Source organism: Talpa europaea, assembly GCF_964194135.1.
Source record: "Talpa europaea genome assembly, chromosome: 12".
In the NCBI taxonomy this organism is placed as follows: Eukaryota; Metazoa; Chordata; class Mammalia; order Eulipotyphla; family Talpidae; genus Talpa; species Talpa europaea.
In genome coordinates, this window is record NC_140079.1 from 28355216 (window position 1) to 28499394 (window position 144179).

Below are 144179 nucleotides of genomic sequence, written 5' to 3' on the forward strand. Positions count from 1 at the left end.
GACAATCTTTTTGCTTAGGAGACAAATTGAGTTGGGACATAACTGAGCTTTCATTTGTCATGGTTTTGTTCCCATCATGATGAACTCGTACTATAACAAGATGCAAACACTTATTCTGGTATTACTCTTGACCATGAACTCCAAGGGACCATCTATAGAGAAAATAATACTAACCACAGTATCTGTCAAATTTTAAAGAGCTTGACACACTCCAGAGCTACTAAAGGTCTCTCAAGCTACTAGAAAGCAGTGCACCTTTCCTGAAGTTCAGGAAAAACCTACAGTCACATCAGTGTGTGGACAACAGAGAATTTCAACACTATACCTTGTGCTTCCTCTAAATTATATTACTAATCCGCTTATTAGATGAAGGTGGGGTTTTTTAACCTTGTTATTTTCAGAGTAGCAGAAAGCTGAGTCAGGCAAGGTTGGCTGTATTTCAAAGTATACTCAAGCCAGAAATCATCTGAGTATTTCTGTTGGCAAGGATAGACTCTGAAAATATAAAAACCATGTGCTGTAGTAAAATACTATGCTATATTTTACCAGTAACCTACTTCCCTATTGACCAAATACACATCCCATTACCATTAAAAAGATACACTCAAGCACTTTCCTTTCCAAGATGAGATAAAGGTTCAACAGTGATTTTCTCCACTGAGGTCAGATAATAAAAGCAAAGGACAGCAGCCTTAGTTTAAGGCTAACATCCTAAGAGAGAAGTCCAGGTTTCTACCCCAACAATTGTGGGACTAGGTATGAGAGCACCGGAGAAGGTACATTTATTAAACATTTATTTTAGTTAGTTGCTAGATATTCAGTTAATCCACACAAGATCCCTTTAAGATCCCTGTTTTAGGAGGGTACTGAGAGTTTGTCATGACAGTTTTAAATGACAGTTTTTTAAGACAGGTCTTACCAGGAGTAGTAAAACCAGGACTGAACTCACATTCCATAGTTTATGTTCTTCCTATTATATGATTATATATTCCCCTCAAAGCAAATTTAAAGGGAAATTTCCTTCAGGGAAATCTAGGAAACAGAACATATGCAAACTAATCTAACACTTAAATCTTTTCCAACTCAATCTTTCTTGGGCCCATTTATGAATTGTTTTAGATCCTTTCCCAGATAATCCTGTGCACAGAGGACCACAGTCTGGTTGATTAGACTTTTAAGTTTACAGTTTTGTTCATTGCCAATCTAAGATGATTTCGAGGTTTAATGAGTGGAATAACATATGGTCAGTCTTGGTAAAAGTAGGACTGGTATGATAAAAAGAAAATGAAACATTATCTAGCACACCTGACCATGTGGGTGATTAGCTGCTACTGCCCTTTATTCTTTGCACAGACTATTTGCTCTGCCTGGAAGTCTACCCACACTACTGTTTATTTCTCCAGGAAGCTTTAGCAACACTTCCCTTGACGGAATTAGAGTCCTCCCTATACAGTCTATGGAAATATTTAATGGATGTGTCCTAGTAGTTGAATTACTCTTTCTTCATCACAGTTTGACCTGTTATAATAGGCAAGGCACTTCCTTGAGCATTTTTGTAAACTCCCACTTTTATGTATTCATTTATTATTTATAGTAACTTTTTGGCAGAGTCTTTAGGGTTTTCCTGATGTATCATAGTAATTATACATAGTATTTCACAGTGTCATATCACCTACAAATTACAGTTAAACCACTTCTTTCCCAACCTGGATTCCTTTTATTTCCTGTTGCCTGAGCATCTAGCTAAAACCTCTAATGCTAAATCAAATAGAGGGTGACCATGGGCATTTTTGTCTCACTTCTGATCTGAAAGGGAATGCACTCAGATTTTCATCATTATCACATCAGCTATACGTTTGTGATAAAGGGCCTGCATTATGTTGAGGGATGGTCTATTCCTATTTTCTTTAGTTTTTATAATAAATGAGTACAGAATCTTATCAAACGCTTTTTCTCCATTTGACATTATTTTTGCACTTTTATTAATATAATTACATTGATTGCCTTATGTATATTAAGCCATTCTTGCATTCCTGGGATAAATCCCATCTGATCATGATGTATAATCCTTGCATGTATTGTTGAATTTGAATTGCTAGTATGTTGTTGAAGATTTTCACATCATTATTCATCAGGGATGTTGGTCTATAGTTTTCTTATGCGGTCTTAACCCAGTTTTCAGAAATAATTTGAGAAAGATGAGCACGAGTTCTTCTTTATAGGTTTGATAGAATTCACTTGTAAAGCCACATGGCCTGGGCTTTTGTTTGGGGAGAGATTTTTGGTTACTATTTCAATGTCATGACTTGTGATCAGTTTTACTCAACTTCTATGTTTCTTCTTGAATTAGTCTTAGTAAACTCTAGTGCTCTAGAAATTTGTCCATTTCTTCAAGGTTTCCAAATTTACTGGTATATGGTTATTCTGAGTAATTTCTTATGATCCATTGTGTTTCTATGCCATCTGTGGTAATTTCTCCTCTTTCATTTAAAATTGTTTATTGGGGCCTCCCCGGTGGCGCAGTGGTTGAGCACTGGGTTGCGAAGCTACCCACAGCCTCTGCAGCGCCAGTTTGATCCCCGGCTGCTCCCCGGCCACCAGAGGAGGGTCCCACATGGCGCGCAGACCTCTCCTGCCGCCCGCTGCTCCCCTCAGCAGTGTACTTCAGTCCTTCTGCCTGCTCTGCTCCCCGCTCTAGCTCTGGTGAATTCTCTCACCCTCCCGTGCTTCTGACTGTACCCAGTGCTTGTATAAATAAATAACTAAATAACTAAATAAATCTTTAAAAATAAAAAATTGTTTGTTTTCTCCTACCTACAGATTTATCTATTTTTCTTATCATCTCAAAGAACCCATTCTTAGCTTTATTTATCTTTTGTATGGCCTTTTTATTTTTATTTCACTTATTTATACTCTATTATTTCCTTCCTTCTACTAACTTCACTTCTTGTTCCTCTTTTTCAAGTTGCTTTAGGTATCGTATGGCTTGTAATTTTTCTTGCTTCTTAATGTGGGCCTATATTGTAATTCTTCTCCATTTTAAGGCCACTTTTGCTACATACCATAAATTCTGATGGCCTGTGTCTTCATTTTCATTAGTCTTGTGGTATTTGATTTCTGCTTTAATTTCCTTTTTTAATCCAATAGTTATTAAGCAGCAGGTTGTTCTCCATGTATATAAAGTTTCTCTGGTTTTTTTTTTTTTGTAGCTGATTTATAGCTTTATGTAGTTGATTTATACTTCCTAGCTTTATGGCAATTATGATCAGAAAGAGTACATGGAATGAATTCAATCTTTGTAGTTTTATTGATTATTGACTTACATTATAACAAATGGTTTATTCTTGAAAATGTTCCCTGTGTACTTCAGAAAAAAAAAATCTATGAAACAAGTTTTAGATGGAGTGTTCTTTAGAAGTCTGTTAAGTTTATTTGGTCTCTCATCTAAAGCTTTTCTTTCCTTGTCCTCTCTTTGATGTGCCCATAGATGGAAATGGAGTATTGAAAACCTCTAGTAATTGTATTGTTTTCAGTCTCTCTCTTTAGTTCTGTTAAATAATTGTCTCATGTACTTGGTGTCCCATTCTTTGGTGCATATATTGTTTTAGGCCCTTTGTCATAACATGAAGTCCATCTGTAACTTTTGTTACATTTAAAAAAAATTATTTGTACTTTTATTTTTTGCCTTTGTACCTGTTCTGATGGCTACAGCACTAGTGTCAGTAAGGAGCAGTAGGTAGAAGTAACTGGGGCGGTAGGACCCCAAGAGTTCACCCCCAGTGAGCATCAAGGTTTCAAGCTTCCTACAATGCTGCAGGTAGCCAAGTTGTATGGTGACGATCCAGTGATCCATTCACCTGGACCAACTCCTCAGCCAAAATGTCTCTTGTAATTTCTTGCCAGCCTCTGCATCTAGGGTATTTTGAGCCTAGATATAGCTCTCAAAAATGGACTATCGTTGAAACAAGACTACAAGTCAAGGTCTGGCTTTTGAGAATGGAGCCTTACCCTGGGGCACTTGCTCCTGTTACTAAAATCTATTCTAGGTTCTCAAGCTCTGCTAGTGAGAGCATTCCATTATTTCAGCTTTGAGGCTGGGTAGGGATAAGGCAGGTGTTTTGAGTATCCTTGCCTAATGCTGCAAATAATAGCTCCTTCAATAAGGAGACACAAGTGATCCATTCTGGTTCTTCCACCAGATCAGGCTCCAGCTGTTTTAGAGCAGCAGTCAGGCTCAAGCTAGTCATCATCACTCTGTGCCCCTGTTACTATACTTCTCCAGTACTGTGTCCTCTATCCTACACGCCAACTCTGTCTACCCCTTCTCTGTGCAGGGCCAGGCTGCTAAAGTCTCTGGTATGGGCATGTGCCCCTGAGTCAACAACAGCCGAGGGGCTCCCTTTAGTAGCCACCACTCCATCTAGTGTGTTAACATCGCACCAGTATCACTATAAACACTGTTTAGTTTCTCCTAGCCCTGCCTGCTGCACAGTTGTTCCCGTTGTATGTGATAGTCATTCATTTACCTTTCAGGGGTTGTTGCCTTTGGTTCGTTGTGTATTGGTTTTGAATATGTGAAAGAGGCAAGCCTGGTGTCTTGACTTGGCCACCATCTTGCCAGGCTCCCGCATATACTTTAACCACCGGTACATGTCATTAAGTATAATTTTCATTTTATTTCCTTTCTCTTCATCTGAGACTCTCCTTTTATCTTGTGTCCCTGCTCCTTTTTACCTTCTTCTCTTCCTGACATGTCTACCTTATCTTCCATTTTGAATACCTCAAATAAAAATGAATATGTTGATTAGAGAAAATGATTAAAAACAAGGCAGGTAGGTCAAACTTCTTACTCAAATTATATTCCTCTTCCAGTGATCTCCCCGCACATGAAAAGTTGCCCAAACCTCTAGCCTTCTTGGTTGCTAGTCTTAAAACTACTACCACCTTGCCAAAACATTTCCTCTTCCCTGCACACCCCAGTCCCATGTAATGTGATATCAAAAAGAGATTAAAGTTAGGGAATCCATCTTTGTGAAAGTACCCTGTTGTTTGCTACCTGAAGGTTCTCTTTGAAATATAGTGTAATGGCTACACTATTTGTGTCTACAAGGAAACTCATCCCTTAAATATCATATTTTTTATTTAATATTTTCTAAATTATTTTTAAAATCTAGACTGACCCATGCTATTTCTCTACTATGTGTTCTATAATATAATGTTCTATAAGTAACCTAGTAAACTTGTCTATTGATTTTTTTCATTTAAGGATTTATTTATGTATACAAGAACTGGGGTGTAGGCCAGAGGTGCGGGGGTGGGGTTGGAGGGGGTGTGTGAGAGGATTCACCAGAGGCAGAATGGGAAGCAGAACAGGCAGATCTACTGAAATACACTGCTGAGGGGAGCAGAGAGTGAGACAGAAGAGGTCTGCTGCTGCACCTTATGTGGGTTAGTTCCCTGGCCAGGGATTGAACTCAGGCCATAGAGGTGACAGTGCTGAGACTTAACCCCTGGGCCACCAGGGAGGCCCTATTAATTTTTTTTTTTTAATAGAGGCATGTTTTATTTATTTATTTGTTTGTTTGTTTGTTTTGTTTATACATGTACTGGGTATAGTCAGAAGTGCGGGAGGGTGAGAGAATTCACCAGAGCCAGAGCAGGGAACAGAGCAGGCAGAAGGACTGAAGTACACTGCTGAGGGGAGCAGTGGGTGGCAGGAGACGTCTGCACGCCATGTGGGACCTTCCGCCGGTGGCCGGGGAGCAGCTGGGGATCGAACCTGCGCCGCAGAGGCCGCGGGCAGCTTCGCAACCCAGCGCTCAACCGCTGCGCCACCGGGGAGGCCCCCTATTAATTTTTAATGGAAGAAAACTACCTCTTCTGCACCTCTCCCCCATCAAATTAAGGTGCGCAGCTATCCAAGTGGCAAAAACAAATTTAAAAGTAATTTCTCCAGTCATGGTGTTACTATCTACTGATGTGAATTTCACATCAGTACAGGGAAGGGAATACTTTGAATACATAGAGGAAGTAGAGAACGACAAGAACTTTGTTCTTATTTAATGTATGTTCCATAGAAAAATGGAGAAGGGCAGGGGGGATTTGCAAAGCTGGTTTTTCTGCACTTCTGGCTTGGAAAAAAAAGGTGTATAACAAGCTTGAACTTGAAAGGGACCCAGGTTAAACATTAAATGAAAATGGAGGTATTTTTATGTTGAACAGAGGAGTTAAAGAATGAGGAGAGCGCCATAATGTCAGTGGAAAGAGAAGCAGTTTTTCTTTGCAAAAAAATAAAATGAAAATGCACTGTGTAAAAATAGACAAAATTGTCAAAACCAACCATTTCAGAGAACTGGAAATTGACCAAAGGTAGGCAGCAAATTGAGAAACTGTTGTGACTGTTAAATTAGCACTTGTTAAGTAGCATTCTGAGATGTCAGATGGTGAGCCTCCATGGTTCAACAAAAGATTACAGGAGAACTGAAATAGAGAAATTTATTACTCATAGGTCTTGGGTGAGGTTGATGACATGCCCTGAGGGAGGTCAATTCAAAATGAAAAGATTGGGTACTTTGCTTTGGTAGGCTTTGTGGAGGTCTTATCTAAGGAGTGCATGGAGTGGGGGAGGGGTTGGAGTCATAGGAGTTAGGGAGATTGTTTTATCACAAAGGCCATGGGTAAATCATATCAGGAACATACTTGTGACTTTACTTGTGACTTCACACAGGGTATATGAAACATCTCTATACCTTCCTCTCAATTTTTGCTATAGATCTAACACTCTTAAAAAAAATGAAGTCTTTAAAGAAAAAACACCCCAAAAACATAGAAACAAATAATAAAATGGCAGCTGTAAGTGTACCTACATCAATAATTACATTAAATATGAATGGATAGAATAAACCATTTTTTTTTAGTCATCCTCTAAATATCCTTTATTTTTTTTAAATAATAAATTTTATTTTTATATTCCCCATACAATTGCAACCCCCCCATTTTGACCCCAATCCCTCCCCTCCCGCCCCCCCCCACCCCCCAAAAAGTGTCTCTGGTTCATAGTTTTTTGTTGATTTTGATTTTCACTTTCTTATAGTTATTCATTTTCCTGGTCCCTTATTTAAGTTTTCTAGATTCCTGCTATGAGTGAGACCATCCGGTATTTTTCTTTTTCTTTCTGGCTTATTTCGCTGAGCATGATCCCTTCCAGCGCCATCCATGTTGCTGCAAATTTTATGTGTTTATCTTTTTTGAATGCTGAGTAATATTCCATGGTGTATATGTACCACATCTTCTTGATCCAGTCATCTATTTTTGGACATTTAGAATAAACCATTTTTAAAGGCAGAAATTGTCAGTCATACAGATTCTCAAAGAATCTACCTTCTATGCATGATTTGGCTAATATTAGAAGCACTTTAATGGAAGTAAATCAAGGGGGGTAAATGGCATCGAAAAAATAGGGGATACAAAGCAGGAAAAAGGCAAAGGAAATTTGGAAGATAGTGCCAAATGTGCCAGGATGACAGACAACCAGTCCAGTCTGGGGGCAGAATGGAAGTCCTGGAAGAAAGGGCTATAGGAATAAAATGGAACTGATGAGTCTGACATATCACAACGTCCAGACATTAACTTGATAGATATCTGACAGATCTGTTAGCTTTTGTGTGGAAAAACACATGATTGGGTATAAGGCAAACTAAATGAATAAAAAAACAAGGCAACTATTAATTCCAGAATAAAATACAAATGTTGAAAAAAATAACCCATAACACACCACATGGATCAGTATTCATTCAACCCATAAATATGAATGCTTACTCTGTGTCAGGCCTTGCAGACACCATTTGCTGAAGGCCTTAAAGCTCCCACTGTATTGCCTTTGCTCTAAGATCAGTTACTGTATTTACATGGATGTACTTTTGAAGACTCCTGTGTCTCATTGATCTATTTGTCTACTTGTTGGCCAACACTGTACTCTCTTGACTACTGTAACTTTATAGTAAGTCTTGAAGTCAGATAGCATCAGCCCTCCGGCTTTGTTGTTCTACTTCACTATTGTGTTGTCTATTCTGGGCCTTTTTTCCCTCCATATAAACTTAGAATTGGTTTGTCAATTTCTATTAAATAATTTGCTGGGATTTTTAAAAATTTATTTTAGTATTTATTTATTTTGTAAAAGAACTGGGTGTGGGCCAGAGGTGTCGGGTGAGGAGAACAGGGGGCAAGACAGGAGAGGTCTGCTCTGTCATGTGGCTTAACTCCCTGGCCAGGGATTGAACTCAGGCCTTAGTGGTGACAGAGCTAAAACTTAATTCCTAGGCCATCAGGGAGGTCCTTCCTGGTATTTTAATTGGGACTCCCTGATAGGCGGGGTTGGAACAGGATATGCAAATCACCAGTCCTTTATGATCCTAGGTGGTATCTTCTAGATCATTAACTGCTGTTTTTTCTCCTACCCTTTGTATTCTGCCTGAATATTTTTTGGAATAATATGTTTATACAATTATTTTGACTTTTACCAAATTTGAATCATATTGATCATATTCATTTGTACTAGAGGGCTGCATCAAAATTAATTTTTCAAATTATTTTCAAATTGAGTGAAAAGTGGTATTGTGCTTTCATTTGCACACCTTCAATTACAGTAAGACTTATCTATTATTTTGTCTGTTTATGTTTTTGCCCATTCTTCCGTGGTCACTTTCTTAACAATTTGTAAAGGCTCTAATGTGATTAATAGCCATATATCATAGTTGCTATAAACACTTTCCTGATTTGATGTTTGCTTGTTTATTGTTGGTTTTAATATATAAAATGCTTACTTAAATAAATAGTTTTCTTTTATGGTTCCCCTTTAATGTTTAGGAAGGTTTTTCCATCCTATGTACCCATTAAAAATATTTGCCTGCCCTGGTTTCCCTCTTTTGCTTTATCTATGTCTTCAAGGCCTTGGGGACCAATAATCTTAGGCATGCAACTCACTTAGCAGACAAGACTTTAGTGATGTTATGTAAAAGCTTATTTTATGAGAACAAATGGATCCTTCCTAATATGGCTTACAATTTGGACTCATGTATTGTGTTTCTGACAAATATGTTTTTTATATTCAATCACCTAACAACTGTCCCCTAATTTATCAGGTTGTCCTAAAACTGTAATGGCAAACTTCAAGGGCCATGCTCTCCCAGGGAGCTTCTTCTTGATAATTGGACTGTGGTGGTCAGTGAAGTACCCATTAAAGTACTTTCACCAAAAAGGAAAACACAGCCAACCGACTCATTATTATCGACGTCTGGAGATCATTGAAGCTGCCATCAGAACTTTGTTTTCAGTCACTGGTAAGACTAAGGGTCATCTGGGCCCATGAATCTTCCCCTCATACCCAGAATCTTTAATGCATCTTCTGGACCCTAAGAAATGGATATTTCACTAGTAGAGAACAAAGATTTTCAACTGGCCACTAAATTACATATTGTATCATAGCATCCATTGTGTGCTAAGTTTTGTAACATTAATAGTGAACAACACCTTACATACAGCACCTTACATACTACCAAATTAACTGCTTTCTCGGCTCTGGAAATCTGCAGGCACAAGTTGTAGAAAAGGAAGACACACTTTATGATAAAGATAAAACAAAGAATTTTAAAAAGTACTAATTGGAGTAAGGTTATATACATGAGTTATAAGACAGTATTAAATGGAGTTCATTTTTAGAACAATCTCCTTGCCCTCATGGTCTCTCCACTAGAATCACAAAAGCAGTTATCACCCAACTCACCAATAAATCCTCAATATCCCAATCTCAAGCAATTGTCAGGGGGCAAGAGAGTGTTTGTACTAGAATACTAGAAGGCTAGCAAGATAGACAGCAGACAAGACTGAAAAAAGCCAAGAGTCCTATTTAAGAGAGATTTTCCTTTACTGTGTACCCCATTCCAAGAAAATCTATCCACTACTATTGTTAACTTGTTAGCCATCCTACTCCACTGGTTGCCTTCAAAGAACGTGAAGAACCAATAGTAAAAAGTAGTCTTCTTAGGATCAGCCATCATGAGAGTAAAGAGGGACCTTGCTCTGCTATTGCATTTGCCCCTTGTCATCTTTGCACTACCATTTCTTGGACGTAAATGAAGCAAAGCCAGTAACTTCTAAGCAAAGGCACATGGCTTGCTTTCCCTGTCCAGCAGAATTTTCCCATTTACTACTCAGGCCATAGAAAGGCATTCTTATCTCTATAACCCTGAGAAGTCACAGGAACCACATGCCTTAAATGTTAAGGACAGCATCAACTTACCTAAATAAAGCTAGAAACATTGTTTCACACACACCTCCTCCTTTGCTGGGTGGAAATGATATTCAACAATTATCTCTTGTACTCTTTCCATGCACCAGGAACTCACTCTTCTAGGCATTGGGGAAGGAAATGGGGGAAGTTCTGCTTCCCATTCCAAGTGTCACTGGAACTTCCTCTTGTTGCCTTATTTTCACCAACTCCTTGATATGTAAGAGTCAGAAAGGGGCTAGTTTGAGGGGGAAAAATGCAGAACTGGGTTAGCATGGAGGACTTATTCTAGGCCTTAAGAATATTTTGGGCAGCAGGCATAAAGAACATCTTTTGCCTTCCAAAAGAGATGGTGAAAGTACAAGAGGTGAGATCTGAGAGCTACGCTATGGCAATGAGTCTTCTGGCCCCAGTTTCTAAAGCTTGCCTCTCCTGAGATAACGTATGGCCAGAAACACCAAGGTGAAGGGTTTTCACATGTTTGTCCCAATGTTTAGGCCACAGAGACCTAAAACTGTGGGGAGTCTGCTCTGTGCCCAAGAAAAGTACGCACTCTAAGTCTGCCCTGAAAGACACACAACTGGGAACTCATACTCTCCCTTAGGCATGCATAAGTTCCTCGGTCACTAGGCTCTCTACTCTGATTCTATTATTTTCAATCTAATTCTTTCTTCCTGGGATTTCTTTCACTGCTCACTTAGCAAAGGGAATCCAAAGATCAATGTAGCAGCCACACTCACTTTAGTGATAATGCCTTGCTCTCATCTCAGCTACTGGACACATTTCTGGGAATCCTACATGCTCAACTATCTATTGCTTCTCCCTACCCTCTCTAAAAAAACAACAGAAGCAAGATGTCTATCAGATTCCTCAGGAAATACCTAATTTTATACTGAAGTAGCTGCCTCTCAGGCAACAAAGTAGGTCCTCTGAGCCACAGTCCACCTTTACCCACATCTCAAGTTTGTTCATGGCGTGGGGTTACTTCTTGCTGTCTCCTGTAGGTGTTGGACTACTCATCCCTCCTCAGTTTGCACTCTCTTTTCCCTGCAGGGATCCTGGCAGAGCAGTTTGTTCCGGATGGGCCCCACCTCCACCTGTACCATGGAAACGACTGGATAAAGCTAATGAACTGGCAGCACAGCACCATGTATATATTCTTTGCAGTCTCGGGAATCATTGACATGCTCACCTTTCTCAGCACCCACATTCCCTTGGGGCTGGACAAACTGTTTATGGCTGTCGCAGCTTTCAATGAAGGTAACTTAGTGGGCAGATGGAGAAAAAGGAAGCAGATTGAAAAGTTATGTCTATTCAGGACCAGGGTACACAAGACCCCAGAAACACTGCAAATATAATAACCAATAATTTGAAGTTAAGAATCCACATCTTTTAATTTCACATACCTAAATAGGAGCTTGTTTCTTTGCTCTGAATGTTACAGAAGGTTTATTCCCTAAAGCAGCACATGAAAACAGGCCTTTAGCCTAACCAAGCCTCTGCTAATGGTGTGCTATCTCTCCCTGCCCTCCCAGTGTTATCCCTCCTCATGCTCACATGTATGAATACACATGTGCACATCCACATGGAAACATGTGATGGCTTGTCTACCATGCAGGAGGATGACTCTTCAATAAGGAAGAGAAATCTGGCGTCCCTGCCCCTCACCCTGGCATGCTGTTTGGACTCCATCACAAATCTCAAGAGACTCACCCAGCACCTAGCACAACCACCCAATATAACTCCCATTAAGTGCGGTAATGAAAAAGCTCTTTGTGATTGACCAGCCTCACTTCTGTACATCTGGAAGAGCTGAAAAAAGGTTAAATGAGGGTAAAACTGAATTTCAAGTATATATACGCATAATTTGGTACAAATTAGCAACCCTGTATCAAATCCTACCACGGATTTTAAAGATTTTAAAAGATATATCCTTTGCTGCTTATATTCAGCTAATGCACAGATATGAAATGATCTGCATATATTTTCTATCCTGTAATGTTATATATAAGGACACCCTAAATGTTGAAAAATATGGCTCTGAGACAGGCACAGGAGGAAATTTAAATAATGGGAAATGTCTAGAACAAATCCTTGCAAGTAGAGGTAAGCAGATCTGACAGCTGCATGTGCTTTGTGGCAGGTTTTCTCTTCTACTACCATGTTCACCACCGCCCGCCACTGGACCAGCACATCCACTCGCTCCTGCTGTACGCCATCTTTGCTGGGACTTTCAGTAGCCTCTTAGAGATAATCCTTCGGGACAATATTGTGCTGGAACTTTTCCGAACCAGTCTTGTTATTCTGCAGGGTACCTGGTTCTGGCAGGTAATTATTCAAAACAATGCTCCTCACCTGTGTAAAGGAGCCCCATGAGTGTTTCTGAGTGCTGAAGACGTGGCACTAACATACCACAGGACTGGTGTGTTTGGAGGCCGCTTTCCCCCTCTGCCTACCAACTGACCTATGACGTTCTACCTGTTACCATTCTGCTGATGCATTAACAGGTGCCATCTGTGGAGCATATACAGTGAGCAGATTATTTCTTTGCCCTCCCCAATGAAGCTACTGATACCATGTTCAGGCCCCACTTGCTAAACACCATAAACTTGAAATATGAGCCCTAAAATTGATTTATATAACCCTATACTATCATCAAAATTAGAACAATTTTCCTGTGCAAAAAGGACTTTCTATGCTAAGGGAGATACAGGCTGAAGTGGAGGAAGTGGGGGATGCATCGACACCTCGGCAGCCAGAGGAGGTCGGGCTGTGTCTCAGGACTGACTCATGACAATGCCCACCTCTCTCTTTAACCCACCAGATTGGATTTGTGCTATTTCCACCTTTTGGATCGGCTGAATGGGACCAGAAAGATGACGGAAACATCATGTTCATCACCATGTGCTTCTGCTGGCACTACTTGGCCTCCATCTGCATTATGGCCGCCAGCTACACTCTTGTTTACTGGTATGTACAACAGAAGCTGACTGATGTCAAGATTTTTCCTCCTAACCCCCTGGCCCCAAAATTCACTATAATGCATGATTTTTATTTCCATGTTTCATAACTAAGTAGTGCTAGCTTCTACCATTTAATGAGTGCCAATTGTATACCTAGTTCTATGCAAGGTATTCCACACGGAAAATGAGGGTGATGAGGCTCTGAGAAGTTCAAAGACCTGAGTGGTCACACAAACCTAATGGAGTCAGGTTCAGGTTCAAATGCAGCTGACAGACTTAAGCCTGTGGTGGATAGGAAAACCTTAACTAGGCCATTGGCACTGGATTGCAGTCCCTGTCATCGCTGGTTCATTTTGAGCCCATAACCTTCTTCCAGGATCCATTCTGCCTATTTCCCAGATATGTGACAGGTTAAGACAGTGTTGCCCAATGCGATCTTCAGAGGCCATCATAATAGCTAACAATTCCTAAGCACTGTGTCCCAGGCACTGTGGTAAGCACTAAAGTGTATTACCCCACTTAATCCTTATCACTTTATGAAGTGTGTACAGTAATATTTTATAGATGGGGAACAACTCAAGGCTTGGAAAGACTGAGTAACTTGACCAAGGTCACCCAACAAGTAAATGGTGCAGCCTCAGTCTTTATCCAATGTGAGAGTGACCTTTAGCACATCGTATTGATAGCTGTTATCAAGTTACCTTTTTTCTTTTAGTTCCCAATTTCCCTATCCAAAGCAGATACACTTCACCCAGAAAGAGTACCATGCAAAACAAATAAAAGGGAACCCAGGATCAGTTGCTTTTAGTTCTACTGCCAGGTCCGTGAAATAAGAAGCTGGGAGGCAGAGACCTAAGTTTAGTTTCTATGACAACATTAACTATTAAGTATTACTGATCCCTTTACTAATGGGTATTGTCTGAAAAGTCAAATACCTAGACAAGAACTTTAGGTAGAGACAATATTTGATTTGTAGACGGATATTTGACATGGCTATAAATAAAATGCCTTAAGAAACAGAAAATGGGGCCTCCCTGGTGGCGCAACGTGTTAAGCACAGCACTATGAAGCTATCTGCAGCCTCTGCAGCATGAGTTCGATCCCCGGCCAGAGGGATACACACGTGGCGCAGCAAGACCTCTCCTGTCTTGCCTGCTGCTCCCCTCAGCAGTCTGCCTGTTCTATTCCCCGCTGTCTCTGGTGAATCATCTCACCCTTCACACCTCTGGCCTGTACCCCAGTTCTTATATGCATATATAAATAAATCTTTAAAAAAAAAAACAAAAAACAGAAAATGCCATCACATTCTTGGATGCAGGAAGAGGGGAACCTGAGGTTAATTTGCTTATTGTTTCTCTATGACAGCTTTATGACTCGGCTAAAGAGACAGAGAGAAGGAGAAATCATTGGGATTCAGAAGCTGAAGTCAAAACACACTTACCAGAAAGCCCTCTTGAATGGCTCAGATGAGGAATGAGAGGCATCATCAGCCATTCTCAGAACCAGACAATCTGTCCCTCTGAGCATAGCGACCAGAGGTGCAGCACATCTCTCTCCACATGAATGCTGCTTTCAAGGATCTATGTATTGGAGTCTTCTCACATAATTGACGGGTCTGTATTGGGCGGTATCCATAAAGAAAAATGAAGGAAGCCTTTGTGTCTTGGTGTAAAGAGAAGTCAAAGACTCTGAAAGTTTCAGCACAGGAAGTGGCCTCATGAATGAATCCAGGATATAAATCCTGCAGAACTTACCACTTTTGATAATCCTTTTTCTCTCCAGAAAGCAGGAACCTTCTTATCAGAGTGAATGACAGTGCCTTTATTTTAGAGATACATTCCAACATGTATTTTTTAAAAGACAAGTCACAAGCTTTGGTATTTTAAATATTGTTATACATCTCCTGGCCAGTGAAGTACTGGGTAGCAATGGACTGCAAATTGCACTAGGCTGGGTGGGAGGGGCTTGAAGTAGCTTTCAGTTTTACCTTGAGCCTGCTGTCTAATTAATCATGCCATTCCAGAGTAACGCAGTACCACTGCTGCTTAAGTGACAGCACTGGTCCACACTAATAACAAGGTAGAGAACAATGCCAGGTTATGGAAGTCTTTGAATTTAAATATAGCTGAGAGTAAAGGACAAGAATCCTGCAAAGATCATGAATCCTGAATTAGTAACACAAAGTCTTGATATGCTACTCTAGGGCACTGGATTTTTTTTTTTAACTGAAACAAATATTTATTAAACTTCTACTTTGCACCAGTACTGAAATGGTTGTAAAGATTACTGAAATATGTGATCAGCAAGGAATTCAGTCTAATGGGAAATGCCAGCAGTGACATGAGACAATTACCACTAGACAAATGGGGAGGAAAAATGAGTCTGCCTATAGAGAAGGCCTAGAGAAGAGTATGCATAAGGCAATAAAACAATGAAAGAACCTGGGGAGTTAAAAATATTAGGTTCTTAAGTTGCTAGAAGTGGGTCAGAACAAAATTGAAAGGTCTTAGAACCCAACAGCACCATTCACTTGTATAGCATTTTCACTCTGAATCTCATTTGATTCTCAGTCACTGTAATGAGTACATTAGGGTCTTCAGAAAAGCTGATTGGCCTAAAGTCACACCACTACCAAGCTGTAAAAGCTGTCCTCTGTAGAATTCAAAAGCCAGTTTATTTCTTGCTACTTTGCATAAAGAGATGACTTCCATGAAGCACTGCATCATCTTTTGAAGAAACATTTTTACTTTAGTGAAAGGTAACCTGAAGTCACAATTTAGGGATTAAGAATGAGCTACTTGAAAACACCAATTATGAGAAGAACCTGTGGGACCCCTTTGAGGACCCACTTTGGTGTGCCTGCTAAGAACAAACCCAATCACTCATTCAACAAGTATGGAGAATTGGCAAGTAATGTAAAACTCATTCTTTCCTTAGGCACTGGATATTATTTTCATAGCAAATTATTTTCATAGCAAAGATCTCCATTTTAGATTTGGGAGCCTGGGCAGGCAGAATACTTTGAGGAAATGTGTCTTCTCCTGAGTGAGTGTTTGATGTCTGATGATCAGATAGAAAATGTTAAAATCTTGATGCCTCGCTCACTGATTTTGTTGCCTTCTTGGAAGTGATCAACCCTGGCATAAGCACTGCTAGATGTGGCATCAAAGTACAAGTTCATCATAATGCTATTCACCAAATCCAGTATTAGATGCATGGTCTGAATATTTTACCAAACTCTGTAAACAAGATTCAGAGGCTGCCACAAATGATTCTGGTATTGTTTCCCCCAAAACACATCTAAAGCTACCACATCTCTCCAAGAACCCTGAAGTCTATATCCAAGAATCCAAATTTGACACCAATGTTGGTGACATCTCTTTACAACTCCAGTAGGGGGTTATTTTACAGTACTCCACCCACTAGTGGGCAGTGCCAAACCATACTAGCAGGGAGTCAATCCCACACTGGTATCCTGAAACATGCCTGTGTCCCACACGCCTGTTCTCCTAGGATGTAGATGTCCTAAAGGAGCCAGGCAGAGTTAGGTGACTTCAGTAATGAAAGTATGGGGCTAGGGTTGAATGCTAGAGCTACTTTTAAGAAATGTTAATTCACAACAGGTTTGTTTTACTCAGCAGTAAATACCTGGGACAGGTCCCTCAAATTTCTACCTTTTTCTCATTTAGGACCTGGCATGTGGACTTTCATGTGAAAAGTAACTGCAGAAATTATATGCAAGTATTGGAGTACTATGAAACACAGATGCACTCTCCTTTAGTAAGAAGAAAATTTTCTTCCTTCCCTACAGTCCCTACCTCTCACCATTACCAATCTTATTTCCGTGCCAGTCCTCTCCCCATCAAAATCTCAGTCAATTCACCACTGCTCTTTGCAGTGCAGGCTGACAACTGGACTGTTCTCAGATTTCACCATGCCATGCAGTAGCCATCCTCCCCTCAGGAAGGCAGCAGAAACAGCACTTTAGAAGTCTGGATTTACATCTTGGTTCTCTACTAACTTCAACTCAGACTCGCATTTTCTCAGTTAAAACAGGGGTAATGCATATTTTATAGAATTGCTAAAGAATGAGATGTCTAAAACCACCATGGAACTAACAAGTCGCTCTAGCCTGTTTCTCTGAAGCATACCTAATCACCTAACTCCGCCTATTTTAATTCTCTACCCTCCGACTCCACTGCCTCACCCAGGCCCCATAAAAGAGCATCACTAAATTTCTACACAATAATCACACCTTTTTTAATAACCTGGATACTTTCAAGAAAGACTGGGAAGCCTGTCACCTTACCACTTAACCCCTGCTCCAATATAAGAGGCATTATGTCAACCAGCGCTTACTTATTACACCTTAAAATAATTGTTTTGAGCTATGTCTGTAGCTTGATAGAGGCTGAGAAGGGTGCAATAGGCAGGATTAAGTGGCTTGGAACTCAGTCTAAGGTGGGGGGCTATACGGTCCCCATGGCAATTACTTAATTCCACATTCTGAGAACAGTCAAAGATACAACGTAAACAAATGAAAGTGGATTGTGTTCCAATAAAACTTTATTTACAAAAACAAGTAGCCAGCCCAAAGGCTCTGGTTTGCTGAGTCTTGCTCTGCAGCAAAGTAGAACATATTATCTCTGAACTGCAATAAAGCATTCGCCTATACTGTCCATTGGCTCTGGACCTGCACGTGAAACCGGCTTGATCAGGACAAGGCAGGCAAAGAGACCGCCCACATCCATGATCCTGATAACCGATCTTTAGGAGGTAGTGCCAAACTAATCCCTTTTCAGAAAACCCACACTAGCTCACTTCCTATGTTTCTTTCTTATCTTAGAGTCTCTCCATTAATATGTTTCCAAGTCAGCCACCAACTGCCTAAGAATGGTGCTATTCTCTCACCCTGGTCAAAAGAATAAGTAATCAGTTTGGGGTAGGGATAGGGAGGTACAGGAGACGGGACTATAGTCCAGGTTTCTATATTTGATAAAGATATACAACAGGTTTTTTAAAAAAATAAGTTACATAAAAATCTCTGGACACAAAACTCCTATCCAGACCTCTAGTCCCGGAGAAGACCAGGAGCTAAAGAGTACAGTCCACATACAGAATGAGGCTTATCACTGTGCACTCTACAACTTTAAGCCTTCCCTTGGGGTCTTGCTTGCAGGAGAGAACTTTGGCTTGTGTAACTCGACTGGGACCTCACACAATTCTAACAGAGAAACTTCTCCTGGATCAATACAGAAGGGACCTTGGAACCCTGGAGTGAACCTTGCTCAGCGTACTCACTGTCGAGTGTGGCAGCAGAATCCAAGCCACTGTTGCTATCATCCCACTGCTGCCTTCCTTAAACAGACAAGCTTAGGGGAATGATGCGACCCTCCCCTGCTCCCTTCCATTCAGCCAGAAGGGCAGACCCAGACTGGGCTTTTATGGAAGCCATTTTTCTCCTTCAGAGTCACTGCTGTTCTGGTGCCTGTTTAGGAGATGGAGCTGTGGTCACAACAACAGTTGAGACGGCTTTGGAGGAACCAGAAGCTGTTCCCTGTTGAAGATGAGATGCGGGGACAGTCTGGATGCGCACCTGTTTGAAATATTAGAATGTGTGGTCACTGGATTGCAAATAGGCTAATCATTTGAGAACAAAGAGCAAAGAGAGAATAGCCTGGTATGGCTAATAATTTGCCATAGACCTTACCTGTGTGGCCTGACCTTGCTGCTGAAGCTGTTGCAATTGCTGGGCTGTGAGGAAACTAACAGGTTTATTGCCAGCAATGAGCTTAGTGCCTGCCGGCATGGTGGTGAGGATGATATTACGGCCCAACCCACTGAGGCTGTGAAGGGAAAGCAGGAATAAAACATAATAAGATGGAATATCATCTCTGGTCTAGAATTAGGAAAACAGAGAGGCCTGGTGCCCAGTAAAAATTCCAGCATTCTGAACTAAAATGAAAACCAGCTGGGTAAGACCACCTTTCTTTCAGCTTCTATGCTTCCCAAGCTCCCAGTGCTTTGGATAAAATGGTCTTGATTTTCATACCTTGATCAGCAGGAATGGGCAGGGCCCCAGGGAGCTGTGTGCTCCTGATAACAAACCCTCCCCCAAAATAGGTGCCTTAAGAGCATCAGACTGATCTCATTGTGCCCCTTCATCCCTATTTAAGTCAAGGACACAGGAAGGGCTGTGTAGGCTCTCAAGTAAGCCCTCACCCTCTGAACTATCACACCAGAGGTCTCCAATTTCAAAGTGAGGCCTTCCCTAACACCTACCCTGGAAACCACAATCAGAGTCATTATCACCACCCTATCCCAGCACCTCCCATCTCCTGCCTTGAATTTTCTCCGAAGTATGCATGACCACTCCATGCAGTATCTTTGCTATTTCTCTCCCCACTTAACAATGTAAGTTTAAGACAGCTTAGATATTTGTCTATTTTAATCACTGCTGTCTCCCCGGCACCTCAACAAGTATTAAAACTCAAATACTACTGATGAGCACAACACAGAAGAATCATCAAAGGGGAAGCCCATAAAATCCAGCTGCCTTTCCACTCTGACAAGGACCCATGCTGAAGCCTGGCCACCCCTTACTACGGCACTTACTTGGCTCCCAGGTTGCCTTTGATGATGGGGGCTGTGACCACACTTTTGCCCTTCATAGGCTGGCTAATCACAGACAGCGGAACTGTGATCCGTGTAGGCAGCTTCCCCTAAAGAGAAAACACAACTAGGTTCATGGGAAAGAGACAAAACCTCCAGGTGTGAACTACAGGGTACCAAGAATAAGCATGCACTCAAATGCCTTCGCTCCCTGTACTCTGCAGAGCCCTATTACTGCGACAGTGTGGACCCAGGAAAGGTCATGAAACTGCTCATATGCTGCAGTTAAGTGCTCATGTACTTCATTTAGGTATCATCTGATCTGTGGTCATCCTCTTTCGTGCTACTACCTAAAGCAGCAGCAACTACGCACAACTGCTGTTATCAGGATAAAAGGGGTACCTAAATCAAAGGAAGCAAGTGTTCCCTTAAGCACAGTAAGAGTCTGAGGGCCTTACTCCTTGTGTATGCCCAGACACTTGGCACACAGTAACTGTTTGAAGAGGGCAAAGGTACATAACTACTGCTTCACTGGAAGCAGGCTCAACTGGTGGGAGCACACACCGTGACATGCTAGATTAGAAATGGGTGACATTTCCCAGGTGCTTTGTTTTTCCCAGTGATAACAGAGGTTAGTTAGGAATCACTAATAATAAACTCAACCAAGTGTAAAGCCCAGCTATAAAGTTAATAAGGCCTAAGAACAATAAAAAAGAAACTGAAACAGCCTAGAGCCTTTGGGACATCAGGCTTTGTCAGCCTCTTTTGAGTTTGCCTGTTTTTTAACTCTTGGTTGGTATGAAAATTTATATACAGTACAATCACATGTAAATTTAATCTAAAAAATAATTCAAAAGGGGTGGCTGACAGGATGTTAAGAAAAGGCACTGAAATTTCCTATGGGCAGGCTAGTTCTAACGTAGTGAGACATTCATTTGCAAAACCTGAGCCTCAGGTTCCCACACGGGTTTCCAGCTGACTCATAATTTGCAGCCCACTAGAAAGCACTAAGGAGGTCAAGAAGCAACAGAACAGCACAAGATGGGGCCTCCAGATAACTTTACTGATGATTTTATACAGAATGTCTTAATTGCTTAAAAAATTTCAGACCATCAGTGTACACCAAATGAAATTATTCCCTCAGAAGTACTCTGACTAGACAGGGGAAAAAAGCACCATCCAATACTTCCTGTCTTGCCAAATGCTCTCCAGTTATACAATCAATAGCTAAATTAATTATAAAAGGGTGGATGCCACTGGATACCACCTCTCTGTGTAAGGAGGATTTGAAAGAGACAAAAGTAGATCAAGTCAGTGCTATTTCCTTGCTTCCTTATTTCAACTTCCGTGCTATAAGAACTTTGGTATTTCCTTGCAAGTCACTGTATTTTAGGCTTCACTGATTAGTTTTACTCCATTACTCTGGCTTTTATCTGAATTACTGAGGTTCTACTAAACAACTTGCTTAGAAAAGTAGGACTCTATTTTATACTGTCTGTATACACACCACTGATACAGACAGAGCTCCTTATCGGGACGCTAAAGAATAAACACACACGCACTCAGAAACACACCTATGTTGATGTGGAAATCTGGTTTATGAAGAATGTATTTCAAGTTAGTTGGGAGGAATAAGCTAGTCAATGTTACTGGAATAATATTAAAATTATGAAATGAGATCACTACCACATGGCATTCACAAAAGTGTATTTAAGTTATCAATTATACTTCTTCAAAACTGAAAATATTCTAAGAAAATAAAAGCTAGTACTTTTATAATCCTGGTGTGAGAAAGGCACAAAATACAACACCTAGGACCCATAAGACAACGCTGATTGATCTAATCAGACAAAATATCTGCAGAACAAAACGTTCCATAAGAGGACTGAAAAGCCAAGAAGATGGAAGAAATATTTTCTATACAAAGAATTCACATCCAGGAGACAAAAACAATCCCCTCAAACTGTGAAAACAACAAATACCTGAGAAGAAAAAAGGCAAAGATTTTTTCACCACTGTGGCACATGCCGATTTCCATAGGAATGGGTGTAGAATCTCAATCAGGGTAAAGAAATGGGAAAAAAAAAGTCTTCACCAGGAAGAAAGGCACATACAGTAAAAAAGCACGTGATGGCTGCACTGGTTAGGGTACAGGAGAACGGGAGACTGGAGGATGGAGTAAAAGCTGGCATGGCCTTTTTGGTAGTACCGAGTATCAAAACTTTCAAAATGCACTACCTCCATGACCCACCTGCTCCAAAATACTGACATGTTCCCAAACACTTGCAGGAACATTTACCTCAGCCCTGGTTTTAACAGTGAAAATATATTCTTTCATAAAAGAACAGTTAAAGCACAGCCCCTCTATTGTCTACACTGGTATGGTTAAAAAGGCAATCATGTCCGTGTAGGATCTACAGCAATCCACAAGACATATTTTCAAATAAATTAAAAAAAAAAACACAGAATATATAAGGATCTGTCATAGGGATTTTTCAACTGTGAAAATGCTCAGGAAAAGGGCTAGAGAATGCCAGAATACCACCAGTATTAGTTTTCACTAACGAAAACTAAAGGGTGATAGAAGAAATTTTATATTTTACTCATTATAACTCTGTGCTGTTTTAACATTTTGTAAGAATGTATGCGTGTATTACACTTTCATAAATTTATTTCAAAATCAAAGGAAGTTCATTAGTAAAATAAGCCTGTCTGAGCAGACTGAGGTGATTACAGACAGGGCCTCTGATTAATTTCCATTACTACAGAGCAGTTTCCTAGCTTTTAGGGAGCCTTCAGAAGTTTTCTAAGCAGGAAAAATGAGTTACAGGTAGCTAATGTTACTCACAGCCTGGGACGTGGAAACAACTGTGGTGCTGACAGGGACCTGCCGCACAGTGGGGGCTCCTGTCCCGATACTGATGGGGGTGCTTGCAGCCCCAGAAGCCACAGCCACAGTCTTGGACACAGCAGCATTCATGCTGGGTAAGGACACCGCTGAAGTATGGACAGTTCCAGACCCACTGGCTACGGAGGACCCTTGCTTGGCATGGGTTGCAACTGTGATGGTCTGGCCTGCTTTGGGAGGCATCACTCCCAGGCCCTGAACGATTCGGATTGTGGCAGCTGGTTTTGCTTCTGAGGAGGCCACTGTGTTTTTCCCCTTCTGGTCTGCCACACTCACGCCAAGTGCTGGCATCAAACGAAAAGCTGAACTTGAGGTTTCTGTTGGCTTGAGATCAGGAGTCACTTTGACCACGGTGGTACCGGTCGGAGTGGATGAAGGGGCACTGGCTGGACTAGCCTTGGCGGGGCTGTCACTTGCATGGACTGGATTGGAAGTGACGTGTAAGGTAGCAGAAATTCCTTTGCCTGCAGTGCCGCTTCCTGTCCCGAAGAGGTCCTGGGTCAGTTTGACTGTGGTAACCTGGGATTTAGCCAAAGTGGCCATCATGTCCGGAGTGATTCGCAGAACTGTCTGGCCCTTAGCATCTGTGGTGATGGAAGAGGGTGGCAGACGCAATACATCCTTACCCTGGATACGGAAGTTAGTGGCTGTGAGTGGAATGCTGTTGCCTGCCTGGGGCTTCACACCAAGCTGCCCAGTGATTGCCACCTGGATGGGGAAGAAACAGCACAGACAAGGGATTTACACTACTAAGTGGGTTATAGAGTATGATTAGGTAAATCTCCATTTCTTGTGTATGTGCACTTCACATGTTAACTCTTTATCATGAAAAGTGGTAAGCACCAGAGAATAGTGTAACAAGTCCAGATACCCATCACCCATCTTCAAAAACTAATATTTTGTCAATCTTAATATCTCTATTCACCCCCTTTTTTGAGGAGTTGAAATGTCTTAAAGTATGCCAAGATATATCATTTTGCTAATCAATACTTTTGCATACACTTCTAACCTATTAAAAGACTCTAAGTGCAAAATCGCCTGTTACCTAATAATACATACATTTCCCTGCCTGTCTCAAAGATGTCTGTCTATAGTTGTGCCAATCTGCATTTTGAGACTAGCAGTAGGCATGGTGGGCTCTGGAGCCAGACTGTCCAGGTTCATATACCAACCTCTATCAAAGTCCCCAATCCCCCACGGGTAACAGATGTGACCCTTCCAGTTTACTCAGGGACTTCCTCTCTGTCACATGAGAGATTTTCCCCTCTACTGTGCCATAGCCATGCAGATCGCAATTAAGCTATTAACTTTTCCGATCCTAAAAGACAACAAATCCTTGCTCTCTTCCATTCACCCCACATCTCCACTCCAGCCTCAGTTCTCTGTTCTCTTCAGAAGCAAAACTGCTGTAAAAATTGCCTATACTTACGGACTCAACGTCCTCACCTTACAATCTCTTTTGAGCCCATTCCCAAAAAGCCACCAATCCACCGCACCCAGTCTATTTCACTGTCTATATTCAACTTGAGGTCAATTCTTAGGCCTCATCTCACTCACACTTTCAGAGGCAGGTGCAGACTTTGTGAGCGCACATCGCTTTCTGGGCTGTCTTCCAGCCTCCACATCTCAGTGTTTCTGCTCTCAGGAAATGAGAGCACCATCTAATCTACCCAGTCGCCCAAACCAAACTCGTGGGGTTAATTCTCGACTCCCTTCTCTTAGACCCCACAATCAATGCACCAGAAAACTACACTGGTTCTACCCATAACCCTATATCCAATCCTACTTTCTACACCGTCTGATGACTACTCTCACAAGCCAGCACCACCTCTCACCTGCACTGCTGCAACTGCCTACGACCTCCTACCACTTCCCCCATGAAGTCCATTCCACACAGCAGCCAGGGAATGCTTGCATGTAAATTAGATCATGTCACTCTTTCCATGTTTCCCATCACATTCAAATCAAAATCAAAGTCCCAGATGACTGAAGCCCTGCCAATCTCTCTCACCTTCCAACAGTTCACAACCCCACCCACTAAGCTTCCTGCACAATAACTTTCCTGTTATTCCTCAAACATATTCCTGACTCAGGCATTTTCACTTGTAATACCGATGCCTGGAATGCTTTATCTCCAGACAGTCATTACAAGTCATACACTCTACCCTCATTCAACTCTCTTGCAAATTTCATCTTCTCATATGGATCTTCTCTGATCACCCTAGCTCAAACAGTACTCTCTCTCCCCCTCCCACTGCTTACAGAGTCTATAAGAACACGAGCTCTGTGAAGGCAAGGACCTGATCCATGTAATATGTCACTACATCCCCAATACGTGGAGCAATACTTGTGTGCCTAGCACACAAAAAGCAATACATACTTGTTCAAGCAAGAAAACATTCATTTACCATTATGTAGTTCCATTTCTTCATCTGTAAAATGGGGATAACAAAATGCCCATTCCATAGTGTTAAGGATTAAATTATCCAGTATCTATGAAATGTTTAGCACAGTACAGACAAAATAAGCATTACAGGCATTGTTATATTGTCCAACAATTCTCTGAAATTCAATGTATCATTGCATATTCACAACCAAGAAAGTACAAATATACCTTCACTTCTACTAGTGCCAAGCTAAAACACCAATAAAGCACATAGTTATAGAAAGAATTTTAACTGAAGTCATGAAATAGTCTACTCCAAATACAGAAACTCAGCTACTAAAAGCTAACATATATAGAAAGAAACACAGAAATCTCTTCAGCACCTATGCAGCTTGTACTACCTTTGGTGAGAACAAACACCTGACATACCTACAACTACAGCTTAAATATCTAAGTCACTAAGATCTCCAAGTGCCCTCTTGCTTTTGGACAAAGGAGTCAGATGCACTGGGAGATTTCTACCTACCTGCTTGATAATGTTCTGTCCTGTGACATTCTGAATGACAGCAGCTGTGGAAGCACTAGGAGCAGAGCTCCCGGGTGAACTTGTGGCTGGCTTGCCCGCAGGGCTGGCTGTGGCAGGAAGACTTGTCACTGTGAGCCCCGTCTGCCCAGGTCCAGGCCGCTGCACAGTGGCTGCTGCAGCCTGAGCTTTGACTGGAACAGTGGCCATTACTGTCTAGTTCAGAGCATGAAGCGAAGAGCTTAATTAGACACTAAGACATAGTCTAGCATGCCCAGCAATCTCCAGCAAGGACCCACCCAGCAGGGTTCCTCTAAAATTACTTCTAAACTAATATGCTTAAGACTCACTATTCTCTAAAATGGACATTATAAAATTCTTGTATTTGTGTAGAACATCTAAATTTTCAGAACGCTTTCACATTTAATCTCATTCTTACAAAGAGGATAAATAGTATGTCCCTTTTACATTAAAGGAAACAGAAGACTCTAAATATATACAACTGGTTAATGGCATGACTAAGACTTAGAGGCACAACGGAAGGAGTATGAGATCAGAATCATGGGTTTGGATTTACACACCACTCACATCAAGGATGAGTAAACACTAAACTTCTCTGCAGATCTGATTCCTAACATGTATAATATAACTTCCAAGAACTCTTATCCTGCTCTGAATGCTAAATAGTAGTTGTGATGCACAACAGCAATATTCTAAGGCTCCTTGATCCTTACCCAGACTGCCTATTGAGCTCATTAGGTCCCCTACCCTGACTCTGGTACCTGGGGAACGACTTTGGTCTGTGCAGCAGTGGCGGGAACACGGATTTGCGGTCCTGTTGGCATCTGTGGCAGTGTCTGTGCTGGCCCCGCTGACTGCTGAGTAACAGCAGGAAGGCTAGGCTGAGCCACCACTCGCACCTGGGGTAGTCCAGTAGAGCCAGAATGGCTCACAACACGGGCAGCAGCCTGAGAATTTGGTGGAGTCTGGTTGGAAGCTGGGGAAAGCACTGTTCCGAGCTGTGGCATAGTTGGTGAAGACACCAGGAGAACACTATAATGAAGATCAAAAGGAAGTAAGAAATAAATTTAGGCCATGCATACAAAAGACTGTAAAGGAAGAAAGTCAGAGAAGAAATGACAGCACTTACCCTGAGCTGGACTTAGCTGGTTCTGACATAGTGGTAGGGCCGCTTTTATTCACTGATGATACAGGTGGAGGAGAGATAGGAGTGGCAGGCAAAGCTGGAGTGGTGGGGGTCACGGGTGTGACTGGGGTGGGTGGCATGCTGGAGTCACTGAGGCTCATCTGGCTCTGCTCAGACGGGCCACTGCTGAGGACCTTCATGGAATTCTCTTTGCTACTGGACTTCTGTAAGAAGAGAAGAGAGATGCATTTGCAGGTTAAATGACAGTCCCTGAAGGCAGGCATGGCACCTCTGGTGACTAAGTAAAGGCTTACTGCTGCCAACCCAAAAACCACTAAAGCAGGTGCTCTCGGAGGTCACTTACCACCTTGGATGGGGGTTTGGGCTTTTGCTGAAGGGCTTTTCTGGCCTTAGCTGCAGCTGCTTGCGCTTGGTGTATCCGTTCTGTAAACAAGAGTGGAATGCATCAGCAACAAGGAGGGTGACTTAAGAGTCAAGACCTCACTGGTGGGCTCATCAGTGAGCTGAGTCCTGTCCTGCCTAAATATCAATGAGAATGATGGCGTTGGGAGAGAAAGTCAGAAGCCCCCGTAGTCTAGTCAGACATCCTGCACAGAGGCCCCACCCACCAAACTCTTCCTCGCTCCGGTCACGATGCAAATAGATCCACAGCTTTCGGCCAATGTCGTATTTCACACATGGGTCCTTTTCATAATGTAGTCGATCCAGTGCACCACTCACTACTGTGTTCACCTAAGAACCAGAGCAAAGGGAATAAGGAACAAGTCAGACTCAGACCCCAGAGAAAAACCACTGGATGAAGTCACACCTGACAAACACATCAAATTTCAGCCTGGTGAGCATCATTATGTCATTCGGCAAAGTAACAAACACTGTGAGAGTCTTGAGAAATTAGTTACCTGAAGGAGAACATAAACTACAACCTTTAGTAACAGCTGAAGCAAAGCTTAGAGCCAAATCTGTGTTTCACTGACAGCAAAGGTCTTAGGTCATCATTTTGCATTTCTTGAGAAAACCTTTCCTTTTCCTCATTCACATTTCTAAAAAAAATTATGTTTCTGGATATTTCCTTGCAAGTTTTCTTAAGTCCACCTGGAACACAACAAAAATAATGTCTTCTCCATCCTACCTGAGTGCTGGTGACATCCGGTGCTAGAAACTGGGAGTCTTTGAGTAGTTCACAGATCTCTGCTCGAGTACCTTCACCATTAGGCAGCCGAGCCGCAGCATCTCGAACTAACAAATCAGAAGACAGAAAGATAGTTCAAGAATCAAGCAGTGCTTCTAGTGAGGTACACTGTCCCTCTACTTGCTGTGGTGGGCCCAGTTATCCAAGGTTATGTTTCTCTAACTTACACCAGCATTAGGAGGATGCTGCCCCCTGGGGGCTGGCAGCTCACCACCAGCATTTCCTATACACCACACTTAGGCCCATGACAACTCAGACTTCAGTGGGTACATAAACTAGGGTGGAAAAAAATCACATGCTTAACTAAAATTTATTATTCCCTTCAACTATGAGCAAGGTAACTGTAGGGTAAGGTAAAAAATCAGGCTTTTCTGCCCTCCCGCCATCAGGATAGATGAGGGAACCCTGTGGTCCTGAATGCATGCCTGATGGCGGGCACCTGAAGTGGGTACACCTGTGCTAAGACTGTGCTTTTTAAGGGCGGTATCACGGAGACACCAGTAGAAGCCAAAAGAGAAGAAGCCCGAAGCAGAAGCAGAGAAAGCCAGAGAGCCCAGATAGAGTGAAGATTTGCTGGGGGCTGGGAGGACTGCCAGCCTCCCAGCACCCCTGTCTGCCACGTACCCACTGAACCCCAATAAAAGACCTGCAAAAAACCACTGAGGACTGTGACTCCTCCTTTACCCGGTCTGCATGGGATCAGGAAACCTGCTCAGTGTCATTCCTGCCCTTACAGTAACAAACCATATATTGGCAATGCTGTGTGTGATGTTGTAAGAGAAATTAGGTACTTCCATACACATTAGAGCTGCTACAACTCAAAATACCATTACGATTCATTTCTATTTGGAGTGGTAAGATCTGTTGCTAGATCTTGTCATTTAAAACCATAACAAGGGCCTCCCCGGTGGCCTAGTGGTTGAGCGCTGGGTTGCGAAGCTGCCCGCAGCCTCTGCAGCGCCGGTTCGATCCCTGACCACCGGGTAAGGGTCCACATGGCGCGCAGACCTCTCTTGCTGCCCGCTGCTCCCCTCAGTAGTGTATTTCATCATTCTGCCTGTTCTGCTCCCTGCTCTGGCTCTGGTGAATTCTCTCACCCTCCCGTGCTTCTGACTGTACTCAGTGTTTGTATAAATAAATAAATAAATCTTTTTTAAAAATAAATAAAATAAATAAAACCGTAACAAAAACACATTACTGTACCCTATGTTTGCATTAATATTATGATAACTTTCAAGACTGGTTTCTTTTCTAACTCTATGCATTCATAGAGACAATGCTGAGAAGAGAGCCACAGCTTTTACCAGACTGCTGAAGCGACTCCTGGCACAAAAAACGGTTAAAAACCTCATCTTTAAAGGAATCATAGTAAATTCCTATGCTTACACTAGTTAGCTGGCCTGTGAAAAATTCCTGAATGAAATTAAATGTGAGCCCAGACTTCAGGAAAGAAACTCTGACTCTTGGCATCAATCTGAGGATTAGACTCTCTCTTCATCCTGCAAGCTCCAAAGCTTCCTAAAACTACACCAGGGGGGGGGAGAGGCGTTGGGGGGGGGGTGGGAGTGGGTGGGTGTGTGTGGGGGTGTGTGTCTGTCTCTCTCTCTCTGTGTGTTTTTTGGGGGTGGGGAGGGAGCAGGCAGGTACCAGAAAGACACAGGGAAGAAGAGGCGGGAGGGAAGCACAGTTGGCTGAAGGAAAAATATGGTCCTGACAATAAGCAGATGGCACATACCCAGAGACAGAATGGTGACATAGGCAGGCCGATCAGAGCGCAGCAGAGAGTGCTCCCGGGCCTTGTTGAGTGACGTCTCCTTGTCAAATACACCCTTCACCGGCCCCACAACAGACTCAAAACCATGCATGCGAAAGGTGAATGCCTTATGGGGTTGGCTGTATCTGTAACGCTCCTACCAAAAGAAAAGCAAGAAGGTTTGTAAATCAGAATAAGTGGAGGTCTTGCTAGCACTCCCCTAAAACAGAGATTCACCTGGAGAGATTAAAACAAGAGGCAAACATGCCATTCAATTAAAAATAGAGCTCCAACCATAGTGTAAAGAGGGGATTCTCAAAGTCACCAGCAAATTGCAACAAAGTGAATACAGATAATGCTAACTGGAAGAAAAGGTCATTAAAACAATCCTCAATCCTTTTCCTCACACCACTTCCAACCACAGCAAACAATCCCAACCACCAGAATATCTACGGGTAAGGGTATGAGCTCTTCCAAGAATCTGAACCAAGGCAGTCAGGCTTAGGGCTTTTTTCTGTATGGCTCATAGATGCAGAAATTTATACTGGGTTCTAGCTATTTCTTACCTGCTCCTGAAAAACCCGCTTCTCCTCCCCTGTGCTGGGGCGCACAACATAGTCAGTTCTTCTGAAACATAAGAATTTTACATTCATTAATCATTCTCTAGCACCCAGAATCATTCCCTTTACAACATGAAAAAATGTCCCTTCATTAATACATGATTCTTGCAAAGCTCAAAAAGGGAAAAAAATGATAACATAATGTGAGAGCTTTCAGAAGGTTATATTTCAACAAAGGTGGGAAGAAATGGATCAAAACAGACTGGAAACAAATACATGAGCGGATGTGACATTAAGAGCTCAGCACTAGAGATCAAGAGACTTAAATTCTAACCTGGGTCCTGTCACTTTCAAGTCATTTAACTTCATGCCTCAATTTCTTCATAGGTAAAACAAGGAAGATGGAATAGATGAATTATTTTTAAATGGGAGTGAAAGTATTCATGGAAAAAAGCATACCTACCTATAAGGCAGATCACACCCCCCTCAGATTCTAGTATGCAACCCTCTCCCCAATTAAGAACACTTTCTTCAGGACACCCCTGTTAGCAATAGACTTGTATTGCACTCATAAGGTAGGTAGCCAAGGAAAGAATCAGCAAACTGCTAGGATCTCTAAGTTCCCTACTAAAAAATGTCAGCAAAACTATGGCTGTACCTTTGGCTATAGTTTCATGAGCCACCACCCTCCAAAGAGTATTATACTCACACCCGAGGAACAGGTGTCGTAGCATCTGAGCTGTCTTCATTTTCTTGCTGGAGAAAAGGAAAACAGGTAACAGGTAAATCGAATGAATAGCTCTCGGTAACTTAAGGGCTCTGGAAACTCAGTAATAAGATTGCCTAGTATTTCTTTAAAAATCCTACCTTACAGAAGGCTTGGTCTTTTGTTTCTAGCCACAGCTGGAAGAGGGCAGCTAATTCCTTTTCATTATCTTGGGACTGGCCTATAAGAACAAAACGGCAAAAAAAGGAATCAGATACAATCAGAGACCCGCTTTCTCTTGTTTGCTCTATTCCAGAAGGAATCTATCAGGACAGACAGCATTGGACCTATGCATATCTTATCCATTAGCTTATAATGCCCCTCCATTCATTATCTGCCTGGACCAGCTCTGCTGGATGTCTACTAAATAAATCATTTATTCAATGACAAATGCCAACTGGTATTTGCCAAGTATTCAGTGCATACCAAGTTAGGGCTATTCATTGAATTCAGTATCTGCCCTCATAGTGTTTGCCATCATGGGAAAGAACACATATCAAATAAAATCTGAAAGTGATAGATGTCACAAAGGATGTTACGAAGTTCACCTTAGGGAAGTTAGCCTACCCTTAGAGAGATTGGGGGAAGGGTATTAGGCTTCTTCTGACCAGTGGGGACACAAAGGCATGTTATACACTAGCACAGCAACAAGGAATCCAAGGCAGGAAAAACCCTGACTCCCAAGGATCTGCCTACAAAGAGATGAGCACTTTCCCTCTGCCCTCCTCCTCTATCACCCTGTTCTACTCCTACTGTAGTACATATCATAAGCTGCTACCTAGAATTCCTCCACAGACTGGACAGACCACCATCACCCAGGGCTGCTTGTTTGAAGAATGCAGCCCTTCAGGGTCTATCCTTCTCAAAGGCTCATGAGAAGGACTCTCATCTCTGTTTTTACTAGTCAGTACACAATGCCACCATCCCTAAAAAGCTCTGAATTTTTCTGACCCCTGACAACTGCTTACTTTCACTCTGCCTTCTAAAAATACTACTTCATAATCAGTCAGTTCTCCTACAGATTAATCCTTTTCTCACTCCCTCCACTTCCTCGCTTTGTATGAAATCTAGTTCCCCTAATTCTTCCCACAGCTGTGTCCTTCAGATTTAGTTCTTTCTTATGCCCATAATTGATACTGAACTATTCCTCCCCAGCTCTTCTGGAAAATCACAATGAAACAAAAAGCCACAGCTCCCTGAGGTCTTCCTTAATCACCTGCATCTACCCAGTCCCTGCTGCTTACAGCTACTTACATAGTCCTCCTCAGAGAGCACTGCCTACCTTGCTCCTCACCACTCTTGTCACAGGACAAGTTACCCTCTCCTCAAACTGGGTAACTTCTACACTCATGTGGATAGTCCTCTCACTATTCTAGCAACCTCAGTTATTTGCCTTCAGTGACCTTGGCCCTCCACTCCACTGCAGCCTCTGCTCCCACCATCACAACCGGACTCTGTCATTACCTAAAAGAGTTCCACTTCAAAAGCCCTGATACGGTGCTTCTCAAACATGGCTACAAAAATCACCAAGAAACTTAAAAATATCAGAACAAAATAATGGAAATTAATCAGAAACTCTGTGGGTAAGGCCCAAAGACATCCCTGTTTTTTTATTTTCCCCAACTGATGGCAGCACACCACCAAAGTAGAGAACCTTCATGCTAACCCATACATTCTGCTTTCTGACTACAGCCATGTGAACTGAGAGAATAAAAAGCTACTGTTATACATAGATAATATGAATTATTTACCAAGCAATTTCCACTGCTGGGTTTTCTCTTTGAATTCAACAAAGGGAGAGAAACTAGAAGGTACAGCTGCAAAAAAAGAGAGAATGTTAAACTCAGAATAACCAACTTCTCCACATTTAAAGCATTCAAAAAAAGCAGAGGTTGCCAAGGCATGGTATTAGGCAAAGCAACAACAGATTAAACCAGTAATGCTGAAGTTTACTGTAAGAATTAAACAAAAGTAAACAAAAAATAATGACTACCGAGAAAAGTACCTTACCACGGCTTTCTCCAGCTAGATACTGCAGGGCTGGTAACACCAACTCTGCCCAGTTGGGGGCTGCAGAGAACCAGCTGTTGAGGGAACTGGCTGGTGATGACTGCCAGTCTAAAACTCGTTCCTCTAGCTAAGGGAAAATAAAGGCAGAACTCAGATTTTTATTCTACACCAGCAATTCCATGGATATGCTCTAGCAAGCTGGGGTATATATGTCCAGTTTACCCAAGTAACAAAGCAGGTTAGCTGCAGAGTCCTGCTTCGCAAGCTACAGACCATGAATGATCTCAATTTGAAAATTTTGATGTATATCTGACTTTTCCAAAACTCTTACCATAGGAAGGCTAGCCTGCCCCTCCAGTAGCAAGATCTCTAACAGAAGAGAGAAGAAGCTGGAAGATATTTCATTGATTCCAAGGCAAGGCTTGAGGTCTTCAAGAGGCCTAGTAAGGGAAAAAAAATAAGAACCAAAAAAGACCAAGAACACGTCCTTTGATTGGTTTAGGCCCTACAAGCCTCCTAGCAGTCACTCAGTGAAGGGTCGCAACTACTTTCTCTGGCAGGATTCTTGGAACTCAGGACTTAACATGTTAAACAGAAACCAGCTCACATAGCACACCAGTGCAGGGTACACCCCTCTGCTTAATCTTTCACCCTGGAGCAATAGTCTCTGCTGTTCACTTACTCCTCTTTGATAGCTGTTATTGCCAGTGGAGACGGAGCCTGTGAGAGAGGTGGGATCCCCTCTGTACTGCTTAGGGGCTCAGCCAGATCATCTGACTCTGATTTGATTGTTTTTATTTTCTTCTTCTTCTTTTCTTCTTTTTCCTTAACCTTTTTTTTAAGGACAGCCAAGTCATATAGGGCTGGGAAGAAAAAGCAACACACATCACAGAATTGCATTTTCTACATCAGAAAGGGTCTTAATCTGAGTAATATTTTCCCAAATCACATCAGTAAAAGGAAAGTCTCAATAAGAAACTACTTAGGTCTTTGGGGTTTTTTTAAACTAAACCCAATGAGTGATTTACAGCTTAATCTTTAACATTTACTGAAGAGTCAGTGATCTGTTGTACTGATTTAATATTCATTTTCCATCTACATATCCATAAGAGGCAATAAGAAGACAAATATCAGCAAGAAGGAAGCCACAGTTTCATTTCTTTTTTTGCACCATGTCGACAGGCTTGTAATTTAACACCATAGTCAGGTGATGGCTACTTACACAGATCATCACTTACCTGCTAGGGAGCCCTTTCTGCCAGCATTTACTCGAGTCATGATGTCATTAAGAGTAAGGTCCGCTGTCAAAAGGTCCGGGTGATCCTAGATGTGACATTCAGAAATTTGTTATGGAGGCACAAAGAGTGAACTCTGACAATAACATTACCAATTTATTAACATACAGTTACATATTAGATGTACTTGAGGAAATGATCTTGAGTCAAAAATATTCAGAGGAAAAATCTCAGAATGGAGCACAGAACCCAGTTCCAAGCTTTCTATCAAACAGCATTTATAGTATTTAAAGTTCCTTTGCATCCCTTATGTGCTCCCTTATGAACAGTCTTATTAAGTATTATTACATTTATAAAATCTGAGCATATCAGATTTTATAAATGTAAACTCAGAGAGTTTAAGGGATTTGCTAAAATACCATAGATGAGTGGAAAACAGATAGAACTCAGTTCTGGCAGATAATACGGGATTCTCCCCCTCTCACCACTCTCTGCCTCAAAGGCACTGTCTTTTCTTCCTCCTGTACTGTCCGGGCTTGGCTGCAGGGGTATTACTCTGACTTGGCTGAATGGAGTAACAGACACAGCATAAAGAGGGAAAAGTGTGGCTCAGCTCTAGCTGTGCTCCTGACAGCTCTATCACTTACTCACTGAAGAGCTAGGACAAGTTCCTTCACCAATCTGAGCACTGGTTAAATGGACATAAAGACTCATCTACCAGTACTGCTGCACAGACTAAATGGGCACTGTGTTAAGCATGCCTGATAAAGTCAAAGCATTTGAATTCTCACATCTTTAGCATTAAATGGCTTCTCATGTTGCTCCTGTCATCTAACAAGGGAAGAAGCATACGTGAGGTAGTGAACACATCTTTACAATGGGCAATCCCTAATGAACACACACCCCACCCTCCAATCTTACTGGTTGATGTTTCCGCTTCTCATGGTGCTTCTTTAACATTATCTTCAGGTCACTGTCCCCCAGTTCTATTTTATCTGAGAGGAAATGAACCAAACCATATGGACCAGGTCATTTACTACCCCAATGCTCCAATTTAAATCTTCCTGATCACCTGTGATATTCGAAAGTAAGATATTTCTTTCCCCCCTGACTCCTGTGTACTTCAAGTACCAACAATTTTAAAGTTGTCATGGGATCAATTCAGCTTTTCTATATATTGGGCAGTAACAATGAACTCAGTTACTTATCTGCTCCTAAAACACATTAAAGGTTCTTGACATTCTTCCTTGCTTTCTATTCCAATTAAAAATTCTTCTCTAATTTCACAGTACAAGAAATTGCTCTGGCTCTGTAACCCCTTTTGTTCTATTACAGGAGTTCTCCCTTAGTACTGCTATTTTCAGATTCTGCTTTATTTAGTGCAAATTATCACCTGATTAGGTACTAACAAAAAACTGCAAAACAAATGAAGGTCTACCTACTTGTAAAACAGTACTTCTGTTTTAAAAAAAAAAAACTTCTCCAAGTCTCTGATCCTTAGTTTTATTTTCTTGCAGATAAGAAACCAGTACCCACCTCTGTCTAAGGGAATTCTTAGGTCTACATCCTGATTTCCCAATATGGTGAAAGCATCAGTGAAGTTCTCACCTGCAGTTTTCATATCCATGGTTGAAAGCGTGGGCACCACCCTCAGGGGCACCGCAGGACTAGGAGAACGCGCTGGAGAGCTCGGAAGCCATGAGCTGAGATCTTCAAAAGAAAATTTTTCTTGTAAATCCAACGTGGCTGTGGACTCCAATAGGGGAGATTGGGTAAGTGGCCATTTGGGTTCAATAAGGCTAAGCCAACAACATGGAGGCCAGGGTTCCACCATTCCTTTCTGACCCTTCCCCAGACGAACTGGAGCACACTTAGGTGATTTAAACGGCTCTTCCAGGAAGAGAGACTTCAACAGAGTGATGGGGTCGCATTGCAGCAGGCCAACAGTCACTACTACTCTCCTGTAAGGGGAAAAGCAGTTCTCTCAAGTGGCACAATAGGACCAGGCCTACTGTGGAGAGCCCTGCCATGCAGGGATTCATCTATACTCAAATGCTGCGTAAGCATCAAGGGTAAAAAAGGTATATACGTAGTCACACCCCACCTAGCAGGTCTCAGTGCCCAAAGACCAAGGGGTTCTGAGTCCCACTATCCACCCCCAAGACAGACAACTGAAATGGTTTCCCTGCTGGGGACCAAATGACTACCACTGGCTCCAACCAAACAAGGTGTTGGTGTAAATATGACACCCCAGTTAACCCAAATGCCCAAAGACACTCACCCTCCTCATCAGATGACAGAGCTGTGTCACCACACTCCTCCTTCACTTCCCTCAAGACCTTCAAGTAACGCTGCTGGGTTCGCCACTCCCGCTCCTCAGGAGTACGAGATGGTGAAGGGCGCTTCTGCCGGAAAGAAAGGGCTGGGCCGCTCCGTCGGGCCATCTCCAGTAGGTCCTAGGAAGAGATGAGACTGGAGTAGACATTATCATCCAAGGCTTGTTCTGGTACAGTCTCTTAAGTCCACATTGTCTTCTCTCTTCACTGTTTACCAAGCTCAATTGGCTCCATCCAGATCACAAAGAAAGAGGCACATATAAATGAGTATGTCCAATTAAAAAGCACCTATAGTATTATATTGCAAAATATAATATTGCAAAAAAAAAATCGCAAATCTCAGAGCTGAACTACTCCACTGAGAATGAATACTTCTAATACTAGACACCAAATATTTCCATACCAAGGTTTAAAAAAACCACTTAGAGTCAAACAGCCTCAAAGAATTACCAGGTTGGTCCACACCCTGGGCCAATGAGCTTGGTGCACTTACATGTATATCAGGGCATGTTGGCCTTACTCTCACATTAATTTCAAAGCAACTCAGTTCTTGCTAACCCATGATCTGTTTATCTTAAAAAAGCCTGAAGCTACTATGTTTCATATATTTTAAGAGTTTTATCTTTTATGTTTTAACATCTCTGAAATCCTAAAATTGGAATCGTATAACTTGATTTTTCACTTTTGAAAAAGAATTAGGTGTTTTATTTTTATATTAATCTTTAAAATTTTTTACATCATTGTTCATTTTTAAACAATATTTGCTTCCCCCCCCCACTCCCCCACCCTGCCGGTATAGTGCCCATAGAGTTTCCTTCACCAGTGCACCCATGCACCATGACCTCAGTCCCCTGTGCGCCTCCCTCCCTCCTTCTGATCCCTCTGATCCCTCCTTCTCCCCTGCAGTATGTCATATAAGAAGCAAAAAGAACACCCAATTACCACACTGAAAAGAAAACTACAGCAAGACACATAATAGTAAAGCTTGCAAGAGTCCAAGACAAAGAAAAAATAATGAAACTGGCAAGGGGGAAGAAACAGATAACATACAAGGGAAAATCAATCAGGTTAACTTCAGACTTCTCCGAAGAAACACTATGGGCAAGAAGAGAATGGAGTTGGGCCTCCCCGGTGGGGCAGCGGCTGAGCGCCGGGTTGCGAAGCTGCCTGCAGCCTCTGCAGCGCCGGTTCAATCCTGGGTTGCTCCCCGGCCACCGGAGGAGGAGGGTCCCACATGGCGCGCAGACCTCTCCTGCCGCCCGCTGCTCCCCTCAGCAGTGTACTTCGGTCCTTCTGCCTGCTCTGCTCCCCGCTCTGGCTCTGGTGAATTCGCTCACCCTCCCGCGCTTCTGACTGTGCCCAGTGCTTGTATAAATAAATAAAAATAAATCTTAAAAAAAAAAAAGAGAATGGAGTAATATATTCAATAAACTTCAAGACAAACCGCTATGGAAAGAATAGTATAGCTTGATTTTATCATGATTTAATTCGGTAGTGTGTGCTGGTGGGAATGAAAACTGGTCTAACCATTATGGAAAGCTGTATGGAGGCGCCTCAACTACTAAAAATGAATCTATCATATACACAGCAATTCCACTCCTAGAAATGTACCCAAAGAACACAAAAACCATTAATTCTTTTTTTTTAAAATAATAAATTTTATTTTTATATTCCCCATACAATTGCAACCCCCCCATTCTGACCCCAATCCCTCCCCTCCCACCCCCCAAAAAGTGTCTCTGGTTCATAGTTTTTTGTTGATTTTGATTTTCACTTTCTTATAGTTACTCATTTTCCTGGTCCCTTATTTAAGTTTTCTAGATTCCTGCTATGAGTGAGACCATCCGGTATTTTTCTTTTTCTTTCTGGCTTATTTCACTGAGCATGATCCCTTCCAACGCCATCCATGTTGCTGCAAATTGCATGTGTTTATCTTTTTTGAATGCTGAGTAATATTCCATGGTGTATATGTACCACATCTTCTTGATCCAGTCATCTATTTTTGGGCATTTGGGCTGTTTCCAAAGCTTAGCTATTGTAAACAGTGCTGCTATAAACACAGAGGTGCAGGTGTTCTTTGGAATTGATGAAAAACCATTAATTCTAAAGGAAACCTGCACTCCTATGTTTTGCAGTACTATTCACAAAAGCTAAGATATGGAAACAACCTAAATGCCCCAAAACAGATCACTAGATCAAGAAGATGTGGTATATATACACAATGGAATACTACTCAGCAATCAAAAAAGATAAACTCATGCCATTCACAGCAACATGGATGGAGCTGGAAGGGGTTAATGTCAGTGAAATAAGTCAGAAGGAAAACCAAAAATATTGGATGGTTTCACTAATAGGTGGAATATAGGGAAACAGAACAAAGGAGCAAAAAAAAAAAGACAAAACTTGCAGGCAAACTGTAGATCTGAGGCATATAGCAAGGGAGAGGGGGGGATAAGAGTCAAAACAGGAGAGGAAAGAACACAAGGGATTATGGTGATGTTCGCGGGTGATGTGGTGGTGGGAAATACACTTGGAGGGAGAAATCAAATATTGTACAAAAGTGAACAATGTAAGAAAAGTTCAAAAAAATATTAGGTATTGTGTTTTTCTTAGTATTTTCTATTTTATATCTGAACCACTTTCTTTTTAGTTTAAATCCATTTGATTTTTACACACTATATATGACGACCTTCCTCCTTAAAAAAAACGCCCCAGACCCTCCCTGGTGGCCCAGGGGTTATATCTCAGCACTATCACTGTTAAGGCCTGAGTTTGATCCCCAGCTAAGGAAGTGACCCACATGGTACAACAGACCTCTCCTGTCTCACCTGCTGCTCCCCTTAGCAATGTATTTCAGTACATCTGCCTATTCTGCTCCCCACTTTGTTTCTGGTGAATCCTCTCACCCCCCCACCACTCACACCTCTGGCCTACACCCCAATTCTCCTATGCAAAACAAAACGAAATAGAATAAATAATGCCTGAGCTTAAAATCAAAGTCAAAATAAATGAAGCAATCAAAATGACAGTAGTCCCAAATGTCCTGTCCTAGCCCTGTGTGGATGAGTTATGACAACAAGTAACAGATCCAAAGTAAGTGCCAATTATTGGCAGGCAGAAATGCCTGAACCACTTCTTGAAGTCATGAAATTGGTGTGATCACTGCACTCATTTTACATCCATTCCAGCATTACTTACGCTCCGGGAAGCAAGGATCTGCTTCAGCAGCCGATGGAAATACTGCTGCTGAGAGTTGAGGTATCGCTTGTACTGTGACTTGAAGCACAACTGCCGGTACTTGACCACCTCAGGGTTAAAATGTCCATCTTAAAAGAACAGAGGCACAATTACATATACATCAGTCAACAGTATTTTATGTGTGCTTAAAATGTGGTAAAGTGGGTACTAAACAGGAATACACATAGGGGGAAAAATCATCCAGTGGGAGACAGAAAACAATCCCATTGACAGTGTTTCACTATAAGTAAACCAACTGAAAAGAAGAGTTAAATTAAGAAACAAATCTCAAGAGAGACAGAGGGCCTCCCTGGTGGCCCAAGAGGTTAAGTCTCAGCACTATGAAGCTATTGGCAGCTACTGCAGCATGAGTTCGATCCCCGGCCAGGGAGCTACCCACATGGTGCAGCAGACCTCTCTTGTCTCACCTGCTGCTCCCCTTAGCTGTTCCCCTTAGTGTATTTCAGTAGATGCACCTGTTCTGCTTCCCACCCTATATTTGGTGAATCCTCTTAGCAACTGCACCTCTGGCCTACACTGTAGTTTTGTTTTTGTTTTTTTTAAGATTTATTTATTTATTTATACAAGCACTGGGTACAGTCAGAAGTGCAGGAGGGTGAGAGAATTCGCCAGAGCCAGAGCAGGGAGCAGAGCAGGCAGACTGAAGTACACTGCTAAGAGGAGCAGCAGGCGTGGCAGGCGAGGTCCGTGGGCCATGTGGGACCCTTGCCCAGGGCCGGGGATCAAACCGGCGCTGCAGAGGCTGCGGGCAGCTTCGCAACCCAGCGCTCAACCGCTGCGCCACTGGGGAGGCTCTACACCATAGTTCTTATATGCATAAATAAAAATAAATCTTAAAAAAAAAAAAGAGGTACTACTATAGCCTCATTTTATAGGTGAAGAAGTTGAAGCACAGCAAAGGTAAATGACTTGCTCAATGTAACACATAGCTAAAAAAGGGGAAACCAGTTTTTTTTTTTGTTTTTTTGGGGGGAAACCAGGTTTTAACCCAGACAGTTCATTTCAGCTCCAGAGTCCAAGCACTGAACCACCATGTTATGGTACCTGTATGTGGAAAGCAGGAAATTTAACCTTCAAGAAAAAAAGCCAAGAGTTTAGTACAACTGTCTGACATTATTTGGATTAACAGTCTACTTCTTTGCCTCTGCACTTCTTCGATGTTTCATTCCTGAGTCTTTAGTTTCCCTCACTTTCTGACAGCCACTTAATGTTTCACCTTCATTAAATTAATAATTTGGGTATACTGAGCTAAAGAAAATACATTAAGATTAATTTAACTCCTTTTATTATGGCTACTGGAAAATCTAAAATGGAACATGGAGCTCATATAATATTTCTATTGGCCTGTGTTGGTCTAGACAGCAGTGAAAAAGGAGAAAATAGTACCAGACAAAGTTGAGTACAAGGTAGGTCACATAGTACGTTATAGCTATGAATTTCATTCCCAAAAAAAGCAGTTGGTAAATATCTGAGAAGTAAAGTTTTAAGAAGCTCACTGGTAGCTGAGTGGAGATGGCTGCTGAAGAAGCCCAAGTAAGAGTTATGGATGAAAAAACAGTGAGTGAAACCAGGAAAACATAAAGGAAGGAAAGAAAAAAAAAAACTGAAACGAGTAACTTAGAACAATGAATGGAATAGGAATTAGGAAAGAAAGTGGGGCTAGAGGCAAGCTGTAAAAGACATGAAGAAATCCAGGCAAAGGAAGGAAAATGTCAAGTGAGGAGGTAATCATGGCAGCAAATGGTGCAGACAGATCAGGAAGAGAACAAAAAGCATCTGCTGGTTTGGAAATTACATGTTCACTGAAAAGACATGGAGCAGGAAACAAATGCTGACTGGAACAACTGGTGGGATACAAATATAGACTGTACATATTAGACTGCAGTATGCCAATGTTAAATTTTATATTTAAATGCAGAATTTATAGAAAATGGGTTTTCTGTATTTCTGAATTTGATCATTGGTGGTTATGTGGAAGTATATTTAGTCTTCATGGAAGTATATTTAGTCTTCAGGGATTAATACTGAAAAATTCAGGAATGATAAAATACTTGCATATAGATCAGCAATAACAATAATAAGTTAACAATTAAAAAAATAGTGGTAAACTATAGAAAGCTGTGTGGAGATTCCTCAGTCTGCTAAAGATAGGGCTTCCATATGATCCAGCAATTACACTCCTAGGTATTTACCCAAAGGACACAGAAACATTAATTCAAAAGGGCACCTGCTACCTATGTTTATAGCATAGTGCTAAGCTTTGGAAACAACCCAAATGCCCAAAAATAGATGACTGGATCAAGAAGATGTGGTACATATACACCATGGAATATTACTCAGCATTCAAAAAAGATGAACATATGCAATTTGCAGCAACATGGATGGAGCGGGAAGGGATCATGCTCAGCGAAATAAGCCAGAAAGAAAAGGAAAAATACCAGATGGTCTCACTCATAGCACGAATCTAGAAAACCCAAATAAGGGACCAAGAACAAGACTAATTATAATAAAGTAAAAATCAAAATCAACAAGCAACTATAAATCAGACACATTAGAGGGCAGGGGGTGGGGGGGAGTAAGGGAGTAAGCATCAAAACAAGGGTGGTGGGAATTGTATGGGGACTATAACCAAGATGAAAATGCATACATTGTGCAAAAATGAAAAATGATGTAAAAAATATATAAAATAAAAAAAAATAGGGGTGAGAGTAAACAGGTAAAATGTTAACAGTAGGCAAACATGGTGAAGAGTATATGGATGTTTATTATAAACTGTAACTTTCCTGTAGGCTTGAAATTTACAATTTAAAAAGTTGAAGGAAAATAAAAGAGGTCATCGATGATGTTAGCTAAAGTAGTCTCTAAGAGATAATAAGGAATAACCACAAGGGGACAGGGACAGACTAACTGGAAGAGATTACTATGAGGGCCTGTCAAGAAGTGTGGAGAGAAATTAAAATAGTAAGATAATGAAAGGGACAGATGGTCAAGGACTTTTTTTGTAAGTATGAGAATGCTGATCACATCTATAGGCTAAAAAAGAATGAGAATAGGTACCCAAGTAGAGTGAATACACAGGATACAGAGAACTGTTAACTGAGGAAACAAGGTCCCAGAGGAGGCAAAAGATGAAAGGATCAAGAGCAGAGGTTAATCTTAAACAGAAGAAAAAAATCCTTCCTCTGAGACAAGCAAAGTAGGTCAGAATGGAAATGAATATAGTAAGCTGGGGTGGAGGTGGAAAGCTGATGGAGTTTGATAAGCATTTGGAACTTAAGGAAAGGGTGAATATTTAAAACAGAAATCAGGAAAGAGAACCAAAGGTAAAATAATACCAAAATGATAGCTCAGTTGAGACTGATAACCATAACAACCATGACCGTGTAATTGTCATCAGCAACACTAGGACTGAAATATGCAGAGTAAAATATGCAGAAATTCCTGCCTTGAAATTCCTGCCTTGACATTCCAGACCATCATGTTGTTTGGGGAAAAACATGCCAGCTCCTTGGGCAGCCTTACATAAGGGCCCTGACATAAACCCTCCAAAGCCAACCAGGCCCTATCAGTTTACTACTACCTGAGGAACCTGGCTTCAGTGTCAGGTCGTTGCCAACCACACTGATAATTCCTCTTTAAACTAATAACCCAATAAAGGAGGGAATGCCAATTTTAAACCTGTAAGATAATCGGAGGTTTGAAATGGTAGGACTGTTCCCCTCCAGTCCTTTGCAGCTATCACGTTGTCCAAGTCAACAAAAGTTAAGAAGATGCTGTGTCCTTCTGGGAACTCCTGCCAAAGCAAAGTCACCTTAGAAAGCAGGAGAAAAAGAGGCTTCTCTGCACCTCTCCATAGTACAGACAGGGACTGTGACTTAAGTATGGCCCAGAGCCATTTTGAAATCCCCAATGCAGTAGCTCAAGAAAGGGTCATCAGTGGATGCAAAAGCCAAGGAGTAAAACAAATAAGATTATTACATGGTCCCAAAGTAGTAAGCTACAGAGTGATGCACAATTACAAAGAAACATGATGTCCTTACATCAAGAGGACTTGGCAAACAACACAGAATCAAGTGATCAAACACATCACCACCAACAGTGCAAAAAGTGATACCACATGCTTCCTAAAGTGACAGCGAGAACTAACATCTCCCATGTAGTGTTATTAACAAAAATGTTGAACCCATATCTAATCTATGAGGGAATAAGATGATAATTCCCCAAAAAGCAGAATTCCCCAATTCTCCTACTAAGGTGACTTTGCTTTGGCAGGAGTTCCCAAAAGGACTAAGCATTGTCTTGACTTTTGTTAATATGAACAACATGGTAGCTGCAAGCATCTTGGGCTCTTTAAAAAGGTCAATGTTTTGAAAGACAAGTTAAAAAATAAAAGGCAGACTGTGCTAGAACCAGGAATCAAAGATACATGAGATCCAAACACAGTACATGAGCCTTGAATGGATCCTCAATTTAAAATTTACAACTATAGGGCCTCCCTGGTGGCGCAAGGGATTAAGATGCAACCTATGAAGCTCTCCGCAGCCACTGCAGCACAAGTTCGATCCCAGGCCAGGGAGCAACCCACATGGCGCAGCAGACCTCACCTGACTCGCCTGCTGCTCCCCTCAGCAGCATATTTCAGTCGATCTGCCTGTTCTGTTCCCCACTCTGTCTCAGGTAAATCCTCTCACCCCCCACAACTCTGGCCTGTACCCCAGTTCTTGTATGCATAAAATAAATAAATCTTTAAAAAAATAAAATAAAATTTACAAATACAAAGAACACTTTGGGAACAAGTGAAGAAGCATGAACATGAACAGTCCATGATATTATCTGCACAATATGAGATATCTTGGCTGTGATATTGGGAATGCAACTGCATGGGAGAGTCCTTGCAGATACACCTATATGCTGAAGTGCCATGCTTTCTACAGAAATAATAAAACTGTGTGTGACACACACACACACTCTCTCTCTCTAACATACATATGACAGCGCAAATGGCAAGCAAGCTGTCTTTAAAAATTTGGAGACCAGTCATATAGGGCAGCTCTAGAACGCTGGTAATGTTTTATTTCTTGATCTGTGTGGTGGTTACAAAGTCATATTATAATAAATCTCTAAGCAATACACTTATGACTTACATAGTTTCTACATGAGGTATAAAAACTAAAAAAAAAAAAAAAAAAAAAAAGACTGGCCCAGGCAGCAATGTGTTACACAAACCCACTCTCTCTACTGAATCGGTATCTACTATACATGAAAACAAACAGAATAAAATGAAGAAGTATTCACAAGGAAGAATGTGCTCCCATTTTTACCTTTCAAAAAAAAAGAATATTGAGCTACACACCTCGGAAAAGCTTCTGAGCAATGTGCAGAGGGTTTCCAAATCGAAAGTTCTCTCCACTGAACAAGGCTAGGATGAGTTCATGCTGCTGCTCAATAACGTCTTCAGGAAAGTGAGGCAGAAACTGTTGGAGGTGTTCACGTTGAGAGTCACTCAATACTTCTTGCCACGTTGACAGGCTGACTACATCAAAGAATATTTCAGGCTAAGAGAATCAGGAAAGCAGTAAAAAGACAAACAAGAAAAAACCAAATTTACTCCATGTAACTGGTAAAATGTGCAACAAAATTCACAATTTATCTATTTTTAAGTGTACAGTTCAGTAGCAGTAAGTACATTCACGCTGCTGTGCAATTAATATCACCACTCACATTTTTAAATTCTTTAAAGTAAAATTCCATTTCTCTCCATATAACTCTCAAAACAAATATTAGTGAAAACTACATAAAAACAACATATAAACATACAGCCAATAGAAAATAATGATCCAGGGCCTCCCCGGTGGCGCAGCAGTTGAGCGCTGGGTTGCGAAGCTGCCCACAGCCTCTGCAGCGCCGGTTCAATCCCCGACTGCTCCCCAGCCACCGGAGGAGGGTCCCATATGGCGCGCAGACCTCTCCTGCCACCAGCTGCTCCCCTCAGCTCCCCTCAGTGTACTTCGGTCCTTCTGCCTGCTCTGCTCCCGGCTCTGGCTCTGGTGAATTCTCTCACCCTCCCACGCTTCTGACTGCACCCAGTGCTTGTATAAATAAATAAATAAATCTTTTAAAAAAAGGAAGAAAGAAAAAAAAGAAAATAATGATCCAGAAGCAAATGAGCTCAGTAGAGGATCCCATTTGGAAACCATTTCCGCCAACAGGAGTGTGACAGTGGATATCTGAGTGTAACTTAAAATGAGTAGCAGAGAAAAGTTAAAATGGGAGGAGAGAACTTGAAGAGTTGAGGTCACCTACTGTGAATGAGAAGCGGCAGGACAGACTGTTGAGTTTTCAACTCAACAATCATACACTGGCTATCTTCTATGTGCTGAGTACTCACACTGAATACTGGAGGCAGGAACAGTTAACAAGCAATTACAATAGGGTGTAAGAAGTTATAATTAAATGAGCAGTTACAAAGTACTTCACCTACAAGCACAAAAGAGAAGCACAAATCTCAGACTTAGGGTGCAGAGGATACCTACCAGAAGTGACATTTAAAATAGTAAGGGAGGGCCTCCCCAGAGGTGCAGTGGTTGAGCGTTGGGTTGCAAGGCTGCCCGCAGCCTCTGCAGCGCCGGTTCGATCCTCGGCCACCAGGCGAGGGTCCCAATTGCACACAGACCTCTCCTGCCGCCCGCTGCACCCCTCAGCAGTGTACCTCAGTCCTTCTGCCTGTTCTGCTCCCTGCTCTGGTGAATTCTCTCACCCTCCTGCACTTCTGACTGTACCCAGTGCTTGTATAAATAAATATATATTTAAAAAAATAAAAATAAAATAGTAAAGGAAAAAAGATGTAGGCAGGTTTTAAAAAAATTTTTATAAAGATTTATTTTACTTATGCATACAAGAGCTGGGGTACAGGCCAGAGATGAGGGAGTGTGAGAGGATTCACCAGAGACAGAGTAGGGAACAGAACAGGCAGACTGACTGAAATACACTGCCGAGGGGAACAGCGGGCGAGACAGGAGAGGTCTCTGCGCCATGTGGGTTGCTCCCTGGCCGGCCAGGGATCGAACTTGTGCTGCAGAGGCTGCGGATTGCTTCATAGTGCGGTGCTTAACCTCTTGCGCCACCAGGGAGGCCCAGGAAGGTTTAAAATTTACAGAGCAAAATCATAGAAACAAAATAATAGAAAAGAAAGGGTAGAGTTGCCTGTGGGGGTAAAGGAGAGAAAGAGGAGCACAGTGGGCTTGAATGGTATTGGTAGGATTCTACTTCTTAAGCCAAGTGGCAGTAACATGGGTGATTTGTTACTGCTTAAACTTTATATATATGCATACATTTTATATGCTTTTCTTAGGGAAAAAACTTTAAAAATTCAGGCATTGTTTGGCTGGCACAAGGACAGAGCAAAGAGTAGACAGTAAAAAAGGAGTAAGGTACTGCAAACATGTTAAATAATTGTTCTAACTTTATCCTAAGGAAAATGGAATGCGACCCAAAAGACAATCCAGAAATGCAACTATCTAACAGGTATCTCTACTTGCACATACCAAAGCACCTCAGGATCCAAGATTTCCTGCAAACTTATTTTTGTACCCCAGTTTACTCCCAGCATCTCAGTATCTAGCATATAGTAGGTATTTGATAAACAAGTTTTGGCTGACTAAATGAATGACATAAAGAGAATTATTTGAAAAATAAGGCAAAGAAAAAAGAAGAGAGAATATGTATCAACTTCAGTACTTCTCCCACTCTATTGCCTCAAGTGGGAAAAGGAATAAGATAAGGGCAAAATGGTGGTTTTAGTTTTATCTACCATGTCTGTATGCTTGAAATATGGCAAAGTAAATACATGTTTTCACATACACAGTGCCTGACATATAGTAAGCACTTAATAAACAATAGCCCCTTTAATAATGATGATGATTATACAGTCTGCCTGTGAAAGTAGTCAATAGCATGCTGACACAACATCCCAGGGCACAAACTATTTATTGGACTAGAGGACTACTTTTTGAAGAGATAATATGTGTGGGTTTTATCTCAGGATTCACAACATAGGTAGCTACCATTTTAAAATAAACACAATTTTCTGAAAATACAAAATTTCTTATTTGCTAAAAATTGTTTTGCTAAAAGTAGGACTTACAGGGTATCAAGTTAGGTTGGCAAGCATGCAAAATGTAGCTTACAATTACTTTCCTAATCAGAATAGTAAGTGATTTTACACTTCAAAAAACAGAGACATCAATCACTATGGCTGCAGAGTAGAAAATGAAAAAGCATAGAACACAAAAGACTGAAAATCTATAGAATGCGGAAAAGGTTGAGGACAGGAGCTTTTGGGAAGCTAACACTGAGGAAAAAAACAGGGATATTACTACTTACATCCTCTAGAAGATCCTCGGGCAAACTAACCCTGGTGCCCCCCAGAAGGCAGTCCTCCATAATACGTGTACCATGGCCATCTCCACATGGACCCAGTTCCAGGGGATCTGTCAGCATATGGTCCAAGGAGTCCATTGTTTATGATCCACAGGTAATCTAGACAAATACAAACAGTGATACCTCAAGACAGAAAGGCAGAAATCAGAAAGGCAGAAAATCAATTGGTTTTCACTATTGCTCCTTCAGAAAAAATATTCTGGCTCAGAAAATACTCAATCTCAAATCTAATACCTTATTCTTACACCCAAATGATAGCTTAGCTGCTCTTCTCCCTCCTTTCCATGCTGCATTCTCACTTCAAATTTTTCATCCTGTGAAGCAGTTTTCTCTCATTACTCAAAATACTTCTATAGTAACTCCCAAATCTAAAGAACATTTTTTATACCTTTGTTCTATATATGAGCAAAATGTGACTCAGATTAAATAATTTCTCTACTATAAAACAAGTTATCAAATGTTTTTATAACATTTGATAAAATGTTTTAAACATTTTATATCAAATGTTTATTAGTTAATTCTTTGTTCTTTCACAACAGAAAAGTTACTGAAAATCCCTATAGACTAGTAAACTGAGAAATTAACAATGTTATTTAATAAGTGCCCATATTAAGTGCTAGGTCTTTCATAAAACTCATTTAACTCTTATAACTTGCAACATGGGATTACTATATCTATTCTACAAAGATACAAAGTAGATAACTTGCCCAACCTCAGGGGTAGAACTGAAACTCAAATTGGCCTAACTGCAAACTGCATATGTTAACACTCTACATGCATTTCAATATATCAATAAATCATGGAAGGGGAGTGTCTTCACAGGACTTTATTAGTACACATAAATTCCACAGGTGCTAAACAGTAAAAGTCAGTGGCCAAACAGCTTTTAGTTGGTCCAGCTATTATTTATAGCCATGTAAATATACTGCTATTTTTCTCCTTTCTGAAATAACTGAACACTACTAGGCACCTTCAGAAAAGCATATATTAAAACATTTTTAGAGAGCATTTCATAACACTGATAATTGGAATCAGGGGTAAACTGAGGACCAGGAACCTAACAGGACCGGAGGGAACTTGAACTCAATTAGTCTACAAACCCTGGCTCTAAATCCATTTCTATCTCCTGTTCCTACCAAGTTGGGGGGGGGGGGGTGGCGGGAAGGAGGATGTGTGGAACACAAGGAAAAAAAAAGACTTACTCCAAACACTGAACTTCTGATCTCGGTGATCTTAGCATAGTATTTCTTTATCCATAATACAAAGGGGAGCTGAACCAGGCCCTCTCTACTGCTACTTCCAATCCTGGAAACCTGCACTGAATAATCTCCAGATGGGTGACAGTTTATATGACTTAATGTAGTCATGCAATGTGGCAATGTAATAACGTCTCATTCCAAAATGTTCAAAACGATAAAGAGCAGGTCCTAATGGCCTGTAATGCTACTGCTAAAACAAGCACCTTTTCACTAAATTACCTTAAGTTATCTAGAAGAAATTTCAGATCTATGTAAAGATTCTGCAGAAAAGATTAATATTGCACAAAGCAGTTGCATGGTCTCCAAGTGCCTCTGCCTCGTCACTTAACACGTGGTAAATTACACCCTTAACATTCCTGGTACCTAAATAACTGAAGCAGGTGAGAAAGCACAGAACAATTGCCTTTAACTTTAAAATGGGTGGGTGGGGGGAAGGGAAATCTAGAAGCAACCTGATGCTTAAGAATATAGTGCTCTCAACAGAACTGACAGTAACAGGGTGATGGTAGCTGCAAAGGAGGACCTCCTGTTTCTAACTAGCTCCCAAGTTTCTCCAATTTACGGTGGACATACAGCTAAATTAAATCTATTCAAGTGGCAACCTTTGCCCTGCTACTACATTGAATAAGATCTCAAAATACAAAAAGCAATCAACTGGGAGAGGGCTGGAACCCCGGAAGCCAAAGATTTCTAACTGAAGTCTGGTGGCGTCCTACACCTCTTGTGAGGCGAGGAAGGCCTCCCCCACAGGTCTTCACCCTGCACCTGGACTAGCCTCACCTGAGACCCTCCCCAAAGCAGAAGCTACTCCCTTGTCACCTTCCGGAGCTGCCGCAGGGTCCAAATCGGTCGCCCCTGCAACCCCTCCCCGGCCGATGTCGCCCCCAGCCCAAAGCCCGGGTGCTGCCCCCCCAAACTGCACCGCAAGGCCCCCGCCCCCTCCCCCACACCGTGCCTAACCCTAACCCCCACCCACCCGGGCCGCCCGGTCCCACCACGCCCGCTTCCCCGACCCACGCCCACAGAAGCAGAGCCCCTCAGAGACCAGCCGCGGCCACCTCGGGCTACCCCGCCACGCTCTGAGCCTTCCGCCGCCCCCGACCCAAGCTCACCTGAGGCCCGGGCCCAGGTCTCCAGACCCGCTGTGCTCCTCGGCCCGCGGGCTCCCAGACGCGCTCGCTCCCGCAAGGCGTCTCAGTGCGTGCACGCTCCGGACTCGGGCGGCGGAAGAGGCGGGGCCTGGGGGCGCGCGGGGCGGGGCGGGGCTGGGGCCGGGCCGGGACCGGGGGCGGGGCCTGGGCGGGCAGGGGCGGGGCTGGGAGGGCCCGGGGGCGGGGCCAGCCAGGGGGCGGGGCCGCCCTAGGGGGATGGTTGTGGTCTCGCTGGTCTCACCTGGTGTGGAAGCTTCGCCAGCGCTGAGACGGCGTCGGTAGTCTTAGCCCGGCTGCGAATTGAGGCTTCAGCGCCCACGATGGAGTAAATGCAATTCCACTCGCTAATGTTTGCAGAAAGCCTAAGTGTGCGCAGCATGATGCTAAGCACTTTGTATCCACTACCTTTGTACTTTGAACCTTTGCGTGCGCTATGCACATAATAATTCCCTTTTCTGCAGTCGAGACTGCCGCGGTTTTTTGAGTTTCAAGTGGGGAGAAGGCGAACAGAGTCTGTGTCCCTGGCATGTCCCTATTTCTTCCTCCCGTCTCCGGTACCCTCGACGTCCGGCAAGAGAGTACACACACAAAAGAAATAGATTTTAGATGAAATTCAACTTGGCTCTTGTTAATTACCTAGGCCCCTGTTTTCTCACTAGATTTTTTAAAAGAACAATTTAATACTACTTATTCCACAACTACTCCTACCCGAGGTGGAATCAGTTCTCTCGGTCGATTTGAAGAGAAACTGTCGGACCAAACTAATATTCCTCCCTGTTGGAAGAGTGGTTTCGGAAACAATGACCCATTTTTGCTCCCCTGTGGCTGCCCACTTGCCTTTTGGGGCGGGACAGGAGAGGAGGTGGGGGTGGGTTTGGGGGTGGGGGGGTGTTCTTGAATTATAAGTCTTGAAATAAAATGTCAGGGGGACGTCATGTCAGGGGTTTCATCCATAAATTCCCTTACCTTAGGATTCTGACCAGACAGTAGTGAAGTAAAGAGGACAAACACTGTAAATTCTAATACTAAAAAAAAATTTTACGAACTCAGGAGCTTTTGTAACATACACACAAACAAGGAAAATGTTTATTAAAAAAAATATTTATTAATTTTTACACCTGCTGAGTAGCACAAGACTATTAACACTATAACTCACTGAATGTACAATAAATGTTCACATTTAAATAACAGGATAGGGTCAACATTTTCAACCTGTGGGTCAGCTTTAGTCTCTCGGGAGTACTTTTGAGCCCGAGATATCTTTAAAAGTTTTTTGAAAGGGTAATTCTAAGTCAGAAAACAATTCGAGAAGATCAAAACAACAGGTTTTTCCAGAATAACAGGAATTTTACATGATGAAATGTCTCATTTATATGGGTACAAATCAAACAATAAAAATGTAAAAATTTTATGTTACCTACTCCAACATGGTCACACTGTGCTGACTGAAATCTACCGTGCCGATGTGTTTTCAGAAAGGCCACAATATAAGTGTTGGCTACACACATTTTTTTCCCTCAAAGTCAGTCTTCAGATGGCTTACATTCTACCATCTCTTCAACTCCAAGTCCTATTTCCTTGGAATGAATGTGCAGATTTCCAAGCATTGTTATTTTGCCTGACAGCCACCTGCATCACTAGTTGATAAGAAACAAATTAGTTTTAGAGTCCTTACTTAGTCCTCATAAGGACAAAAAAAAAAGGGAAAAAAGACAAACCTATGTGGGAAAAAGACAAAGAGGTCCTTCCACAAAGTTTTCTTCCGTGTATTTTAAAACTTGAAGTAACTGACATGAAATGAACATTCCATCCAGTGACAGTTTTCTATTTTAATCAATAAGTTATTCCTGAGGGGAGGGGAGGTACTTTGCTGGTTCAAATTAAAAAGGCCCCACCAGGGCCAGCTTTAAGGTATAAAAACTAAACTAGACCTTTGGGAAAGTCTACTGTTCTTCACCTAGCAAGTCTTTCTTGACCAGACACTAGGATATTTACAGCCATTATACTGTGGGACTTTGGGACACAGAGTCTCTATTTTGTGACCCAGAGTCAATATTTTCTATTGAAAACATCAACATTACCTCTTTGTTGCCAAAGATATAGAATCCATTCATCAAGTAACTTTCTTAAGTTTTAGTGCCCATATTTTCTGGGATAACTAAATGAATGAGGTCTCAAAAATAAAGTGCAAAATCTACATATTAGTAAAGTTATTTCAACAGAATTGTTTACTTTTCAGAAAGGTACCTTTACCACAAAGAAGTTACTAGACTTCTTGATTTATAGAACCAGTTTTTAACCCAGAAATGTAAATTAAAATAAATTAGTTAACTTCAATTAAAATTGAAGTTAGGTCTTTCTGTTCTGGAATGATAAACGCAATAGTGTAAAAATGTGTTAGTATGTCACAAAAAACTATTAAAATACATACTGATTTCTTCCATGTTTTATGTGTATAATTGGAATGTACAGTAAAAAGAGATCTATTTGCCCCCTTGAATTCATAGCTAACAAGACTCCCAAACAGGAACACATGTAAGAAAAACTATCATTGAGGCAGATTTTTTTTCCTCTTCCAACTAACAGCTTAATAGTCATACAGATTGAATTTCTTCTGAATCCCTTATAATTCCCTTAAAACGTATTACAAATGGTCCCCATGTTCTCATTTTTCAATTAAGTGTGAATTTGGTCATCTTACCAAAAGGTCAGATGAAGCGCAATACATTTAAAGTTATAAGCATTAAGAAACAGAGGGCCACCTTTCCATCTAACCTTAAAGAATGTTCATTTTAAGACAGCATTCAAAGTACTAAAATACACTGGATGCTGTGAGCAAGAATTGAAAGTAGATCTGGTAAGAACAAGGAATTCATCCTTTACTGATGAAAGGTAAATATATCCCACAAGGCAGGACAAGGTTTCAGGGCCTTTTACTTTTATATATATATAAAAGTAAATACATACATTTGCTTTAGTAATTTGGTACAGATACCTCCAATGTCTCCTTCATACAACTACAGTCTGAGAATGGGAGGCAAAGATTTAATGCAGGAGTTTAAATTCTGCTGACAGGGAAATGCTCTTAGGGAGTCCACCATTGTGGAGTGATAAAGTAAGCTCTAACAGAACATGAGGTTCTGGCCTACTCCACTGAGGGCCAACATCTATGGAAAGCACTACCAATGAATAGCCCAACAATGGCTTTAAAAAAAAAAGCACAATTTATTTTTTATCAGTGATAAGAAAAATTTAGATGACAGTTTTTTCCTTAAGATCACTGTCAAACCTTTCTTTCATCATTTTTATTTTCTTATTCAAGTGGCTCCCTTTGTGAAATTATTGAAAACACAAACTTCACAAGATGAAGTAGTTCTGACCTAAGACACACCCATAAAAAGCCCCTTCTCCTTTGGTGCTAGGGCTTGGAATTAAAAAGTCCTGTGGCCATGGACTTGGCACATCCTTTCCTCCCCTTTGGTACAAACACAATACACCACTTAATATTTCCACAAAGGAAAAGTAAGGCTTATCAATGTGTTTTTAAAAAAAAAAAAAAAAAAAAAAACTCAAGAGCAAGACAAAGTCTCTCCATCTTGAAATCTAGTTTCCTCTGAAAGATCTCCATCCCATGGTAGAAACTTCTGAGTCTGAAGTGTCAACTTGATGAAGATGACCGTGGTAAAATAAGCCCTGTTGTATGTGTGTTGAAACTGGTTTCCAAACTCTTGAGTGAATGACAAATCTTTAAAAAGGGTTCTAAGTGTCAGAAACTTTCAGACATGAGTAAGAAGAGACATGATGTGACTGCTTGATTCTAGCTCTGGGACGAAGTTAGGGTTTAGTGATATGTACTTCACTGTTTCCGTTCCCGTTGGTGGTAGTTGTGATGATGTACTGTGTAGGCTGCTGTTGGCTGGTGGCCTGGGGATCCAAATCACTGTGTGTGGTTGGTTGAACCTGGACTCCCCCAGAGAGGGCAGAAGTTTGCTTTTCCTCCAATTCTGATTGACTTTCTGATAATACATAATGACCCTAGAGCAGGAAGAAAAAGATGTTTAGAAATCTGAGACCTAGAAGGGGAACAGGCTGAGGAGGAGAAGAAAACAAAAAGAAATATGCAAAGAATTGTTATAAGGGAACACCAAAACAGGCACCTGTGTGAGGTGCATTTATGTATGTCCTTTAGAGAAAATGATCAACACATTTACTGACAACAAAGGGAACATCTTAGTTGTTATGCCAAATATTGAAAATAACTTCAGGTATAGAAATTTGTATCATGATGGTAATCTACATGGCAACGGAAATATGTGTCATTGTGTTGTTCCTAAGGGTCTGAAATTCCTAAGATTGCGATCGTCCATCTTAAATGTAAAGCTTAATACAAAATGGATCAAAGAAATATTTTGTTTCCATAAAGAGGCAGAATGCCACCCCCACAAGAAAGGTGGTAAAAAAAATCAATGGTTCTCAGACTTCTGAATTTCAAAGGCCTATTAAAATAAGTTATAATAAATGACTCCAAATTTTCTTTCATTAAGTAACATAATTTTAAAATGCTACTGTCAAATAAGAGATTTTTAACACTGAAAAGCATAGGAATCTTAGAATAACACCCCTTACACTGAGTAAGTTTAGCTTTATGAAACTACATTTGTCTTTATTTTTCCTCTGATTGGGAAAACTTCTTCATTGCTCTGCAGCTATATTTCCTTATGCTTATTTTTCAAGAAAGAATTGTCATTCTAAAAGGAGATCAGTCAAGCTACATAGCCTGAGAAAAAAATAAGTCAAGGGGGAAACTCAGGCAGTAGCCTTGCCAAGAACTGTCCCGATAAAAAGTCACAGACAAATACCCATTTGGTTCCTCTAGGGCTATATGTTCTGATGCACATGCTCATGTGCCCATGTTCACCAAACAACTCTCTGATTATGATGTGGTTTCTCGAGCAGGGGGCAGGGGGAGGGGGGCCTAATTATCAACTTATGATTCATTGACCCCTTAAGGTAGCCCACAGGTTGACTTCCAAAAATCCCTGAAAATGTACATTAAATTTGTAAGTAAGTATATAATGGCAGGAGGAGGAGAACATCCTTGCCTATATTAGATTCCCAAATAAGTTCCTGACCAAAAACACAGTATAAAGAATCAACAGGTTCTACAGAGAGCAAATATTTCACTGGTTATGCCAGTAATTATTCCATTTCACATCAGTTATTGTTTTCATTACAATACTACAAATACAGAATGTTATTCTGGATTTATCGATCTCTCTCAAGTCCAGTTAATGTGAGTTTATATGCAAATACACAGGTGAGCTCTCAGTATAACCTGGTTTTTAAATCAGGTTTTTGAGGCCACAAGGCCACCCCACTACTCTTTTAAGCCTCTCAGGAAATAGTCTTCCCCTGGGGACATTCTAATAACCATAGTTGTTATTGTTATTTAATTTAAATTTATACATACTCTATCTTCTAATAACCTTTGGCAAGCCAAAACAAACCAGTGAAGATAAAAATGTGGTCGCTCCATAGGGATTCATGTTTTTATTCTCTCCAACTCAACTGAGGAACAACAATCATGAAGAACTCATATGCTTTTCCAAAAAGCAGATAAAAAGGTCATCAATTAAGATTCCATATATAGAGATAGCTTTAGGATGTTCATTATACTTATCAATTAAACATTGAACATTTGCTATATTTCATCCTCCTGGGCGAGGCACTGAAGATAAAGAGAAAAGGATAAAGAGGCTGAGGGTAAAGACCAAGACCCAGCTTTAAAGGACTTAATCAGGGCCTCCCTGGTGGCGCAGCAGTTGAGCGCTGGGTTGTGAAGCTGCCCGCAGCCTCTTCAGCGCCAGTTCGATCCCCAGCTGCTCCCCAGCCACTGGAGGAGGGTCCCACATGGCGCGCAGACCTCTCCTGCCACCCTCTGCTCCCCTCAGTAGTGTACTTCAGTCCTTCTGCCTGCTCTGCTCCCCGCTCTGGCTCTGGTGGATTCTCTCACCCTTCCACACTTCTGACTGTACCCAGTGCGTGTATAAACAAACAAACAAACAAACAAATAAATAAATAAATCTTTAAAACAAAAAACAATCATCTACTGAGAAAACGTAGACAGTAAACTGATAATTAAACTGCAATGAGTTATAATGCAGCACCACAAGGTGTTATGAGATACAAAGGAGGCACTTCTAACTCAGACATGGAAAGGTGGGAATGGGATCTAAGGGGAGGGAGAGCGGTGCAGTGTGGTGGACAAAGACACCGTCCTGAGCAGCAGAGCTTACCGAAGTGACCGCCTTCACTTGGCCAGTGGTGACAGGAGTTGCCACACCACTATCTGTAATTACAAACTGACCGGGGGGAAGTGTCATCATTTGAATCTCGGATGCTGAAAAACAAGTAATATTCACAGATAAGTGGCCGCAGATTCTAATACACGTTGTAACAAATACCTAACCAGTGATCGCCTTCTCCATTGAGACGTTTTTCATGGATTTCCTTACCGTTGCTTATATGATGTGATTTCTTGATATGGTGAAAGCATTTCTGATAAGAATTGATCAGAGGAGGTTAGTAAGAGAACTATCAAATATCATAAACAATCAATGCCTCTCCCTCAAATATGGCTTCTGAGTATCAATAAAGATAAATAAATGTTCAATAATTTTATTAAAACTTTAAGTTACAAAGATTTTTACCTGTAGGTAAATTTTTACATTTACTTTTTATTTATACAATAGTTGGGGTACAGACCGGAGGCACGGGAGGGTGAGAAGATTCACCAGAGACAGAGTGGGAAGCAGAATAGGCAGACAGATCGAAAGCACTGCTGAGGGGAGCAGCGGGTGCCACAGGAGACATCTGCTGTGCCATGTGGGAATCTCCCTGGCTGGTCAGGAATTGAACCCACGCTGCAGAGGCTGTGGACAGCTTCACAGTGCTGTGCTCAACCCACTGCGCCAATGAAGAGGTCCTATATTTTCATTTTATTTAGTGGCACAATATATCCACTATTGCCTAGCATTCACAACTTAACCAAACTTGAATTTATTTTGCCCCAGTGTTATTAAAGCAAATTAAAACCAGAGTTCTGGGCCTCCCCGGTGGCGCAGCGGTTGAGCGCTGGGTTGCGAAGCTGCCCTCAGCCTCTGCAGCGCCAGTTCGATCCCCAGCTGCTCCCCGGCCACTGGAGGAGGGTCCGCATAGCGCGCAGACCTCTCCTGCCGCCCGCTGCTCCCCTCAGCAGTGTACTTCGGTCCTTCTGCCCTCTTTGCTCACTGCTCTGGCTCTAGTGAATTCTCTCACCCTCCCGCGCTTCTGACTACCCAGTGCTTGTATAAATAAATAAATCTTTAAAAAATAAATAAATAAATGAAAATAATAAAACCAGAGTTCCCCCTAGTACCCAGTTACTAGTCTCTAAAGTATTGTCAACTAAATGGAACCAGAGCTTATTGGGAAAATGGCTGACTCCAGACCTAGGGTAGAATATATATGAGACGAGCCCAGAATTCAATGTTATACTAGCCAGCAAGAGGCTATGATAGACAACTGGGGAAGATCCCAGAGCTCATCTGAAAATGTTCCCATTAGTCAAAGATGAGATAATGTGAACATCAGGAAAGATAACAACTACAATAGTTTGGAACATGTCAGATGTGCTAAAATCCATGAGCATATATAACGAAGCAAATACAAACTCATACACACACACATCCTCATTGGTCACACTGGATAACACTAAGAAACAACTCATCTTGAAAACTGGTACATAAAGGAAATGAACCGGGTATTTGAAGCATTTATCTCACTACACCTGTCCAAGCTGTATCTCAGAGTAACTTGGTAATTAATGTCAAATTTTTTCTTTATAGAAGGTTCCTAGCACAAGTGACAAAAGATGACAGAATCAGAATACATCAACTTTGCATCTCTAATGAAATAGTGCAGCAAAGTAAAAAGAGACACAGCATTATGTGCCTGGAAGTACACACCAGCTAAGAGTGTCTTCGGGGAAAACTGAACCTGAATCTAATCAAGTCCCTGGATTGAACAGCCAGTCTACAGGAAATAAAAGGAACAGAAGAAAGTATCTTAAATGATAACATAGGAGCGCCAAGAGCAAAATCCAGAAGAGAGGAAACTCTACAGGAGAAACATCCAAATTTCTTCAATATATAAAGCACAACTTGAAAGAGAGAATGCATATATGGAAAGAAACTCAGAAGACATTACTAATTGTAATAGGCCTCTCATTTGGAATGCAATTTGAACACACTATTAAAAAAACTTTGAGACGATCGCAGAAATATAAATACTGACTGTACATTTGATGGTTTTAAAGAAGTATTGCCATTTATTTTTAGGTGTGATAGTGACACTAGAGTTTTTTAAACAAAAGTTTTATTGATTTGCAATATTATATAATTTTCAGGAGTTGGAGTTGTTTTTTTTAAAAAGTTCCTTTTGTTTTAGAGAGTCATACTAAAACATATATGGATGAAATTACATAGATTATCATATGTTGGGGAACTAGGCAAGAATGACTGGCTTATACATGAGATGAGATAAGCCATGTGCTAATAACTGTTGAAGCTGGACAGTGGCATGGGGGTGTCTATTACACTATTCTATTTTTGTATATTTTAACATTTTTCCCTAACAAAAAATTTTATTTTCCAAAGAAAGTTTGTTCAATAAATGGTGCTGGGAAAACTGGGTCGCTACATGCAAAAGAATGAAGCTTGACTACTAACTCACACCATGCACAAAAACCAACTCAAAATGGATTAAAGAACTAGACATAAGACCTGAAACCATAGAATACATAGAAGAAAATATAGGTGAAACACTACATGACATGCACATCAAAGACATCTTTACAGACACATCACCCAAAGCAGTGATAGTGAAGGCAAAGCTAAACAGCTGGGACTACATCAAATTAAAGAGCAAAAGAGACAATAACCAAAACAAAGATAAACCCCACCGACTAGGAGAACATTTTTGCATACAACACTGATAAAGGACTGATCACAAAAATTACAAAGAGCTGATGAGACTCAACAAAAACAAAGAAAATAATCCAGTCCAAAAATGGGCAGAAGAGCTGAAAAGAAACTTCACCGAAGAGGAAATGCAAATGGCCAACAAGCATATGAAAAAATGTTCAACATCACTTGTAATCAGGGAAATGCAAATCAAAACTACAATGAGATACCATCTTACACCAGTGAGAATGGCACATATTAAAAAAACTAGCAACAACAAATGTTGGCGAGGTTGTGGAGAAAAAGGAACTCTCCTGCACTGCTGGTGGGAGTGCAAACTGGTCCAACCACTATGGAGAGCTTTGTGGAGATTTCTTGACCTACTAAACATAGAGCTTCCATATGATCCAGCAATTCCACTCCTAGGTATTTACCCAAAGGACACAGAAACATTAATTCCAAAGGGCACCTGCACGCCTATGTTTACAGCAGCACTATTTGCAATAGCTAAGCTATGGAAACAACGCAAATACCCCAAAATAGATGACTGGATCAAGATATGGTACATATACACAATGGAATATTACTCAGCAATCAAAAAGATAAACACATGCAGTTTGCAGCAACATGGATGGAGCTAGAAGGGATCATGCTCAGCGAAATAAGTCAGAAAGAAAAAGAAAAATACCGGATGGTCTCACTCATAGCAGGAATTTAGAAAACTTAAATAAGAGACCAGGAAAAAGACTAATCAATACAAAGTAAAAATCAAAATTAACAAGCAACTATTAACCAGAGACACGGCGGGGGGAGGGAGGGGTGAGGAGAGGAGGGACTAGAGTCAAAATAAGGGGGGGTGCAATTGTATGGGGAATATAACCATAATGAAAATGCATACATTGTGCAAAGATGAAAAATGATGTAAGGATTATATAAAATAAAATATTAAAAAAAAATAAAACCTGAAAAAAAATTTTATTTTTAGTCTTTTCTTCAGGTTAGAATGCTAGCTCATACTATTATTACTATGACTACCTGCACAAGTCCACGTTTCCTTCGCTGGAATTGCATGACTATAAATGTAATCTGTTTATCAGGAATCTACTGGTATTTAACATGAGTAGAAGCCTTCACTGACTGGAAACTAGACTCAGCCCTCATTGTGACCACCAATATTTAAGAGTACAGACTGCAAACATCCCTAAGAGGTAGTCTTCGAGCTTGGCTCCATACCAACTCTACATCCCTCAAACAAAGCTCAAGCACAGCAGAGGGATCCAATAGTAAGGAAATCAATAGTAGGGAAAACCAACGCTGGCCTTCCTACCTTCTCAGCTCCTACTCCTCCTGCACTTACTGAAGTCTAACTATTACCTTTATCCCTGTCCTTCACATCCTCAACAACCAAGGTTCTCAGACTTTCTAGCTCAAACCAAAGCAGTCATCCCCACCAAGATTTTCACCTATTCAGACTTTCGGCAGCCAGCCTTCTATTGCTTCTATAGCACTTATCTCAGGGTTTTGTAATCAATGACTTGTAGATCTAGATAATTTTCACTAGATAATGTGCTCTCTGAGCTTACGACTATCTTAATAGGAGAAGCAGCATAGTGGGGTGGTTTGAAGTATAAATTCTGAAGCCATGTTGCCTGCATTCCAAGCTGCCATTTCCTAGCTATGCTCCTTGGACAAGTTACTCCATGTCTAAACTTCCTTACCTGCAAATAGCAAATAACAACAAAACTTACAGGATACTGTGACTAATAAGTATGAGATATAGGTGGTTGAGAAATCATACCTGGCTCACAGTAAGAGGTTGATGAACGGTGGCCAACAGTATTACTGAGTGATGTTAGTGATATGAATGCTAGGATTACTCCTGTTTGTACCCAGGGTCTAGCACAGTGACTGATACACAGGCATTCAGTAAATGTCAGTAGAAAAGATAAGTCATTTCCATCAGCATATCCTACATCCACCTTGGTTAGCTTCAAGCCTGCATCAACATCCCTAACATCTGAAATGCTCAGCTCTCTGAGATCTGAATACTGCCTTGAATGTTGTCATGAAACTCATTCAAGTACATACACTAGCATGTAGAAAATCTATCCTAAAGTTGATGAGATTGGGCCCATGGCTGCAAATGTACCTCCCATGACTTAGAGCATTTCCCCCATGCTTCTTACTCACAGTAGCCCCGGAAGGAGTTCCAAGCATTGGGTAGGTATGTGTGCTGTACAGTGGAACCTTGCTGCTGCTGTTGCTGCTGCTGCTGCTGCTGCTGCTGCTGTTGCTGGAGAGCTTGGCCTTGTGCAGAAGCACTGCCTTGTATCTGGGAGGGGCTGAGCCCCTGCTGAGACTGCTGTGAGGAGGGGCTCAGTGGCTGCCCAGTTACCTAGAAAATAAGAACAAAATGAGTAAGAAATCAGGAATTTCCAAAAGAGACTCACAAATAACTGAAGAAAATATATCAGGCTAATGTGGATTATAATACTGAAAGCATCAATGCTAAAATAGTATTTTCTTTTTTGTTGTTTTTTAAAAAGATATATTTATTTATGCATATAAGAGCTGAGGTGCAGGGCAGAGATGCAGGGGGTGAGAGGATTCACCAGAGACAGAGTGGGGAACAGAACAGGGAGACTGACTGAAATACACTGCTGAGGGGAGCAGCGGGCGAGACAGGAGAGGTCTGCGGCACCGTGTGGGTAGCTCCCTGGCCGGGCATTGAACTCATGCTGCACTGGCTGCAGATAGCTTCATAGTGCGGTGCTTAACCCCTTGCGCCACCAGGGAGGCCCCTTAAAATAATATTTTCAATAAGAATGGAGGCTCTGCTGTCTGGTTGCTCTGCTCCTCCTATAGTGAGGCAGAGCAGCTGAAGTTTTGCCTTATTCCTATCAATTTTTATCTACAAAGGCCCTAAGCTCCCCACTAGCATCATACTTCTAAGATGCTCAAAGGAACCTGAGGCTGGAGGATCAGGATAGATGCTCAGAATTCCTTGTAGCAATGTGGTGGCCCAAGCACACCCTTCCCTAAGACCGCTCCTCTTTCTCCCCATCCAGGCTATAATCTGCAGGGGTGTGGTTGAAGCTAAGACAAGTGTGTCAAGGCATGCACATGGCTACACCAAGGTACTCTGAGGTGCAGGATAGAGGCCTAACTTCCACCTAATAAACTCGAAGGCAGAGAAAATGCATGTTTATCCTATTGATTTCCAGGGCAACTGGAAGGGTTCAGAGTCAGCAAAGGAGAGGGGAATCCTTTTTCCCCACTTCTTTTCACACCAGCCTGGCAGCTGCCGAAACCATCTCAGTGTTCGGCAGAAAATACAACTAACTTTCAACTGGCTCTATCCAAGTTATTTAGCACCAGGTATTATTTTGCATGTAGTTTCCAATTTTGGCATCATGAAAGTTATGGGTTAGTAATGGGTTGAGCTGGACACATTTTATTAATGATTTGTTAGTTTGATTCAAAAATTTTAAATACTCAGACATGATACACAGGACTTCATATGTAGTCTTGTTCTGGAACCTGCATATATCAGGGATGAGCCAACATGCATCCTGTATGACAGATACCTTCGCTTCCTATCTATTTACTTGTAAATAGTGTTATCCCTACTAGATTCAAAGCTTCTTAAGGAAAAGACCTAGAAAAGTTTCATGCAAAGGGTAAGAATTTCATAAACATTTTTTGAATGGATATTGCTATGTGATCTTAATCATAGACTCAATACCATAAATGCAATTACACCCCACAAAGTCACTGTTCCAAAATCAGACAAACTTGGCCATTGCATGCTGTCATACAGCCACTCGGAATCTGAAGCAAAGGCCAATGTTGTCTCCAGAATATCAGATCACTTCCATTTGGAGAAGAAGCTAATCCCTTTGTGAAAGAATGTCCAAAATACCTTATAAAAATTGGAGGCAAAGGTAAGACTCTTTAAGCTCCAAAAACAGTATTTCAATAGTGAAGGAGACTAGGTCTGCAGGTAATGTGTCTTCACTCTCATTACTAATCTCATTCATCAGGGTCCCTCACATTAACTGCTGTGAATAGCCTGTGCGGCAGGGTACCTGGGCTGATGACGGTGCCGAGGTAGCAGGCTCCGTGACCTGAATGTGCTGCACCTGGATGGCATGCTGGGTGTAGGTCTGAGGATCGTGGAGCTGGCCAACATCCACCGTGGACTGCTGAGACTGGTGAGGGGACGTGGCCTGGAAGAGACCAAATGCACACTGATGAAGGTGCAGGGAGTCCTCCCAGAGAAAAAAATCCAGCTAAACAATATCCCAACAAAGTATAACAACAGATGGAACTTCGAATCCATTGCTTCGCTCCTAACAATGCGGCAAACAAGCTGGCAAACCTAGAGAAGACAGTTTTAAAAGGTGGGTGATGGGGTGGGCAGAGGTAGAGGCCAGCTGTCAGAGAAGGCGGTTCTGGGCCTCCTGGAAGCTCAGTGTCTCCTGGCCAGGTGGGACAATGATGGGCCAAGGCCGAGGCTACCTCAGCACTGCAGTGACAACATTCAGCCCTTAAAGTGTCAGAGTTTGTGCTGAATATAAGGAAAAAAGACACACTTGAAGGCACAGAAGAGGATATAAAAACCTAATAGACCAAGAGCACCACTGGACAGCAGAGGTGGAAAGGCAGCATCTAGGCAAGGAACTCCAGGGCTGACAGCCGCCAGTAATGTAAGGCTATGAAAATTAAAGCAAATCAGTTCTCTACACATCAACATGGACAGACCTCAAAACGCTGAATAAAAAATGCAAGTGGCAGTATAACAAAGCATCTGTGTGTTAAAGACAAAGCTGTATTACTTATTGATGGGTTTATATATGTATTAATAAATTAAAAACTTGAAATGAAAAAAAAGTGTATGCATCTAAAACATAAACCACTAGGGGCCTCCCCGGTGGCACAACGGTTTAGAGCTGGGTTGCAAAGCTGCCCGCAGCCTTTGCAGCGCAGGTTCGATACCTAGCTGCTCCCCAGTCACTGGAGGAGGGTCCCACATGGCGTGCAGACCTCTCCTGCCGCCCGCTGCTCCCCTCAGCAGTGTACTTCGGTCCTTCTGCCTGCTCTGCTCCCCGCTCTGGCTCTGGTGAGTTCTCTCACCCTCCCGCACTTCTGACTGTACCCAGTGCTTGTATAAATAAATAAATAAATAAATCTTTAAAAAAAAAAAAAAACCAAAAAACATAAGCCACTAATGCTATTTAATTCTGGAAAAGAAGGAGATAGAGGGAATATAACTCCTAATAAGAAGTTAGATGAGAAGCTCTCAGGAATCAAAAATTGTTTCCCTTAAAACTCAATTAAATTTGATGACCTACCCTTGGTCAGTTATAAGAAATCAAAGAAGAGAATTTGTTTTTAGCTTGTCACTATTAACACACTGGAACCATTTATATAATCTTTTATATATGACTAACATCTTTGGAAATCTAGCTAAAGTAAATATTCTTTTCTCCAGAATAAGACACATAGACATTACATATTTTATAGACTTCAAAAATTTATAGATTCCTCCAACTCCTGATAAAGAGTTAGTGACAGTAGCAATTTCCAACTACTTACTCTGATACTAGTTTTAAATTTCAGATACCCAAATTATTTCAAAGCTACAAGTTTGTTCACTTGTGCCTTGAGTACACTTCCATGGTATATAAAGTGAAACAATAGTTCTGGGAGGAGTCCTTCATTAAGCTCCCTAATCAGCAAGAAATGAGCTATTCACTATCTTGGCAGAAAGAACATAGTTATAGAAGGAACAGTTATACTTCTATTTTAATAAGAACTGACTGATTTTCAGAGAATGAATCAAAATTACTCTTCACAACCTCCTACTGATATAAATGATTCAGTGCCAGACAGGGACTCACCAAACTGATTCCTCACCAAAAGCCAACCTAGGTACCCAAGCAAAAGGATTCAGAAGAAGCTCAGAAAGAGCTTGCACTCATCCTGCCCTGCAATGGCGTGGGCCAGCAATATATGCAGGAGCCTAAAAATCTCTGGCCTACCAGAGACAGTAATCTCTATACTAAGAGCAGAGCCCTCCACAGCCTGAGGGGGTGGGGGATAGAGGGAATTGGACCAGTGCCTTAGACTCCAAACTTAAATGCAGAAACACATTACATGGATCCAGTTCTAGCTGAGAACCGGGTGCTTTGGTTGGTGTGGCTGCCATGTCAGCAAGGACAATGCTGCACTCGTGAAGGTAGAGAGAAATGCAATACATACTGGGGCCACCTGCACCACTTGAAGCTGTATGTGCTGAGGCTGCTGAAGACCAGACGTGGACTGTGACACAGGGATGTACTGGATTCTCTGGTAGTCCCCTTGTGGCGTTCGGTAATCTGTCGTTAAGGTCTGGGACAGTTCCGTCATGGCTTGGGTGAGCAGGTCTGTTGTCTAGGAAAATGACACATTAGTTGATAACAGTACTACATTGCTGCTTATGGATACTTTGGTGCTCTTAAATCCTATGGAAATTCCATTTGTCTAACTGGTGGATCATAGAACTATAAATTAGTCGTGAGCCCAGACAGAAATCAATTGAGGGATGTTGGAAAATTACCTGTATCTGTCTGTGTTAGACCCAATGGAGATACCCTAGAGGTTCTGACAATCTTGAAACAAATGAGCAGCACTGAGAATATCTTTGCTAGCCTCTTCACAGAGAGGTCTGCAAGGCATCAACCAGGAGACCCAGGCAACACTGCACGGCATCAACTAGGTGACCCAGGAAACATTGCAAGGCATCAACTAGGAGACACAGGCAACACCCAGTGACCCAGTGTAAACACTAAGAAGCAATGGGCTACATTTCCAGCCACTGACATAACTAGATAGTAGTGGCTTTGGCACCAAAAGCTGTGAAGGGCACGGAAGAAGATATCACACACTTACCACTACAGTCTCTCCAGTGGCACTATCTGTAGTTAAAACAGCAGGGGTAGCACTAATCACAGCAGTTGTCAGTGGCGTATGTAAGGTGTTAGGGAGCTGGGCAAACTCAGGATGCTTCTTTCGAATATGTTGAACCATTTTGGTCTGAGAAATCATGGCAAAAACCAGGAATAATTATTATAATTATTCTCAATCTTTCTCCAATATAAACATCAACCAAAGGTGCCTAAAAATGTTATATTTTTTTAAAAGTCAGAGCAACACTGTCTCTGATTTTTAAAGGGTGACAATGCTATAATTGGGAGGAGGGGGATGAGGCTGAAAAGAAATTGCAAACTCACCTAACTCCACATCATCACGCAAAGTGAGAATACCTCACAGCACCCCCTAATCCCACTAAAACCTGTGGCAATCAATCAAAAGCCCCCCAATAAGAATAACCCTCCTTTCAAGAACTGTTAATTAAATTCCTAGGTATTACTTCTACATGCCTGAGTTTGTCAATAAACAGAATATTCAAATATGAGATCCTTGCTGGCCAACAGAGAAGGAAAATAGCGAGTGTTCAGCTATTCAATGGTGCTAATTCTGGGGGAAGTCCACCTATTCCCTTGCCATTCTGGCCCTACAGTCCCTGTTCTTAGGGAACAGTTCATAGCCATCTGAACTAGGAAACAACTCCTTTCGTTCCCCAGCAATTCAGAAGGAGCCATCAGAGCATCTGCATAAGAAGTCATCCCCTTCTAAGAGAGCCCGGAAGCAGGGTTCACATTCAGTTAGTCCATACCTTGCTGCTGTATTGTTTGGAGCAGTGAGGGCAGCAGACGGGAGGGGTGGCGATTGTGCCCGTGAGCTGGGTGTGGGTGCTCAGCATGGGGTCTGGCTCTCCAGGGCCCGCAGGGCGAAGTTTCCGAATGCTTGGTGGGAGCTCAGCTCCTGGATGGTTCTTCAGAATATGGGCTTTTCGCTTGCTGGCACTTTTATAAACCTGCACATTTAACGTTTTAGCATGAATCCAGAATCCAGTTCCCCTTTCTTGCTTAAAGCAAGCTAGCAATTTCATACAAGGAAATGAGAAAAAAGTATTCAAGTAGCCCAGAATAAAATATGCCAACAAAGTGAAGGATAATAAGGATGTAATACCAATTAGAATTAAGAAAAGACTAAATATAGATATGCTAAGACATCTTCTTTGAATTTAAATATTTAAGATAGTCATAGTGAAAATAACCTTTATCCTAAAGTTTAAAAAGTGGACAAATAGTTATGAAAGAGAATTGTTTTTAAGGCCAAGTCACCCTTTAGTCTTTCTGTGAAAGTTCTCATATGATGCACATGGGTGACTAAAAGATGCCAAAAAATCGTACTTACTCCCAAAAATGGCAAGTCTAATAGCAACTAGTACCTGCAGAGGTCAATCTAGGCTTAAAAAAAAAATTTCTTTCTTTTAAGCTGACACAGCTAGACTGTATAAGAAATGATATTACAAAGGAACAGTAGCTGTAGACTCTTTCTCTGCCTTTTTTGTGACGACACAAAAAGAATGGAATAATACAAATAGAATATTCCACCACACAATCTTTTCACATTCTGTTCACTCTTTTAGAAATCCAGAATCTACCACATATTTTATAAATAGGATGATAAACACTTTCATTCTAGAGCCTGGGAATTTAAAATGAATTCACATACTTAGTTCTTGGTAATAAGCCTTGTGTTTTGTAGCAAAATTCACAGAAAAACAAAATTCACACACACACACAAACCAGAGTAAACTAATTCTTAAGAAACCAAATTGCTTAAAAAGAGGCTGAACTTTAACCCTTTCTTGTCTTACAGGAAAACTTCTGAGAGACCAGGAGCAATCTGTTACGAGTAAGTTAGTACAGGCCTCCCTGGTGGCATAGGGGTTAAAGCTCAGTGCTATTACCACTCTGGCCTGAGTTCAATCCCCAGCCAGGAAGCTAACCCATATGGTGCAGCAGACTTCTCCTGTCTTGCCTGCTGCTCCCCTCAGCAGCGTATTTCAGTAAATCCACCTGTTCTACTCCTTACTCTGTCTCTGGTGAATCCTCTCACCCCCTGCACCTCTGGCCTACACTCCAGTTCTCCTATGCAAAAAAAAAAAATAAATAAGTACGAAATCCTAGTGTATGTTTGTAGCACATACAAGCAAACTGGCCCTCAGCAAGGCTCCTGCAGGGAAATACGAGCATGGGGAGGGTGAGCCTTACCTTATCACAATACTGACAGAAGTAATCTCGGTTGGGTTTTATGATGGGCAGAGTTAACTCTGGAACCTCTTCTATCTTCATGTCTGGGTGCCTCTTTGATAAGTGATTTACCTGAAGAGAAAAAGAAACCCTTTGTAAACAGAAGTTAGTCAGCGACTGCTGATAGCTGAAATTCCCTGAAGCCATGACCCCAAAGAAGGCACATGGCCAGAACCAGCACAAGCAGGCCCATTCGACACAAAAGCATGGATAGGCACATTTAACAGGAGTTCACAGAAATTCAGTGAATTAATGAAGATGTATTGGGTCACTGTGGACCCCATTAACAGCCTCTAATGAAAGAACTGCTGCAGGAAAAGGGAAACTATACTGGCATGAATGTGTTTGGTGAATCCTCCAGGAGGAAACCTGTCTTACATTTAGTACCCTACACTTACTGAGGACACTGAATGGGCTACAGACTAAGGTTCTGAATTTTAAATAATGCTCTATGACTTTAGCTCCTGGCAGAAATATATTCTGCAAAAGCTGTAAGAAGGTGAAAACGAACAGAGAGCGGTGAACTGGCTATCCTGACATTTCAGCCAACTTGGGTTTACATACCCTGCTTGGATGGAAAGTTTTCTTCTATTGCTGTTTCACATCTGGGAAGGAGAAGCATTTAAAGGGAACAATCAGGAGGAAATAAAGACTTCTCTAGAAGTGTATTCACTAAAAGTCTACGCAGGTACACAAAAGTGGGGAAGTAAATGAAAGATAAGGAGAGGGTTTTAAAAACAACACAAAACCGGTAATGCAAAAGTGACCTTTTCCAAGAGGTCACCAGAAATAAAAACTGTGGCAAAGGGAGGCCAAGGGAGCTAGGCAAGAACAGAGCTGCAAAGTGGGAACTATTTGCCTGTTTTCTCCAAAGTCATCGCCACCAACAGAAGTGTAGGTGAAGGGGGGAGGGAAGACAGGTACAGCAAGAGGCTGTTCGCACTGACCAGCATGCCCCGCCTCCGGAAGCCCATCATGCACAGGCGGCACTTGAACGTGAAGCTGTCATAGTCTGTGGACGTGATTCGAGGCTTGAAGGTCTTGGAGCGGCTGATGCGGTCAGCTTTCTTGGCCTCCCTCTCAGGATTGTGCATCCTCTGCATATGTTCCCGTAGTTTATCTTTTCGCTATTTAGAGAGTTTTTGAAAGGCAAGGGGTGAGGGTCAGGGGTAGAAAATTCTTAATCAAAGGGATTAAAAACAAAATCAATACCATTCAGGAGGAAACACAACCTACCAAGAAGCATCTGAGTTTGACTAATGCTGGAACACACTAGGACATAGCTAAAGTCTCTGGGAATGACTGTTCACTGGCAAATAAGCACATTCTAGCAGCAAATAAGCACATTCTAGCAACCCGTGGTCTAAAATGATCAACCAACTTGAAAGACACATAGTGGTTTTTGAGAAGTCTTTGCATTTATGTAGAGGAAACAAAAGAGTATAGTTTGGTGTTAAGAGTTAAGTCTGGGATTAAAAACTTAAAGACAAATTGATAATGAATGATCAGTAATACTGGATTTACAAAGTCATGTGTATACTCCATTTCCACATATTTGAACAAACATAATGATGCTCCTCTAAATCCCAAGTGAATTTAAGTAAAAAACCTATCACCTTATAGACTCAGACATTCAAGTAAACAATTGTACTGCCCTGTAGGCTACAGACAGAGTGCAGGGTCCAGGTCACATCTAGTTTGATGATTTAATATAGAGTATATGTCAGGAAACATCAGGCAGAACATCAGGCAGAGGTCATCCTGAATAAAAATACATTAAAAAAATGCCAGCTCCCTTAGTCAGTGAGGCTCTGCTCCTAGACATTAAAAATAAAAAAGAGTGACTGGCCTGATAAGGATTTTGAACCTTTCTACCAGACTACCAGCTCCTCCCATCTTTTGGTACAGGCATTATTTTTAACCACTACTTGGTAATAACTTCATTACTCAATACATTTACCTAACACACATCCCTTGAGTGCCCACCAAGTGTCAAGAGCCCTACTAAGCTCAGAGTTCCACCGTTAAGTGCTCCTGCCTTCTGCAACAAAGGACATGACCCAACTGTCCTTTCTTTCTACCCTCCACCCCACCTGCCTTCATTCCTAGGAAGCCCAGCAGAGAATTTTCGGAGTTTCCTAGTTTGCAGTAAAATCTGGGCTAAGAACATTGCCCCAAATAATAGTATTTGTCTTTAGTCCAGATACAATGCTTAGATTTCAAATCAGATCTCTGTTGCATTTCTACTTTTTTCTAAGGATCAATAACCCCATTACTCCCTATAAACAGACTCACTGATTTTGTTGCATAAACCCCACAGCCTGATACTACTAAACCTGCATGGTGCTGGGCATGCCGTGACAAATGTGCTGTTGAATGCTCCATTTTCACAAGCCCTTTGCTGCCTAACATCTCCAATACCAAATCCATTATCTCTCCCACCCTCCTGTTTTGCTCCCATATCCCTAGTGTTCCCAAGGGATATTGGGAACCCTTGCCTCTTAAGCTACAAATCCTAATTCTGTGCTAGTCACCCTTCAACCTGTGTCCAGACACAGGTGCTATTAGTTCTCCCTCAGACATTTGTCCTGAAAATGGAGCCTCTCCACACCACTGCCTGTGCCTTCACTCAGGCTCGGCTCTCCAATGTTCATGGGTTCACTTCTCTGGAAGCCTAGTTACTTGGCAAAACAAGCTGGCTTGACATACTTCTCTGGCTGCATCTGGCCACTGGCCTCTTACCACACCCTCTCCACTCCACCCTTCACCAGCTCCTGGACATACTATCACCTTAGTCCCTGCTGCTCCCTCTGTTTGGTATTTCTTTATATTCCTCCCTCATTCCTCATCCTCTCCCTTTTTCTAGGAGGCAAACTCTTTCCCACTCTATGAATTCAAAAGTATCACCTGATCAATGAAATAATCCCATGACCCAAATCAGAGTTTATTTTTCTTGTGGTAGTTTCATTCTCTGCTCTGTTACAATAGCAATACTAATTTTTTAGTGCGCGTGCCTCATTTTCCCATTAAATGGTAGCTCCTTAAAGTGCAAAGGTCCTGCAGTGTCTTTGCACATACTCCCCTTTTGGCACCCATAGTTGGTAGGCCAGACAATTCTAATTCAGGCTAATAAGGGCAATGACAGGGTCGCAAGTAAAAGGCCCCATGGGAACACACAGGAGAAGCACTTAATCCAGTTTGCAGAGGCTCAAAAAATGAGCACAGAGTTGGAGAACGGGGAGGTATTTGGGAGCCACAGCTGGGTGCATGTTTTAAGTGATACCACTTTGGATCGATCTATGTAAAGAGTTATTAAAGGGCTTTTCAGAAGGGTCATGACTTCAGACTTGTGCTCTAGAAACATTCCTCTGGTTCTAATCTGATAAACAGATGGAAGGTATGTGATGGTTTTATACTATGTCAGCTTGGCTAAGGGAAACCACATTTACATGGATTCCCCTTCCAGTGTGGTTACAAATTAGAGTTATCAAAGAGAGAGACCTGCCCAGACTGGAAGGAGGAAGTGATGCTCTGCAAGTGGGAGGCAGAGGTACCAGTATCCCCTGACTCCTCCTCACTCTCCCCTACATGGCCACCAGCTCTTTCCTCACCACCTCGCTGGCCACATCCACATCCACTACCAATGTGCGGTGACACAGTCTCTTCCTGTGCACACCCTAAATCGGAGATGGCTGGGGTCTCAGACTCCTAAACAAAATCCCTTTGTCCCCCCAGGCCAGGGCTCCCGAATCCTGTTCTCTGACCCTCTGACCCCTCCTTCTGTTTCTCTTTTAATTAAGTTATGATTTATTCCTATAAAAAAAATCCTTATTCCACAGTATTCATAGTGGTTTTGCTTCCCTGATTGAATGCTGTCTAATATAGTGGGTGAAAGTAAAGAGGAAAATGGAAGCAGAACGTTTTCTTAATATGCCTTGCTGCTAAAATGATAAATTAAGACATAGATATTTTAAATAGAAACAGATATTTTAAAGAAACAGAATGCAAAGGATGAATAGTAAACTAGTTAGCATCACAAGGATCCTCTTAGACAAATCAGAATTTTTCTTTAAGAAACAGAAAAACACCCAGACATGTTTACTTTTCACATTATCCTTCTCTGCAGAGTTCTAAATTGTGCAGCTACATATTGAAAGTCATCACGTGGAAATAACATAAAACTTAAGCTATGAAAATGACTTTCTGTTCCTCTTTAGTGATTCCCTATTCTATATAAATGCATCCTTTTAAAATTAGTTTTCTCCACTTTAATCCATTTGAGTCTTTTCTGGTTTCCAAGACAGCTGACTTGCTGTGTTAGTAGTGTCTCTCCATGATATTTTTGTGAAATCATGGGATTTCCGAGTGAAGTATATTTTCTTGTTTTCACATTTTTTGTTCAACTTTCCTATGCTGCTTCTAAATTCTGTCAGGTTACTGATACTTATTTTTATTTTAATCCTGAAGTCACTAACATCCCCAAAGTAGTATAAACCTTTTCAGTGTATGGATTTTCCACCTCCCCAAGAGGTCTCAATTACCAGGCTCTTGTACTCAATAAGTACTCAATAAAAATCTCTTGATTTGGTAAATAACTGTATTATTCTCAGAGGAATCCCTCAATAATAATTTATTCTCATTAGACACTTAAAGTCTTTTAAGAAATGCATTCTTACACTGCTTCACAAATTGAATTAATAATTTTGGGTAATTAAAGTAAGTTTTTCCCTGAATTATATCATAATAACTAAATCAAGCATAAGGCACAAAACACATCTCAAATCCAATTCTTTGTAAATAGAAGATAAACTGATGAGATGAAGAAGATAAATGAGCATTTATCCTTAGCTTGGCATAATCTCAGTGGCTGTGAGGGCAACCTTGGGCTGCTTGCTGGACACATACCTTGAACTGCTTTCCACATGTGGAACACAGGAAATCTTTGCGGTCCGAGTGTCTGAGCATGTGGAGCCGCAGTTTGTCCGGCCGGCAGAAGGCCTTGTCACACTCCGTACATTGGTAGATCTTTTCTGAGTGGAAGCTTCGTACGTGTTTTTTTACCTGGCAGCAAAGACAGAAAAAAAACAGGGTTCTTGGGCCCCAAAGGAAATGTTGTAAAGCAACCTATCAACGCTAGAGGGAGCCAAACACATTCGCATGGATTTTCATCAACTCAGTGGCTTAATCCAGTCACATGTGATAAATGGCCTCAGTAAAATGGACTATTCTGAAGAAACATGAGTAGCCAGGAAGCCTCAGAAATCTTAACCTCCCACATGATTTGAGGAGATGGAAGAAGTGCTTAGTCAGAGCCCTGATCACATGGAACCCATTTTTTATTTATTTTTTTAAGATTAAAAGCAGCGCTCCTTTGGATTTATTTAAAAGAATTTAGCCAAAAATTATCCATAGGATAACAGAAAATAATTCTTTCTCACTTTTTCCTGCCCTCAATATGTATAGAGGCAATTTAGCCCCTTTAAGTAATTTGTCCTTTCACATCTTTCTATAAAAATGGGTTTTAAAGAACTAAAGACATGAATTGGTTCCCATTTATGAGAATAATAGAACACTAGCATCACTTTTAATTGGGACTGTACTTTTAAATAACTTAAAGAATGGAAAGTGGCCTTAAAAACCTCTTAGTTATAAATATCTGACATAAAAAAGCTGTGGATGGTGGTTTAGTAATGAGTTATATCTAACTATTGCTATAAGGAATTTTGCACCATTATCTTTGGAATCTCTTTTGCCATTAGAGTCCATCTTAAGGCAACATTTCTAATTGTATAAAGTGAGAAAATTATCAAGATTCCCAACACTAGCAAAACTATGTTTGAATCCTAATCTTTTATTTCGGTAATTTAAGAAAAAAAAAGAGAGAGTCATTCCCCAAAGTCTCTATCTTCACCGAATATTCAAATTTACTTATTCATTGACCAGTATATAATATCACTTGAAGTCCAAATGAAATCATGAATATTCTGGAATTCTTCCTTGCCCATTTTGTTCCAGAATATAGTACAAGGGAGCCTTGTACTATAATTCAATGCTTGATACAAAAGTATATTATACACCAACTTTCTATTTGTTTCCTTCCAAAATGCATGCCCGAAGGCAAGAACAAAAATTATAGTAGCATAGAGTAAAAGTTTCCAGCCCAGGCAATAGGAATGTATCTTCCACAGGATCTATATATATTATGAATTGTGGATACTGGCAAGGATTAAGAAAGACTTGAAAATTTAGAACTAGATCTGGGTGTTTTTTACATGTACTGCAACTTAAATGTTTATATGCCCATATCTGACTTGCACAATTAAGGGTTACCGTAATCTTTTGCTTATCAAAAATGTTTGATTAAAGAAATATTCTCAAAAGCAAAGTTGTTTCAAATATCAGATGGTTTCACTTAAAGGAGGAATGTAGGGGAAACAAATAAGACATTAGGGGAAAAAATAATAACAATACAAAACACAACACAACAAAACAAAAACAATTATAAACCAGAGACATCCTGCAGGGGAGGAGGAGGGAGAGGGATCAGACGGAGGGAGGGAGGAGCACAGGGGAATGAGGTGATGGTGCACGGGTGCACTGGGGCGGAAATTCTATGGGGACTACACCTGAGGGGTGGAGGGGAAGCAAACATTGTTTATAAATGAACAATGATGCAAAAAATATTAATATTAAAAAATGTTTTAAATAAAAACTATTTTGGATAATTAAAAAATTAAAAAAAATAAAATTAGAAGACCAAAAAAAATTTTTTTTTAAGTAAAGTTGTTTCTAAGAAGAGATGAACATGTGGGTGGAGAGGAAGTCTCACTTTTCCAAAATTTGAAGAGTCTTTATCAAAAGTCGGAAGTCTACATGATCAGTGATAGACACTCACCTGGATAAAATCTGGGAACCGTTTCTTGCAAGTTGGGCAGGTAAAGTAGCCATCATTGATATGAATGGCCACATGATCTTTCAATAAATCAAGGCGGTCAAAGGATTCTGGGCAAAAAATGCAAGAGTAAGTCTTCTGATCAGAATGGAGCTTCATGTGGTTCTCCAGCGATGTGCTACTGATGAAACCCTTGTTGCAGAGATCGCAGGTCAAGGGGCAGTTCCCCTCCCGCCCATGGAAGCGCAAGTGCTGGTCCAGCTTGTCCTTTTCACGGAAGGCCTTTCCACACTGCAAACATTTAAAAGGCCGGAAGGACTTCCGAATAAACAGATGCTGAAGAGCTGCATTCTGAAAGACAGATACAAGTATGATTATTTAGCGGTTCACACATTTATACAAAAAGACTTTTCATAGAAATTGAACTCTGGAACACATACATGGAAGATTTTTCTGGCAAAGAGATTAAAAATGAGGCTATTTCCAAAGAAGTCTATCTTGAAAAAAACAAACATTTGGTGTATTTTGTTTTAAGACTTAAATATGTGTTGTTTTGTTGGGCCTCCCCGGTGGCACAGCGGTTGAGCGCTGGGTTGCAAGGTTGCCCGCAGCCTCTGCAGCACTGGTTCGATCCCCGGCCACCAGGCGAGGGTCCCACATGGCGCACAGACCTCTTCTGCCACCCACTGCTCCCCTCAGCAGTGTGCTTCATCTGTCTGCCTGTTCTGCTCTGGCTCTGGTGAATTCTCTCACCCTCCCACACTTCTGACTGTACCCAGTGCTTGTATAAATAAATCTTTAAAAAAAAAAAAAGTGTTGTTTTGTTCAGAAAGGATTTAAATAACAATCAAAAGTGTATTCCTAATAAAGGACTTGAATGATAAAGCAAGCAAAGCCAGGCCTCCCAGGTGGCACAGCAGTTGAGCGCTGGGTTGCCTCAGCCTCTGCAGCGCCAGTTCGATCTCCGGCTGCTCCCCAGCCACCGGAGGAGGGTCCCACGTGGCGCACAGACCTCTCCTGCCGCCTGCTGCTCCCCTCACAGTGTACTTCGGTCCTTCTGCCTGCTCTGCTCCCTGCTCTGGCTCTGGTGAATTCTCTCACCCTCCCGCGCTTCTGACTATACCCAGTGCATGTATAAATAAATAAATAAAAATAAAAAATAAAAAAAATAAATAAAGCAAGCAAAGCCCAGAGTGGAGTAGAATAAAAATTGAAAATTTGAAAGAAATGACTTGCAACAAGTCACAGATGTATGAGTGACCCTGGAGCTAGTCAGCTCCATATGACTTGCTAAAGTACTTGAGAAAGAATTTGAAGCTTAGCTAAAACATTTGGCAAACAGGGCCTCTCTGGTGGCCTAGGGGTTAAGTCTCAGTGCTATCACCACCTATGGCCTGAGTTCAATCCCCAGCCAGGGAACTAACCCACATATGTCACAGTAGACCTCTCCTGTCTCACCCCGCTGCTCCCCTTGGCAGTGTATTTCAGTAAATCCAGCTGTTCTGCTCCCCACTCTGTCTCTGGTAAATCCTCTCACCTGCTGTACCTCTAATCTACACTCCAGTTCTTCTACACACACACACACATACACATACACACACACGCACACACACACAATATTTAGCAAACCAAAAAGATCATGAAAAGAACAGAAGGGTAGTACTTGCCAGGAGTTGGGGAAAGGAGGCAATGGATATGGGGTTTCTTTTTAGGGTGATGGAAATGTTCTGGAATTAAATAATGGTGATAGCTGTGCAACTTTAGGACTAAACCCTTTAAGGATGGGTTCTGTGCTGTTTGAATTTTATCTCAATTTAAGTAAAAGTACTGAAAGCAAAATTAAGAGCATAGTTTTATGTGAACGTTTGTTCAGGGGTACACATTATAAATAGAATGTGTTTAATCACTTCCTACTTAGAAAATGCAGAGAAGTTCTCAATGTCGGTAGTTCGTTACACTGGTTAGAAGGCCATGCTAACAAATCTAAGCCTGTCACTTTGTCCCCTTGTCTAAACCAGTCAATCTTACCCTTTTTTCAGACACAGATTGCATTTCTAGTGCTGATTAGCTATCTGTTAAATTCATGCAATTGTTATAGGGAATCTCAGTGAGAGAATATGGCCTCTCCATGCAAATTCACCACTATTACTGGAAAAACAACTCACACTCTACTGAGAGCAGATCAATAATCATCCTTGACACAGAGCATAGAGTCAATATTTTAGTTATGCTATAATGAAGACTCATTTATAAGTTCCTCAAAGTTTCAAAGTATAAAAGGGAAAGTTCGAGATAGGTATGACGTGGACATTCCTGAAAAATATATCTATGAATGGGTGTGCTTATACTACAAGCGAGAGTAACTGAAGAATAATTGAGAAGCTTAATGCATTATTTGTGAAATGATGAAAGCACAAGGAACAATGCTTAAATCCTTAATTTCAAACCATTTACAAGCAGCAACTTCTAAACTAAACATGATGTAAAATAATCACTTAGTGGAAAAGCAAAATAATTATTTTTGATTTAGTGAAAATTCTAAACATAGTTGCTATATAATTGAGAAATTCCTTCTCAGGGCTTTTCTCACAAGATCAGGAGCGATATTTTACCAACTCATTTATCTTGAGTAGGTATTTAACAATTCTTTTGTCTTCTCAAGACAACTGGGGCTGGGAAGGTTGGGGCTGCTTCAAGGTGACATTTTAATTTTCTTTTGTATTTAGATCCCATAACAAAGTGCTTAGCTCATATGAAGTGTCCAATAAATTAATTCTCATTAATTCCTGAGAATTAATGAAATATATTTCATAAGAAAATTTTAAATATTTCAAGATCTTTGCTATAGCTCTGCAGAGATCTTTAAGAACAGCGCCCCTCTCAATTAGCCGCTAAGCCTTCTTTCACTCCATCCCATGGCTCAGCGGTCACCTGCTCTTTTCACTCTACCTGGACACTTTACATAAAAGCTCTCACAATTTGTTAAAAGTTTACAGAAATATTGAAGGTAGACAAATGTTATCTTGAGGTTTGGGCATGTAAGAATCATTTCCTTTATCCAAATTCAGTCAAGTTTCCAAGGGTAGACAAAAGGCACAACAATTGATCTTGGTCCTACTGGGGATTCAAGGTTTGAGTGCCAAACCCTGAACTCCACTTTACTTTGGTCCATTATGCTAATCAGTCTTCTGTCAGCTCTGATTAGCATGAGTATCCTCAGACACTTGATTTCAACTCAGCAGCCACCTGGCTCTACTCTCTTTGTTCTATCGACAAACTGTGTCCTTATCATCTTTTTAATTTCCATGGAGCCCTGAACATTGTCTAAGTACTCGAGAACTAGATTGCATTTCTCTGATCTAATAATCCTAATGTAATCCTCATATTACTCAAGAGTGAAAGTGCTGAGATGGATCCAACCCTGCCACCCACTTGCAAGCTACTCTAAGATAGCTTCTGTAGTTTAGAGCTATAATTGGTACACATTTCTAGAAGAAATCATGAAAAATGGTGAAGGCAGCACAAAGAGATCTACGATGGCACTTCTGAATCCTGAACTACAGTCAGTTAATGATAGGATTCTACAGGGAATATAAGCTATTCCAAGGAAGCCAAAATGGTATACTTGCTAATATCTGTGATGAAGGATTTGGGTCATGTTGAAGTGAATTCTGAGAAAACAGATTCTTTACAGACAATGACCATAAAATGTTTCCAAAGTTTGATATTAATACCTAGATTATTGATCAACGTTCATCCTATTTTGATCTTGACACTGAAAGGAAATCAATCATGTTATCTTGTTGGCTTTTCTTTCTTTTATGCAACTTTACTCTCACCTGTTTTCTGCCCAGATTTCAAAGTCCTTGGTGGGTCAGCCCTGCCCAACATACTCACTCTCCACTGTCCTTCACTAGGCACCCCATGCTGGGGCCAAGCTAGTATGTGCACTGTCCCTCACCCATGCCAAGCACGTGCCTGTGTCCTGGCCTGTGATCCCATGACTGTCCTTCTCTGAAATGATGTGCCTTCTTCCTGCCTCTCTTTCAAGGACAGTTTAAGTCTCACTTCATCTCTGAATTATTCCGACTCCATCTTTCTTTGCCTTTCATTCTTCCAATTTTCTATTGCAATTATAGGCTCAACGTTTAAATTTAGCATCTAAATATAAACCATCTTACATTAGCATTACCTCCCTAATTAGAATGTAAGCTCCTAGAGGACAGCACTCAACTGAAAATGATACTGTGAACCTAGCACAGTGCCAAACACAGACTTAGGAATCAATACCAATCCATGAATCACTCCACTCATTTTACAGCTGGAAGGGACCTTGGAGATCACTTAGTCCTGCCCTTCATTTTGTGTGTGAGGACTCTGCAGTCCACAATTTACTCACTGGTCTATCTGAAAATAAATGATCGTTATTCATTAACTAATTTGCATTTACTGTAGCAACCAGATTGTCGTTTCCACCAGGATTTATTAAGTACAGGTTGCAAAGAACAGCAGGTCAGGCAAACACTTAAATAACGTTCTGTTATGTGAAACACAGGAAACAAACCTACCTGCAGCTCCAACTGAGCAGGCAGCATTAGAGGAGAGAAAAACAGTTACATTACCAAGTGGATTGGAAGACTTCCCTTCAGTTGGTCATTACCAATCTGGATAGAAAAGATGGAAAATACATAGCCCTACTTTTTAGAATGTGTGAGGAGGAAGAGGGAAAGAGCTCAACTATGTCTGACCTCCAAAAACCATGACAGGTGGCTTCTGCCTTGACACAGGAACCAAAACCAGGGAAGAAACAAGTACAGGGACAGACCATGCTGGTCCATCCATATCTGTACTACCTGTGTGAACTTCAGTGTCTTCCTTAAAAAAAAAAAATTAAATTTAGGAGGCATTTCTCTGGACTAAGTGAAGGGTCAGAATGTTCAAAGCAAAAAGGATAGTACTTGAGTGAGAGAATGAAATGCGGGCTGGGAAATAATGTAGAATGATGAGCAGGAAGGTCTTTATTTTTAGTTGTTTGCCTTTCTGGTTTAGATGTAGGTGTGTATATACATGCTTTTGAAGTAATATAAATAGAGTCAACATTTTTATATTTCCATCACAGGACCCTCACCCATAATGGAGATTCAGTCTCAGAGTTCTTTGCCCTCCAATGCTATCTTGTGACTATAAATGTTTCAATGTATTTTAACATGAAGGCACGGACTATTTTTCAAGGTCCCTTCTAGCCTATAGGCAAATGAGATCAAAAGAAACCTACACTAAATCAATCATCCATTTAGAAACTGTAAAACCTGGGAAGTTAAACAAAACATCTCTTCCACCTACACATAACATGCTAACAGAATAAAAGTCTTTATATGTCCTGCTGCCTCTGATGTGGGTTTCAAGAAATTGTCTTCTGGATGTAAATTGTCAACACAGGCTCTCAGCCCACAAAGCACACTGTTCCCTACGTGCATCCCCTGAGCTCCTAACTCAGACTCAACTGCTCTCTATGATACAGAAATAAAGCACATCTGCCCTAGAAGCCGGGGAGGCCCCACAGCCACACAGCCTGTGGTCAAGATGCAGGTCACACACAAGATCCTGACTGACCCCCCCAAACCTAGCTCTCAACTTGCAGCCACCCCCAGGTACATAGAGAGTACCTGAGACATCAACCTGGACACAGATCCCTTTGCACTGATGAGTAACGACACTGACCAGTCTCCTCTTGGAAACTGTAGATAACCAAATTCAGATACCCAGAATTAACCTGACAGCTATCATTAGGCACAGGTTAGCCTGGCCTAACATGTAAATTGTTATAATTAAATGTACTAATTTCTCCTTTTCCCATGTGTAAGTTCAGAGTACCAGAGAGCTATCCTACTTGAACAATACTAGCCCACGAACTGCCCAAAGCCAGACTTCTGTGTCATAAACAAACTGATCAAATCTGGACCAGTCATTCCAGCCTGCCTCACAGGCACTGAGAAATCATTAGTACTTTCTTCCGAGACAAGGAGCCTATGGTAGGCTAGATGCAGGATGTCCAAGTGAAGAGTGAGTAGACTGGAAACACAGCACCCAGGAAGCTGTCTGACTGGAGGAAGGCCAGCACCTACGGAGAAGGGGCCCTGCCACCTACTTACTCGGATGCGTTTGGCCCTGCGCATGTCGTCGGCAGTCAGGGTGCTCTGTGTGGGCAGCACGCTCTCCTCGTGCTGTGGCTGCAGATGCAGGCTGTGAGTTTCTGGCTCCTGCTCCAGAGAAGACGAGGTCTCCTGTGGCAGCTGAGGGATTGGGAGGGTGGTCTGTTCTGGTTGATCCAGCCCATTCAGAGTAGCGGGTTCAGTCTCATCAAACTGCTCCTTGGTGGAAAAATGTAGCAAGTCCTAAAATGGCAATCATCAGGAATTATTTCCCTAGCTAGACAGAGATTAGTGCTAGAAGGAATGTCAGCTAAGATTCAGAATTGCTGCTTATTTATTTAAATGATGAGAGTCAGAGTTCTCAGAAAAAAATACTCTCCTGCTAGGAAAGTTAATGAGGTATCCATCCTCAGAATGTACATATTATGAGATAGTCCAGATCACTTCATGAGGAAAAAACTGTGACAGGACTAAGAATATTCTGGAATGATATCATTTTCATTGTTTAAAATTATTCAAGATTCCCCCAATAATATCGCTGAAAAATTTCAAAACTCTTTTAAGTCAACAAAACTGAGCTCTTGTTGATATTTGAAAATATATTGTCTTTCTCTAATCATACTTTAGTTAACAGATGGCAAATCACCGACATGACAAGTGTTTGTGTTTAAGTCTAGCAATAGTTCTGTTAAGTTCCCCAAGCAAACATCTAACCAGTAGCTCCTTCCCATCCCCCAGTACCTGTGTCCCATCATCACACTTTTCCCCATTTTCACTGGTTATTTCCAAGCGGATAAATTTGGGGGGACGCCCTGGCCTTCGACCTGGGCCAAATCGCCTCTTGCCTCGTCCCCTTCCTCGGCCTCTTGTTCTGGGGACAAGAGATTTGGGTTATAAATAATGGTCATGGTTGGATAATACTCTGTAACAAATATTGCCCTAAGTGATCCTGAAATCTTGATTTTCTCTCACTGTATTACTTTTCCCAATTCATTTCTCTAATAGAACTGTTTTGCTAATACATGCTTTCTAAATTTCTCACCATTCCCCTCTAGATATCTCAAATATTAAAATGTTTTTTAAAAAAGATGAGGAGCTTTTGAAATTCAAAGCATGATGCCATTTGCTACCAAAAATTCTAAAGCATAAACACATCTCTGAAATGACATGAGAAATGCAGACAGGACAGAACACGCTAAGCTCTGGCATGTGTTCTGAGAGACAAGATCCCAATCTTTCCTCCTTCCCCTTGCCTCACCTCATATTCCTTTTTAGAAATATGGCTAGATTCAACAGCACTTTCTTGTTTTACTAGAAGCTTCTGGAAAGTCTGAACAAATTTCTAATTCAATTATTCCACAACATATCTAGTAAACACCAAATAAATGTCAGTTCCTTTGCCTGGACTTCTAATAATTCAAAATTCCTTAGTAAAAAGAATTCAGAAAGTATGTCATTAAAACCTCTTTTAGAAGATGTGTGTGTGAGATGAGTATACTATTAATCAGATCATACTTTATTTTTCCACTCATCTATTTAGGCATTAAACGAAAGTTATGGGTTTTTTTCCCAGGAACTTTTAAAAGATTCTAATTGTGGAAAATCCTGAACCCAAGCAAATGTAGAGAATAACATAATGAAGCCAATTTCAACATCTACTAACTCATGGTCAAGTTTGTTCCCTCTATATTCTTATGACCCACCCCCCCCGCCACTACCACCACACACATACTCCTCAACACCATTATCATACCTTAAAAAAACTGCTATCCATTTAGTAGTGTTAAATCTAGTCAAAGTTCAAATTTTCCTAATTGTCTCCAATTTCTTTTAATAGAATTGTGGTACAATGAATGCAGCTGGAAAATGGCACACAGCCATGCTGGTGGTTTGGCTCTAATCTCATGACCATGAACCTCAAGTGAGCTCTTCATGTTGCAGGCAACTGTACAGTGCTCCTCTAGAACATCTGTTTTCCTGCCTCCCTAAATGATACTTCTCACCACCACCTCTTTCACATCCTATAAAAGTTGACAAATGTACACATGTCCCATTTCTACTACCCTATTGCAAGCCATTGTCATTCTTCACCTAAACTGTTGAAATAGCTTCGAACTGGACTCCCTGTCTTCATTCTTGCTCCAATATTAGCTAATGTGATATTTTTATTTTTACCCAGAGTGATGATTCACAATACTCCCTGATCAAAACCCTTGAAAGACTTCTCATCCTACTTAAGATAAAATCCTACCTTCACACATAAGGCCCTACCTGACCTGGTTCCTGCCGCCCCCGTTCCTGAATGAGTCTTCTTCATCTATCTTTGTTATATAGTGAAAATAAACACAGAATTTAGCTTGATAAATGAGTTCTATTACTGAAAAAAAATTGGAAATCAAAAATGTAGATTATTTCGAAGTCGTTTGCTATCTCAAGAATTCCTCTTTCAAAATCTCTAGATAAGGGATATTTAACTAAGGTGAAAGGATCTCCCATTCATAATGATAATGCTGAAGAAGAGGACCAGGGAGTAATAGATAACCTCTCTGGTTACCTACCTACCTACTACTACTACTACACACACACACACACACACACACACACACACACACACACACACACCAATGCTCACTACCTTATAGACCGTTCAGAAATAACTCTGGACTTTTAAAAAATAAACTTGTGAAATTATCCCCCTCCTCATACCTGCTAAACACATCCAGTTTCTCATCATGAGTATTGAGATGCTGTTGCAATTGCTCTGAGCTTACAAATCGGCGGTTACATTCGTAACAGGGCCAATTCTTCTCTTGCTCTCGAAGAACTACAGTCACAGGAGAGAAATCACAAAGACTGATGATCAATAAACACCAATAAGACTCAAATGCCCAGTATTCCCACCATTCTCATCTCATTATGTCTATAAATATATAGCAGCTGCCATCTACATTGTTACTTTGTTACAAAAGCAAAGGCAAACGTTTGACAGAAAGGTGGTAATTAGAATCTTATTTTCTTACATATTCATGTATGACATCAAAGGAACAAATACCCTTGTACTATTATACTACTCTCTCCCACCCAACACACACACATACACACCCCCCTCCCCCAGCATATAACCTCTCCACATTGGAAAGACAAAAAATACTACCATGGAAATTTGTATTCAAATAAATACTAATACAGATCCAATAATAATCATAATCTGAGGTGCATTTTATCACTAGCAACTTGAAAAATCAATGCCCAATACAATCACTTTAGCAAAATGTCCAGCGGTATTTATTAAAGCTGACTGTATGCATAGCCTGTGACCCAACAACTCAACTCCAACTCTGAGTCCCACCAAAACAAGCACATAGGTTCACTAAAGGATGTGTAAGAATGTTCACAGTGCATTCTTCATAATATCCAAAATCTAGAAACAACCCTGTCAAATAATAGATTGGGCTGGGTCTTGTCCCAGGTTCCTGGGAGATAACCTCTAAATCTTTGGAATTTCCCAAGTGATAAGTGTCTTTACCATTTATGGTGGTCTCTGACCAGACCTGAGTTTAGGCTAATGAGAGGACTCTGGATGGGAGTTGTCTGCATAAGAAACCCAACCAATGACTGCAGGATTGGGGCTTTGAGCCAGGTGATATCACTCAGGAAGGGGAGCGGAAGCTGCAGGGTAAGTGCCATCACAGGGCCAATGAGTCCATTGGTCATGCCCAAGTAATGGTGCCACAATAAAGCCTCTGGGCACTGAAGCTCAGATGAGCTTTCCTGACTGGTAATCTTACATCAGTGTGCCAAAGAGGTGACACCATCTATGGACCTCCCAAATCTTGCCTTCAGTGAGTCTCTTCATTTGGCTGGCCCTCATGTGTATCCTTTAAATAAAACTGTAATGGTAAGTACAACACTTTTCTGAGGTCTGTGAGTCACCTCGAGAATTATCAAACAAAAGGGTAAGGGGACTCCTTAAATTGTAACTAGCTGGTCAAAGTGCAGGAAGTATGGGAACTCCAGAGCTTGACGCTGGTGACTGCCCTTAACCTGTAGACTGCGACCTAGCTCCAGGGGGTTAGGGTAAGCATTGCACTGTACAACCCAAATTTTCAGCTACAGTACATGAACTGTGTGCATTCACACAACAGAACACCCAACAGCAGTGAGAATGAACAAGGGATGAATCTCACATACATAATGTTGAGCAAAATATGCCCACACACTAAAAGTGTACATATATAATTCTATTGATATAATTGTCAGTAACAAGCATCTCATATCTGTGGTCTTAGAAGTCAGGAGCCGAGTCATACTTGGGAGTAAGAGGGAGTCAGAAGTGGGCACAAGAGACTCTGGGGCACTAGTCATGCTCTGTATCTTGATCTGGGTGCAGGTTCCACAGGTATGTCCACTCTGAATATTCAGGCTATTGACACTTGCTCAGACACTTCTGTAAGCAGATTACACTTAGATAACATTTCCATCAAAGACTGTCAACGCCTGCCTGCCTTGCTATGTCCTCAGCGATCACAACCAGATAGGATCATCCTCTAATCCAGGTTTTAATTTAGCATTTGGAGGTTTTCATTAAATTAAGTGCTATTTTCCTGTACTCAGGGAAGAAATGTAAATATATGTCATTGTCATTTGATCCTAGAATTTGACAGAGATGTACAGCTCTAAAAAACCTACTGGAAAAGCCTCTTAAATACATTGAGATGGAAGAATTAGAGGTTACATATTGAATACATGCAATTTAGAATTCATATAGAAAACATGAAATCTTTAAAAAGTCAACCACCTTTCCTTTCTTCCTCAGAAATGTCATGAATTTTCTGGTTCACAAACTCAGCATAGGATGCAGCGTACCAAACCTGCAAGAACCAAACAGATCATCAAGAACTACAGGATGCACCAGGTGTTCCTAGCATGCTTAAATTCTTTATCCTGCTTACAAAAACAATTCAGGCTTTTCCACTCCCCACAAAAAAACAAACAACAAAAAAACACCCCACAGTGTGAACTGACCCCTTTAACATCAGTTTGCTGATGGCCAGTCATGAAATTCATTTGCCAAGAAACACAGCATGATTTTTCCTTTAAAAAAAAGTTTTTGTTATTAGAACAACTCCACAAGAGATTACATTTATAGTCTCTTCATCTAAATAAAACAGCCTCTTCTGGTTTTTTTTTTTTTTTAATCTGTATTTCAACAGAGGTTTTTACACAGCTATAATCCCAGTGGCTTCCACACCAACATGCCACCAAATAACTTTCACTAGGATCACCAAGTATGTCAAATGCTGCCACCACCTGCTGAGTGTCTTCCTCCGAGCCCAGTGACTGACTCGTCTGGCTCTTCTTCCTCTCCCTGATTCTAAATTTTGGTGGTCTTCAAAGGTTAGTCCTAGTCCAGAGCATTCTTATTTTTCCTTATTTTAATTCCACCCATTTCCAACCAACTCTGTGCTAAAGGCTCCCAAGACCCTCCATCCCAGACCCTCCTTCCTCTCTATTCCCTCTATGTACCTGCTTCTGCTTACCTGATATTTTGAATGTTTTACAAATTGCTCAAATATCCAGAACTGAATTCTAGACCCTTCCCTTATCACACCCCTGCCTCTCCTAGCCATCTCAATGAACACCTTACTTCCACCCAATTGCTCAGACTTGAAACCTCAAGGGTATCTTGATTTCCCAGTTTTCTTCCATAATCCTTCAGCAAGAACTACTGATTGCTCAGATGTTCTCCATCTCTACTTCTCTCACCTGGATGCGTGCCAAGATGAGCAGGTGCCTGGAGTTCTACCTGACCTGCTAACAAGACCTTTCTTTTACACTCTTGCCTCTGCCAACCCAGAGTGGTCTTATTAAAACACAATCAGATTTCGTCATTCCCTAGCTTAAAAGGCAGCAACAGTTTCTCATTTTATAATAAACCTGAAGTGCTCCAGGATGGTCTCCAAAGGGTTCCGTGATCTCTCCCTAAGCAATTAAGCTCTTACCACACTCCCTTGCCTGCCCTCCAGCCAAAAGGCCCAGCTGGCAGTATGCCAAGTTCTTTCCTACCTCAATCTCTGCCCTTGCTGTTTCACCAGTGGGAAAGATGGGTTCTTCATCTTCACCCCTCCCCTCACCCATCTACATCGCTGACCCCTTTATTCCACAGTTCTCAGCCTAAAGATGTATCTTCTGCAAGGCCTTCCCTATCCACCACACCCAAATTGGCCCCTTTTCCTGTTATTTCCTTTTACATTTCCTTTGTAGCATTTACAACATTCAATATTATTTGCATTTACATCTTTCCACCCATCTCCCTTCTACAATATAAATTCTCTAAACATAGGGAAACCAATCTCTCTTTTCCTAGTAACTGTAGGAGTTCAACACATTAATCACTAAGTGAATTAATCATACATAACTGTTATGGAACATTAATGATATGGAAATACAGATTTACATTGGAAATATTTATATTGAAAACATTTATTTTTAACTATGGAATAATTTCTATGGCATCTACATTCTGTAATTTACTTAATCACAATCCTGTTGGTTGGATTTTTATCATCTTGTAAATATAAATTCTACTCAATTCCATATTTCCAATATGTGTCTATTTCATATTTTCACATTTCAGAAATCAGAACGGGTCTCACAACCCAGAGCATTCTAGTCACTGCCATAATGTACTTCTTTTTCTTTTTAAGGATTTATTTATTTATGCATACAAGAACTGTGGTACAGGCCAGAGGTGTGGGGGAGTAAGAGAATTCACCAGAGACAGAGTGGGGAACAGAACAGGAAGAGTGATTGAAATACACAGCTGAGGGGAGCAGCAGGCGCGAGACAGGAGAGGTCTGCTGCCCATACGGGTGGCTCCCTGGCCGGGGATTGAACTCATGCTGCAGTGGCTGCGGATAGCTTCATAGGTTGTGTCTTAACCCATTGCGCCACCAGGGAGGCCCCATAATGCACTTCTAACTGCTTCCTCATTGTTCCTGCACCCACTTGTGCAAGCCTTTTGTACTATTCTCACTTCATTCAGTTCTGCCCCCTATTGACACCCCATGGTTGTTAACACTTGTCAAGCAACATAATGAGGGGGCAGGGAGGGAAACTGCCATCTTCCTCATAATAAATAGAATATATTTCAAAGTAATTCAAAGCTGATGTGATCACCCAGCAGGAATTCTCATTAAGATTGCCAACAGTAAAAAGAAGAGAATAAAAAACTGGAAAATTTAAAAAGACTAAAAAAAGATAAGTTAAAAATATGGTATTACAAAATTCTAACATGTCTAAGCCCTATCGTTGTTTATAATTGTTTCCTTAGACTAACTTTCAAGAAGGACTGGGTTTCAAGGATTGGCTTACTCAGCCAAGAATATTTTTGCTGTAAGTTGCCAAAAATAGTCTGCAAAATTTTGTAATTCTGTAATGAATGTTTTTTTTAAACTCTCACATTCATTGTACTATATCCATTTATTTTTGCTAATTTAACAAAAATAGCAACTCACAGCTATTTTAAGGGTTTTTAAAATTATCAATGGTAAAACAAATTTTTTAACATTTCTTTATTATTAAATCTTCCTCCAAATAAAGTCTACTCCTGGCATTTGTCCACCTGACCCTAGGATTTAATGAGGATAGCAGTGTACAAATTCTCTGTCTTTATATTTCAACTTTAAAATGTGTATTACAATGATTCTGTTGCTTCCTTTTTATCTGTTGTTTCACTTGTTCATTATGCTGAAATATTAGATTTTTATTAAATTGTTCCTGTCTGTCTTTCCCTCTACAGTTCTACTTACTGCTTTAAGGATAAGATGACCTGGGCCTCCCTGGTGGCTTGGGGTTAAGTCTCAGAGTTATCACTGTGATGGCCTAGTTTGATCCTTGGCCAGGAAGCTAACCCACATGGCACAGCACATCTCTCCTGTCTGGCCTGCTGCTCCCCTTAGCAGTGGATTTCAGCAAATTCACCTGTTCTGCTCCCCATTCTGTCTCTGCTGAATCCTCTCAGCCCCTGTACCTCTGGCCTACACCCCAGTTCTTCTATGCAAAAATAAATTTAAAAAAATTTTTAATTAGAAAAAGATACAATAATCTTCCACCATTAAGAAGTACTCTAGTTTTTTCTTATTAAGAATTTACTGGGCTAGGTGGTGTGAAAATCTATTTTTACACATTTTCACTTGGATTTATGGGTTATATAGTTGATGATTAAAAGATGTGGGTTTTGTGCAGATTTGGAACAAAGTCTAGGTGTTTTCTCCTCGTGAAGAGCTCTCTTCTTCTCACTTTTACTGAGGCAGCAAGCAATGCAGTGCTGCCGTGCTGACAGGACCATCGTCACCTACTTGTCACTTCTATCAGGAACATACAGAGTCCTCTGACCCCTCTTTTGGCCATTTCCTATCACAGCAGAATCATAGCAGAATTTTTATTATGACATCAAGACTTAATTTTTTTTTTTTTAAGGCTTAGGGCTACATTTATTTTTTTAAAGATTTATTTATTTATTTATGCAAGTACTGGGTACAGTCAGAAGCGCGGAAGGGTGAGAGAATTCACCAGAGCCAGAGGGGAGAGCAGAAGGCAGATGGACAAAGTACACTGCTGAGGGGAGCAGCGGGCAGCAGGAGAGGTCTGCGCGCCATGTGGGACCCTCACTGGTGGCCGGGGATTGAACCGGCGCTGCAGAGGCTACAGGCAGCTTCGCAATCCAGCGCTCAACTGCTGCACCACCGGGGAGGCCCAAGACTTAATATTTAGACACATTTCGACAGATAGTTATCTCTGAAGTATAGATCCCTGAAATCAGAATTCAATGCATAGTACTCTTTAGGTAAAATGAAACATTCTGATAAAACAAGGAAATCTTGCCCATACATTAGAATTCCACTTTCACAAGATCACCTGTTTCCCAACTAATTTTTCTTTAGAGTGTGTCAATGATGTTAAATCACCCCATCTTCCATCACTCCATCAAAAGTACTGCTCCCCAAAAGAACTATTTCCTTACTTATAGTCATAGGTCTTCGTGTGGAACTCTGGTAGACCCAAATACCAGCTAGCTTGTTTATGGGATTACTATAGATGCCCAGATATAGCATCCACTCAAAAAGTAAGTAAAAATATAAGGAAAAGGCCATTTTTGTAAGAATCCCTTCTAAGGGGTAAAAAGACTAAGAAAAGCATTAACAATCACTATTCTTAGCAAAGGCACCCTAACCCCAGCTCTGTACCTTCAGTTCTTGCTTGGGTTCCACGTTCTTTATCGTTGTGTAATATACATGGTGGCCATATTGGTAAGCCACCAGGTTCTGCTCCAGGTGATTCTGGGCTGGACGTACGAACATCATCCAGTTACAAAGAGTCTCATCAGACAACTCAAACCACAGGTCTTCATGCAAGTCCCTGTCTTTTCTGTCTCCTTTATCAAGAGAAACCTGCAGCCAAAGAGAAAGTAAAAAGTCATACACATACACACATACACACCCCACATCAGATGTCATAACACAGGAAATACTGCTCCTTAAATTACCCATATATCCTGATTCTTCCCTTTGTATCTAAAAAGATACTGAAATTACATCGTGTTCAATATCAAGGAAAAGGATACTTATAAAAGACTCACCTGTAGGAGAATTACCTGGCAAAACCTAGCAACCTGATTATAGTTTCAGTTGATGTTTCATTATTACCTAACATTTTTTTTTAATCTGCAAATAAAACAGAAAATGCAAGCAAAATACTCTCCATTTCATTAAACTCACTTCTTTTGGGATTCAACTGCATTTATTTATAATGTATAAGCTGGTGACAGGTATTTCTTTTTACAAAGTAATATTCTTTCTTGTAGATCTTGAGCATTCACCAAAGAAAATCCCCCATGACAGCAGCTGATTTCTCAAAAAAACAAACCCCAAATAGTTTCCCTTCCTTCTGTCCCTTCCTGGTATTCCAGAGTGGTTCTTCAAGAAGCAGGCAATTTTTAAAAAAGCAAAGCAGGTTGGAAAAGAGCAAAAGCACCAAAAGTAAGGAAAAGATATCAGTATGAACATTAACCATACAGTGAACTGCTCATTAACAAGAGTCAACAGGAGAGAGCTGTTTCAAAATTAAAAGGTGTGTTTCCTGAAAGCAGCACTGGCATTTAGCAGATGACATGAGTCTACATAAGTTTCCTTATGTTCCAGTCAAATCTGTTTGTTTGTTTGTTTTTTTAAGTTGTCACAGCCTAAGGGCTGAATTGTGTAGCTCACATTCATATGGTGAAGCTCTAACACCCTCAAAGTTGAAAATGTGACTGCATTTGGAGGCAGGGATTTTCAAAAGAGGTGATTAAGTTAACACAAGCTCATGAGAGTGGGTCCCAATCCAATCTGACTGGCATCCTAGCAAGAGGAGGTTAGGAAACAGAGACACCAGGGGCAACTTTGCAGCAAGGGATGACCACATGCAAAGGCAGCAAGAAAGCAGCCATCTGCAAGGCAAGGCAAGAGGTCTCAGAGGAAACTATCCCTGCCCAGACCCTTATCTTGGCCTTCCGGCCTCCAGATTGTGAGAAAATAAATGTCTGATGTTTAAGTTACCAAGCCTTTGATAATTTGTTTTGGCAGCCCTGACAAACTAATACAGTCCCTGGCAACTACACCATTTTTATGCTAGAATTAATCATCTAATGCCCTGGGGCAATGCCCTGAAACTACAGTTTCAGGTGATCTCCATTTCATTGGTAGGAGAAAAAAAGTTTTCACTTGAAACAAATTAAGCAGAGAAAGAATAATATTACCAAACAAGCTGCACGAAATTGAATCAAGAAACTCAGTAAGAAAATGTGTTTTCCTTTAAAAACCACTAAGAACAAGTATGAACTATGATAAATCATAAATTACCTTTAGATGAATATAACAGTCTTTCAGCTCGGACTCTCTGACGAGGGGTCCCTCCACAGGACCAAACTGGGTGCGTTTGGGAATGCGTCTTTTGGAGAACACGCCCCCCAGAAACCTGTCAATGTAGAGGACCAGAGGGAGGCTGGCTCTGGCTCTGGTGAGCACCGGCCGGTTGGGGATAGGGTGCAAGGGGCCATGCTTTGGGCACACTGAAGAATGTGCATTATTACACTCCTCACACCCTGCAAAAGAGCAAAAATTTTGAAGTCAAACTCCAGCTTCACTTATCTCAGGTAATAAGTTCTAACCTGAAAAATCCACAAATTTAAGTTTTAAAGCCAAAATTAAGTGAAGTCCTAGGATCACACCACCCATTTGATTGTAATACATCAGCTTTCATAGACCAATAAAGCCCTGTCATTTTCCTCTAAAATCAGGCAGAATTATTAGCATATACGTGCCAAAAATAATATGCAGGCTGTGACTTCTTTCTCTACTGGATAGTAATTTGACTAGTGGCCGCTAAATTTACAAGTCAATTATAAAAAGAAGAGAAATAAGAAGAGCTTATTAGATTAAATGCTACAAAATCTACTGAGACAAAATAGGTGAATCTTATAGTAAATAAATTACCCCAATAAAGGTATTTAAAAAAAAACTGACAATATTCTTTAATCTGCTCCCTCAAAGGGCGTCATAGAAGCCTCATTGTCTGGGCCTGTCTGACTCAAACAAAGTGCTATACAGTTTGAGGTATCGATGGACACTGTGTGAGGATAAAGTTCAAAGGGATGAATTCAACATCCCAGCCTTCATGCACTTAAATGATACGACCTCACAGGACGTGTATTTCTAGCTCCCTGTAGGAGTGATCAGTTTCACTAACCATTCACATTCACAATCACTCCCTCCTCCCAGTAGTGCCCATCTGTACAGTAGCTGTTAGAACTGAATGTGGACAGACACAAAACAGAGAAAAGTGATTAGACGACCCACAGATCACACTCACGAGCCTCAACAAATTTATTAAACAATCATATTTTATCCCAATCCGGCTGTGTGATGACTTGGATTTTTGATCTCTACAATTCTCCAATAATGGAAAGCTTGTTTGTATTAATACTTATTAGATGAAGTGACTGCCTATTTGACTAAGGAGCTACCTTGAAAACTTAAATCTCAGCACTATCACCGGCCAGGGGGCTAGCCCACATGGTGCAGCAGACCTCTCCTGTTTCTTCCTCAGCAGTGTATTTCAGTAGATCTGCCTGTTCTGTTCCCCACTCTGTCTCTGGTGAATCTTCTCACCTCCCACACCTTTGGCCTGCACCCCAGTTCTTCTATGCAAAAATAAATAAATAAAATCTTTTTTTAAAAAAGAAAGGAAAAAAACTTACACATTCAAAGAAAAGCAAAACAAAGGAATTCTCTATGGGTTCAGGATTGGATGTGAAGCTGAACACTGGCCCCATGCAAACAGGTTTTACCACCACCTCACAGAAGGTGCCAGGAAAAACATGACCAAACCACATATGCTCTGAAGAGCCTCGGTAATTCAAGTAAATGAGATAAGAATTTGGTTGTGGAAGCATGAAAATCAAGGAAAACAAGCACTGACGTGGCGGGGGTGGAAGCAGGAGCCCCAGAGCCCACAAGCAGGGAACACAAAGGGCTGTGGATATTGTGGTTGACCCTGACACACAGGGTCAGGTCACCTGAGTTTGACACTTGACTCTTGCCCCAAGTGAGCATGACCTTGTGGAAACTACCTACATCAGAAGACTGTGGGCCCCCCCGGTGGCATAGTGGGTTGAGCACAGCGCTGTGAAGCTGTCTGCAGTGCTGGTTCGATTCCCTGCCAGGCAGGGAGAAACCCACACGGCATGGCAGACCTCTCCTGTCTTGCCTGCTGCTCCCCTCAGCAGTGTATTTCGGACCTTCTACCTGTTCTGCTCCCCGCTGTCTCTGGTGAATTCTCTCACCCTCTCATGCTTCTGGCCTGTACCCAATGCTTGTATAAATAAATAAATCTTAAAAAAAAAAAAAAAGACAGTAAAAAAGAAAAAAAGACTGTGGAGACATTAAATGAGTTAGAAAAAGTGATGTGCTAGTGCCTGAGATAAAGGCGGCATTTTTAAAAGTTACGGTGAAGAGCAGTCATGTCACAAAGCACAATCACTAAAGCTGAAGTGGCTGCATATCCCAGGACTGGACACACTCAGCACAGTGGTTTGGTAGCTGGAGTCCTGGTATCAGAGAGGCCTGGGCTCAATGGCTGACCTGCCGCGCAGCCCTGTGTGATGCTGAGCAGTCCGCCTTCAGCTCACCAGCACACCAGAACACGGATGTGCCTGCTCAAAGGCTGTGAGGACTGCATGGGACAGCGCACACCACATCTGCAGCCAGGAAGCCCCTGGGCAACATGAACTTTGGCCCCGCTCATGCACCCACACAAGGAACAGCTCTCACTTACATAGGTCATGAGGGTCGAAGGGCCGAGGCGGGTCTGGCTCCCAGTCATCCAGGTCTGTGTCCTCCCCCTCATCTTCCTCGTCTTCCTCAGTCTCTTCCTCCTCCTCTTCCTCCTCCTCCTCTTTGGCATCCAGTCTACTCATAGGATTCTGCAGAGTTGCCAAAGGGTCGGAGCCATCCACACTCTCAATTGCAGGTAATACCTGGTTATGCACCGGTAATGAGGCCTGGATAAAGTTTAATCACGAAGTTAGCACATGCTGAAGGCCAGCGAGCTGATACATACACACACAATACAAAGTTTTAGTGGAAGACATTCTTTGCACTAGTTCCCTTGAAGGTTCTGGAGAAGTTATTTCCAATGATAAGCTGCAGCAAAGAGTCTGTCTTCATTTTTGCTGGTCCTGCCCCACATCTGGACAAGCTGATGAGGAAGTCTGGAGTTTTGAACCTTACAAACCCCTGACTGCATGTCAGGAGCCTGGATACTGACCCCAATCCATAACCCCAATAAAGCCTGACACAGCTTTCCTTGCTCTTGCAAATCATCTCACACCTGCTTGAAAGGTCAGCCCTGTCTCCCTGGGGACTTCAAATAAGTAAGTACTTAACTTTCCAAACACTCTTTGTGCAAGTTATGGTATCATTAGTCTCAACCTCACTCAAGGTAGGTTTTGGATGGGTGCCCCACCTGCCTTTGCACTGAAGATTTGATGTATCTTCAACTCCTTCACTCTCACATGCAACACACGACTAGTAAAACTCAATGGTTAACAGTTCTCTTCTACAAGGCCCAATGAGCACCATAAGTCATGCTGAAGCTATGTCCCTTTCCTATCAATAAACAAAGTCTTTTCCTTTTTTCTTTCATCTGCCCATATGTTGTTTTCCTCAGCTTGAATGTTCTTCCCTCCCCATTCTTCTAAATGTTCCAGTTTCTCTATGGTCCATCTCTAACAGATATATCTCTCCCCTTTCCCCCAACTCTCTGCTCTGCTCTCCTCCTGTAGCACCTAGAGTCACAGAATCCCATCCACAATATCATTCAGCCTCTGCTTCAACACTTCATCCCCTCCCACAGCAGCCAAGTCATGTTGGGATAGTTCAGTGATGATTTCTGTCGAGTCAAGATCTCCCAGTGGCTACCTTCCAAGCATTGACAAGGACCTACTACTTTCCTCTTGAGTTAGAATGAGTTGAATTCTTCTGCCACAGGAACAAATTTCCTCAAATATTTCAAGACCATGTATTTCAAGACCTTAACTCATTTGATTATTTCTCACATGGCCCCATTTCCAGGTCCCGCATCATCTTGTTGTCTTCACTATCTCCCCAGTGGAGTCCAGATTTTTATAAATACAGCATCAGATTGTATGACAGCCACTGATCTACAACTGGTCGGTTCTGAATCTGCAAATAACTAAAATGTCTCAGTTCTTTTTTTCTGTCCCTCCACAGACCGCTATTAAACCATTTTCTCCTGCTGAGGACTTAGATAACTGGTTTTTGCTTAAATGCATAATTTTTGCATTTTATTTTATTTCTCCAGTAAATTTATTTTATTACTTTTCTGTTCTTCCAGTCTGACAATACCTTTTAAAATCTTGATTCTGATATCTTACACATTAGCTATCCCTTAGATCTTAGGACGCACTGCCAAACACTGTCTACTGTTCAGTTAGCATGAATTTTCACATGAATGAATCTTGCCTCTCCATCTGCACCTCCAAGACCATGGGGTTTGGAGTCAGACAAAATTGGTTAAAATTCTAGCCCCAACTATTTAGCAAGTTAATACATGTCTCTGAACCTCAGGTCTTTTTTTAATCTATAAAATGGACATAGTAATACAGAATCCCTAGGTTTTGTGAGGATTAAATGAAACAATGTACATGAGGTCAGTAGTAGAGTATCTAGCATTTAGTAAGTGCTCAGTATTCATAATAACAGGTTATTATTACCATAAGTTCTTTGAGGACCAAGATGACATCATGTACTTCCTCTACAACCTTAGCAAACAGTTATGAACATGTAGGTACTTAATGAAGATTAGTTTGTGGAAAGATATTTGGCCCTTTGGGAAAAGACATCAATTCCTTTAGGCATCAAAAGGAATTCTGCTGCTATTTGCAGAAACATCCTTTTTCTTTTTTTTTAAATTTTATTTTTATATTCCCCATACAATTGCAACCCCCTTATTTTGACCCCAATCCCTCCTTTCCCTGCCCTCCCATAGTGTGTCTCTGATTCATAGTTGTTTGTTGATTTTGATTTTTTCTTTCTTATAGTTATTCTTTTTCCTGACCCCTTATTTAGGTTTTCTAGATTCCTGCTATGAGTGAGACCATCCGGTATTTTTCTTTTTCTTTCTGGCTTATTTCACTGAGCATGATCCCTTCCAGCACCATCCATGTTGCTGCAAATTGCATGTGTTTATCTTTTTTGAATGCTGAGTAATATTCCATTGTGTATATGTAACACATTTTCTTGATCCAGTCATCTATTTTGGGGCATCTGGGTCGTTTCCAAAGCTTAGCTATTATAAATAGTGCTGCTATAAACATAGGAGTGCAGGTGCTCTTTGGAATTAATGTTTCTGTGTCCTTTGGGTAAATACCTAGGAGTGGAATTGCTGGATCACATGGAAGCCCTATGTTTAGTAGGTTGAGAAATCTCCACACAGCTTTCCATAGTGGTTGGGCCAGTTTGCCACTTTTCTCCACATCCTCACCAACATTTTTTGTTGCTAGTTTTTTTAATATGTGCCATTCTCACTGGTGCGAGATGTATCTCATTGCAGTTTTGATTTGCATTTCCCTGATTTCAAGTGAAGAAACATTCTTTTTCAAGTGTTCATCCAAGTCTAAGAATTTCTTGAGTTCTATATAGAAACAATATCATGGATGTTTTAGTCTGAACTGCTATGGCAGTTAACGACCATCACCCAATATTTGAAACTCTTAGGCTCCAGAAAGCAGATAAAATCAGTTGCCCCAAATAGCATATCCATGTTTTTGCTGTTGTTTTTGTTTGTTTAGGCAAGTGACTTTCAGTTTCCTTTTATAAATTGAAGCACCACTGGCTTATAACATTTATTTATGTATATTTAACACACATTCATTTAACCCAGGAGCTCAGACATTTACATGAAATTCCACCCCTGGAGCTCAGGGCCTTTTAGGAGCTTTATATTGAAGGATAAAATTATTGGAGATTGGGCCTCCCCGGTGGCGCAGCAGTTGAGCGCTGGGTTGCGAGGCTGCCAGCAGCCTCTGCAGCGCCGGTTCGATCCCCGGCTGCTCCCCGGCCACCAGAGGAGGGTCCCACATGGCGCGCAGACCTCTCCTGCCGCCCGCTGCTCCCCTCAGCAGTGTACTTCGGTCCTTCTGCCTGCTCTGCTCCCCGCTCTGGCTCTGGTGAATTCTCTCACCCTCCCGCGCTTCTGACTGTACCCAGTGAATGTATAAACAAAACAAACAAATGAATAAATAAATAGATAAATAAAACATGCCTCTATTAAAAAAAAATTATTGGAGATGCTTCTGCTTCAGGTTCAACAAAAACAGAATAAAAAGCTCACTGAGGTGAGGACTCCTCAAGGAAAGAGCTGGGGACATCTGGCAATGAAACTGCCTTTGCCACCTCTCCTGTGTAACCTCATCAGCTTCTCACTGCAACAGAGCTACTCAGTTCGCATTTACTGTCTCCGAGAGCAGTTTTCGTATCACCCTTTATTTTAAGTCACTTAAAATTTATGCCAGCCCCAGTAGTAAATGTTATCACACACTGAACTAATCAAATCATCTCATTCACCTCTACTCCTCACAAATTCCTTATCTCTTTGCAGAACTAGCCTGAGAGACTGAATTCAGCAATTCAGTTACTCCTGTGAAACTGTGATGCATTTATTTTCCCAACAGATGCTGCTAGAAACTGTGGTTAGGCAAGGTTGATGCTGGCTTTTCGCCACTGCTTAGGAAGCTGACATTAAAATAGTACCAACCACCTTGTCCTCCCCCATGCTGGAACTCTTCTGAAAGACTGGGGCAAAGGAAAGGCTTGAACACTTCAGCAGTATCTTGAAAATTGCATGCCAAGGCAGTGGAACACATACCAGAAGCAATTGTTGAAAAGGGATAAGAATCAGTGAAGAGGTTCACTTGTAGCTAAGAGCTGTGTATATCTAGATATTTCTAGATAGCATAGATATTAACACAACAGACTTGTTTTACAGATTTGTTTAGTTAATAATTCAAACTCAACTGACATGTACTGAATGTCTGGCATATAGCTAACATCCACTGAGGCCACATAGTTCCTAAGCACAGAATTGAAATCCAAGTTCTGCTCTTCCCCCAACATTACAATGGCCCCTGTGGAGTAAGGACTGTTCAAGAAGGGCAATGGAGGAGGTAAACATGACACACACCTTGAATACCCAAGCAACAAGGAAACCACAAAGGCTCCTGAGGCACTAGCCAAGCAGTAGGGCACTATGCCAATTTTACTTAGAGGAAAAGAAAAAAACAGACACTTTAATCCTGTGCATTTTGTCATGCACAATAAAACACGGTGGGAGTGAAAAGAATTTGTCAAACTGATGGTACACTTTTTCCTTCCCACTTAATATCACTGCCTGTAATTATATCTGAAGCTGTATTATGCATTTCAGGATACAATTTATCTGAGAAGTGAAAGATGAAACTCCACTGGACAGCAGCAAACACAACAGAATGCTCCTGGATTCCTACTGAGACCAATTACCAGTGCACATATTTTCTTCTCAGTGTGTGGGGAGTCACACATGCTCATTTTCAGAAACAAAGAAGGGAACCGTGTTTCTGGGTCTGGAAGGGATGCATAGATGAATAAGGCTGCAAACGGATTTTGCCACCATTGAAAACAGGACCCTTTTTGCTAAGGGGATAAAGAAACATCTATCATTTGTGTTAAGCCCTCACTCCAACTTTCTTTCCAGAATTTATCCCAGTCACAGAATAAACTGACAGTCGCTGAAATGTCATAGCCTGAAATGGAAAACGTGCCTGTTGAAAAATAACAGCAATCAAGAAAGATGTTCGGCCAATAGTTTACTGCCTTGTAAGGTCAGGTTCACAGAGCTACTGAATACATCTTTGCTTTGGTGCAAAACAAGGCACAAGCAAATTATTTCTGGAGATTGGAGAAGATGAAGGGCCCTGTGAGGTGCAAGCAGCTGCAAAATTACTAATTAAAACTATGCCTTAAAAACAACAACAAAATGCCTTTTTGCCTATCAAATTAGCAGAATTTTTGCTAAGACCTAAGGAAAAGGATGCATGGAAATAGGCATTCTCCTATATTATGAAATAGTAATGTAAATTTTTTCAGCATCTGAAAGTCAATTTAGAAAGTCTTCTCAAAATAATGTTCCCATTGGCCCCCCTGGTGGCGCAAGGGGTTAAGCACTGCACTATGAAGCAACCCGCAGACTCTGCAGCACGAGTTTGATTCCTGGCCTGCAAGGGAGCAACCCACATGGAGCAGCAGACCTCTCCTGCCTCGCCTGTGCTCCCCTCAGCAGTGTACTTCGGTCAATCTGCCTGTTCTGCTCCCCACTCTGTCTCTGGTGAAGCTCTCACCGCCCCCCATCTCTGGCCTGTACCCCAGCTCTTATATACATAAATAAATAAATCTTTAAAAAAAATAATGTTCCCATCTATAAAGGCAAATTTCAAACATATATCAAATAGACAGAATTTCATATAACCATCACTGCTTCAACCATCATCAAGCTAGCCTTGTTTCAACTATACTTTCTCTCTCACTAGATAATTGTGAAGCAGATCTCACGCATTACACATTTTCTTCTGCTACTAGATCAGTAGATATGTCTAAAAGAAAAGGACTTTATATTTTATATATTATCATACCTCAAAATTTATTCCTTAGTATCAAATATCAAGTTAGTGTAAGGATTTCCCAAATTAGGATTTCATAATTTTTTTTATAGTCAATGTGCTCAAATTACAACCCAAATGAGGTCCACATATTGTATTGACCAATAAGTGTCTCTAGTCTATAAATTCTCTTTCCCCTTCTTTTCTTTTGCAATTTATCTGTGGAAGAAATCAGGTCATAAGTCCTTAGGCATTCCTCCTACAGAGCTTCCCACAGTCTTGGTTTTGCTGATTGCATCCTTGTGTATCTTTTAACCTGTTCCATTTGCTTTCTAAAGCTGGTAGTAGAAAAAAAAAATAAAGCTGGTAGTAGAATCCAGCAGCTCAATCAAATTCAGGTTCAGTTGGGGTGGGGGTGGAATACTTCATATGTGGAAAATTGCAATAGGAGGTACACACACCAGAATGCCTATAATGAATGGTTCTCTCTTTTTAGTGATATTAACAATGTTCAGAGGGTTAAGCTGATCCATCTTCTATAAAGTGCCTCATCAGCTTTTCCTGATGGCTTCATTGCCTAGACCCATATTTTACAGGAAGATGAAAAATGGTGATATTCAATGTCAATCACCCCTCCTATTTATTAGTTGGCATGCTTCTATAAATAAATTTCCCTCATCAAGTAATTGTTCACCTCAGAACATTCTGGGGGAAAGACTAGATGGATTCTTTCCCGTCATTTAAGTTTTCCAAATAATGTGGTGGTCCCCTAGCATCTTCAAAAAGTGTCCAATGAGTTATTTCTTTTAATATCAATATGAACTATAGAGTTAATATATTGCAATCAACTGTAAATATTTCCCCTTTTTTATGGGTCAAATTATCCCATGTTGACCCCTGCAAGTTCTATCAGAGATCTTTCCACAGCACTGAACATAATTTTTTTTAAAGATTTATTTATCTATGCATACAAGAACTGGGGTACAGGCCAGAGGTGTGGGGGGGTCAGAGGATTCACCAGAGACAGAGTGGAGAACAGAACAGGCAGACTGACAGAAACACACTGCTGAGAGATGCAGTGGGCGAGTCAGGAGAGGTCTGCTGCGCCATGTGGGCAGCTCCCTGGCAGGGGATTGAATTCATGCTGCAGTGGCTGCAGACAGCCTCATAGGCTGCGCCTTAACCCCTTGCACCACCAGGGAGGCCCTGAATATAAGTTTTTATTAGCTTCCTTGAATTCAGATAAGACTAGACGTCTCAGGCACATCTTGTATATTTCCTGCCCCAGAACAAGAATCTGCCATTTCTTTGATTCCTTTCACTGTAAAATGAAAAGATTACATAGCCTTTTGCTACAAAATTGCCTGTATTTTAGCCTTTTGGTAGCCAGAACTAGAAAACACGATTTTTAAGAAGAGAAAGTATAAGAAGAAAGATCATAAAACTGAGGACTATGTGGCAATAAAATTAGGAAGAAAAGATCCTCCCCACAGCCCACTCCCACCTATGCCCTACAGCATGAATGAATCTCCTGAGCATACTGCTGAACAAAAGAAGTCAGACAAAAAGGAAACCATACTGAGTAATTCCATTTTATATAAAGTTCAAAACCATGTAAAACTAATCTATGATTTTAGGAGGCAGGAGAGTAGCCACCATTGCAAGGAGGGAAAGAGAAGCAATGAGGAGGAAGCATGGCGATGGTTTCTAGGAGCCAGTGAGGTTCTGCTGTTTAATCTGAGTTTTGGTTATGATTACTTCATGCTATAACACTACATTACATGCTTAAAATATTTGCACTTTTCTATGTGTTATAATTTAATTTAAAAAAATTTTTTTTAACTCATAGCAGGAATTTAGAAAACCTAAATAAGAGACCAGGAAAAAGACTAATCAATGCAAAGTAATAATCAAAATCAACAAGCAACTATAAACCAGAGACACACTACGGGGTTAGGGGGGTGAGATGGATTAGGGAGGGGCGGGAAGAGGAAGAACTAGAGTCAAAATAAGGGGGAGGGTGCAATTGTATGGGGAATATAACCAAAATGAAAATGCATACATTGTACAAAGATGAAAAATGATGTAAGAATTATATAAAATAAAATATTAAAAAAATTTTTTTAAAACAGCATAAGGGAGGGGCCTCCCTGGTGGTGCAAGGGGTTAAGCACCACACGATGAAGCAATTTGCAGCCTCTGCAGCATGAGTTCGATCCCCAGCCGGCCAGGGGGCAACCCACATGGCACAGCAGACCTCTCCTGACTCGCCTGCTGCTCCCCTCAGCAGTGTACTTCCGTCAGTCTGCCTATTCTGTTCCCCACTCTGTCTCTGTTGAAGCCTCTCACCCCCTCCCCACCCCCACATCTCTGGCCTGTACCCCAGCTCTTGTGTGCATAAATAAATAAATCTTTAAAAAAAAAAAAGCATAAGGGAAATATGGTAGATATAAAGAAAACTATGTAAACAACAGAAAAGAACAGATATAAAAATGATTATAGATATGTCCATTATACCTCAATTTAAAGATATATTTTTAAAATCAACATGTATCTTTGCTGATTAATGGTGAAATTAAATAAAGAGTAAGAGAAATAGAATTTACAGAAATAAGGGAACATTTTGATATATTTAAAATGACAGCTAATAAAAATGAAAGTGCTTAAGAAAGTAGAAAAATTATTATAGAAAAAAGTTAGATATGGGATGTAAAGAAGAGTCAAAATAGTCATGACTTATATTCCTAAAAAAGTGAACAGGTGAGAATGTGGTGACAAAGGAACTCTCCTACACTGCGGTGGGAGTGCAAACGGGTCCAACCACTATGGAAAGCTGTCTGGAGGTTCCTCAGTCTACTAAAAATGGAGCTACCATGTGACCTGACAATTCCACTCCTAGGGATCTACCCACAGGACACAAAACATTGATTCAAAAGAATACCTGTAACCCTATGTTTACTGCAGCAATATTTACAATAGGTAAAATCTGGAAACAACCCAAATACCCAAAAATAGATGACTGGATCAAGAAGATGTGGTACATATACACCATGGAATATTATTCAGCAATCAAAAAAGATAAACTCATGCCATTTGCAGCAATGTGGATGGAGCTAGAAGGAATTATGCTCAGTGAAATAAGCCAGAAGGAACAAGAAAAATATCGGATGGTTTCACTTATAGCAGGAATATAGGGGAACCAAATAAGACATCAGTGTAATAAAAATGATGACAGTACAAAACACAACAAAGCAAAAACAGACAATTATAAACCAGAGACATCCTGCAGGGGAGGAGGGAGAGGGATCAGAGGGAGGGAAGGAGGAGCACAAGGGACTGAAGTGATGGTGCATGGGTGCATTGGTGAAGGAAACTCTATGGGGACTACACCTAAGGGGGTGGGGGGGAAGCAAATATTGTTTAAAAATGAACCATGATGTAAAAAAAAAAAATTAAAACGTGAACATCCTGAACAAAACTGAAAAGACAATCAAAGATCTAAGAGAGGAAAATTTTTTCCAGAAGGTCAAGTGCAGTTTAGGGCAACATGATGACTCCAACCTATTTTTTCTTCTGTTAAAGTCAAGAAAATTCGCATTTTGATTACAATGCCATCTTTGGGTTTTCCTTTAAAATTAAAAAATGGCACAATGCCATTTTTTTCTCTGCTTGTTTATTTTTCTTTGTATGTCTGGAATAATATTTATCAACTGTTACATTAATGAGGATGTTTCTGGGCAGAATTTGTTTGGGTTTTGGGTTTTTTTTTTAAAGATTTATTTTATTTATGCATAAAAGAACTGGGGTATAGGCCAAAGGTGCAGGGGCAGAGGGGTGAGAGGATTCACCAGAGACACAGTGGGGAACAGAACAAGACAGATTGACTGAAATACACTGCTGAGGGGAGCAGCAGGCGAGACAGAAGAGGTCTGCTGAGCCATGTGGTTAGCTCCCTGGCTGGAGATCGAACTCAGGCCACAGTGGCTGGCGAGAGTTTAATAGCACTGAGACTTTAATCTCTTTGCCACCATGAGGCCCTTGTTTGGGTTTTTATGTACTTTTTTGTTTTGTATTGCTTCAACTTTTTATGAAAAAAAAAAATCATCACTCCAAAAATTAATGAATATTTCTATGAAAGACAAAATAGCCATTTCATTTACCTTTTCTGTCAAGTTGTAAAAGCTAATTAAAATCTGTCCATGGTTTTCTTGATCAAACCAATAAAAATTCACAGAAATGGATATGGTTTTGTCAAGAAAATACCTAATGACTACAAAATTATTAGAAAAGAACATTGCTACAAACTGTGTTTGTGTCTCTCCATAATGCACATGCTGAAATCTAATTCTCAGTGTATTGATATGAGGATGGAGCTCTCTGATGGATGATTAGGTCATGGAATGGACCCCTTGTGAAAGAATTAGCACCTTTATGAAACAGACCTCAGAGACCTCCCTCTTCTCCTCTGTTATGTAAAGACACAGCAAGAAGAAGGCAGCTATGAACCAGCAGATAGGCCTTCACCAGACAACAAATCTGCTGGCATCCTGACCTTGCACTAACTAATTAGCTCTAATTAATGAGAACTTACTTGGGAGTCACTCAGGACACTCACCGGTAAACCTAAATACTAATAGTCTTGAGTTCATATTCCTTTAGAGTAAGACTGACAATACCTATTTCTGCACTTTCTTTAATGTTTTTATAACCTGGAGGAAAATAAGAAAGAAGACCCTCAAAGTCATATAGTATATATTAAAAATAAGGATAAGGGCCTCCCTGGTGGCACAGGGGTTAAAAACACAGCACTATCAAGCTGCAGCATGAGTTGGATCCCTGGCCAGGGAGGTAATCCACATGGCACAGCAGACCGCTCCTGTCTTGCCCACTGCTTCCCTCAGCAGTGTATTTCAGTGGATCTACCTGTTCTGCTCCCCACTCTGTCTCTGATGAATCCTCTCAGCCTCTCACCTCTGGCCTACACCCCAGTTCTTGTATGCATAAATAAATAAATCTTTAAAAGAAAATAGATAAAAGAAATGAGGAGTTTAAAAAAAAACTCAGTTTTTTAGATGCTACATAAGGAAGGTTGCCACCAAGTATTTAGTAATGTAAGCAAGAATTTTAACCCAATATTAAAAAACAGAACAAGTACTAAAGTGTTTCTAAATTTCAAAAAAGAGACACTTCTAAAACTCAGGGTTGTTCTTTAGTACTTGAACCAATATATGCTTATTTTTTAATGTCCCTGACAAATCATTTATTTCATTACCAGAATATTCTAAAACACACTGAGTGGAATGTGTAACATATGTAAGCAGAGTATGTTTTGCTTTGTTTTCATTAAAGAAGTGGAAAATGTTCTTAATACCTAAGAAACAAATATCCAGAGACTAAAGAATGCAGAGGATTGAAGCGGTGGAGAGAATTCCCGCCAATGGTAACTTACACAGATTTATCCACAAACAGCAAAAAGGCAAAGGTAACCCATTACCTGCTGAGCCGCAGCATCCTGTTGGACATAAGCTACCTGGCCTGGGTCTGTAAACAGAGTCTAGACAAAACAAACAAACAAGAACACCTTATCAATAGATCTTTACACAGAGCTCAGTTACACAGGAAAAATTATCCTACTGCTAAGCAACAATTCCTGTGAGTGTTAACTCCCAGATTGCTAGTAATAATCCTCCATTACTAAATAAGGTAAAGATAATAATCTATATTTGGTTAAAGCTTTTCATTCAGATGGCTCTGAAGTTTACATAAGTTAACCATCTTCATGATTTTTCTCTTAAGCAAAGACTCTCTTGAGGTCAAATGTCACAGATAATTAAAAAGGCATGTCAAGAAAACGCAAGAAATGTCATGAATGAAGGTGCATGTGTTCATACATTACACTATATATTATACATACCAACTCATGATTAAATGGAGACATACAGAAGAGTATTATGTAAGCAAGAATTAAAATTCTTTCAAATATTAAGATACGCTCATTGTCAATAGCAGGAGAAGAATAACTTGAATTTAATGTTCCTTAAGTTCTTTTTTGGATAAAGCTAATACAGCCTAATTTTTTTTAATTATCATAAAAACATACTTAAAGGTGTAATAATCTGAGTCATGACACAGCAAAGCTAATTAGAGAAGGAAAATCTTCAAAATTATTTTAGGTGAGCACCACAGAAAATCTCTAATCCAAGAAAACACACTTTCTACTTACAGCCTTTAAAAGACTTTAACTTACCCAAGCCTTTAGAAAACCAATGGGACTAAAAGCTATGGTTAAGTTTTGATTCCAGAGGACTGTAAAACAGTATTTTAGTTAGCATTAGATTTCTTAGATTTGACATTAAAAAATTATCATAATATAGACACTTAGTAACATAACAATTAACTAAAAATTGAGCACAGCATTCTTTAAATAAACTATCTGTTCCTATTTTAATATAATTAGAGGACTAAAACTAAACTGAGGCATTGCAAAAGTGCCATCTGACGAGCTGGTGATTTTATCTTTATATAGATTTGAAAGGTATTTATTAGGGTACCCCATTTCTTCTTGGGGGTGATTTTAGCCTCCTGATCAAATATTGCATGAGGGCAAATTTTTATTACCAGAATCCTACTATAAAAGTATGGAAATTATTTTTAAAGTATTTTAAAATACACAATGTAAACTGCTAACAGTAAAAACTAACATTAATATACAAATGTAGTACATTTGGAAACACATACTCCACGTCACTAGCAAAAAAGATAGCAGCAGCTTTAACTATAAAGCTTTTACCTTTGCTTCTATTACAGTTTTACAAATCAATGAGCTATCAATAAACTGCAGTTTATAAGCTAGTAGAGCCCTTATATATTTAAGTGAAATAATCTGTCTGCTGTCCTTATCCATCTTTGATTAAGATCATCAGAACTGAATGCCATTACTGGCCTAGTTCTTGAGCCTTAGAAAACGGAACAAGCAAACAATCTTATAAATGGTGTCTGGGAAGAAGAACTGATATAATGCTAGTGCTGTAATTCCTTACTAAGTTTAATTTAATAACTAAATCTTAATTTAATAAACTATATCTTCCTCTGCCAAGTTGGTCATGAGCTTCCTAAGAACACAAATCTGTGTTCCTAAGAACAATATCTGTGGTATTTCCTGTGTCACCAACACCTAGCACAGAGACTGGCAGAAAGTTAACATAATCACCAGTGAGTTAATAAACAAACTATAAACACTGATCTTTCACATGCCTGCGCAGCCTCCACAGGATGGATGTACACCAAGGTATGCTCCGGACCATCCACTGAAGTGTAGGAGGTACCATCTGCCGTGTACACCACCTGCTGGGGTGGACGAACCTGGTCATCGGTATAGACGATCTGAGCCACAGTCCCAGCGTCTGGAACAAAGTGCACCTGGGGCAAAAAACAGCATGTTTATAGCAACAACGATCCTTGTAGATTAAAACCCACCTCACAGAGATCCGTGGCTAACCGAGCAGTGCAGGGGACATTTCTAAAATTCGCCAATGAAAGAGAATGGGGATTGGCACACCTTCATCTATGCTGAGACAGATGCCAGGGCCTGGTCACTGATTTACTGTCAATATTAGGCAAATGATTTAAATTCCCCTTTGCCTCAAATAGCCAATGCGGCAGTCGATTTGAGAGAGTATTTAAAGGGTGGCTACCTGGACGTGGAAACATGACTGAAGGTTGTAATTGACAACATTACCAAAATTCCAAATACAAATTAATCTATTATGTGAAAAAAATGTCAATTGACTCAAAAGCCAATTGCTCTCAACACATAATAAAGGTTCTACTTCACAACTAATAGTGCCTTTCAGCAGACACATTAAAACAAGGTCACTTTATTTTCTACATGTTCTTTTATACTCCAAGGCCGTACTAGAGAAACAACAGTAAATGTCTGCTCAATCAGTGGATTTAACAGAACTCCCTCTTGTCAGCTGGGTAAAGATATAGAAAACTCTAATGAAAGACTTTTAAGGGGTTTTTTGGATTACCATTTCAGTTGTGACTAGAGTAAATAATTTTCTATCTACAAAGAAATAAAGTAGAAACTGAATTCTGCAAATATTTTCTGCATGGTCAGTTTTGGAGGTTTAAATTGTTGACGGCGAGAGCTTGGCACAGCCTGATGTCTGATGTTGGAGGTACGGTAGCTGAAAACTAAAATAGACATTTGGAAGAGAAATAATTTATGTGCTGATATTGGCATTAGGTACTCATAGATTGGAATCATCACTATTATACTGTCTTGGCTTTGGAACTGGCTATTTTATTTCAGTTTTCTCCAATGAAAATAGTAAATGCAAAAAAAATGATATAAGCTAATTTAATCACCAGAAAGAATCCTGGAGACCAAATGCAATGAATCACCAAAGAAACAAAACAAACTTCCACTTTTACACTAATTGGTTAGTCTGGTTTCTACATTTTCTTTTTATTTCATTTGATTTGTCCATGAAGATATAATTTATCTGTTGGAAGAATTAGGCATACAACCTATTTAATTGCTGCAAGATAATTTTGTGACTTTAGATTCATTCATTTGTATCAAAACCTTGGATAGTTGCAGTGCTTTAAAAAAAATAAAAAGGCATCTCAAAGACGAGTTATTAGGATGCTCCTAAACCAGAATTCCTGGCCAGAAGGAGGAATAATTAGGAAAATTGGGAAGAAGGGGTGCCACAGGGGTACCAAGCTCTGCTATACAGTCTGGTAACCCAAAGTGGGGTCCCTATTTTTTTAATGGACTACATTGTTCTTTATAAACAAAATGCACCCAAATATATAGCTGCATGAAAGGAAATGGTTTCTATTAGAAGCAAAACAGCATTCTGAATTATTTCCTAAAGCATGTCTGGAACTTTCTTTTTTTAAGATTTATTTATTTATTTATTTATTTATAGTTATTATTTAAATTTTATTTTATATCCCCCATACAATTACAACCCCCTTATTTTGACCCCAAATCCTCCTTTCCCTGCCCCCCCACCACCCATAGCGTGTCTCTGGTTCATAGTTGTTTGTTGATTTTGATATTTTCTTTCTTATAGTTATTCTTTTTCCTGGTTCCTTATTTAAGTTTTCTAGATTCCTGCTCTGAGTGAGACCATCCGGTATTTTTCTTTTTCTTTCTGGCTTATTTCACTGAGCATGATCCCTTCCAGCACCATCCATGTTGCTGCAAATTGCATGTGTTTATCATTTTTGAATGCTGGGTAATATTCCATTGTGTATATGCACCCCATCTTCTTGATCCAGTCATCTATTTTTGGGCATTTGGGTTGTTTCCAAAGCTTAGCTATTGTAAATAGTGCTGCTATAAACATAGGGGTGCAGGTGCTCTTTGGAATTGATTCTGTGTCCTTTGGGTAAATACCTAGGAGTGGAATTGCTGGATCATATGGAAGCTCTATGTTTAGTAGGTCAAGAAATCTCCACACAGCTATACATAGTGGTTGGGCCAGTTTGCACTCCCACCAACAGTGCAGGAGAGCTCCTTTTTTTCCACAACCTCGCCAACATTTGTTGTTGCTAGTTTTTTTAACATGTGCCAGTCTCACTGGTGTAAGATGGTATCTCATGGTAGTTTTGATTTGCATTTCCCTCATTACAAGTGATGTTGAACATTTTTTCATATGCCTGTTGGCCATTTGCATTTCCTCTTCAGAGAAGTTTCTTTTTAGCTCTTCTGCCCATTTTTTGACTGGATTATTTTCTTTGTTTTTGTTGAGTCTCATCAGCTCTCTGTAGATTTTTGTGATCAGTACTTTATAAAATTTATTTATTTATACAAGCGCTGGGTACAATCAGAAGCATGGAAGGGTGAGAGGATTCACCAGAGCTAGAACGGGGAACAGAACAGGCAGACTGACAAAACACACTGCTGAGGGGAGCAACGGGCGAGACAGGAGAGGTCTGTCACGCCATGTGGGACCCTCGCCGGCGGCCAGGTATCAAACCAGTGCTGCAGAGGCTGCAGGCAGCTTCGCAGCCCAGTGCTCAACCGCTGCACCACCAGGGGAGGCCCATGGAACTTTTTCTTTCATGTATCCTGACTCAGACTTTTAAATCATACCAGTTGATCAATTTTATTATTACATTCATTACACTGCTTAAGTAAAACATTTCCATTTAAACGTTTCAATGTTAACTTCCCAATTTCACTAATACTACTCTGTAATTTAATAAAAACTTAAATTCATTTATTTATAATTTATTTTATTTTTTTTATTAATTAATTTTTTTTTCTTAAACAGTGTATTCCCAATAGTTCTCCTGCCATCATATCACCTGTGATCCATCACCACAGTCCTTTCTGTTCTTCCCTCCCGTTTTGACACCTTTCTCTTCCTCTCCTTTGCTATATGCTTCAGATTTATGGCCAGTTTGCTATTTGACTTTTTCTTGACCTTTATTTGGTTTCTCTATATTCCATATATATGTGATACTATCCCATATTTATCTGTTTCCTTCTGACTTGTTTTGGCTAGCATATTCCCTTCCAGCTCCACCCATGTTGCTACAAATGGCATGAGTTTATCTTTTTTGATCGCTGAATAATATACCATTATGTAAATATTACCACAGCTTTTTGATCCATTTGTCTTTTTGGGGGTATTTGGGTTGTTCCTATATCTTGGCTATTATAAATAGTGCTGCACTAAACATAGGAGTGCAGGTTTCCTTTCGAATTTGTGTTTCTGTGTCCTTTGGGTAGATTCCTACGAGTAGAGTCACTAGATTATATAGTAGATCTATTTTTAGTATTTTAAGGGTCCTCTGCACAGGTTTCCATAGTGGCTGGACCAGTTTGCATTCCCACCAGCAGTGTAAGAGGATTCCTTTATCTCCACATCCTCACCAGCATTTGTTGTTTCTGGTTGAATGTGGGCTATTCTCATTGGAGTGAGGTGGTATCTCATTGTGGTTTTGATTTGCATTTCCCTGATAATTAGTGATGTTGAACATTTTGAAATCTTAAATTTAAATTATATCTCTATTAGGATGCTTCAAAATCAAGTTTTATGCTTTGGTCACATATTAGGGGAAGCATAACTGCTCCTCTCAAAATTCAAGTTCCTAACAAAAGGGCAGAGGTTTGCCTTTGCTAATAGTCAAAATAACATGCAGCTGATTTTGATGCCGCAGGAGGCAGAATCAGTTAGAGCAGCATTTAAGAATTGCCCAACCTCTGGAGCTGCTGAATCAGTGAAACAGCTTTCAGTTAGAGGTTTGCAGTATGAATTTGAAATGAAAGAAAAAGCCACTCACTTCTTACACATACATTGTACTTCATTACACACAAAGAATCAAACCCTCTACTGGATAACACACACACACACACACAACCACTACCATTTGAGAATCCCTTGGGGGAAAGGCAGTTCTCTGGAAGCCTTTGGGTGGTGGCTTACCTCTTCTAAATCACATTGAGCCACCTCGATGGAGCATGGAGGAGCTGAAACTGCCTTTTCCTCACATGCAAGTTCTGCATGTCAGCTCCCTCCCAACTGCTCATCACCATCTCGAAGCTACTCTTTTTGTTGTCAGCCGGGTGTACCCAGACAAACCCAGACAAAGAAGGGGCGGGGAAGACCATGTTCACCTGTGCAGCACTGCCTTCGTGCTCTGCAGACGTCGGCCACACGTGCGAGCTTTCATCTTTGGAATCCATCCTTCCCTACACTCAGCCCCAGGCTCGGGGCACCTAGAGCAGCACAGGCTGGGGAGCAGTCATCTGTCCACCACGCGCATATCCACGAAGGATGAAAAGGCCTCTCTGCAATGTGCTGAAGAGGAGAAAGGAGCCAAGATTTTAAATAGATCCATGCATTTTAATAAATAACAGTTTCAACCACAAAGGGGAAAAGAGAAAGTTTTGTTAAGAATGACACAGCTGGGCAAAAAGGTCAAAATGGAAAAATTATTTGTAGTAATAATACAGTGTACTCAGTACATGCTTGCTCTGTGCTAGGCACTCATTAGCTGGATGTAACCTTGGTCAAAAATACTAAAGTTAGGACCCTCCCTGATGCGTAGGTGTTAAAGTCTCAGCACTATCAAGCTATTACCAGCCACTGTGGCATGAGTTTGAGCCCCGGCCAGGGAGCTAACCCAGACAGTGCAATAGACCTCTCCTGTCTCGCCCACTGCTCCCCTCAGCAGTATATTTCAGTAGGTCTGCCTGTTCTGTTCCCTACTCTGTCTCTGGTGAGTCCTCTTAGCGCCCCCGTACCTCTGGCCTACATCCCAGTTCTTGTATGCATTAAAAAAAAAAACAACTAAAGTTAATAGTGAGGACCTGGAAGCAGCCTAAATGGCCATCAGTGGAGAAGTGAATCAAAAATGTGTGGTCAGTCACACCATGGAATTCGATTCATCCATAAGGAAAGTCATTTTCAGTAAAATGGAGGGAATTAGAAAGAATAATGGGTCATAAATAAGTCAGAACAATAAAAATGCTGAACATTTACATAGCAGATTTGACAAATTAAAACATTTTTTAAAAAACCAAAAAACTAGTGGACATTAATAAACACCAGAAGGGCTCTAAGGTTAAGAGAGAGGGGCTAGAAATGGGACAAGGGGGCACACAGGATAGTGGGGGGAGGAGAAATAAGCTTGGTTTCTAATCAGTGCAGATGTGTTTATCACAAACTAGCAAATTTTAGGTTTCTATGATTGTCAACTTGTATTTCATAATAATTTCATTTGAAAAACATATTTTTGAATTACATTAGGTATACACAGTGCAGGATACTAACGTCACAAAACAAGGGGAGAAATGGCAAGTGGAAGAGGCTGAATTTTCTGGGGTACAATTTGGTGAACACAAATGTAAACTTTACTTCCCATTTGGTCAGTACGGGAGTGATTTAGTAATCAAACTAAAAGCTTTACTAAACATCCATATGCACTAAATCTTGAAACCTTATTCCTTTCCAAAATGGGTCTTTTAAGGTCATCAACCTTCCCTTTTGATGATGATAAAACACTGACATTTTATTTCTTAAAATATCAACATTTTAAAAGTTAGGTGATATTTACTATTAATAGGGCAACAGGATGGCCATACTTGATACACCTCCTCCCACTATCCCATTAAAAGGTAGGAAAGGTAAAACTATCAGGACATCACTAAACTAAAGGTAAAAAGGACCACTGGCCAAAATTCAGCCAAAATTTTCCCCATTATTAATGGAAATGAGCTGAGAAATATACTCTGAAGTCACACATGCTCCAACTTCTGAACCAGAAGAAAGCCCAAAGAAGAACAAAAAGACATTTAATTACCCAGCGACTGGACCTAACTCTGGAAAGCAGGAACTTTGTGTCCAAAGTGCCTGGGAGCCTCTTCTGAGCACAATACCTGCTATACAGTATATATTCACATACTCACTTTTGGGGGGAAAAAAAGGTATTTGATCATACTGCATCTTTCTATTGCCTGCTGCCAAGTTCCTTCATGTCGGGGAATGTTAGCTGATGTGGTAACTCTAGGTCTGACATGTGGCAGGAACTCAATAATTTGTACAAAGTGGTTTAAATAAATCAAGGTGTGTAGTAAGAAAAGAGAAGAAGACTCTGAAGCCAAGTGACTTCTCAGAAAAGACGAAACTCAAAGGAGGAATAGAGCAAGGAAGCAGAAACAAGAATGGGTAGGATATTCACTCCAGACTGAAGCCCTTTTTTTAAATCTTACCATAATAAGTAAATAGATATTACATAAGATACCAATAACCCATATAACACAAGGATCAAGGCGGGGGGGCGGGGGGGACATAACTAATCACCTAGCAGATGTGGGGCAAAATAACAGAATAGTTCATCTACACACGGGAAAGCTGCTAGTAAAATTTAGCTATAAGGATATGGATACTGCTAACAATGACAGTCCCCAATAATTTCAGAATACTGTTACCAAATTTAAAAGCCCAAGATAATGACAAATCTTTAAGTCAGAAAGCACCGGGAATCTAAAACAGTAATACAGAAGATCTGGTTAGTTGTTTCTGTTCCTTAAAATACAGTTACAAGAACTGCTGAGTTACTGTAACTACTGAACTATTTAACCAAAGTGACATTCTGCCATTATTTATTGTTTATAAATTGGTCAAGAAAACTGAATTCTAGGTATGGACTCCACTGCTAACTAAGCTTCTTTAAACTTTTTTTTTTTTTAAACTCCTCAAGCATCAATGACTTTATGTGCAAAATGAGAACATAAAATGGTTTCCAACATCTGTTCCAGCCTTAAGCTTGGATAGGAAGCAGCAGAGTATAGTAGAGAATCCAGACTCTGATCTAAATATTCATCCTGCTCCCAGACTAGAACCACCGCTCACCATATCACTTTAGTCACACCACCTGCATTCTCCGTGCCTCAACATCATATACAAGTGAAAATAATAATTACCTCCTAGAGTTGTTACAAAAGTTACATAACATTAAAAATCTAAGCAAAATATCTAGCACACAGTAGGTACTCAAATATATAAACTTTCATATTTTACAGATGACCTGTAAGAGTTTCAGAATTTTCTAAAACATTTCACATTTTTAAAAACTTAGCAGTTTATCAAATAACAAACCCCCTATACATGAACTTCATTTTTTGTATGGTTTGTCATGTTTATTTTCCTTTCCTATTATCCATTTGATAGCACAATGTGGAGATCCTGAGATACAGAAGGCAGAGAGGAAGATTTTCAGGAGCTACTTTAGTGCTGTCCAACAGGCAGGTGCTGACATGCTCTGTTAACTAGGGACAGGAACAGGCTTCCTTCCACTCTTCATCCTTTTGCTTCTTCTACAAACTGGGAAGAACCTGAGAACCACAAACTATTCCTTATCTATGAAATAGTCACCAGAGTCCCACCTTTTACCCAGTTTCCAAAATTAATTAGAGACTATGTTACATATTTCCAGGAGAAAGACATGCTTGCATTTTCATACTCTCTGATGACTTTATTCAGCAAATATTTATTAAGTATTTAGATCCTTAAGAAATATCACTGTATCAAAACTTGAAGCCTCAAGTCTAGTTACTTCTTATTTAATAGTATTGCATAGTGGCAAGTATGAGCTTCAGAATCAGACAAATCTAGGTTCTATGACCCCAAATCAAACATATGCTTAGTAAGTGGGACATTGGTAAGCCACAGCTGAGCCTTAGTTTCATGTGAAAATCCAAATTACCTACTCAGCATGGTGGTTGTAAGAATTAATGGTCTGCAGTTTATCGCATCTATAATGAACTTTTTTTTTCCACACATTTAACATCTCTGAACTAGGGATCTCTTCTGCACAGTGGTGTCCTGTATTTGCTGTCACTCGGGTGGCAAGTGGGGATGTGAGTGTCCTTGCCTTCCTGTTGTGACCTTGCTCACAGCCACTCATGAGTTCTGTCCTCACTTCACTGAGCCACGTGTGTTGGTGGCACTACACAACCTGAGTCTGTCATTTTAAATGTCTTCAAAAGGACCGCATTATAATTTGGCATTAAAATACAAGGCACAGAAACAGCAGCTGGGCATGAATTTGATTAGGGAATCAAATATCCATCACTGGAAAAATGACCTTAACAAAGCAAGGTTAGTAGGGCCTGGATATAAGAGAAAGCAAGGTGGATGAAGCTGAATATACACTGTTATAGCTGAGATACGTGTAAAAGACGACCTGCCACAGGCCATGTAAGAAAATTCCAGGATCAGCATTCCAGACCGCAAAGACCTGGCTGCTTGCTGGAGGTTCCTGGAAACAGCAGTGGGTCCTCACGAACACTCTGGATAGCACAAAGACACATCAATGGCTGAGTCAACAGTGATTCATTGTCAATGAGCTCTGGAAGTGATGGAATTTTAGGAACACCTCCATTTATTCCATTTGCATTTTTCCCTTTTGGTATGCACGAGAGTGGTGATAAAATTCTATGTCTAAAAGCTCCTTCAGAAAATATATAATAAAAATTCTAAATGGCAAAAAGCATTTATATCAGAGTTTCTCTTTCACAATGAGAAATAAAACAATTGTACATCTTCCCACCAACAGTTTAGAGTGAATAAAATATGGTAACATTCGCCATCACATAACATAGTCATAAACATTTAAGAAATGTTAGCCAATTTTTTTCATGATTTGTGAATATTAAACATTAAAAGGTGAGCAAAAACCGTGTTCCCACAAACAGGGAACAAAGGTGGGATTTCCCTGATTACTCAGGGGGTGATACCTTCATAAGACTGACAGCAATGAAGAGGAAAGGGGAGGAAGAAGGAAGATCATCGCTTACTTTCCCAGCAGTAACAAGGACTGGGGGCATCCTGATGTAAAAGCCTCCACTCTCTCCCCTCCTCATCCACACCCCTCACCATCCACCAGCTGGATGAAGCCGCTACTCCAGAAACACCCAAGACTTAAAGTCAAGAAGCTCCTGTTTCATCACCTGCATGTACAGGTGGGAAAAGAAACACAGGTCCACCTTCAAATACATACCAAGGATTACGGTTTGAACTAGAAATACAATTTCACTTTAAATACTGTGTAGTGATGAAATTCCATAGGATTATTGGTACATTATTACAATTCAGAAACATTAAGAATTCAACAGAATTCTGTATGGCCTGGTAACTTATGCCAGATATATCATTACTTACATAGAAAGAAGCACAGTACCTCATTCTAGATAGTGCATTTACAAATAAACCTTTCTGGTTCATCACAAACTAACTAGCATAAACTGCTAGATCCTTCCCTGAAATCCAACACTAGATATGCCATACAAAAAAGTCAGAGGACCTGCTGGATCTGCACAATGAACATAAAATCTGTTAGAAAAAAAGATGGAGGAGGTTGAGATCCAATCTGGGGAGGGAGCCGAGAGATTCAGAAGGCAGATACCATGGAATGCCAGAATTTTCTGTTGTTCTTACCCCAAATTTTGCTGAGCTCCCAACTGTCCTTGCTCCCACCCATCAAAAGAAAACCTGCAGCCAGCCCTGCACTGTCAGCTGCGGAAACTCAGACAGTACAAGAAGGGTGAGTGGGGAGCAGACACCAGCTGCCAGGAGATGGGCCAGCTGCCTCCCCCCAGGACCAGGGCAGAGGTGCATGTGCACAGGAGGATTCCTCTGGGGCAAACAGTGAATGGATGGGACCAAAGACTCCATGGTCAGATGGACATGCTAATTTTTTGGTAATTGTTTAATCTTTCACATCTCTTTGAATGAATATGTACAGCTATATTGTGTCTTTTGCTGACCCAAATAGAAAAAGAGCATCCTGCAGGAATACTTGCATAGAAATTAGTCTCCATTCAAAGGAATAATGCTAGCTCTTGCTAAAGATTAGTTACCATAAATACTGCAGCCATCAGAACAGGAACTTGGATCTGCCTAGAGCAGGCTTTAGAAGCAGCCAGCTTGGCATAAAATCTTGGATCTGCCACTTAAGAGTTTTTGACAATTTATTTATTCCCTGAGCTTTAGCTTCTTCATCCATAAGGACAAAGGACCAATCAATGTATGTTAAGTACTTAACATATAAAATCATTGTAACCAATGCACATAATGCAAAAACACCTTCATGTCAAGAAACAGAAAGGAAACTCTTCCGAAGTCCTTGTTAGGATTTATCCCACTTATTAACTAGAAAATGATAGAGAAAAAAGCATGTTCATTAAGGCAATGATAAAAGGGTGAGGAAATAATTATGTGGAATCCAATCCAACAGAATTTCAGCTCTAGAAGAAAAATTCAAGCTAGTGGTTCTCAAATATGTTCAGAAGACAGGTTTCTGAAGTCAGTGTTCTTTGCTAAGGACCACGAAAAATTGATGTATTTGTTTACGTAACAAGAGCTAACATTTGGATAGCACTTATTCTGTGCCAGGCATGTTCTAAAATACTTTACATATATTAATCCTCATAATAGCCTAGGAAGCAGGTACATTATTATCTCCACTTTATAGGTAAGAGGCTGAGAAAGAAAAGTTCAAGTGACTTGCCCAGGGTAACAGGCTAGTAAGTGACAGAGGTGCAAACAAGCCTGAGCCAGCTGGCTGAGTTCATGTGCTTAGCTGCTCACTAGTCTACACCATTTGCCCTGTGTTATAGACCATTTGACCTGTGTTACAGAGCATAAATAACTCCATTATGTCAGCTATATAAAAATGGCATCTAATCTCACTTAATTTTTTTTTAAAAAACCATCAAGTAAGCAAGGCTTTGTATTTGAAAATTTTCTGCTAAATTTTGCTTATTTGTCACCTCTGTGCTGGCTCAGGAGATTGGCAGCAATATCAACAAAGGCTAACTGAAATTTCATGAAATAAAACTCAAAGTGAAGAAAATTCCATTCATCCATTTTTATTTAATAAATGACACCTTGGGCCTCCCTGGTGGTGCAGGGATTAAAGACACAGTGCTATCAAGCTATGGCCAACCACTGGAGCATGACTTCGATCCCTGACCAGGGAGCTAACCCACATGGGGCAGCAGACCTCTTCTGTCTGGCATGCTGCTCCCCTCAGCAGTGTATTTCAGTAGATCCGCCTGTTCTGCTCCCCACTCTGTCTCTGGTGAATCCTCTTACCTGCCCCCTCTCCCCACATCTCTAACCTACAACCCAGTTCTTGTATGCATAAATAAATTAAATCTCTAAAAATAAATAAATGACACCTTGACCCAGCTCTAGAATTGTGTGTGTGTGTGTGTGTGTGTGTTTGAGAACCAATAATCTGGAGCAATTTCTATTTCATAGGTAACAATCTCAAGAGCCAAAGAGACTAAATGAATCACTTCAAGTCACACAGCAAATGAAAGACAGCAAAAAAATCAAAGCTCTCTTACTCCTACACTACTCTGCCTCCACTGGAGTAGCTGTTGGAAAGATCTAGATGAATCTTTTATCAGGAGAGTGCTTATAGTGCAAAAGCTGTTTATCTTAGCTTTGCTATTATTTAAGCTTACTGTCCTTGAATTCCCAGTTAGAGAAACAGTCTTACCCTCTGTAGCCCAAATCAAGGGAGAGAACATTATCAGCCACCATAATAGATAGTCCAGCAAAGTAAAGGTGGCCCTCAGAATTTAAAAAAAAAAAAAAAAAGTGAAGCATCTGCACATATGGAGAAGTAAAAAATGTAACCACAAAATTATACAGAAACACAAATGACTGCCACATTTAATTTAAAAAATATATGTGTATGAGCCTCCCTGGTGGTACAAGGGGTTAAGACTACACTATGAAGCTATCAGCAGAGTTGGATCCCCGGCCAGGGAGCTGACCCACATGGCGCACCAAACCTCTCCTGTCTCACCTGCTGCTCCCCTCAGCAGTGTATTTCAATAAATCTGCCTGTTCTGCTCCCCTCTCTGTCTCTGGTGAATCTTTCCACACCACACCCTGCACCTCTGGCCTACACCCCAGTTCTTCTACACAAAAATAAAAAAACATTGAAAAAATAGAAAAGGCTCAGTCAGAACAAATGCCCATACTTTTTTTTTTCTTTTTATCAAGTTAACATTAGTTTACACTACTGTATAGGCTTCAGGTCTACAATCTTTCACCTCAGCAACTTTGTTATCATACCACTCCCCCTACCAAGTGTCCAGTCTCCCTCCATCACCCACCAATCAACCCCCTATCTCTTCCCTCCTCCTTCCCTCTGGTAACCACCATTCTGTTGTCAGAGTCCCTGGGTTTGTTTTTCATTTTATTTGTTCATTTGTTGTTGTTGTTGTAGTTGTCTTCTTTATATTCCATGAGTTAATGAAATCACACAGTATTTGTCTTTCTTCCTCGTGATTTATTTCACTAAGCATAATTCCTTCGAGGTCCACCCATGTTGTCACAAACAGCAAGATTTCACCTTTTTTTAATGGCTGAGAAGTACTGGAATCATTGCATACGTGTGCCACATCTTCTTATCTGTCATCGGGTACTTGGGTTGTCTCTTTTCTTTGGCTATTGTGAATAATGCTGTAATGAAACTGGGGGTGCATATATCTTTTGGAATTAGTGTTTTCATATTGTTTGAGTAAATACCCAGAAGCACTCCATACTTTTTAATGCAAGGTTTAGGATACTCCCTATTCCATTAGCCACCCGAGAACACACCATCAGCCACAGCCCTCTGAGCCTGGCACTGCCTTAGACCTCTGGCAGGCTTTCGGGCCTCAGAAGCCCTGCTTTGGGCCAACTCTGATTGGGCATTCACACATGAGGGGATGGGTAACTTTAGGGTGCTTGATTTGGAACCTATATTCTTTGTCTTTTCTTTGTTGTACACTAATTCTATTTAAAGTTCCTTCCCATTAAAGGTCTTACATGTTTTGTTTTGATGCAGTGGATGGCAGAACCTACTTAGAATGAGCAGTTTTGGGGCTATTGGGGTGCCATTCTCCCTGCTCTGTAAAAGTATCTAGGTAAAAAATGTTTCTAACTAGGCTGCTGTGGATTCAGAATACTTCCATATAAACAGAGAGGCCTGATGGTAAAGATGAAGAATGAAACTATAATAATGGGGTCCCCAGATATTTCTATTGGCATCATCCACATTTAACTGTGTGTTATGAACGTTACAATGAAGCCGTGAGATACTCAAGATTGCAGAAAAGTTCCTCCAGATAAAATTTTATGCCATTAGTACATTGTGCAAAAATGAAAAATGATAAAAAAAAAGAAAAATGATGTAAAAATATATAAAGTAAGATAAAATAAATATTCTTAAATGAAAAAAATTTAAATTAAAAGATATAGGTTTGAGATTTTAAAAAAAAATTATACCATTGGGAAACAAACTCCAGAAAAAAACCTCAGACACTGAATAAGTGAGCAGACGATAGCAGAAATTTCAGAGTAAGCCACCCTTTATATATTGGGACTGAGTTATCTGTTACAGTCTAAAAATTATTACAGAATATAGTCTAAAGAAATTTTCCTAATTTGTTTCTGCCCATCATCAAGGACAATATAATGTAACCGAAGAGAAGTGAATTAAGATTAATTTTTTTTATTTTTAATTTTTTTTTAAAAAGTTTAGAAATAGGAACACCAGATGCAAGCAACAACACAGCACATCAAGGAGGTCTAAATGGTGACCTTGGCCTTCTTTTCCCTCTCCCTATATGTCTGTTCCTTTGTCCTTCCACATCCAATGCAGAAATCTTCACCATTAATAATTTCTTCTACTTTTCTTGTGCACAAAAGAGTTCCTGAGACTACCAAACTAAAGGTTTTCTATTTGGGGGAAGGTGCTTTTATCCATTTGTGGCAAGCCCTTCTTCCTGTCTTAGAAAGGCAAGCAACATTCTTTCTTAAAGTCAACCCAAGAAATGTGTGCTTTTTCATCCTAGTTCAGATAAGAACTTTTTTCAGGTACAACCAAAAAACAGAGATTGACCCTCCCATACCATTCAATAGTTTGTTAGCAATGCATCAGACCCCATCAAATCATTCAAAAAGAACTCTTAACCACTCACTCAAAGCAAAGGAAACCCCAGGCTGAGAAACTTGCTGGGGGTCTTGGCCTGATAATTCTACATTAAAATCCTTGAGAGTTCAAAAGCAACTAGCACTCAGTATAGTTCTAAAGAATGATCAACCTTGATGTTTGTCTTTTCCTTTTTACAAAGAAAAAGCTGGTTGGCTGGTAAAATGTGAAGGCAATTTCAAAAAAGGAAATCTATCAGGAATCTTCTATTCTACTCTCAAAAGATTTTTGGTGGAAACCTCAAAGCAGCAGACTGAAAGACATGTCTGCAGAAAAGCCCACAAATCGTTAGCATCTGACTTGGAGGATGTTCATAAAGCAGAGGCATGGGGATCAAGAAAAAAACACCACTGGCGCCTGAAAGCCTCATGATGTCCTCTCCCAAGAAAGCCACCTTCTCCCTCCACGGCCCGCTCTCCTCAGGCAAGCTGCAGAGGGGCAAGGTTCTCAGTCCCACCAAGCCGGCCCCAGGCTGATGTGCAGTCTCTGCAAAACGACTGAGACAGGGTCTGTGGCTAGGTCTGGCCTTCCAGGGACAAAATGGAGATTTTGAGGTGTGCCCTAGGGAGCCTCTTGTTGGGGTGGGGGGAGGACAAATTCCAGTTTTCCCAGCAAGATGAGACAACCAAAACATCTCCTCTCCTATTCAGTTGCTTTTTGTTTGACTTCTTTGCTTCTTGACCAGCACAACTGAGCAAATTCACTGAAGGGAAAAACCAGTGCTGGACTTCAGGCTTCCTTCTTGCCGCAATTCTGGGGCCTTCACAGTCCTCCAGCTCTGACGATTCATCTACCCAGCCTGAAGATGGTTCTGAGCTCTTCTGACTGGCTCCCCAGCTGCCACGCCTACTCCAAGAATCAGAAAATGGAGGTGCAGTGAGCTGGGCTTACGTCAGCAAGCATTCTCTCTCCCTAGGATCTGTCCCCTGAGACCTGGCAGCCTTGGTAAGAAAATGAGGGAAATCTCTAGGACATAAAACTGAGAGAAACAGTCCCCTTTTACCTTATGTGTTTTTGTGCAAAACTTTGAGAGTTTGTAGTCACCAGTAATGGGTACACAGTAGTACGAAAAAGGCTGTCGTGTGGCATGTGTGATATGATAATGTGTAATCTAGATACAACCAGAAGTATGACTAAGTCATTTCTTTATCAAGGAGCACGAAAGCCACGAGAAAGCTTTAGCATAGAATGCAGTATCTAAAATTAGTGTGCTGCTATTAAAGTGCAACCCCCTTAACTTGGAAATTAAATGTGTTCACTATTCCTTTTATATGGGTTACAAGTGTGGAAAGGCCCCCAGTCCTACCAAAGACCATCTCCCCGCCTCAGCTACCCCAGGGCCTGTCCACTGGTCCTTGGCTCCTCTGTAGCATCATTTTCTCTTCTCTCCCTGAAGGAACATTCTCATCAGCAAATATACATAGCATTGCCTACCTTTATTAAAATTTTAAAAAGGCATACTCTTCTAAATATATGTTGTATGTCAACAATTTTGCTTACATTAAGCAAAACCTTTCCTGGACCCACTCTCCTGTACACAAAACGGAGTTGTCTATAGTCTATCGCTACGTCCTTACTTCCATTCCCATCCTTGCCTGTCCCCACCACCCAAACTGGGCTTCCATCCCCACAACTGTCCTGTGAGTGCATTGCTAAATGTCTACCGTCAAGTGCACTGGATTCTCATCTCACTTGACTTCTCTGCATACTCTCACCCTCCTTAAGACTCTACTCTTGCTCTCCTAACACTGCCTGATTTCTTCCCATCTCCCTGGCAATTCTGTCTCACCCTCACTTGATGGTTCTCACCAGCCCTCCTCCTCTTGCCCAGCTTTGCACACCCTGAGGCTCCAGCCAGCCAGAAGGACTTTGTAGTAGCTCTGCCTGGATGCTGTTCCAATGCCTACCTCCTCCTCATTCAGATCTCAGGATCTATGTTACCGCCTCAGAGGCCCTTTTCTGCTCACCCTTCCTTATATTTCTCTCCTTTAATACTCTGGAGCATTTATCATCCATTAAATGATGTATATATTTCTGCGGTGTCTGCCTTCCCCATGCAACCATGTGAGAGCACCCTCAGCTGACTAGGTGATGTGAACCCTCAACCCCAAGAGCCACCTGACAGGGCAGATGGTCAACTGTTTTTGAATGAATGTATTGAACATATCCTATTGGCCTAAGAAGGAAATTTGTTATTTAAAAACTCTCTTTGTATGCACTCATAAATAAAAAATTACCATTAAAAATGATGTTACACCACTTCTTCCACATTTAAGAACAAAGCGTACATATCAATGTTTATAATGTTTTCTTAGCTGGAAAATCTTCACCGTTAGTGGAGAACTTACAATCTGCATGAACTTAAATGAACTAGGAAAAGCAAAATATATGTGACATTATCTGGTACTATAAACTAGCAAACCAGAATCATCTGAGCGAACTTGCACTCACACCAACTACACAAAGCACACAGAACTCAGATGCTTCTAGGTTACACAAAATCCAAGTCCTATCAGTCCTTGTAAAGGTAAACAATACACTAAACCAAATATGGTACTAAAGGAAATTCTTTGAGAAGTGCGATTTTTAAAACTTAAGGCACAGCCTCCCCGGTGGTGCAGCGGTTGAGTGCTGGGCTGCGAAGCTGCCCGCAGCCTCTGCGGCACCGGTTCGATCCCCGGCTGCTCCCCGGCCACTGGAGGAGGGTCCCACATGGCGCGCAGACCTCTCCTGCCGCCCGCTGCTCCCCTCAGCAGTGTACTTCGGTCCTTCTGCCTGTTCTGCTCCCCGCTCTGGCTCTGGTGAATTCGCTCACCCTCCCGCGCTTCTGCCTGTACCCAGTGCTTGTATAAATAAATCAATCTTTAAAAAAAAAAAAAAAACTTAAGGCACAGATCATGATGTATGATATAGTCTCTGAATGTTTTCACATCTACAGCCTGTGTCTATGCCCACGCTGTAAGATTAGTTCAGATATCACCTTCCCCATTATAGAAAGAGGAGTTCGGGTCACAACAGTTAAAAAGCAGGCTCAAGGTGGCATATTCTCACTTTTCCTCAAGGGACTCCAACATTTTCAGCTAGTAGGAAGGACAGAGGTTCAGGCCAGCTGACAAAGAATTGCTGGAAACCACACATAAACAGTATGTCCTCATGCATCACACCCTGGGTAAATCCTTATGTAATGGTGCCTGGATGTGACCTTCCGACAGCCTGCTGCTGACCAAACTTCCTCTTCCCTCACCTCCACCTAGTACAGTTGCATAAATTTGGATGAGAAGGAATAGCACTTCAGAGCCAGGTGACCTGGATTCAGACCTTCAGCCATTGTCTACTCACTACATGACCAGGGGTGAATGATTTCTCGTGCCTTAATCACCCATCTATAAGACCTTAACAATAATTCACTAAGGTCTAATTGAAATAATAAGGTGAAACTACAAAATAAAAGAAATAAAACGCCATCCCTGGTACATAGGAAGCACTTGATAATTCTCATTAGTGTGGTTATTAACTGATTAATACATTCTCACAATTCATGTTAATTCCTAGGGTTAAAAGGAATAAGCACCTCAAGTTCTTTATTTGCTGTTGTGTAAGCAGAAAATCCTTGAGTTTCAAGTCATGCAGATTGTAAGTTCTCCACTATCGGTGAAGATTTTCCAGCTAAGAAAATGTACAGTATATTATAGCATCAGAATAAAAGTTGGACATAGCTTTTGTGCCTCTAATTACAATACTGTGTCTTTTACTGTTTGGAACACTCCAAACATAAACCTAGACAACAGCTTTTACGTATGACATGCAAACAGACAAAAGTAAAAGTTGATGATATTCTAGTTTCTCTGATGCTCATTTTTGTAGTATATTCTAATCTTTTCAATTTTATTCATAATTCTGGTATTGCAACAGAGAACAGAAAGTGTTGGTGAGAAGAAGACTGGCACTTCACATGCTGCTGATCAGAATGTAAAATGGAACAGACACTATGGAAAGCAGCGTGGTAATTCCTCAAAAGGCTAAACATAGAGTTACCAAATGACCCAGCAGTTTATCATCAAGGTAATATAAACCCCAGGGAAATAAAAACATAAGTCCACATCAAAACTTACTCCTGAATATTCATAGTGGCTTTACTCATAATAGCTATAAGGTAGAAATAGCTCAAATGCCCACAAACTGATAAATGGATAAATAAAACGTGATGTATCCACAAAGTGGAATATTATTGGGGGGAAAAAACAAAAAATGAAATACTTATACATCTACAACAATGAACCTTGAAAACAGTGGGACACCCAGTTTCCAAGCAAGAACCTTTGTGTGGTGCACAACAAAAGAGCAATAAAAAATGGGCAATGTTGGGAAGGCAAGAAGATTTTTGTACAGCAATATGACCAGTGATATCCCATGAAAAAAAGGAGGCAAGCACAAGACTGGGTCAATTTTCGTGGTGTGTTTGGAAGAAGAGTCAGGCCATTGGATATTCTTACACAGATGCCAACAAGAATAGACAGCGCCCTTTGGGGAGAGGAGACAATGATGGTGTATTTAGAAAATCCAGAAGTGTATCCCCAGCGTTAAGTACAGAACTGGCAATGGGTCAGAAAGGGTAGAGTTGATAGTTTATCTCAAAAAGCTACTAATGAGTAATAGTAGGCACTGCCTTACTTTTTTCTTTATTAAAAAAAGATGTTTTTTAAGATTTATTTATTTATACAAGAACTGGGGATATAGTCAGAGGTGCGGGAGGGTGAGAGAATTCACCAGAGACAGAGGGGGAGCAGAACAGGCAGATGGACCAAAGACACCGCTGAGGGGAGAAGCAGGTAAGACAGGAGAGGTGTGCCGCGCCACGTGAGTCTCTCCCTGGCCAGCTGGGAATCGAACTTGCGCTGCAGAGGCTGCAGACAGCTTCACAGTGTGGCGCTCAACCCGCTGCGCCATGGGGGAGGCCCTGCCTTATTTTTTACAAAGCAGAAATTCTCAACGTTTTTGTGTATACCATTTTTAAATTAAACTCGTACACCAGAATTCAGCTCATGAATGGTTGATAGAACCATTTTTTTTGTTGAACAGTCCTGATTTAAATAAGTTTGGCTTATGGTTAAATGGATATGATCTGCTTTTTAAATTTTGATAGTAATTCTGATTCAGTATATTTCAGTGCTGAGAAAAATCTCTTCACAGTCTCATAAAACAGAGCAAGACTCACCTGTGGTTCAAGGTGTGGTTAAGGCAAGGCTGAAAATAAGCTGGTCATGCCCATTTATCCTTTTGGTCAATTTAATTAAAATTCCTTGTATTTAAAATGTTGCCTATTACATAATGAAAGGCATTTTAATGTGATTTATGGAATATTTAACACTTCTCATATCTTACAGATGATGCTTTATATAGGTCAGATGCTTTTAAAATTCAGCATGACAAGATATGATAGTACCAAACTTTGCTTGTGAATACTAAGTCAAACTAAGATACAATTCAGGATTATCTTTTAAACAGTCATGCAAAACTACATACACACACCTGTAGAACTTTCTGTGCTTTGTAATGTTGCTTTGTCAACTCATTAGAGATCAGTCATACAACTCTGAAATCATGTGATAATTAAAATCACTGATCAATTTTAAAAAGAATGAGCCTTGAAAATGCTATTCTAAGTGAAAGAAGTTGCTCACATATTGAATGATTCCATTTATATAAAATAGGCAAAAGAGGCTGCTCTCCTGCCATCTATGACTATGCAGATGCTTCTCACAAAACTTTTCCCTTTACAAAGCAGCAGCAGCAACTCTCTGCCCACCTGTGTCTATGCAGGTGTCTCTTTTTTCATTCTCCTTTTCCTAATAAACCTGTCCCTTTAAAATGTAAAAAAAAATTTTAATTAAATATGCAGAACAGGTAAATTAATAGAGAAAATAGATTAGCAGTTGCCTAGGGATTAAAGTGAAATGGGGGATAAGGGGTGATGGCTAAAGGTATGGAATTTCTTTTGAGAGTTATGAAAATATTCTAAAATTCGCTGTGATGGCAGTTGCATAATTCTGTGAATATACTAAAGTCACTTTACAGATTATGTGAGTACATCATATATGAATTATATCTCAACAAAGTTGGATTTTAAAAAAAGAAAAAAAAGGGCCTCCCTGACGCAAGGGGTTAAGAGGCAACCTATGAAGCTATCCGCAGCCATTGCAGAATGAGTTCAATTCCTGGCCTGGATGCTACCCTCATGGTGCAGCAGACTGCTCCTGTCTCGCCAGCTGCTCCCCTCAGCAGTGTACTTCAGTCAGTCTGCCTGTTCTATTCCCCAATCTGTCTCTGGTGAATCCTCTCACCCCCACCCCCCGCACCTTTGGCCTGTACCCCAGTTCTTGTATGCATAAATAAACATCTTTAAAAGAAAAAAATGAGCATTTAAATTGAAGTAAACCTGGGAAGTAATCTGACAATAAACACAAGACCTTTTAACTATATGTGTACACACATATATATATTTATGTATATCCATATCTATATATATATACACAACACATATATAATATACATAGAGGGAAAACACATAATATTTGCTACTAGAGTAAAGGTCATTTTTGACTAAAACATCTTGAAAAAGTCACACAGACAAGGGAACTAATTATGAGAGAGAAAAGCCTCAAACAGTGGTTAAGCTGGACCTACAAAAGACATCAAGTGAAAGTTAAAGAAATTCCCAAAGTTCATGAACTGTTCTTATCAGAATCGCCTTTTCAACTAGTTGAAAAGAAATTCCAGAGTCTCAGCCCCTAACCATGTTGATTCAATCAAGAGACAGAAGGGAAGAACAGGAATCTCTGCTTATAAACATCTCCAGGTGACTCTGATGTCAGACAGCTCTAGCTAACTCTTACAAAATAAGTAAAGAAAACATCTTAACACAGGGCCTCCCCGGTGGCACAGCGGTTGAGCGCTGGGCTGCGAAGCTGCCTGAAGCCTCTGCAGCACCAGTTCGATCCCCAGCCGCCGATGAGGGTCCCACATGGTGTGCAGACCTCTCCTGCCACCTGCTGCTCCCCTCAGCAGTGTACTTCGGTAGTTCTGCTCCCTGCTCTGGCTCTGGTGAATTCTCTCACCCTTCCGCGCTTCTGACTGTACCCAGTGCTTGTATAAATAAATAAATCTTAAAAAAAAAAAGACAGTAAAAATGAAAGTGTGTCAGCTAATAAAAGCAAAGAAATAGTTTAAAAAAAAAATCTTAACACAGCAGTAATACTCTTTGGAAAAATCATTCTAGAAGTATGGGACTAATTATAGTGAAGCCAGACGCTGCATTCAGTAAACACTGGGCAAAGATTAGCTCTCTATTCTCTCCTACTCTGATGTAGTGATATTAATAGGTATTAATTTATAAAGACTTGTGTATTAGTTTATATACAGTGATTAAGTCATTGCCTAAAATTTTTTTTGTTAGACAAAAACAGCAAGAATCCTTATGCCTTTCTTCAGAATATGCAACTTACCAGCTTCTCTATTATTTATGGGTTTTCTGTCTTAAGACTTCTAAGAAGGGAAGTAGTCCTTAATTCAGGTAGTTTTCCTTGCCAACCAAGGGCACTTGATTTTCCAGCATTCCTGCGTCACATGATAACAAGTAAGTCTGTACCATACATTTATCAGGAGTATTTGAATGAACTTTGTATGTAAATATGAATTTACTAAGACTACAAGATTGATACAAATGACTCATCAAATAATGTTGAAAACCATTCTTTGTTAGTGATGGATTTACAAAGCTCCAAGAAGATTCCCTCTGGCCTCATCTTGAACAACTGCATCATTCACAAGACAAATGGCAGTGGCACATGCACCATGCACCCTGACACACCTGTATGCAGAGAGCTACCTGGCCTACATATCTCAGACTCTTTTGTTGAATTAGCAACTGTAGTTGTAACAGGGTGGTCCCCAGGAAAGGTGGAGGTTCCCTGCCCCACCCAAGGGAGGGTAGAGCTGAGCAGGAAGAGGAGAAGCTGCAGAAGAGACTGAGGAAGGAAGCAGGATGGAGCCAGAAGGAGACCTGGAGGAGGCGCATGGAGCCTAGAGACACGTGAAGAAACTGCACTTGTCTTCTGGTCGTGGACTGGGTGACACAGATGTGGGTGAGACCTGTGGGGAGGTGACAATGGCAGCTTTTATCTTGATGTTGATTTTGCTCCTTTCCTTCCGGGCTTGTCTGGTTGTTTCTGGCCCTTTTCTGTGGGTCCCCACTGGAAGATGCTTTAGACTTGTGGCAGGCTTTGGGGCCTTGCTCTGGGCCAGTCCCATTTGGATGGACTTTTACCCACGAGGGGATGGGTAACTTTGGGTGCTTCATTTAGAAACTAGATTCTTTGCCTTACCTGTATTGTTTCCTAATTAAAGTTCATTCCCATTAAAGTCTCCTATGTTTTGTGTTGATGCAGCGGATGGCAGAACCCATTTAGAATAGGCAGGTTTGTGGGGCTTGGGCTGCCCCTCTCCCTGTCCTATAACATAGTGACTAAGTAAGAGACTTATAGGTGGATCTTCTGGGTCCTGAAGCCTCTCTTACAGATTGTTCTGGGTGGTAATGTAACAGGGTGGTCCCCAGGAAAGGGGGAGGTTCCCTGCCCCACCCAAGGGAGGGTGGAGCTGAGCAGGAAGAGGAGAAGCTGAAGAAGAGACTGAGGAAGGATGCAGGATGGAGCCAGGAGACCTGGAGGAGGCGCATGGAGCCTAGAGACACGTGAAGAAACTACGCTTGTCTTTTGGTCGTGGACTGGGTGACACAGATGTGGGTGAGACCCGTGGGGAGGTGACAATGGCAGCTTTTATCTTGATGTTGATTTTGCTCTTTTCCTTCCGGGCTTGTCCGGTTGTTTGTGACCCTTTTCTGTGGGTCCCCACTGGAAGATGCTTTAGACTTGTGGCAGGCCTTGGGGCCTTGCTCTGGGCCAATCCCATTTGGATGGACTTTTACCCACGAGGGGACGGGTAACTTTGGGTGCTTCATTTAGAAACTAGACTCTTTGCCTTACCTGTATTGTTTCCTAGTTTTATTAAAGTTCCTTCCCATTAAAGTCTCCTATGTTTTGTATTGATGCGGCGGATGGCAGAACCCATGTAGAATAGGCAGGTTTGCGGGGTTTGGGCTGCCCCTCTCCCTGTCCTACAACAGTAACTATGACTGGACAATCACAAATCCAGATAATAAAAAGAGGCTGAACCTTAAGCAGTGAGCTGCTTCCTCAAATTCAAGGACTTTTAAATGTGTGTGTGGGTGGGAAAGAATTGCTTACAGGAATTTTTTTTTTTTATAATTTTACACTATGTACTTAATATAAGAGAAAACAATGTAACTACCTGTTCAACCCTGGAAACACAGACTGAATCAAGACATTTTGGCACAATCGGGAATAAATGTTCTTTTATTTTTCTAAGAAGCATATTGATACTGTTCGAAGTGCTCCCTTTACAACTAGTTCACTCTATGAACAGGTTCATGCAGGCCTCACCTGTCACTCATTTTCAAATTCTCATTGCTCAACCTCAGTCCCTTGTTTGCAATGTCAAAAGTGAAAGACAGCATGGAAAAAAAAACAAAACTAGCAACAGATTAGCAAGATGGTGAGCCCAGACAGTTACTACCTTCATTAAAAATCTATGCTGCTTGGGCCTCCCTGGTGGCACAGCGGTTGAGTGGTTGAGCGCTGGGTTGCAAAGCTGCCGGCAGCCTCTGCAGCACTGGTTCAATCCCCGGCCACCGGGCAAGGGTCCCACATGGAGTGCAGACCTCTCCTGCCGCCCGCTGCTCCCCTCAGCAGTGTATTTCATCACTCTGCCTGTTCTGCTCCCTGCTCTGGCTCTGGTGAATTCTCTCACCCTCCCACGCTTCTGACTGTACCCAGTGCTTGTATAAATAAATAAATCTTAAAAAAAAAAAACTATGCTGCTAGTATGCAATTTAGACCTATAATTTATCAAATTTCAGCCTTCTCCATCTTAATGAAGCTACAAGGTAAGATAAGAACCCACTGTCCAGGACTCTGAGTCGTCAGCTCCTAGCTTCCTCAGCCTCTCCTCAGTACGGAATAATACAAAAATTTTGGAGTGTGAAGGCAAGTAAAAGTTCTTTAACCTAAAAACTGGAAAAATACATTTACCTAACTTGAAGGTTCATTATTAAGACAAAAGGGGATAATGTTTGTTACAGTATAGTACAATGGTATCTCATAATTTAAAATCATGCAAACATTAATTGCTACTTTAATCGCCTTGACCAGAGTTAAGTATTAGATCATGAGGGTATCTTATCTAGAAAAGTTTTTTTTCTGATTGAAAGACATCTTAACATATTTTCTGCTGCACCTCCCCCTGCAGTGACCTTTAGGGCTAACCGTCCCTAGTCCCTAGGTCCGTCTGGGCAACCAGTGCGCTGGGGAGAACAGCAAAACACCCTGAAGCAGGGGAAGTACAGCAAAGTTCCCTGAAAAGACAGAAGCTTATCAAAAGATAACGACCACCAGGAACCAATACAAGAATGCTAAAAATCTTATCCAGTCTTTCTAGAACTACAAACTTTAATCCCTTATTGTCTTTCTAAACTTCCTTCTTTCTTCTATAAAAGTCATTGCTTGTTATGTAGATCACCTCCCTGATGGTGATAGACTGAGCCCATGAGCAAGCTGATTTCATTGATATTCATTGTCCCTGTGCTTTTGGAAAACATATATATATTGGTCACAAACTCAAAGAAAATTACACTCAGATATTCACTCTTGAAGTGTGTCTTTTTGTCATTTCTTTCACCGACACCCTGACCACCCTGCACGCTTCTCTCAACCCTGAGGTGGCCTCATCGTCTACTGCTGTGCTGGTCCGCTTTTCTGCCCTCCCACCTTTAGGATTGCCCTGCCTGGTGGGGGCACCTGCAGTTGTAACACTGTTGTAAGCTGTCTTGTTTACTTCTGTGGGCCATGGGAGGAGTATTGAGATAGTCACGAAGAGAAGCAGAAGCAGGAGAGAAAAGGGGAGAAAGAAACCAGAGAAGCCCAGAGTGAAGACTTGCTGGGGGCTTGGAGGATTAAGGGCCTCCTGGCTACCCCCTACCCCCACCCCTGCCTGCCGTGTACCTGGTTGCAGCACTGCATGTAAAAGTTCAATAAAAGCCTGAGAAAGCCACAGGGGGCTCCAGGACTCCTCCTTTACCTGGTCAGCTCGGTCACAGAAACCTTCTCTGTGCCCATCCTGGCACTACACCCACTAAAAAAAATATGCATGAACTTAAAATTGATAGAATTTAAAATTATGTAATTCACATTTTCTTTCACATAGCAAGACAAAATAGTGGCACCATGTTCCTATTTGAGAATCTCAATCTACCTTGTTGCAAATATTTTATCAGCTGTTGCCTGTACCATGCTGCATTCATTTGCAGATCCAGTCAAGGAGTGGGACCACAAAATTAGAATCCTGAACATATTCAGCTTTTTTAAAATCATCATAATCATAGTGCATTTTGGAATATGGATGTGTTCTGTGGAAACCCAATGTTCTTTAAGTAAACAATAAGTGTACAAGTAACAAGTACAGCGCTGCCACTTAGCACCAATCACATGCCTGGCATCCTGAGCTGTCCTCTGAATACTCTATTTTCAACTAACCATCGCTAGAATTAAATTATTACTGCTCAAGGTCACAGCACTGCCGGTGGCACTTGAACCCAGGACCCATTTCCTTCAGACCTTGAACCTCTTTCCCCTTCTCCACTGTAACAGCTTTCGTCACAGGCAAAGCTGCCAGAACCAAAGCAGGGCTTGGACCTGCGGCTGTCTCTCCCACATCCCACCAGATGATGCAATCACTAGGTTAGAAATGATCTCAAAGAAACCAGAGGGAGGTTGTTATTTACCAAACCTGCAAACAAACTTAATTGAGCAAGTGAGTCCACAGACTGAGAGAACGGAGGTAATGACAGAGCTACAGTATACTATAAAAACCCAAATTTTCATAATTTTTCAAACTTTTATAATTTTAAAAAACATAAAATATTTATTAAATGCTTATTCGGTGCCCAGCATGTTTTAGGACCCGAAGAACAGACTGGATGAAAGATTTTATTAAAATATTCAGCAGAGTGGGCCTCCTCAGCATTATCAAGCTATTGGCAAACACCAGCATGAGTTCGATCCCAGGCCAGGGAGCTAACCCACATGGCACAGCACACCTCTCCTGTCTTGCCCGCTGCTCCCCTCAGCAGTGTATTTCAGTAGATCTGCCTGTTCTGCTCCCCACTCTGTCTCTGGTGAATCCTCTCACACACATACCCACCTACCCCCACACCTCTGGCCTGCACCCCAGTTCTTGTATGCATAAATAAACACAAATCTTAAAAAAATTAAAATATTCATCAGAGAGGAAAAATACAAATCATTTATTCATTATTGTGCCCCCAAAATTGCTTATATTTACAGAACAGAACATAGCATCCCTCAAATATTAATTCAATCAATTCATATCAGAAAAATAAATGACATATTTTTTCCAGTTCTCTCACATGTTTGCATTTCTCTAACAGTGGAATTACTGGGCCTTATTAGCATATGCATAATCTTTGATTTTCTAGATAATGCCAAACAGCTTTCTGAAATAGTCATACGAATTTATATTCTTATTAACTATGTGTGAATGTTCCCATTGCTCAATAGCCTCAGGCTTTGGTATCGCTAACTTTAATCTAGGTATACAGTAAGAAGGGGGTGAGGCTATAGTCTGCATTTCTTTGATCACTCACAAGGTTGAACACCTCTTCATACTGAGGTTTCTTCTTTCCTGAAGTGCCTATTCAAGAGTTATGCCTATAATTCCATTTGTTCAGGTAACATCTGTTTGAAAAAAATACATTCTCAGGGGCCTCCCTGGTGGCCTAGGGGTTGGGTCTCAGGGCTATCACCTCCATGGCCCACCTCGATGCCCTAAGTTTCATCCCCTGAGTTTGATCCCACATGGCATAGCACATGGCATAGCAGACCTCTCAAACCTCTGAGTGACCCACATGGCATAGCAGACCTCTCAAACCTCCCCCTTCTCGCCTGCTGCCACCCTCAGCAGTGCATTTCAATAGATCTGCTTGTTCTGCTCCCCACTCTGTCTCTGGTGAATCCTCTTGTGTACCCCGCTACTTCTGGCCTACACCCCAGTTCTTCTACGCAAAAATAATCTTCAAAAAATATAAAAATATTCTCTATAGTGAGGTCATAAATATATTCTTATGCTAACTTCTAAAAGCTTTCTTGTTTTGCCCTTCATCTGCTATGTCTCCTACATCATAAATCAAGTGTTTGCCTCTGTGAGAGACTATTTCAAAAACTCCTATGCTTTCCTACTGATCTGTCAGTCGAACCTGGTGCTAATATCATACTGTCTTAATTATTAAGGCTCTTCTTGACCCCTAATAGAGGAGCTTTCCCAACTTCTTTTTCAAGAGTGTCTTGCCTTTTGGGGGACTTTGACAAAAATTTTAGAATCAAACGTTCTAATTTTTTTTTAATTTGCTGATTATATTAAATGTATAAGTCTGTTTCCAAAGAAATGACACGTCACAATATCCATCTTGCAATACCTGAACCACTGTGTCTCTCCATTAATTTAGTTTTTATTTCAAGTCACTCATAAAGTGATGGAATTTTTTATGTAAAGACATTACACATCTTTTGTTAGGCTTAAAATATATGCTATAGTTTATCTGTTGGAAAAAAACATGAATCTAAAAAAGAAGGGTTTTTTAAGTTTTAATGAGAACTGAAAATCACAGAAGTTTAAAGCATACAGCATTTGATACAATTCTTTTTTTTTTTTGTTTTATTTATTTATTTGTTTGTTTGTTTTGTTTATACATGCACTGGGTACAGTCAGAAGCGCGGGAGGGAGAGAATTCACCAGAGCCAGAGCGGGGAGCAGAGCAGGCAGAAGGACTGAAGTACACTGCTGAGGGGAGCAGCGGGCGGCAGGAGAGGTCTGCGCGCCATGTGGGACCCTCCTCCGGTGGCTGGGGAGCAGCCGGGGATCGAACTGGCGCCGCAGAGGCCGCGGGCAGCTTCGCAACCCAGCGCTCAACCACTGCGCCACCAGGGAGGCCCTGATACAATTCTTTAAATAATGTCTGAAAAGGTAATTTTTTTGAGACATGTAGAGTCTGAGATAATATATCAATATGAATATAAACGTTCTTAAAAAATTTTTTTAAAGATTTATTTATTTTATACAAGAACCGGGGTACAGGTCAGATGCGCGGGTAAGAGGAGTCACCAGAGACAGAGCGGGGAACAGAACAGGCAGACTGATGAAATACACTGCTGAGGGGAGCAGCGGGCAGCAGGAGAGGTCTGCACGCCAGTGGGACCCTCCAGAGCCAGCCAGGATCAAACCGGCTCTGCAGGCTGCGGACAGCTCCACAGCGCGGCGCTCAACCGCTGCACCACCAGGGGAGGCCCAGTTCTTAAAATTTTTTTAAAGATTTATTTATTTATAGATACAAGAGCCAGGGTGCAGGCCAGAGGTGTGGAGGGTGAGAGGATTCACCAGAGACAGAGTGGAGAGCGGAACAGGCAGACTGACTGAAATACACTGCTGAGGGGAACAGCAGGCAAGACAGGAAAGGTCTTCTGCGCCATGTGGTTCATCTCCCTGGCCAGGGATTGAACTAGTGCTGCAGTAGCTGAGGATTTCTTCATAGTGCTGACGCTTAACCCCTTGCACCACCAGCGAGGCCACCTAAATATTTTTTAATGAAACAAAGTTCATCAAAGCATAATTACTGCAAATAAATTTAGTTTCAAGTCTAGAATTGTATTATAGTTATATCTCACTTTAAGAGATGTAGCATACTTGAGAGAACGTCAATGTCACAGAAACAAGTATCTAAACATCTATCAGTTGAAGATCCTTATATATATGAGATTATGAAACACTTAAATGGGGGAGGGAGGCAGATGGAGGTATTGGCAGGGGTAGTTTGGTGGAGGGAGAGTGGAACATGTGCATATATGGAAGAGCAAATATAACCCCAAAATTAAAATAAAAAATTTAATCCAGATTAATTTCAATTCATCACCTTCAAGAGAAAAAGAATAAAAGAGAAGACAAATAAAGGATGATCAGGAGACTAAAGCCTCATTAATATACAGTCTACAGTTGCCCACTTGAAAGCAATTTTGCTTTCTACAGTTTCAGTTACCCACTGTCAACCATGGTCCGAAATAATACATACAATAAGATATTTTGAGAAAGACCACATTCACATAACTTTTATTGAAGAATTTTAATTATCCTATTATTACGTATTCCTAACCTCTTAATGTGCTTATTTTATAAATTAAACATTATCATAAGTATGTATGTATAAGAAAAACAGTATTGGGCCTCCCCGGTGGCGCAGCGGTTGAGCACTGGGTTGCGAAGCTGCCCGCGGCCTCTGCGGCACCGGTTCGATCCCTGGCTGCTCCCCGGCCACCGAAGGAGGGTCCCACATGGCGCGCAGACCTCTCCTGCCGCCCGCTGCTCCCCTCAGCAGTGTGCTTCGGTCCTTCTGCCTGCTCTGCTCCCCGCTCTGGCTCTGGTGAATTCTCTCACCCTCCCGCACTTCTGACTGTACCCAGTGCATGTATAAACAAAAACAAACAAACAAATAAATAAATAAAACATGCCTCTATAAAAAAAAAAAGAAAAAAAAGAAAAAAAAGAAAAAGAAAAACAGTGTTAGGGTTAGGTACTGTCCAATTTCAGGCATCTGCTGGAGGTCTTGGCACGTATCCCCAGTGGAGAGCTAAGAACTGCTGTGCACATGATTGCCTGGGGTTGAGAATCCAAACACCTTGCTCCCGACCTAAGCGCCTACCACTCTCACATAATCCACTAAACTGGGGTCTCCTTTTTTTCACTTACAAAGGAGTTACAACACTGGTCTATCAATGCCACACATTAAGGATTAAATGTAAACAGATGCTTTAGAGGGTGTGCTTTAGAGGTTAGTCAAACACAAAGCTATAACTAGTTAAAGCAATTTTTTCTATTCCGTTCTAAAAAGCACGTGACACTAAGGTTGCCTGTAAATTGGTTTGTGGCAAGACTAAAAATAACTCCCAATTGACTGGACACTAAGAAAATGGTAGGAATTGTATGTAAAAATAAGAATTTTGAAGAAAATGAAGGAAAACTTCAAAAGTCACTTTGAGCATCTTTAGTTGCATTCACGTCTTTATTCCTACAAACACTGTAGGATCCAGTAAGTAAAAGGTATTTGGGTTCTGCATTCAAAACAAAATAAGGAGCCTAAGAAACAGCCATAGCTTTCAGGAACTTACTGTGTGTTTTTGAAGCAACACATAAACACAAACAATTGGAATATAATACAAATTAAGCATCCAATAAACATTACTATTCTTACAAAGCATAACAGAAATTATTTTTAAAAACCCATCGGACAGTGGGGACAAAAGGGATCAGATTTTGAGGAGGATGGTCACCGGGCCTCAATGAGGTGTGTGTTGCCAGCTTGCAGGATGTAGGGGCTGGCATGCTGCAGTCTGGGAGCAGCACAGCACCTCCCCCATATAGCCTATGAGCTAAGAATGGTTTTCACATCTTTTAATGATTATAAACACTAAATGAAAAAGATTTCATTAAAAAAAAAGATTTTGTGACATATGAAATCTGAATTTCTTCAATTTTCAGGATCCATAAATAAAGTTTACTTGGAACACAGTCCTACCTTCACACTACAGGGCAGAGATGAGAACCTGAGACAGACAAGGCCAAAATATTTACTATCTGGTTCTTTATAAAAAGAACCAGACTGGACACTGCTCAGAAGGATAAATGGGATTTTAGTGGGGGAGGCCTATGGGGTGGGTAGTAGAAACAAATGAAGGAGCAAAAACATGAAGGAAAAATCTAGAATATTGTAAGGACAGTGGGAAGAGCAACTTGACTGAAGCGGAGGATCCAAAACTGGTTAACAGTGATTCAGTCCCTGGTGACCAAGTGCTCTGTTACTGAGCCATTTGTACTACCATGGGAAGTAATGACAAGTATTCTCAGGCAGACTTTATGAAATCGGCACTATTATTATCCCCATTAATAATTAAGAAACCAGTTAAGTAATTTGATAAAGAAACTAAGACTTACAGAAGCTCAGTAATGGACCAAGATCACAGCAAGCAAACTGAGCTAACCTATGATTCTAGTTTCCCTTGCCCCAGAGCCATGTGTTAGATGGTACACCATGTCAACCCTCTACACAGGGAAATACAGGGAACTACAACTACAAAGGTTAAGTTAGGGCAAAACTATCAATGTTTTCAAATATAGGTATAAAGAATATGATTTTATCTTATTCCCAAAGGCTATTATTCTCTAACTGTATTTAAACAGTTGTCCCATGAATTGGTCCAAAGTGTTCCATGCTAAAAAATCAAACTCTTGTGGCTTATTCTTAATGCTCAGGAGAAAAAAAAGAAATACGTGAGCTTGATTTTATCAATCTCAAGTGTCTTCCAGAAACAGTTCTTACATCTCTGAAAAAGATGTACATTATAAAATCAATGAGTAAGAGGCAAACCAACTTTAGGAAAAATTCAGTTGATTATGCTTAGCTCAACTTTTTTATTAATGGATTATGTGCTCAACAGATGTTATCTTATTATTTTAAGTTCAAATGATTAATTTAATATATCAAATCCCATAACAGTTAACTCAATTATCTGGAAGTGGTTTTAAGATTAAGGTATTCTTCAGGAGAATATGAGTGCTTTTGCAAAAGCTACATAAGAACTAAAAATATCAGATACATCTACATGTTAGCAGGATCTATTAGTTGCAGCTATAGAAACTAAAAGATAATATACGTTGCTACTTGGGAACACCCCACCCCTACTGGACTAAAAGTCTAGGCTGCATTGTTCAATTGAAATACCATACAAAAAGAAAAAAAAAAGAAATACCATACAAGTCACACACATAATTTTAAATCTTCTAATAGCCACATTTTTAAGAAGTAAAAACAAGTGAAACTAGTTGCAGTACTACTTTACTTAACCTAATATATTCAACATATTTTCAACTGTTATTTGGTATTAAGAAGTTGAGATGTTTTGTGAGGTTTTTTTCCTCACAAAATCTCAAAATTTGGCACGTATTTCCAAGGCACAGCATAGTCATCTTCCAAGTGCTCCATGGCTGCTGGTGACTGTACAGAACAGCATAGGCCTGGGGACAGTACTTCTGAAGATCACAGCAGGAAAGAGGCTGTGGGTTCCAACCACAGGGTCAGACCTTGAAAGTGAAGGGTAAGGAAGGAAAGAAAGGAAGCCTTTCGCTCTAATAGTCTACTGTTGAAATAAATAAGAGGTCAAGTAAGAAATAAAAATCAAACCACAATAGGCTATTTTAGCATTATCTTTAAGCAATCTCTGTCTGGGCTTCTTAAAGAAATGATTTTACAGTGACTGTTTTCACCACATTTTAACTAGTCATGTTTTGAAACTATAATTTGGGATTGGCCAGAACTCCCTCTTCCCTCTCCAGTTTCCTCACACCAACCCCCATCCCCTAACTTATTTCAAAGTTACCCAAAAACAATCTACTTCAAGGTGCTTTGCACAACCTAACCAACTTCAAATTCTACGCAGTTATGGGCAATGGGAAGCCACTGATAGATTTTGAAAGGAAATTGCAATAATGTTTCAGCACTAATAGGGAGGTATCAATGTCACAGACTGTGGTGCAGAAAATGAACTAGAAGGACAGCTCACCCTGTCCCACCTTACGGTTATGACACCACTTAAAAAAAAAAAAAAGATGCTGGCCAGCTATCCTTTAGTTAGCAGTGATTTAATTAAATTATGTACATGGTTTAATGCCAGAAGAGGGAAAAGAAAGTTTCAATAGTGCCAACCAGAGAATGACCAAAATAATAAAATCAGGAAAAGCTTCCCTCCCACCATCTACTCCTACCCTGCCCTACCCAAGCCCACCCTAGAAGAATGTAAGCTGATCATTCTGCAAAGATCTGATCACATGCAAACATCTGGTTGTAAGCAAAAAGTTCCTTGTTCTTAACTCACTGGCTTTTTTCTAGATACTAGATCAAATTCTCATTGACCTATTAAATATTCATGATAAATTTAAGTAGTAATCAATAAACTCTGTTTGTGAAAAACATACAAATTGCTGGACAGGGTATAGCTACTCTGTAACTATGCATTTTAGTAACAGGTCAAAGTACATCAGATTCGATTTTAAAACAAACTGACCAAAAAATCACTGCTAATAGTTAATCATTTTTACCAAATGAAATTACAGTTACCAGTGTTTAAAATGTAAAATTATTAAGAAAACCAAAATATTTCTCAACTTTTTCATCTATTCTGCTTGTTACTGAGAAACATATTCCCTTCGGTTACGCTTTAAAAAAGTAAAGATGAATCAACTATTACATTTCTTTTAGTTCAGAGAAAGTCATGATAATGCCTTCTTTAAGTAAAGAGGAAAACTACTGAAAGTAACAAATCATCACTGAACTTACTAGATCCTATTTACATTGTTTAACAAAAAAATACTAAAACCACACATTAAGATGCCAACTTTGTTAGAATGTCTTACATCCACACACAAAAAAAGATTTGAAGCTCATTAAAATAACAGTGAGTGCACTGCATAGCGAAAGTATCATTAGTACTGGCAAGTGTATCTAGCTAATTTTTACTTTTTATACAGTCTCCATTTTCTTTGTTTTCTACAATAGTCATGCATTATTGATAAACTATAATAAAAAAGAAATTTAAATGTGGAAATTGGGGCAGTGTCAATCACTTTAGGATTACATTGGATTGATATGTTACTGCATATCAATATGCAGTAGCTGGCCAGTATATCTTCTTTTTTTTTAAACTTTTTTGTTTTGTTTTGTTTTAAACTCTAAAATCATTTCAGAACCCTTCAAAGACAGGGATTTGGCACTATCTATAAAACATAATCCCATTCACATGTACAGTCCAGCTTGCATACTAACAGGTGGAGCGTGACCTAAAATGTTAAAAACTTAAATTGGCTTAGAGTAGATCACGCTTTTAATACTAATCCCTTCTCTCTTTTTTTTTAAGATTTATTTATTTATACATACAAGAATCGGGGTACAGGACAGAGCTGTGGGGGGTGAAAGGATTCACCAGAGACAAAGTGGGGAACAAAACAGGCAGATCAACCAAAATACACTGCTGAAGGGAGCAGTGGGCAAGCCAGGAGAGGTCTGCTGCGCCATGTGGGTTGCTCTCTGGCCGGGGATCAAACTCGTGCTGCAGTGGCTGGGGCGAGCCTCATAGGTTGAGTCTTAACCCCTTCTGCCACCAGGGAGGCCCAATACTAATCCCTTCTAAAGAGGTGATATTTAGTGAAAATATCATAAAGTCATGTGAACCCAATAATAGAAAGATATTGTGAAAACCCAATAATAACACAGATATTGTGAAAATCATTCTAAGACTGCATAATTTGAAACTTCTGGCACATGACTAAGCTTCTATAAGATTGTGATTTATACAGTAAAACAGCAAAAAATGCTAAATTTAGTTTTTGTTAACATTAAAAGATTAAAAATAAATTAGAAAAGGTTATTTCAAAACCACTTAGTGTTTGCAAATAGAAAGGGAAAACCAAATTCTCATACCAATTCACTAACTTTTACACCATTACCATGTTTTTTTTCTTTTAGATTTTTTATTTTATTTATACAAGAACCAGGATACAGGCCAGATGCTCGGGAGGGTGAGATGAGAGGATTCACCAGAGACAGAGTGGGAAACGGAACAGGCAGATCTACTGAAATACACTGCTGAGGGGAGCAGGAGGCAAGACAGGAGAGGCCTGCTCGCATATGGGCTGTGGGGCGGTGGGGATCCAACCAGCACTGCAGGGGCTGCAGACAGCTTCACAGCGTGACCGCCTGAGCCACCAGGGAGGTCCCACCATTACCATGTTTTAAATTGCTTCAATTAAAGTTTCTTTTTAACATGCTCTTAAGGGCTCTAGTTACAATTTACCTTGGTATTTTTGTGCAGAGGCCTACCTGGTGGTGCAAGGGGTTAAAACAAAACCTATGAGCAGCCACTGCAGCACAAGTTCGATCCCTGGCCAGGGAGTTGCCCACATGGCAAAGCATACCTCAACTGACTCGCCTGCTGTTCCCCTCAGCAGTGTATTTCAATCTACCTGCTTTGTTCCCCACTCTGTCTCTGGTGAATCCTCTCACCACCCGCACCTCTGGCCTGTACCCCAGTTCTTGTATGCATGA

General features: G+C 40.8%; 3 protein-coding genes across 17 annotated transcripts; 1 reads left to right on the forward strand and 2 right to left on the reverse strand.

The window, feature by feature from the left end:
• Nucleotides 1-9157: 9157 nt before the first annotated feature.
• TMEM45B (transmembrane protein 45B) lies at nucleotides 9158-14725 on the forward strand (the record flags this gene model as incomplete). Its single annotated transcript, XM_084250566.1, has 5 exons — nucleotides 9158-9338; nucleotides 11339-11545; nucleotides 12429-12613; nucleotides 13110-13255; nucleotides 14614-14725. The coding sequence occupies 5 exons, from the start codon at nucleotides 9158-9160 to the stop codon at nucleotides 14723-14725; spliced, it is 831 nt and encodes a 276-aa protein (XP_084106692.1).
• Nucleotides 14726-18535: 3810 nt separating this feature from the next.
• On the reverse strand, nucleotides 18536-48469 carry NFRKB (nuclear factor related to kappaB binding protein; the record flags this gene model as incomplete). 6 transcript variants are annotated; one of them, XM_084250317.1, is made up of 25 exons in its annotated part: nucleotides 18536-18844; nucleotides 18959-19094; nucleotides 19864-19970; nucleotides 22709-23476; nucleotides 25681-25893; nucleotides 26460-26730; nucleotides 26828-27048; nucleotides 27189-27268; nucleotides 27454-27577; nucleotides 27975-28081; nucleotides 29770-29944; nucleotides 30354-30411; nucleotides 31057-31100; nucleotides 31215-31294; nucleotides 32865-32930; nucleotides 33124-33250; nucleotides 33455-33563; nucleotides 33806-33986; nucleotides 34362-34446; nucleotides 35280-35353; nucleotides 35967-36068; nucleotides 36640-36814; nucleotides 39893-40020; nucleotides 45306-45507; nucleotides 48335-48469. In XM_084250317.1, 25 exons carry the CDS (start codon nucleotides 48467-48469, stop codon nucleotides 18719-18721), a joined length of 3894 nt encoding a protein of 1297 aa, XP_084106443.1. In that variant the 3' UTR covers nucleotides 18536-18718. The 6 variants fall into 6 exon arrangements, with proteins under 6 accessions (XP_084106443.1, XP_084106442.1, XP_084106441.1 ...); XM_084250316.1 differs by having other exon boundaries at nucleotides 30354-30414; XM_084250315.1 differs by having other exon boundaries at nucleotides 30354-30414; nucleotides 31057-31103.
• Nucleotides 48470-54635: 6166 nt separating this feature from the next.
• On the reverse strand, nucleotides 54636-113146 carry PRDM10 (PR/SET domain 10; the record flags this gene model as incomplete). 10 transcript variants are annotated; one of them, XM_084251485.1, is made up of 22 exons in its annotated part: nucleotides 112950-113146; nucleotides 108560-108724; nucleotides 106800-106859; nucleotides 95428-95629; nucleotides 92955-93196; nucleotides 91302-91505; nucleotides 86852-86924; nucleotides 84760-84877; nucleotides 82795-82924; nucleotides 82054-82296; nucleotides 80470-80481; nucleotides 75905-76252; nucleotides 73915-74070; nucleotides 69957-70136; nucleotides 68971-69081; nucleotides 67524-67724; nucleotides 66737-66880; nucleotides 66068-66238; nucleotides 63892-64032; nucleotides 61994-62198; nucleotides 57098-57201; nucleotides 54636-54836 (listed from the first exon to the last, which is right to left on the reverse strand). In XM_084251485.1, the coding sequence occupies exons 1-22, from the start codon at nucleotides 113016-113018 to the stop codon at nucleotides 54636-54638; spliced, it is 3480 nt and encodes a 1159-aa protein (XP_084107611.1). In that variant the 5' UTR covers nucleotides 113019-113146. The 10 variants fall into 10 exon arrangements, with proteins under 10 accessions (XP_084107611.1, XP_084107614.1, XP_084107613.1 ...); XM_084251488.1 differs by having other exon boundaries at nucleotides 95494-95653; XM_084251487.1 differs by having other exon boundaries at nucleotides 63931-64032; nucleotides 95428-95653.
• Between the last annotated feature and the right edge of the window lie 31033 nt (nucleotides 113147-144179).